The sequence below is a fragment of the Panthera uncia genome (assembly GCF_023721935.1).
Source record: "Panthera uncia isolate 11264 chromosome B2 unlocalized genomic scaffold, Puncia_PCG_1.0 HiC_scaffold_24, whole genome shotgun sequence".
NCBI lineage: Eukaryota > Metazoa > Chordata > Mammalia > Carnivora > Felidae > Panthera > Panthera uncia.
The window spans coordinates 5,647,312-5,788,854 of record NW_026057580.1 but is presented as its reverse complement, the minus strand read 5'-3'; the positions used below and the strand labels follow the sequence as shown (position 1 = coordinate 5,788,854).

General features: G+C 47.4%; 5 protein-coding genes and 1 long non-coding RNA gene across 12 annotated transcripts in view; 2 read left to right on the top strand and 4 right to left on the bottom strand.

Moving 5' to 3' along the window:
* Positions 1-10,716, bottom strand: part of CPNE5 (copine 5) — a 93,606-nt gene extending 82,890 nt beyond the window's left edge. For both annotated transcript variants that reach the window (XM_049653367.1, XM_049653368.1), the window contains exon 1: positions 10,081-10,716. In XM_049653367.1, coding sequence (XP_049509324.1) covers positions 10,081-10,175 — 95 coding nt within the window. In that variant the 5' untranslated portion in view covers positions 10,176-10,716. The remainder of the gene's footprint in view (positions 1-10,080) is intronic.
* Positions 10,717-23,172: 12,456 nt separating this feature from the next.
* PPIL1 (peptidylprolyl isomerase like 1) lies at positions 23,173-43,186 on the bottom strand. Its single transcript, XM_049653366.1, has 4 exons — positions 42,847-43,186; positions 39,692-39,846; positions 24,877-24,945; positions 23,173-24,275 (listed from the first exon to the last, which is right to left on the bottom strand). The coding sequence occupies exons 1-4, from the start codon at positions 42,900-42,902 to the stop codon at positions 24,055-24,057; spliced, it is 501 nt and encodes a 166-aa protein (XP_049509323.1). The 5' UTR covers positions 42,903-43,186; the 3' UTR covers positions 23,173-24,054.
* A 6,706-nt stretch (positions 43,187-49,892) lies between these two features.
* Positions 49,893-90,468, top strand: CB2H6orf89 (chromosome B2 C6orf89 homolog). 5 transcript variants are annotated; one of them, XM_049653362.1, is made up of 9 exons: positions 49,893-50,035; positions 61,273-61,356; positions 66,379-66,586; positions 67,275-67,488; positions 82,119-82,273; positions 82,401-82,540; positions 83,942-84,071; positions 87,108-87,231; positions 90,292-90,468. In XM_049653362.1, coding segments are annotated over exons 1-9 (1,152 nt in total). In that variant the 5' UTR covers positions 49,893-50,033; the 3' UTR covers positions 90,387-90,468. The 5 variants fall into 5 exon arrangements, with proteins under 5 accessions (XP_049509319.1, XP_049509320.1, XP_049509321.1 ...); XM_049653361.1 differs by lacking the exon at positions 49,893-50,035 and adding an exon at positions 60,841-60,857; XM_049653363.1 differs by lacking the exon at positions 61,273-61,356 and having other exon boundaries at positions 49,894-50,035.
* On the bottom strand, positions 76,772-85,779 carry LOC125938302 (uncharacterized). The gene is made up of 4 exons (XR_007462664.1): positions 85,548-85,779; positions 84,000-84,054; positions 83,027-83,131; positions 76,772-77,591 (listed from the first exon to the last, which is right to left on the bottom strand). It is a non-coding gene; the product is annotated as an uncharacterized LOC125938302 (long non-coding RNA).
* A 30,581-nt stretch (positions 90,469-121,049) lies between the features above and the next one.
* PI16 (peptidase inhibitor 16) lies at positions 121,050-131,640 on the top strand. Its single transcript, XM_049653360.1, has 6 exons — positions 121,050-121,893; positions 126,009-126,230; positions 128,045-128,154; positions 128,425-128,513; positions 129,400-130,077; positions 130,289-131,640. Exons 1-6 carry the CDS (start codon positions 121,738-121,740, stop codon positions 130,408-130,410), a joined length of 1,377 nt encoding a protein of 458 aa, XP_049509317.1. The 5' UTR covers positions 121,050-121,737; the 3' UTR covers positions 130,411-131,640.
* A 5,493-nt stretch (positions 131,641-137,133) lies between these two features.
* Positions 137,134-141,543, bottom strand: part of MTCH1 (mitochondrial carrier 1) — an 18,230-nt gene continuing 13,820 nt past the window's right edge. For both annotated transcript variants that reach the window (XM_049653358.1, XM_049653359.1), the window contains exons 9-12: positions 139,662-139,709; positions 139,393-139,460; positions 139,038-139,113; positions 137,134-137,975 (exon numbers count right to left, since the gene is read on the bottom strand). In XM_049653358.1, coding sequence (XP_049509315.1) covers positions 137,904-137,975; positions 139,038-139,113; positions 139,393-139,460; positions 139,662-139,709 — 264 coding nt within the window. In that variant the 3' untranslated portion in view covers positions 137,134-137,903. The remainder of the gene's footprint in view (positions 137,976-139,037; positions 139,114-139,392; positions 139,461-139,661; positions 139,710-141,543) is intronic.

Here is a 141,543-nt window from a genome sequence, read left to right as displayed (position 1 = left end):
ACAGTCAGAGAGAGGAGGAGATACAGCCCTGTCCTCAGGGATACCCAGTCTGAGGGGGGAGACACAGCCCTGCCTTCAGGGAGCCCCAGTTTGAGGGGGGAGACATAGTCCTGCCTTCGGGGAGCTCCAATCTGAGGCACGGGAGACACAGCCCTGCCTTTGGGGAGCCCCAGTCTGAGGGGGGAGACATAGTCCTGCCCTCAAAGCGCCCCAGGCTAAGGAGGGGAAATACAACCTGCCCTCAGGAGGTCCCAGTCTGAGGGGAGGGAGACACAGCCTTGTTCTCAGGAACCCCAGTCTGATGAGGAGACATAGCCTTGCCTTAGGGAGTCCAAGTCTGAGGGGAGACACAGCCCTGTCTCAGGGAGCCCCAGTCTGAGGGGGAGACACATTTGCTCTTGAGCTGAGTTGCTGGGTAAACTGACCATCACACATCCCTGGTTGTCTCTAAGCGAAGCCCAAAAATGCTGTATAGATGCTCTGAGCAATGACTCCAGCTACGGCGTAGTGGGAAACACATTAAGAGCACTCACCCTCAGCTTTTCCTGGACCAGGGGTCCCCACGGACCCCCTGAAACTGGAAGGAAAACGTGGCATATTGGTACATTTGGATGCATTCTTTTTGGAGAGCTGTCATCAGATTCCCAAAGAGGTTCCTCAGGCTAAAAGAGTTACAAAAACCTGGTTCATCTTTTCCCCAGCAACTCTCCCTAAGCATCCTTCCAACATCTGGCAAGAGGTGGGGAGCACAGAGAGCAGATGTGGAGCTTCACCGCTCAGTCCAAAACTCAGTTCTGCCCTTTATTAGGTGGATGACCTCACTTAACCTCCCTGTGCCTCAGTATCCCCATCTGTAAAGTAGGGATAATAAGAGTTCCTCTCTCCTTGGGATTTTCTGAGAATTAACAGAGCTCATAGATGCAAAACAGTTAGAAGAGTGTCTAACGTTGTAGTAAGCTGCAATTCGGTGCCTGGAATTCAATGGGTGCTCGCTAAAGGCCTCTGGAGAATGAAGTAGGATCTCTAGGGACGCCTCATGCTCTGCCCCCCCTAAACGGGCTGCAGCAGGACTTTGAGCCCCCGCATGCTCACCACTGCCCAATACGGCTGCACGGCCTTCCTTACGGAGAGCAGACTGGGGACACGTGAGCCACCATCGGGGAGAAACAGGAATCTCGAGAAGATCCAGAGATCCCTGGCCCCGAAGAGCCTGCCAGCAACACCCTATTTCTCTGCAGAGCCATTCGACCCCAAACATCTGGCCCACACCCCAGGCAGGCGAAGAGGGTGGGAGCTGGCAGACATTAATCACAGAGACAGTCTGCTCCGAGTGCTTAACCTGTGACACCCGATTCGCCCTACGTATCAAATGCCAGGAAGTGGACGTGGCCTCCTTCTAGAGGCCAGGGTGCTGGGGCTGACAGAGGTGCCCAGTGTCACCCAACTTGCCAGGGAACACGCTGAGCTTGAAGTCTGACGCCCAAACCCAGCTACAGGTGCCACGGGGAGTGTCTGCATTTCCAAACCCAGGGCCACCCCAAACCCCATCCTGGCCAGCAGTGCCCCCTCCCCTTCTCACTCTCCCCTGTGTCCTGCTTGGCTCTCAGCAGGGCTGCTTCCAAAGGAATGGCTGGAGAGAACTGGAGGGCTTTCTGTCTCCTCCTGCCCTGCTCTCCGTCCACACACGCAGAAGGAATCCAAGAAAAGAAGAGGAGGGAGCTGGGGAAGAAAGGGATATTGGCACCCAGCCCTTGGCACTTGCCCATCTCCCCCTTTAAGATCCCGCTCCTCACCCACGTGCACTGTTTCCCTGCCAAGCCACCTCACAAAGGTCTAAAAAGCAATTTGCACACGGCTTAAAGAGCTCTCCTTCCTGGGGCTATTTGCATTATTATTATGACTATTATTAATTACTGCAATAATTGTCCCTCCCATGCTGTGTGGCCAAAGGAAGAGAGCCTGAGTTCTGGCCTCAGAGGCATCCACACTGGAATCTCCACACGGCCACGTGGTAATTCTGTGACTCTGGACAAGCTACTGACCCTCAGTTTCCTCATCTGCATATGGGGTCACATACCTGCCTTCTGCAGTTGTGAAACCAATAGCTTAAAATAGGAAGGCAGGAAGCACGTTGACTCCTCGCTCCCGTATGCCCCCACCAGTCCTATTCATCAAGTCTTAACCGTTTCTACTTCAAAAACACACTCCAAACCCCACACCACCATCAGCATTGTCTCTCGCTCGCTCACTCGGATGTGGCAGTAGCTTCCTGCCTAGCAGTGTGCTTCAGTCCCTGCCCCCGTCGTCACAGCAACCAGAGAAAAGTTTTTTTAGAAAATGTATCAGATCACATTACTCCCGGTTAACCACCCGACCCCCCCCCCCCCAGGTGCTGTTAAAATACCCAACCCCTTCGTGCTGGTCACAAGGCCATGACCCACATCCCCCATTTCCCCTCTAAGCTCGGCTTTCTTCCCTCCCCATCTCCCACACCGCTCCAGCTACACTGGCCTCTCTGCAGTTTTGAGAGCATACCAAGGTCTCTTCTGCCATCGGGCCTTTGCACTTGCTGTTCTCCCCCTCTGAATCACCTTCCCTACGGTTCCTTCCCCAGTTGGCTTTCTCATCCTTTGGCTCTCAGCTCGATGTTACCCGCTCATCCTGTCTGTAGTGTCCCCAACAACCACAGACTTATTTGCAGAACACCTATCTCTATCAGACATTACTGGCTTAATAAAAAAATGTATATATTTGTTATAATCCCCCTCCCCACCCCCTCACACACAGATCACTGTGAGTTCAACGAGAGAGTTTGTCTATCTTGTTCACCACTATATCCTCAGCACTTCAAACTCTGAAGACTCGAGGTACCTGGGTGGCTCAGTCGGTTAAGTGTCTGACTCCTGGTTTTGGGTCAGGTCGTGATCTCACGGTTTGTGGAAATGAGCCCTGCATCGGGCTCTGTGCTGACAGCACGGAGCTTGCTTGGGATTCTTTCCCTCCCCCCTCTCCCTGCCCCTCCCCCTGGCCTCTCTCTCTCAAAATAAAATAAATAAAAACTATTCAGACTCAATAGCAAATGAGGATCAGTACCAATTGTTGAACAAATGAATGTATCAGTAGTGTTCAGTTATTGGTACCTATTACCATTATTAATTTTATTTAGTACATCCCAGTTTATACGGAACTTCACAAATATAATCTCGTTTGTCTTTATAACAATCTTATAGAACGTGGACAGGACCAATATTTCTCCCCATTTAACAGATGGAAAGACTGAGGCTAGAGATCTTAACTGAGCCGGCTGAGATTGTGGAGAGGGTAAGCCAGGAACCGCATTGACTTTCAGTGTCCTGCCCAGGATTCTTCAAGATCCAAAGGCATAAAGCTCTCCTATTGGGACCTGCAGGCACTATGCTGGGCCACCAGAAGTGAGCAGTATTAGAGGACAGAGCCATCTTGCAATGTTTTGCCCAGGAAGGTTTGCCAACTTATCACACTAAGTTTTCAGGGTTTTTTTTTTTTTTTTTTTTTCTTGCCCAGGAAACTGTCAAGAACAGAGATAGCCAGGGGTCTGGCCAAGCTGTGCTTGGAGAATCAGTCCCCAGTCACCTAACACAGGCTGTCCACTGACTGCAGGAAAATCTAAGGAGCTAGTCCTCAGAGATACCAAACTCCAAGTACCCCCAGGGAGCTCAGGTAACATATGGATCACTTGGAAAGCCTCCTGTGGCAGAGGTCATGGCTGTCCACCCAGCAAGCATTCCTCACTCTCTTCCTGCTGACAGAATCCACAATGGTTGAGGTATCTGATAGAAATACCCGGAATCCTAGAAGGTAGATTCTTATCCCTTGTTGCTATCAACTGAATTGTGTACCTCCTAAAATGTATATATTGAAACACTAATCCTCAATGTGATGGTATTTGGAGATTGGCCTTCGGATGGTAATTAGGGTTATGGGGGTGGGGCCCTCGTGATGGGATTAGTGTCCTTATGAGAAAAGACACCAGAGAGCTTGCTCTCTCTTTCTCTGCCATGTGAGAACACAGTGAGAAGGTGGCCATCTGAAGTCAGGAAGAGAGTCCTCCCCAGAACCCAACTATGCTGATCTCAGACTAACATCCTCAATGGTGGGAAATAAATTTCTGTTGTTTAAACCACCCAGTCTATAGTGTTTGGTTATGGCAGCCCATGCTAACTAATATGCTAGTCCTCTAGAGGAGGACATGAGACATAGCTTTAGCCACTGAAATAGAAGGGGAAGTCTGGTGAGATTTGGGGAAGGATTGTGTTTTTCAGATAAAAGAACTTGTGAAACAGAGGCCTTTGGCCCCATGCTTTGCTTCCTATCTTTGGATGTGGTTGTGATGCCTGGAACAGGTGCAGCCATTTTGTAACAAGGAGGTCCACCATTTGGATGGCAGCAGAGTAGAAAGATAGCTGGGTTCTTGGTAGCGAAGTGAGGTGACAAACCTGCACTGCGATAACCTACCTCCAGACTCACTGTGATCTGACAAAAAATATATATATTTGGGGTTTGAGCCACTACCAGATTTTCTGTTATCCATAGCTGAAACATTCCTAGCTGAACCTGACTCCTCTGTGCTCCAAAGCTTTCCAGACTTATTCCCCTTACCTCCTCCCACCCTCTCTTCCCAATGGTAAGTCATCTCCAGCAATGGCCTTGGGTCCAAGCAAGAACTGTGGGCTGGGAGAGGAGGAATGGGAGCTACCACCATATGGTCTGGATGCCATGGAAAGCTCACTGCCATCCCATGACTCTCTCTGGTCTCTGCTCCCTGGAGATTCCTCCCATTCTGGGTTTGCCTCCCAGAGCCAGAGGCATTCTAGAGTAAGGAAGGCCTCTCCCATCCCTGGAGAGAGAGCACGTACTCCTTGGTGACATCTACTATGGTTGGCACCCAGGCCCCTACGATGACCCTCATGGAGACCCCAATCCCCAACCTCAAGAAGCCCTCAAGGTTCTGAAGTCTGAGGAAACTGGATTTGGATCCCATTCTCCAAAATGTGCTAACTGAAACCTTTTGGGCAGGTCCCTTAACCTCTCTGAGCTCTGATTTCCTAATCAGCAAAAAGGGAAACTACTTCTGCATACCTTATAGGATTGTTGCAAGGTTAAAAAGATATAGTAATTGCGGATGGCAGAAATCGAAGATGGTCCCCAAGAGTCCTGCCCCCTGGTGAACAAGCCTGCATAATCCCCTCCCCTTGAGTATGGGTGGGACCTGGAAATATGACGATACTCATGCCGGCGATCACTGCTACTTTCCTTAAGACTCTGTCATGGCCGACTGGGGAAAAGACCTTCCTGCTGACTCCCAAGAAGGGACCCGCCATGTTGTGACAGGTCCACACAGCTAGGATCTGAGGGCGGCCTCTAGGAGCTGAGAACCCTCCTGATCCATGAGCCAGCAAGAAAACAGGACTTCAATCCCACAGCTTCGAGGAACTGGATTCTGCCAACCATCTAAATGAGCTTGGCTTAGGCCCTGAGCCTCAGATGAGATCATAGCCCCTGCAGACACCTTGATTTCAGCGTGGCGAGACCCTGGGCAGAGGGGCCAGGTGCACTATATGCCTAAGCTTCTGACCTACAGAAACTGCCAGAAAATAAACGGCTGTTGTCGTAAGCCGCTGGGCGCGCGGTAATTCATCATGCAGCCACCGAAAATTAACATCATGATCTTAGTTTGAACCAAATGGCTGCTTGAGTCGATCGAAAACAGCAGAATACAGGCCACTGCATACGGTTCAGCCTAATACAGACGTGAAGTGCCTAGCACGTAGTAAGCACTCAGTAATTTCCACTCATTCCCCTGGCTCCACTACCAAGCGCCTGGGAGTAATCTTTTTCCTAACACTGGCCTTGACAGCTGCCACGTTGCCCCCAGGCTCCTCCTTCCCCAGAGCTGCCTTCCCAGCGCCTGTCAGAAGAAAGCATTCAGAGCCCATTCACACCCCTTCCGAGAGAGGTCGGGGCACAGCTCCTGAGCTAGGCTGCCTCTCAGGGCTCGGCAGCAAAACGCCAACTTGAACAGACAGCAGAAAACATCTTCGGGGCAGACAGCAACTGCCCTCCAACCCCACCCGCTGGCAGGGGCCCGGCCGCTGCTTGAGAGATTCCAGCCTGGCCAAGCAAACTGTCTGCCTTCTGGACTCTCCCCTCCTTGTCTTCCCTATGGGCTCCAAGAGCCCCACCGTGTGAAACTGTGCATTCCTTCTTCCCGCAGGACCCTGTGGAAGTGCAAAGGTTTCCTGTTACATAAAAAATGCAAATCGCTCTTTCTAACACACTGGTCCGGATCCCTGCACAGAGAGACCTCAAAAGTAGTGAGGATTGTGGGGAATGGGACACGAGATAGCTGAGTTTGGAATGGGTCTGCAGGGAGGCTAATCGTCAGGAAAGGTCTGCAACAGACCATCAGAGGAAGGAGAAGCTTGCGGCTCACGTTTTCTACAACGTCTTCCGGTATCTGGTCCCACAAACCATCTCCTCTACTTACCCCCAAAACAACCCTTCAGAATCTCTAAATGTACACAGTATGTCAAATCTATCTCAGTAAAGCTGAGGCAGGGAGGGGTGAATAAAAATCTCTCCATGGATCAGATCTCCAGGACCCACACAAACCCTGGGATCCAACTAGAAAGGCAAATGTTTATTTACTCATGTGTCAAATACTAGGCAAATCAATTACTATTCATGGACTAATCCACCTCACCCTCATAACTGTGATAAGAATCAGTGCACACCTTTTACAGATGAGAAAACAGAGGCACAGGTTAAGTAGTTCATGCAACGTCACAAGGATAGAGCTGGGATTTGAACCCAGGCAGACAGATCCCACAGTTGATGTTCCTAACCATTGAGCCAAATGACCAGAAGCTTTATAATATTTGAACCTGAGTTTACTAAAGTCAGTGAAAACAATTGTTTGCACGTAGACCATAGATCAGCCCAAGGGATACACTACCCAAAGCAGAGAGACCCAAATACGTCCATCCCACAGTGTCATGTGCCTTCAGTGGAGGCTTGGCTAGGCCTCCACGGTGGTCCTGTGCAGGGGGTCAGACATGCCCCTGGACCAGGCAGCTCTGCTCAGCTAGCAGTGCCCTAGGAGAGGCGTGGCAGGGCATCAGGTCTTTCCCAGGCAAGAGCAGAGAGCTCCTGGGGCTGCAGGGTTGGCTGGGACCTTCCTAAGGAGCAGGGCGGAACTGGAAGGGAACTGGATCCCAGGGATGTTAGTTTCCAGTTCCCCGAAATACCAGGCCCCTCAACCTGAGCTGCCCATTCTCAAAGCCCCCCGAAGTTCTCACCCCACCAACCCCTCTGCCTGCCTTCCTGTCCCTGCCCACCAGAAGGGGTCACCTAGATGCTCAGCACAGGACATCCCTTAACCTCCTCTCCTGGGACCCAGTCAGTGCCGACCACGGGATACTGGGGAGGAAGACTTATGACCATGGAGTCTTGAATATGCTGGAGAAAGCCATTCTGTGCAGCTCTCCCTCCTCCCTCTGCTCCTCTTCTCCCACCTCCCTCTTTCCCTTCTCTCTCTCCTTCTTCTAGAAGCTAGATATTTGGACCTGCTGGAGGTAAAGATGGATTTACAATTCCAAGCCCACCCAGACTGGTTTTTGGCCTCCCCTCTGTTCCAGGTGACTCCTGCCTCCTCAACCTTCCTACCGACACCAGGCCCCACCCTCTGGGTAGCTTTCAGACCAGGAGCAGGGCCTGAGTCGGGCTGATGGATCACATCCCTTGAGATGCCAGGGCCGATCCCAAATCACATCCCCCAGGAACTCAGGGGGATCCCCGGGTATTTCTTAGGCAAAAACCTTGAGTCCTTTGGACCCCTCCGCTTTCCGAGAGCAAACAGGAGGGGCCAAGTGCTGCTGCCTCACAGTAATCATTGTACCTACTTATTGAGCACCGACTATGTGCCAAGCAAGTGCAAAGTAGGTGCTGGGTGCCTCCCCATCCTCTACTCCCGTAATTCTTCCAACCGCGTTTGTTACGTATGTGCAACATGCATGCCAACCACTCCTCTGAGCAGAGGCGCTACCTCAGCAAATACGATTTCTCCAATACAGGTTTCGTTGTTTGTACTTGACCAACGGGGGTGATGGAGGCGAAAAGCATGCCCCAAAGGGTGGAGCTGAGTCGGTTTCAAGGTGTCTGACTCCAAAGCCACAGTGCCACGTGCCCTCTGCCTCCTCTCCTCTCCACTGGAGTAGAGGGTTCATGGGTCTGAGCCAGGGTGGGGATCCCCGTCCTCAAATGCTTAGACAGTTGCTTTGGGGGAGGAGGGGTGGAGCCTACACACCTGAGATGGCTTCAGAGGTGGAGTGCTCGGTATATGAGTGACCCCTTGGGCCAGGCTGAGTACCCAGGACCCAGGGGACACAGAAGACTCTGTGATTCGGACTGGGTGTCTCATGGGTGAGCAGGAGGGCTGCAAGTGGGGGGCATGAGAACAGGCTTTTCAGGATGGGGGGACATGAACTGGCAGAGATGAAAGAGGGGTGAATTCAGGATGGGGAATAGGCTGCTCAGAGCCCGGTGGTGACAAGGATCTGGAGACAGCTCTGACACAAGCCTGACAAGCTGGGAGGGAGCGTCAGGCGCAGCGATGTGTGCTCCGCAGGGAAGGAAAGGCAGGCTGTGGCAACTATTGATGGCTGAGGAGGTGAGACTGGAGCTAATGGGCCATCAGGAATCTCCCAGCAGAGCGATGGCAAGATGCAAATGGAGTCAGGAGAGAATTCTGACAGCGATGTGCGGGACCACGGGGAGACATGTGGGTGTTATCACAGGAGACCCAGGAAGGGCCTGGCATGGGAGGGGGGGCTATGCTCCACCTCACGGGCCCTCCCTCCTACACACCCTCAAATCCCAGTCCCTCCCCTTCCCGCACCTCAGCCCAGCTCTCTGTCTGGCTACAGGGCCCCCAGGGCCACAACTGTGGAAACGAGAGTTGAGAGGCCACGAGGGTGAGTGAAGGGTCTGACCAGAGAGGGGCCTGGATGAAAACGGAGTGGGTGATTTGGAACAAGGGCACAGCCAGGACCGCGGAAATGCTATTGGGTAGCATCATCTAGGGTAGGAGGAACAGCAAATCCAGGGGAATGTCAAGGTGGGCTATGCCCGGGGCCACAGCACCCCTCACAGCCCAGCCAGGCAGTGGCCCTAGGCCAGCCACAGGATGATGACTGCATTAGAGAAGAATCCCCCTTCTCCACTGGTACCCCATACTGCCTGGAAGAAACTGGGAGAGACCCAGCTCTCGGATGGAGAAGTTACCCCCAAAGTCTGTGTGACATGACTGAGGATTTGGGGGTGGTAGCCCATAAAAACACACCTCCCCTCCCCTGCTGGACTCTAAAATTCCACACTCACTGTCCTAGTCCTTTGGCTTAAGATTTTGTGTACCTAAGTTATTGTTTATTTTAATGGTGCCACTTTAAGTTGTTATCAGTTATCCATAGCTCAGTTATCCATTGATTGAATGAATCAATCTGGTCCTTTTCCGCCGGTTCTGTTGTTGGAGATGAAGAAAAGCTTCAAACCCTGGGGTCTAGGGTAGTGGTGGGTGGGGTGGAGAGGAGGATATTGGGCAAAGGAGCAGAGAGAAGAGAGAAAAGAAGAACAGAGAAGGCGGAGGCTGGGTATTCCTGGGGAGGATGGGGCAAAATCACTCACTTCATCATTTGGGCAAGAGTTGATCGGCAATAACCTGTGCCAAGACCCCGGGATAGCCTTTCATTACCTCCCTCTCCTGCTTCGGGCGCCCGGACCCCTGTTCCTGTGTCTTCACATCTCTTCTCAGCAACAGCCTGGAGTGCAAACTTTCCGAGATAGGACCCCAAGCCTGGCTTCCCCCCATTCCGCGGTCATCACCCGTGGCTGGGCAGGGGCTCCTGCTGGACACGCACGGGGGGCATCCTGGAGGCAAGGACACTCTGAAAGGGGGCGCGCGAGGGTAGAGGGTCCGCGCGGCAGGAGCCGCGGGGCTCCGGGTCCAGGGGCGGGGCAGGGGGACCCGGCCAGCGGGCGGCTCACCTGCAGGACACGGTGATCTCCACCTTGGTGGCCGGGATGCTGCCCGCCAAGGAGTCGAACTCGCTCAGCGACGCCATGTCCTCAGGCTGCTCCATCGCCTACCGCGCCCCCCACCCCAAATTAGTCAATCTCTGCGCGATTCACGCCTCCTCCAAAGCGACTGAAACCCTGGGCTCTCCCCCAACTCCGGAGCCGGCGCTGGGCGGCAAAGGGAGGAGAGAGGAGCGCGAAGAGGGGGCGTGGGAAGTGAGAGAGGGAAGGGGGGCGGAGGGAGCGGGGGCCGCGGGTAGAGGAGGGGGTGCAGGTGACGCGACGAGGAGGCCGGGGCGGGGGCAGCGGAGAGGGGCGAGGTGCCCAGGGAGCTGGGGTGCAGCGGAGAGAGGCGGAGGGGCGCGGGGAGAGGGCACCGGGAGGCACGCGCGGAGTCGTGGAGAGGGGTTTGGGGAGAGGAGCGTGCGGCTTCGGGTGGGGAACAGAAGGGGTGAGGGAGAGGGAGAGGGGCGTGGGGGGCCGGCTCGGGCGCGGGGGTGGCCGGACGCCGGGAGCGCCCGGGCTGCGCCGCCCCTCGCTGGGTCTCGGCGCGGGCGGCAGCGGGGCCGGGGACCCGGCTGCGCGCGCCACCTCCTCGGCTCCGGCTGGGGCTCCGGGGCGCCCGGGCTGCGGGAAAATCAAATCTGCCCGAAGCCGCCGCCTCCCGCCGGCCGGGGCGGGCTGCGTGCCGGGTCCGCGCGCGCCGGAGGGGGCGCCCGCAGGGGCCGGGGCGGGGCCGCGGGCGGGGTCTGCGCGCGGGTGTGAGTGTGTCCGTGCGAGCGTGAGTCTGTGTGTGTGCGTGAGTGCGCGCGTGGCGGGCGTGGGGACGCGGCTCCAGATGCTGGCAGCCTGGGGGGTGGGGGGTGAGCCAGAGACGGTCGGGGCCGTGTGCGTCTCCTTCCGCGCCCACCCCCTCCCCCCTCAGGGGTTTCCTACTGGAAGAGGGAGAGGGTTTTGTGAACCGCCGGGCGTCTGTTTGAGAAGGGTCTACGCCGGGCTGGGTGGGAGTGACGTGCGCAAAAGAGACATCCTCCCGCAAAAGGCTGGGGGAGCTCTCTGCTGAGGGTGCGCCCCACCGGGGGCCGGGCGTCAGTCTATAAACAGCATCACATCTCTTGCGGAGGTGTGTGGGGGCGACCCCGGTGCCCGGAGGGGCCTCCTGGGTTTCCTAAGGAGGGTCGTTAGGACCAGGCAGGGTCGGTGGTTGGGCGCTCCCCCATCCTCCTCTGGCCACACCGAGTCAGCCACCTAAGCCACACGCCAGCGCCCTCCCCATCCCCGGCCCGTCGTGACCACGTAGCTGAGCCAGCCCCTGGGGTCTAGAAGCTTCCTCCACCAGACTGCGAGGGTGGCCGGGGCTCCCTGGGCTCCTATCCAGCCAGCGCTGAGTAGGCGCCTGCTGTGTGCAGGGTTCTGATCCCTGTCCTGGGAGAGTGGGGACAGTTGAGGCACCTCTCAGGTGGCACCCCTCCTGAACCAACCCCTTCATGTCTTCAGGGCTGGACGGGCCCCACCCTGCCTCAGCCTGGCCCTTCCAGACCAGGGGTCGCCAGGACTGTGAGCTGTGGCATCTCCCTAGGGCTGCCCGCATAGATTGCTGCACTGAGACTCCGGAAAATCCCCCGCAGGCCCTCCTCAGCCTCTGTCAAAGCTTTGCAGAGATGGAGCCCACTTTTCTACGCCCACCACCGGATACCGTGCGGGGGGGGGGGGGGGCTGGGGGAGGCCAAGAAGGCTGGACGCAGAAAAGTCACGCCCTCTGGGGGCATGCCGTTGGCAAGCCGGGCCTTAACTGGCAAGTCCAGAGATTGTTTGAAGTCGATTCCCAGAACATCAGATACAGCCAAAGTCAAAGATGAGTATAAGAACACATTCCTTGGCCTAGGTTAAGTGTTTTCGTTTACCCGTACGTCAGTTCGGCTGGACTCCTTCTGCCACCCGGGACTGACACCAAGGGGCAGAGGCGCTGGGACTCCCATGGCAGTGGGGCACACTGGGGTCTGAGGGCCCCACTCCTGGATTGACCCTTAGCCCTACCTCCCCAGAGAATAATCCCAGCCTCCTTTCCTGAGGGATGCAATACTGGGCTTGAAATTTCTCTGCCCACCACCCTCCCATCCCCCATACCTCTCCCAGACAGTGCTGCAAACCTGCTTGTGGACCGTTATCCATTCATACCACCAGTATTTACTGAGTACCTACTGTGTGACTGGCGCACTGCTGGGGCCATTTGGGAAACTTCTTGATAACCACCATTCTATTTTCAAAGAGCCTACCCTGAGCTAGACACCATGATTCTTTTTTTTTTGAAATTTTTTTAAATTTTGAAATATTATACCCATACCATAAAACTGGTATGGTAATGTTTTATGGTAAACATTAAAACTAAGGCGCAGAGCCGGCTTGGGATTCTCTCTCTCTGCCCCTTCCTGCACTCTCTCTCAAAAATAAATAAATAAACTAAAAAAAAAAAAAAAAAAAAAAAAGACTTTGTCCCCACAGAATCCTCAGGTTAATAGGGGCCCCAGGACATGCAGACAGATGGTACAGACAAACCCCAGTGAGACTTGAGGAGTGCTGCTGAGGTAGGTATAAAGGCCCTTGGAAGAGAAAAGAGTAGCCAGGAGTGCCTGGGTGGCTCAAGCCGTTGAGTGGTTGAGCATCTGACTTCCGCTCAGGTCATGATCTCACAGTTCCTGTGCTGACAGATGGGAGCCTGCTACAGATTCTGTGTCTCCCCACCCCACCCCGCCCCTCCCATTTGTGCACACTCTTTCTCTCTCTGTCAAAAATAAATAAACATTAAAAAATGTTTATTTATTTTTGACAGAGAGACAGAGAGAGAGATAGAGCATGAGCAGGGGAGGGGCAGAGAAAGAGGGAGACACAGAATCCGAAGCAGGTTCCAGGCTCTGAGCTGTCAGCACAGAGCCCCACACGGGGCTCGAACTCACAGACCGCGAGATCATGACCTGAGCCGAAGTCAGACGCTCAACCGACTGAGCCACCCAGGCGCCCCCCCCCCCAAAATAAACATTTTAAAAGCAAAGAGTGGCCAACAGTTTTGCCTCAAAAGTGGAAACAAGGGAGGGTCAGGGGAAACTGCAAAAAGGAGGTGATCTTGAGAAGGGCATTGAAGATGATGTCTGTTTGGTTCCTCTAGAAGCAGACCCGGAGAGAAAGATTTGAATGTGAGTAGTTTATTTGGGAGACGAAGGAAAACGCTGTGGGGAGCGCGGAAGTAAGACAGGTAAGTGGGCAGTCCTGGGTGGTTTCTCAAGCCGGTTATCACTGGGCAGCTAGGGCTCATTCGCACTGAGGAGCTCTGGCAGAACACGCCCCGGACTTAGCCCGCCACAGGGGTGAGAGAGCAGGGGTGTGTCCACTCCAACTTTTTTCAGTGGCGGGGGGGTCCGGCTTGGGGGGGGGGGGGGAGTTCCCTGGCACTTCTGGCCTCTGCCCAGCACAGAGTGGCACATGCAGGTTCCAGAGGCCAGAGAAAGCTCCAGGCAAAGAAATGCAGGTGCTGGCATCCGGATGTGGGACTGGAACATACTGAAGCGGTAAAGGTCAGGGCATCGCCAGGACAGCAGCTGCCACAGATGACGAGCTTCTGCCTGCAGGACAAGGCTAAGCGGGCACTCCTGGCAGGGAACCAGCACGATCAAGGGCCGGAGGGAGACCACGGTGTGGCTGGAGCCTAGGGTGAAGGTGGTGGAGGTAGAACAGGAGGCCAGGAGGTGGGGGGCCATGATGCAAGGCCACAGGTCTTGGCCTCCTCCTCCTCCTCCAGAAGCTTTTCAGAAGGGAGCACTTCAGGAGTGGTGGTCTGCAAGATACCCCTCAGCCACATGGCCAACAGAGCGAGCCCCAGAACACAAAACTTGGTGTTCAGGCCCAGGGCAAAATGCTCATAGTCCTTGCTTGAATGAATTGCTGATGGTTCAAAAGCAGCCAGCAGGCATGCCATCCGATGGGCCATTTCTTCTACTGAGGTCACTTGTGATGCCAGCAGGCCGGCAGGTGCTGCAGACGTGTTGTCTGGGCCTGGCAGCCACATCAGAACCAGCCATGGCCCTGGCCCACCCGGCCACGTAACCAACGCGCATCCCTCTGATTAAGAACTGTGAGCACGGAATGGGCCATGCCCAGAAGATCTAGAATAATCAGCATCAGCGCTTTGCCTTTGCCATCTAAGACTGCACACACGCGCTCGTCTGACCTAATCCGCGGTGTTAATGACGGCAGAGCAATTTCGAGAGGCAACTCGCAGCATTGATAAGGAGAGGAAAAGCACCACGGGGTTTAAGAGGCAGAGTTCCTCACAGGGGAGGCAGCTGCTGTCCACCCTCTCAGTACACTTCGTGTAAATGCTGCCCTCAGATTTGCCCTGGTGGAGACTGGTGATGGTCGGAGAACAGGGACCCAGAAGAGCAGAAGAAGGACTCTGCATGGGACAGGGACAGACTAGAAAAATGTGTTCTTCACTCTGGGTAAATGAAACCCTGAGCCAGACAGGGGACATGGCTTGTTAAGCAGGGCATGGGCGGGTCTGAGCCTCTACTTACTCCCTTGGCTGGGTGTCCTTGTGCAGTAAACACCCTCCACCACCACACATGGCAGCCCTGGAGAGAAAAGGAAAGATAGAGGGCATGGCAGAAACCTGAAACCACATGGCAGTAAGGAGGTGGGAGAGATGTAGTGTCTGATTCCATCCATTAATAGAAATGCTAGAAGGGGCTTGGTTGGAGACCATCTAGTTAAACCCCTTCTTTTACTAAGAAGCGTAGGGAGGGTGAACGCTGCATTCAAGGTCACCTGAACTCTTCCCTTGATAAGAAACTCCACCAGTAACAGCAAGGTCAGGTACCCAAGAGCAGTGAGGACCTGCCTGGGAGGTGTGGGGAGAAGCCATGCTCTGCCGGAGTAGAGGAAGACGCTAAAGCCGGACACAGAGCTCCCCTTTCCTCCTAGAGGGTGACAGTCTTCCAGCCGGGTGCCCTACTATCCCAACCAGAACCCCACACCGCCCCTCCCTCCCACTTCTCCCCAGATCATAGCGCCAGCTAACTGGGTCCATGGGCAAAGAGAAGCCCCAGGCCCTCCTGCTGCCAGCCCAGCAGCCTCTCTTGCCCTAGGATCCACTCCTCCCACGCTTCCCTGCCCTGGTGTCTGTGGCGGCCCAGTGGGCACTAGCTTCCTCTCTCACTTCTCCTGCTCTCTTCTTCCTTCCAGCCACTCATGATTTTCCAAGTGAGGGGAGCCTCCCAGCCCTTACAGTTTGGCGACCAGAATCTTCACAGAGGCACCGGAAACCAAAGTCAAGTTGCGGCGCTCTGCTGGAGCTCCCCCCTGGCTCCCATCTCACTCTGTGGTGAAAGGACTTACGAGGCTGTGGGCCCCACCCCCGCGACCTCTCTGACTTCATCCCATCTTTCTCTTCCCCTCACTGACCCCATGCCAGCCACCGACCTCCTCATTGGCCCTGCGACTCCTGTCTCAGGACCTTTCTACCTGCTGTTCCCTCAGCCCAGTCTGTCAGGTATCTGCCCAAATGCCCCCTCTGCATGGAAGCTTTCCTGGCCACACTAACACAGTGCCTCGTCACTCTCGTCCCCCGGTCCTCTTTATTTTCCCTTATAGCATTATCCTTGTCTGCTTCCCACCAGGATGTAAGTTTTATGCAGGCAAGGACTTCCCACCGCTAAGACCGTGCCTGGCACATGGCAGGGGCTCAGTCAGTCAGATGACTAAAGGAAAAGTCTGCCCCTTCCCTCTGAAACATCGACTCATTCATGAAGAACCCCGGACTTCCACCAAGAAGTCCCAAACAGGGCCTGGGTCTTCCCCACCACGCACATCTTGCCTTCTGTCCAGCAAACATTTATTGAGCATCTATGATGAATTCAGTTGTTAAACTGTTTGACAACTGTCAGATCGAGAATCTCTGGGCCCCTTGACCAGTAGTAGCACAGAGAAGGGAAGGAATTTATATATTTGTTTTTTTACAGAAAACCTGCCATGTAATAGGCGCCGTGGTGAGAATTTAACATCTGTCACATATTTAACCCTCACACTAATTCCATGATGCTACTGTCCCACTTGGCAAATAAGCCCCCGTGCCAGACTAGCTGCCCAAACGACCTAGGCTAGTTGGTTACCAGGGATATAGAGATAAGGGAGACCCTGTCTCCTCAAAAGCTTGTCCGGTGTGGTTGGAGCAATCACTTTGAATTAACGTTCTAGAAATCTGTAGAATAATGGGCATCATCTGCTCCATTTTACAGATAAGGAAACCGAGGTCTGAAGTAGTTCAGTACCCCAACTTGTCTGAGCTCACACAGGTAAACGACCTTAGGATGCAAAGCCAGGACTGTGTGGATCCAAAGCCCCTTTGCCCAACACCAAGCCGCCTCCTTCTAGTCCTCACTCAGGGCCTCAACCGGGAACCTCAATGTCCGCCAGCATAGCCCAGGTCTCCAGCCCCTCACTGGTCTGCACCATATGATCTATGCTCGGGGCCTTGACCCTTCCACTTCTCACTTTGTCCAGGGTAGATATTACTGTCTGTCACCAATGCCCCCATATTTAATACAGTATTTAGCTTGGCATTATTTTTGTTTTTAAGTTTATTTATTTTGAGAGAGAGAGAGAGAGAGAGAGCGTGCGCGAGCAAGCACAAGTGGGGGAGGGGCAGAGGGAGAGGGAGACAGAATCCCAAGCAGGCTCCACACCACCAGTGCAGAGCCTGATGCGGGGCCCAAACCCACAAACCACGAGATCATGATCTGAGCCGAAGTGAGACCCTTAACCGACTGAGCCCCCCAGGCGCCCCTAAACTTGGTATTGTTAGTTGCGATATTAGAAAGCTCACTGCTGCTTACTTTCAAGATAATTCAACTTACCCAGACTTTACAGATCTGGAACTGAGTCCTTGAGAGGGAAAGAGATTTGCCCAAGGCTGTTCTGCCAATAAACAGAAACTAGAGATAAAAAAAAAAAAAAAATTAACAGGAGCTCTGGTTAGAAGGAGTCTCAGGGATCTGCTCTCACCTTGGCTCCTTCAGGTAAGACATGGGTCCCTTTGACTTTCTGTTGATTGAGAAACAAATGTGCCGTCTCTGGGCCTTCCACAATAAAAAGCCAAGGTCCTTCCAACCTGTCCTTCCACTGAACCTCCAAAACTGTTCTCTTAGGTAGATTTTTTTTCTCCTCTCCCCACTAGCAGGGGACGTGCCCTGAAGGCCTTGACTTTGGTCCTCCACAGTGTGGCCTTTCCCGGGCCTCAGGCTCCCTCCTTCTTTTCACTGGACTTAATTGCATTTGAATACATTATGACCAGCCAGCCAGTCTGCTCCTGGGCCTCTTGAACTCTCTCCACTTGATGTAAGCTGATTTCCTCTTGCTTGAGCATCTTGGGAAATGGAGAGTGAATCCTCACATTTCTTCACAAGCTGAAAAGCAAACTATGTCCCTCCCTGAAGGCCCAGCCTCCCACCAACACGCTTGTCACATTCCCGATTGGCAGGCTCAGGCCTGGGTGAGGTTCAGAATAGCTGGATTTTTACCTGGCTGGCCTCAGCTGATTCTATTCCCAGAAACCCCTCTCCTTTCTCCCCTGTCCGAGCTGCTGTGAGGGTCTGCCTCGGCCTCAGGACTCTCTGCCCCTCCCTACCTGAGGCCATTGGATACAAGGCTGTGGTTTCACCCAAGCCCTCAGGTCCTCTGTCACCACTGCTCCCTCACATCTCCCTTTGCTGCACCTGTATTGGGGCAGCCTGAAAAGCCACTGAAGATGAAACACTTCTTTTAAGGTCTAAATTAATTTTCATGCCAAGCTGCCCGCGTTTGCCTGCCTGGCTGCTGAAGACTGAAACGTGCACAAAATGCCATGAGACTGGCTTTGTGCAGGAGCTAAAGTCCCAGTGGCCCTGCCCCTGGAGCTCGCCTGCTTGAATCTCCAGCTGTCTGCCATGATTTCCCTGGGTTTTATTCACTCTAGGCCCTGCACTGGAAGAGCAGCTCATCAGACACACTTCACATCTTGCCTCCTCCACCCCTGGCTAAGAAAAGTTGCCCTGATTACGGGAAGTATGTGTTCCCCAGTTCGCTGATAATTCTATCAGGAGCCAGGGTGAGGCTCAGATGTCAGGCTCCCAGAGCTGCTGCTGACAGCCTGCGTGCGTGCCTGGGGGCTGGAGGCAGAGTGCCGGGTTCTCCATTCATGCTGTGACCTTGAACCCCTCACTGCATTTCTGCCTCTCAAGTAGCCCTAGCTTTAAAAATGGGAATAATACCCATACCACCATCCCCCCAAGTTTGGTTTGAGATTCTAATTAGATAAGGACGTGCTGGGAGCTGCTGGGCGAGAAAAATACCTTCATCAAATCATCGGAGTTTAGACCAGAGCGGGTTTAGTCTGGGCCCCTCGTTCCACAGGTGGAGGCTTGGGGAAGGAAGCTGCCACGGTCACACACTGGCCCGCGTGAAAACCAGTCTCTATATTTTTGTGAGTGCAAGGAGGGAACAAAGGTAAATGCTGTCACTATGGGAGTCTGGGGTATGGCAGAGGGAGAGCACAGACCCCCAGCTTGAAGCTCAGCCCCGCCAAGGCCCAGCCAACTGAGTGGAGCCTTCACCCATGAAATGGATGCACCTGTGAATGGGACATCACGAGGCCTCGTTCATAGGCCTTTAGAGAGTTTCAAGGGAATAATACGTGTAAAGCGTCTGGCACCTGGTATGTTCCCCAAACACAAGTTCCTTCCCGACTCTTGTTTTATCTTAAACAGCATCACAAATGCTTTCAAAAAGGGAGGCACAAAGAGAACATCTTCTTAGAGCTGAATGTTGCCAAAAAGACAATGTGAACCTTGGATTCCCTTTCCTTTGGGGGCTTTTCTTATCCAGTGAATGTGAAATGGCCATTTTCCCTGTCAGCGTAATGAGGAAGTAGAAATATTGCCTCTCCTTCCTCCCCCGCTGCTTCTGCTGTACAAGAGCTTCCTCACAGGTACACGTGGGCCAGCAGCTTTTAATGGAACTGTGGCTAAATCCTCATGGAGAGGAAAGTGATTTCTGTGAGATTCGCTGAGTTGTGAGGCTAATACAGTTATGATCCAATAAACACACTGATTAGGGTCATTTGTGTTCCCTCCCCCCCCCCCCCTTCCCTCCTGCTGTGCCTCCACAGGCCTGGTTCAGGCTGCTGGGAAGGAGCTTCCAGACAGCTAAGCCCGGGGCCTCCCAGCCAGCCCCGCTTGGGGACACCCTAGGACGCAGCAGCAGATTGGTCAGGCCAGCGAGAGATTCAGGATCCAACCCCTTCCCTGCCACTAGATCATTCTCTTTATCTGTTGGTCATCTTCCTCCCCTGTATGCCAAAAGTGGAGATAAATGGGCTGAACTTGGGATCAGAAGTTCCCAAGTTCAGGTCCGAGCCCTGGCCTTTTACTAGCCATGCAACCCTGGACCGGGTATCCTATCCATTCCTTGACTCTGGACAAGGCTTTGTGCTACTTACCTTTGGTCTCCAGTTTGCAACCTTAGAGGTTGATTTGGGGAATTAAGAGAAAAATACAAATAAGAAGCTTCCACAGAGCACGGAACAAGGGCAATGGTAACTTCATTTCAAGCTTCCTTCTGGTTGACTTTCTGATTCTTTGAAAATATTTGCTATTACTGGGCATAAAAGGGGTACCAGGGGGCGCCTGGGTGGCTCAGTTGGTTAAATGTCCAACTTTGGCTCAGGCCATGATCTCACGGTTCATGAGTTTGAGCCTGGTGTCGGTCTCTGTGCTGACAGCTCAAAACCTGGAGCCTGCTTCGAATTCTGTGTCTCCCTCTCTCTGGCCCTCCCCTGCTTGCGCTGTCTCTCTCAAAAATGAATATTCACTAAAAAAAGAAAATTAAAAAAAAAAATGGTACAAGGATTACTTGTTAAATGAATGAATTCAACAGTAAAGCTGAATATTAGAGGAAACTAGCTCTTTTTAATGAGGCATGCTATAGAACCGGGCCCTGTGGTCACAAGGACTCAGCCAATCTTACCATGCACAGTGGGCTTCTCTTCCATCTAGTCCAGTAGACAGGAAAGAGGGTTGGTCGGCACGTACCAACAGATAGACTTAGTGCCAGGCTGACATCTCAATTCTGGCCTCTTGCAGTCTGAATAGTTGCTGGTTTACCACATCCAAGGGGTGGCAGGCCTGGCTTAGTAAAATCGCGAAAGGCATGGGTAGGCCTTTCCTTCCGAAGCAAGGCTAAACTGTATTCACAGCGGCCTCTAGTGGTGAACTTCCAAAACAGCATGCTAAATGGAAACTTGGCAACCGAAGCTATCTTCTCAGAATGACCTAGATTCAGAAATTTGGGGCTAACAGGGGACTACTTCTAATCTTCGCTTGATGAATAAGGAAACCAACTTCTGGAAGTAAAGGGCTTCGCCAAAGGTCACACAAAAGCTTCATATCTCTCTGTCCACAAACTTTGCTCCCAGCTGGCTACCTGTGGTTTCAGATGCAGTTAGGGATCATGAATTACCCATTTGGAAGAACAAAGGAGGATCCAATTTCTAAAATCAGACCAAGCCAACCTTCGAGTGAGACCCTAACATGTTCTCTTCCCCTGCACTTTGCTTCTCTCTTATCTGCAAAAGAATGTTGCTGGAAAATCCCTATCCTGGTATTTACCTAGAGTAAGTAACCTACTCCTATAGGCAACAAGGCTCTGAGGCCACAAAGCACTTTGTAGGCAGTAAACTCCACCACTCAAACAAATGTGCTTTTCAATGTTTCCTCCTCCACACGTTGCAAGAATGTGGTGCCAGAAGGGGCCACAGTGACGTCTCAGATTGGCTCGAGGATCTGGGGGTAGGAATCATTTCCCTTATGCGGGGAAAGCTATTTTGACATATTCTGGAGACACAATCCAAAAATAAATCAAGCTGAGGACTTCCAGAGGGCTTAGTGGAAAGGTTTTGCTGCCATACCAGCTAAAATCTGGGTTTGGAGATGCGGTGAAGCTATTTCAGCGAATGGATCTTAATCTTTTCCTGACAGAGAACAATTCTAAATTTGATTCATTTAGCAATAACTTCAAAGAATTGCATAAGGTGCTGAGGGGGCTCCCAGCGGGGAATAAGACAAAACCTTTGCTCTGAGGCTAGCCCGGTGGGAGGGAGAAGCTGTACAAGAGGTAGGAGAGGGGTGTGGTGGCTTTGAGGGCCACTGGTAATAACTGTAGCTGTTTTCTAAATGCTGGTGCTTTTTCAGATGACCTGTTCTAGCTCATTTAAATCTTCACAACCCTATGAGGCCAGGGCTATTATCCTCATTTTATGGTGGAGGAAACTAAGGCACAGAGAACTTAGGGAACTTGTCCTTCGCACCACTGCAAAATGGCGAAGCTGGGATCTGAACAGCAGTCTGGTTTCAGAGCCCTTTTTCTTCAACGTCGTATTTGCTGAAGACCTCTCCCCTGCATTTTCTGTGATGTCTACAACCTATACCATATCTTACCCACGCTGGTGCCCACACGGGGACTCAGTGCCACACACCATGGTCTGATGTCCGGTGTAGTAAAGTGGGAATAAAAGGCAGAAGGGCACTGTTTCTACAAGCTTAATCTCAGCAGCCAAAGCCAGAAGCAGTTAAAGCTCATTCTGTGCTTTGAATCTCTTCACTCTTCCAAGGCCACCACTGGTCGGGGAGGCAGATCAGGTTATGGTGCGGACTGTCCCATGCTTAGGAAAATCTCCCCCGCCCCCACTGTCAGGTTGGACAAACGTGACCTCTGGGATGTCACTACTCAAAGTGTGATGTCTGGACCAGCAGTCACCATCTCCTGGGAGCTGGATAGAAATACAGACTCTCTGGACAGATGCTGAATCCCGACTTGCTTTCTAGCAGGCTCCCGGTTATTCTTGTGTATCGTAAAGCATGCCAAGTGCACTGTACTCAGGCCCTTCTTCCCTTCTCTGAGCAGTGATGGTACATTTCCACCACTCCCACGACCTGGGTGAAAATGGGCATTCTCAGGATTATAATTCGGGGAGGTAAGTGGATGGATGTCTTATTCTTTGCTCTTAGAGGTGGGTCCAATGATGTCTGCCCAGTTCAGGGCAAAAGAAGTTTCTACTTCCCCAGAGTCTAGAACAGTACTTTGCCCAACACCATCTCTGAAAAGTTAATAAAGTCATTTACATAGTTTGTTGTTGGGTTTTGCTTTTTTGTTGTTGAGAGGAAAGAAAGAGAAGCATGGAGAAAGAGGCTGAAGGTGGGGAAGGCTTGAGGAATACAACTTTTTGGTCATTCCCTAAAGTAACCCATCATTTCCAAAATTTATGGAATGACAAGGAAGAAGATTAAAGCTACAATCCCCTCTTCAATCAAGGAGCTGCCAATTTAAGGAAGCCACACTACATACCACCTCTGGGTCCGTAACAACATAAAGGTGGGTTTCCCACAAGTTCAAGGGATGCTTTAGGTCTCTCAGCACATCCACCTGGCTAATCTACACAATTCCCCCTCACTCAGAAATGCCAGTGGATATCACTTAAATTCTTTCTTAGATACTGCCTTTTTAAAGTCTGCCCTGCTCTTGAATAGAAGTCCACTGGAGACCCACAAACCTAAAATGTGAAATGTTGAAGATGAGCCCTACAATCCTACTTGAGATGGTTCACAGGTTAAAATGGCTGTTAAAACTTCATACAGTCTTTAAAATCAGAGCCCAGAAGCAATTTCAACCATCAGTGGCACTTTATTTTGGAAGTTTCTATGTATTACATAGATGGCGACTTCCTTTCTGTTACCACCCCCCATTAAAAAAAATCAGAAAGATTTAAAAAACATGTAAAATCCCTTATCCAGTTTCTCTAGTCCTAGGTTAAAAAAAACTTAAGTGGTGCCTCTCCTTCATGACAATACTGCTTTTTAAGGAGAATTCATAGTCTACCCTTATGCTCACTACAGAGTTCTACTCCTTCCTGGGGAAAAAATGGTCAGTGTTTCTGTTTGCTTTTAATAAATTCCTTTCTCGATTATTACACATTATCATTCCCCACTTGACACCTTCTTAGAAACTTGATTGTTGGATGCATTTTTCATTTGGCAAAAATCCAACGTGGCTTTGCGTGGGATGTCTAAGTGTCAGAAACAGCAGTGTTGATGTTCTGGTTTTGAGAGGGAAAATATATATAGAGATGCATACATTCCCTGGAAGAACAAATGTAGGAGACTGAAATAGGGTGCGCATGGAGTTAAGAAGGCTGATAGACACTACTTGGTTTTGAATTCTGTGGCTGTCAGCCACCGAAGACTGCGGTGTAGGCCAGAATATAAATCTCTGCAGGAAGAAGTTTGGTTAGGCACCACGAAATGACAGAGCCGGCTGCAGTTTGTTCCAAGTGTATCAGAACAGACACAACCAAGGAGGGGCTCATTGGCAATAGGCAGTTCCCTGTGAATGACTACTTATGAGCATTTCTGTGAATGCTCTGTCAACAGAGGCACCGGGGGAAGAGAAAAGAAGCATCCTATTAAAATCTACTTCCGGGGCGCCTGGGTGGCTCAGTGGTTGAGCGTCCAGATCTTGATTTTGGCTCAGGTCACAATCCCAGGTTCATTGTATCGAGCCCTACGTTGGGCTCTGCGCTGAGTGTGGACCTTGCCTGGGATTCTCTCTCTCTCCCTCCCTCTGCCCCTCTCCCGCACTTGTGAGCGTGCTCTCTCTCTCTCTAAAATAAAATTTAGAAAAATTATTTAAATAAAAGAAAATAAAAATATACTTCCATCTCTAACTCACCCAAGACCCTAGGTCTCCTTAGCTCTGTGATTTGCAAGGCCAAAATGAAGTTTAAGTATGTGTCATTCTAGGTCATCTGGAAGCTGGTTCACCGAGGCCATCTCAGAGGACCTGAGTGTGCCCAAGAAAGCAGCAAGCCTACCCAGAAGGGTATGCCTTAATGATCTTCACATCATCCACAGGGCGGTCCTGGGAGTTCGTTTCCACCATTCCTACTCGATTCACCATTCCTATACCCTGGCACACACGGCCGAAAATGGTGTGTTTGCCATCAAGCCACTGGGTAGGGGCTAGGGTCACAAAAAATTGGCTGCCGTTGGTGTCTGGCCCCGCATTGGCCATTGCGAGAATTCCGGCCCCTGGTGGGAAAAAGGAGGAAAGAGTATGAATAACCCCCAAAGCTCCAGCCTGGAGCGTGTTACACCATCCCAGACTTTGTTCTGGCCTCTGTCCTCAACCACATGACCCAAACAATCTTGCCCTCAGGGCAGGCTCTCCGCCTTTGCACCAAAGGCCATCACTGCACTACCCCAACAACCTCATCTTCCTGGTCTTCGCCTACTCCCCGGCTTCTCTATCCATGATGATCCCCACCAACTGCTGGGCCATGTTCCTGATTCCCCTCCAAATCCCAGCAAGGTCTCCTCCTTCTCTGAGGAAAGCAGACTTTAGTTATAGTGCAGAACTACAGACACATAGTATATAAATATAACTCCCAGTTTATGACCGCAACATTCAACAATTAGAGGCTAGAACACTCAGGCCAGCACTGTGAATTGCTCAGGACCCTGAGAGAGGCGTCATCTTCTCTAATCCACCACGGCTCTTTGTGGCGCCGTAGCTGGGCAGTGGCATGGCACCACGCCACGGTGTCAGGCATGCGCCCTGGATCACAGCCAAGGGCAAGCTTTTAAAGTCCTCTCCCTCTTCCTACCCAGTCCGGCCAGACTCTTTACTTACCCGTGAATTTCAAGTCTGGATGAAGTTCATCTTCAAACTGCTTGCCGTAGATAGATGCACCACCTCGACCTGCCAGATTAGAAGACAAGAAGCCAGTCAGCTAGTCCCACGCTCTACCTCACGGCAAGAATTATGGTTCAGGGTCAAAAGATTCTTCGGAGTATACAAAAGGAAAGAGCAGTGAGCACACCTGGCCCCTGCTAAGTATACTGCAACTACGTAGCCCAGCAGCAGGATCAAGCACAGACATAGCACATTCGGATCACTGGTTTCATTCAGGTAAGAGGTTTCTTTTCAAAATAACACCAAGAGTGTTTTTTCCTGGTTATTAAAGTAATACGTATTCACTGTCAAATATGCAGAAAGCATAGAACATTATCAATAGGACATTAAAGTCCCCTATAACCTAACTATCTACAGTTTAACTACCATTTATAATTTGATGGATTAAGAGATTTCTTAATTTTTAACTTTTTTATGAGTATTTTAGACAGGAGCGCCCCAAGCCTTAACCCGGTGCCCATCACAGACATTGCTGATCAACCAACATTCCTCCCTGCTGAGCTTCGACGGGCCTCTGTGGCCTACCAACTCAGAACTGTAGGCAGCCGTGTTTAATGGACCAGAGATGGGACAAGACTTAAAGAGCTACTCGCCGTCCTGAACCTAGATGAAGGAAAGTAACATTCATTTAAGTCAAAGATCTCCAGCTTAAGGAAAACAGAGTGGAAAGTGGCAATGTGGCAGAAAGGAATATCACAGCAGGCAGAGTCCGTGGAGAGGAGAGGTCGTGCATCACTAAGGAGACTATGAAGAGACGTGAGATTAGGAACGCTTTGCTAGCAACATCACCACCTTATGCTATTTATATTATGTCCACGAGAGTGTGGCGCTGGCACCCAGGTTCTGTTCTTAGAGCAAAATGATACAATAAATATGGTGTTCCCAAAGGAAAAAAAATGTCCTAATAGGAGGCAACTCGCCTAATCAACTATTTAGCAAAAAAATATGACTTGCTGAATTACTCTGGTTTCTCCAAGTTGACCAACGAAGACAAAACAGCCTGGAACAAAGTGAACATTGGGTTCATCAGCTTACTCTGCTTGCCTGGCAGCCAGAAAACAGCCCAGACACAGGGAGCTCACCTCCTCTTACAGCCTGCGATGAAAGTAGGATGTTAACGCACCATGTTCCTCCCAGGCCCCAGGGGCCAGCTAAGGTGTTTCCATGGTGAAAATCCCTTGCAGTACTTAGAATGTTCCACCACAGACAGCCTGCCATAGCCCCCGGTGCTGGAAGAAAACACTTCTCACGCAAAGAAGAATGGGAGTGAATCCTAACAGACTCAGGGAAACCTCCCACCCGGCCCAGGCTACCTATGCTTCTGGGAAAGTACCCAAATACCAAACTTTATAAAAATGTGTTCCAAAAATTCCAACCTGTCAGTTTACTTCTCAAGAGCAATCATGTAACCAATATATTATCTCAGACTACAGAGTCAAGGTTCCTACCTGAGGCTGGGGGCAGAGGGGGTGGTTAGTGCTAGGGCTGACTATGAAAGAGAGGGCCATGGGCGCAAACTGTGGTCAAGCCCTAAATCCAGGGCTTGAGTGAGCAAACGGAGGGCGAAGTTCAGTAGCGGGCTGTTCGTCGCAGGCTGGGCCTTGGAAGTGGGATCCCTGCAAGCCGGGGGCTTCCAGGATGAAACCTCAGGGCCCCTGCCCTCTAGGAACCGAAAGCCATCACATAAATGGCACCAAGAACAAGAGGGTTAAGGGATGGGCCAGTCAAGAGTCACACATGAAGCCCGGGGGTTAAGTCATTAGAAGGAGAGGAGAGGAAAGAGCACGGGGGGCCCTCTGTACTCACCAGGCATAGTCTGACCAGTTGCAACTAGTGTGGGGCTCCACAGCACCATTTACACACAATATGTTATCTTTTCATAATCTAATTCAACCCAGTAGGGTTTGCAACAAAATGTCAGAAAGACAAAGAATTCCAATCAAAACATTCCTTTGGGCATGTGGAATAGGGGAGAGACGGTAGGGGGACAGCCACGATTAAAGAGTTTTCCAGTGCAGAGCAGGGTACCCAGATGCCAACGATCACTTATAAAGCTGACAATCTGGAAGCTTTGCAGTCAAAACTTTGCTGTGTGCCGAGTCTAGTACAGATACAATGGCGACAGGCACTGATCTGTTTTGTAAACTCTGTATTCTGGACGCTCTTTTACTCTTCTGTCCCTTCTCTTCAACATTTATTCAAGGTATTTAATATCTCAGATGTACAAAAGAGACAAGGAATAATGAGACAAACTGCACCCTCGCTCAGGAAGAGTGTGGTCAATCCAGTCAAAGACACCATGCACACACACTCCCTGCCCTCTGCACCCACCTCCCCGCCAGCTAACAACTACTTCAAAGAATCACGTTTTCCTCTCAGGTAGCCATTATGCTGGCCAGGAGTCTGTCCCTTCCGTGCTTTCTCCTTTTTACTACCTAAGTATGCACCCTAAAAAAATGCATTGCTGCTGTGCATATTTTTCGGTTTATATAAATGGTATTATACTCTATGTATTCTTCTGCAATTAGCTTTTCTTTGTTCGCCATATTTATCCATTTTGTTCCATGCGGCTCTCTGTAGTATTCGTTCCAACTGTGCGATTGTAACACCAATCTTACCTTTCCTCATGTCGATGGGTGTCTGGGATCCTTCTCCTGTTTCTGCTGTTGTAAACCATGCTGCAGTAATCATTCTTACGCCTCTCTCAGACAAGTGCGGGAGCTCTTAGGGACAACACCTCATGGGCAGGCAGGGTCACGGTTTTGAGTATTACCAGATTTCCATTACCATTACCAGATTTCTTCCAACAGCTTGCCAGAAGTGGCCCCAATGTGCACTCCCACCCACAGTGCTCACTCTTACTGCTCTAGGTGCTTTAGGCAGACTTTCTAACATTCCTCAGTCTGAGAGGTGTCTGATCTCTTGGGGTTTAATCTGCATTTCCTTGAAGGTGTGCATAACGCCACAATTACTGGCTATTTAGCTTTCCTCCTCTGTGAACAGCCACTTATCTACTAAGTGGTTTGACATTCATATATATAAAAATATGTATATAATTCATATATATAATATATATAATTCATATATATACATATATGATTTGTATATTATTAGGATTAATATTTTGGATACTAATCCTTGGTCAGTTAATGCTTTTGCAAATACTTTCTTCCGGTGGACGAAATTTTATCACTCTTTTAATGGGGTCTTCTGCTGCACAGAATTTTTCGCAGTTGAAATCCCTCAATCTTTTTCTTTATGATCTTCTGCTTTAAAAAAATATTTCCTGGGGCGCCTGGGTGGCGCAGTCGGTTGGGCGTCCGACTTCAGCCAGGTCACGATCTCGCGGTCCGTGAGTTCGAGCCCCGCGTCAGGCTCTGGGCTGATGGCTCGGAGCCTGGAGCCTGTTTCCGATTCTGTGTCTCCCTCTCTCTCTGCCCCTCCCCCGTTCATGCTCTGTCTCTCTCTGTCCCAAAAATAAATAAAAAATGTTGGAAAAAAAAAAATTAAAAAAAAAAAAATATTTCCTTCTCCCCAAGACCCCTCCGATGTCTCTTCTTGCTCACTGCCTGGCAGAAAACTCCCACGATGAACTGGAGCGGCATCTAAGACACGGTGGTTTCAAAGATGACCATACTTGGTGCTTACCCCATCGTTCCCATGCCACAGCCCCTTTTGGGACCAGTCCCAAAGCAGTACAGGTGACCCATGAAGAGGCCCTATGTGAAAGCTCTGCCTGGGGCACCTGACACCAGAAGGCGACTGACCAAACCCATCAAAACCTCTTTTCTGGCAAGAGAGCATCTAACAGCAGGTTAGCTGTTCTCTGAGCATTTCTAACTCTTTCTCTAACCCCTTCTCCATGGCCTAGTTCAACCTCAGGGACAAGAGAGGCAGGTACTGACCAGTGCCTTTTGCAGCTAGGGGTAGTCAGATGATCTGGTTCGGACTTACAAACAGAAGCCTGCTGAGTAGAGTTTCTGGGAAAGCTAGAACTTTCCTGATAAAAACGGAAAAACACGCTCCTTTGTCTTTCACCCATAGCTCTTTCCCCATCTCCCTTTTTTGAAAGCAGAGGTGATGTCAGGAGCAGCAGCAGCCATCTTGCAGCCATAAGACAAGTCTGAGATCCAAGGCCAATAAACTAACAATGATGGAATGGAAAGATATAGTAAGTTTGGGTCCTTGACAACTCTGTTGGGCAGCTGAACCAAGGCCTACAACTGCTTACCTTCAGACATTTTCTTATGCGAGAAAAACAAAAGCTCTCTTTGTTTAAGCCGGTGCAGTTGAGTTTTCTGTTATGTGCAGCCAAAAGCATTCCAAATTGATACAATCGCTGTTAGTAACAGAGTCTTCCAAAGAGGGAACTAACAGGTGGAGCTGCGGCTGCTGTTGGATTACCAGGGCAAATGCCAGATACCAGATCTAACGTGGGAAACAATGCTACATCTCTCCAAGAAGCTTTGAGGGTCTTAGGAGTCCTGTCTTCCTCACTTGCCTCTGGGGCCAGAGAGATCCAGATTTCCATTCCAACTCCACCACCAACTGGCCGTGTAGCCTTAAGGAAGATATTTACCCTCTCAAAGCCTCAGTTTCCTTGTCTGAAAAATGGAATAGTAGAAGTACATCTGTCTCGTAGGACTGTTACAGGAACTAAGTAAGATCGTGCACAGAAACCACGCAGTGTAAAGCATGGAGCAAACACTGTATTATCAGCGATGATGAGCTATCTTTTTTTTTTTTTTTTATGTTTTTATTTATTTTGAGACACAGAGAGACAGAGCACGAGCAGGGGAGGGGCAGAGAGAGAGGGAGACATAGAATCCGAAGCAGGCTCCAGACTCTGAGCTGTCAGCACAGAGCCTGATGCAGGGCTCGAACTCACAGACTGTGAGATCATGACCTGAGCCGAAGTTGGACGCTTAACTGACTGAGCCACCCAGGCGCCCCTGAGCTATCTTTAACGGAGACAACCTGGGCATTTTCCGGTGAGAGGCAACTGTAGGTAGTGATTAATACTTCACCTTAGGAGTCAGACTGCATGGGTTTTTGCAGTTCCTCAATCGGCAAACCTCCACCACTCCCTCACTGCTCCTTGCTCTGAGTGTAACTCTGCTTATTTCAATGACAAAAAAGGCAGAGAACTTTCACGTGCTCTCACCACCAAATCCACTCCCCTTCCCACATCTCCACCCATTTCCCTTCCTTCTTCCCTCATTAATAAACCGTTCTTGTGACTATCCCACCACCATGTACCTAATCGAGCCCATTCACCGTTATGGAACTTTGCAACTACAATTCCTCCCTCTGCTGTACCATTTTTTTCTTTCTAGTAGACCAGGCTTATCAGCAAAAAAAAAAAAAAAAAAAAAAGAAAGAAAAAGAAAAAAGAAAAAAAGGAAAAAAAAGGTCTTAAAAATTAAACATAACGCTCCAAGTATCCCTATTCCTCTGCACCCCTTCACAGAAAAACTCCTCAAAAAAGCTGGCAACACTTGGTGTCTTGGCTTCCTCTCCTGCCTCTAAATGCGCTCCAATCAGACTTGTGCCCTGACCGTTCCATTACAATGGCTCTTGCCAAGGTCATCAGTGACCATCACGTCATTAAATCCAATGGCCAATCCTCAGGCCTCACCTTGCTTGCTCTGTGAGCAGCATCTGACAGTTGATGTCACCCTTCTAAAAATCCCACCTTACTGGTGGTGACTCCTCCCCTTCCCCTACTGGCTCCTTCTCCTCTGCCCCCTGTCCTTTTTTATATGTTAGACCTGCACTGATGTGTGAAGACCTCCCCTTCCAACCACTGCTCTCTTGCCCCTTTAACTTTCACAGGCGTTACTCCAATCAAGCTCTTGAATGTCTAACTCTGTCTTAGCATCTGCTTCCCAGAGGATCAGAACCGACAGAACCACTATCACCCTAGGCCAAATACAAAAAACTCTAGCTTTGATAAACGTCACAAGCTTCCAATTGGTCTCCTTGCTTCTAGCCTTGTCTCCTCTTTTCCAAGCCAGCTGGTTCTCCACATGGAAGTCAGGGGGACCCTTTTAAAACAAGCCTCATCATGGCAGTCCTCTGCTCCAAATCCTCTGGTGACATTTTATCACGCTTAGGACAAAATCCAAAGTCTTCACCACTTATGAGACTCCATGACCTGGTGTCCTGCTACCTTCCAAAGTCATCTTCTGTCACTCTTCCCCCCACTCACCTGCCCTAGCCACTTGGTCTGTGCTATTTCTTGCCAAGCATCCTCTGGTCTAAGGCCTCTGATCGCTATTCCCTCTGTGGTGTCCTTGCCCCTGACAGTCTCAGGCTCACTACTTCACTTCATTCAGAGCTCTGCTCAAATGCATCTTACCAATGAGGTCTTCCCTAATCCCGCTATCCAAAATAACACCTCCGTGACTCCTGTGGTTCTCAACTGAGGGTGAATTTCCCCATTAGGGACATCAGACAATGTGTAGAGACATTTTTGGTTGTCACACTGAAGGGTCTACTAGCTTCTAGCAGGGAGAGGTCAGAGATGCAGCTGAAGAGCCTACAATGCACAGACAGTCCTCTAAGCAAAGAATTACCCAGCCCCAAACGTCAACAGTGCCAAGGCTGAGAATTCCTGCTCTACCCCCTTACTACAGCATTTTCTGCACATCATTTGTCATGATGGTGATAGTGTATTATGTACTTAGTTGTTCACTGTCTCTCCCACTAGAATGAGAACTTCACCAGGGCTTCCTTAATTTACTATTGTATCCCCAGCTCGTAGAACATGCCTGGAATATGGCAGGAGGTCCAAAAGATGTTTGTTAAGTAAGTTAACAATCAAAATAAAGAATAACATTTTTTAAAGCTCCTATTTTGGGTCAAGACTGTACTCACCATTTTACAAACATCGGCTCATTTACGACTCACAACAACTCCATGAGGTGAACACAACCACACTCTGCATGTATAGATAAGACGACTCAACGAGCTTACACAACTCGTCTACATTTAGTAAGTTCAAGTGAAGCCAAGATTCAACCCCAAGCCCACCAGGCTCTACGACCCTGTTCATCCCACACTCCATGACCTTGCCATCTACCATGGCTGAATTAAATTTCCTCACTTACTTTTCTTATCCCAGACTCAAGAGTCCCAAAATAGTTCCAGAATAATATTAGATCAAATCTGAACTCCTGTCTGGGAGTCTCCGTGAACTGGTCTGATCTTATCCACCATGCTATCTCTAACTACTCAGTGCACTCTGTCCCTAACAGCTCCTTAACTGTCCCCTAAACATGCAGTTCAAGGACCTCAGAGATCACATTGTACATATTTGTCCTGGACATGGAGAGGTGGCCGGTCCAGCATGTGAGACACAACATCTGGGGTGCTGCGCTCTCCTTCACACTCAACACGTCTCTGTCACTTGTGCCTCTACTCTACTCATTCTTCTTCCTAAATCTAGAATGCCTTTCCCTGTCCTCCTAAGAGTTAAAAGTCTACATTTCTTTCAAGGCCCACCTCACAATATGCCTCCATCCATGCTAATTCCACTCCACTGTACTTTTTCTCTTATTATGAATTATTCCAACCTATGTCATATATATAACCCAGAGTGTACCACCATAAATTTGCATATTATATTACCTTATAGATGTTTCTTTTCTTTTCTTTTCCTTTTTAAGATTGAGAGAGAGAATGAGAGCAGATGGAAGGGCAGAGGGAGAGAGAGAATCCTAAGCAGGTTCCATGCTCAACGCAGAGCCCAACACAAGGCTTTATCCCACGACCCTGGAATCGCGACCTGAGCCAAAATCAAAAGTCAGACACTTAACCGACGAAGCCGCCCAGGAACGCCTCTGTTGTTGTTTGTTGTAAGAACCATCTTGTCTTCCTGGCAGAGGAGGGAGAGCTGTAAGTAAAAGAAAATGCCTCGGCTTCCACTGCTTAAGTCTCTTCACAGGACTTGGAACAGCACAGGATACCCAGCAGACTCTGAGCAGATATTCACCAAATGAATACAATTAACAATGAGCTGGCCGTTCCACAGTTAAATTTCAGGTGTTCCTGGGGCTACCAAGAGGAGATGAGGAGTCAGAGGGAGGGCGATGTGCAGCGTAATCAGCATGCAATTAATCACCACGATCACGCCAGCTGGTGAGCACGCGAGGCTAACTGCAGAGCGTGAAGAGCGAGAGGAAGAGCCTGACAGGATGCCACGTCTTACAGGGAGGAGAGGAAGGGAAGAAGTTAGTAGAAGCAGATAAAAAAGACAGCTAAGGAAAAAGCCGGCATAGTTATTACAACAAGAGAAATTTTAAAGAGGAAAAATAGTTTAAAATGATGCAAGTGGGGTGCCGGGGTGGCTCGGTGGGTTAAACGTCCGACTCTTGAGTTCAGCTCAGGCCATGATCTCACCGATCGTGGGTTTGAGCCCCGCATCGGACTCTGCACTGATGATGCAGAGCTTGCTTGGGATTCTCTCTCTCCCTCTCTCCCTGCCCCTCCCCAACTTATGCTCTCTCTCTCAAAATAAATGAATAAAACTTAATAAATAAACGCAGCAGGAATTCAAAGGTATCTGAATTGAGAAAACACCTGGCAAAGGTGCTTAAGAAAGACTGTGGAAAGGATAGTTCCAGAGTAGCCAGACCAAGGAACAGGGAGGGACAGAAATAGTACATCGACTTGCTGAAGAGCCCAGGATGCGTCATGCTGTTCACCTGAGATATTTAGCAAAAAACATGTCGCCTAATCAGCTAGCAGTTCATATTAGTGACCCAGGAGGGCCTCACCTTGTTTGCCTTCTACCACAGACCTACCAGCTCAATCATTCATTACACTTGAGGCTGGAGGCAATTACTTGGAAATCTTTTGAGTGATTCCATTTCATTAAAATTGCATCATGGAAATGTGACATTATGAAGGACTGCAAAGCAATTACAGAAATATAGGGAAGCTCTGACATGAACAACTCACATCTGAGTCACTTCCAATTCTTGTACATTTATCATGGACTCTCTCAGTTCACTGGCGTTATGAATTAAAATTTTATCTCATAACAAGAGAGAGGAAGAAGACAGGAAAGTACAGCAAAGTGCTGACAGGACACTTTCAGATAAAGAAAGAGGAGTGACGCAGGCTTAGACTCCCTCCATACCTGATGAAACAAACAAAAAAAATTCCACTTTTTTCCAAGCCCCAAATTCACCAGCATCAACCAAAGAAAAAGGAAAGAAACTTAGTACAAAAATGCTGAGAAGAGTAAGCCAAGGAAAGAGAGATTCTTCTGCCTGTACTCCCTAAAAGTAGTAAGCAGGAAAGAGAGTGTGGAACCCAGAGAATTCTTACAAATAGCCTCCAATTTTGAGAAGCCAACAGAAGAAGTGGGTGAGCAACCCTAAAAAAACTGAAGAGAAGTCCCTGAAGACAGAAGCCTGTGCATACCACAGGGGCTCAGCAGCGGCATGGCAGGCCACCAGCCACGGCCGCCTTGGGGGAGCGGGGGGGGCACCGGGCCATGCTGGGGTTCAGGACAAGCTACCCCAAAATATGGCACTTGGGCACACTGAATATTTCAAATTGAAGGAATCTGAGAGACATCAGGTACAAGAAGGACACTGTGACGTTCCCTTGGAGTAGGTCCTAAGACCCTCATGTGAAAGGTGCCCTCACTATACCTGGGGAAAAGAACATCCCACTTCTAAGACAGAAGGACCCCAAGAGGAAGCTGAACGAACAAGCCTTGATGTTTACTACATTCAGTTCAGACCCCTTTCGTCCTAGCATGTTTTCTCACAAGTTTCCACTCTAAGCACAGAACACTCAAACAATGAAACCACCCTAGCACAACACTGTCAAACCTAGCACAAAAACACTCAAGTATAACCGTTTCTTCAGGTCATTTTTTTTTAGAGAAAGTGAGAGCGAGCACAAGCAGGGGAGAGGGGCAAAGGGAGGGAGGGAGGTGGAGAAGGAGGGAGAGAATCTTTTTTTTTTTTCATTTATTTATTTTTGAGAGACAGACAGAGAGCATGAACAGGGGAAAGGCAGAGAGAGAGGGAGACACAGAATCTGAAGCAGGCTCCAGGAGCTGAGCTGTCAGCACATAGCCTGATGCGGGGTTCGAACCCATGAACCGTGAGATCACGACCTGAGCCGAAGTCGGAAGCTTAACTGACTGAGCCACTCAGGCTCCCCAGGAGAGAGAGAATCTTAAGCAGGCTCCATGTTCAGCATGGAACCCAATGTAGGGCTCAATCCCATGACCCTGAGGTCATGACCTGAGCCGAAATAATCAAGCCAAACACTCAACCAACTGAGCCCATGGGTCTTCAATTCTTTATCAAGGCTCCGGTGTCATCAAAACTTAGAACAAACAAATCTGTATGCTTTTCTATCAATTTCTCCTGTTATGGAGACCCAGCTATGAATGAAAAAGGGCAGGAGGATCCTTCTCCTCCACTACAGCTGTTCTCAGGGGACTACCCAGAGTCCAGGGTTGGGGGAGAGGTCTGCAGGGAGAGGGCTTTACTAGAGGCTGGGGAAACAGAACAGAGGCTGGCCCTCACGTAAGGTGCTCACTCAGCATTAGCTCTCCCACTACCTCATCAGGCCAGAATAGAATGGAGAGAAAGCAACCTAGCATCTGGAATGGGAAGGACAATGACAAAGAGGATCCACTTGTACTGTATCTGAACAAATAAAAAGTACAAACAGCATCAGTGCCGACATACATTAAGCATAGATAAGATGAAAAGAAGTGGCACAGAAACTATGCAAACGTAGTACAACAAATGGAAGGAGAGAAAGAAAGGAAGGGTTGTAAGAGAAAAAAACACCTCATGGGGCGCCTGGGTGGCTCAGTCGGTTGGGCGTCAGACTTCGGCTCAGGTCATGATCTCACAGTTTGTGAGTTTGAGCCCCGTGTCGGGCTCTATACTGACAGCTCGAAGCCTGGAGTCTGCTTCAGATTCTGTGTCTCCCTCTCTCTGCCTCTCCCCCATTCACACGCTGTCTCTCTCTCTCTCAAAAATTAAATAAACACTTAAAAAAAAATTAAAAAAAAAAGAGAGAGAAAAAACACCTCAGGAACTCAGTCTGGGAGAAAACATAGTCCAAGGGCTTCTCCGCAGCTGTCTCAAGCTACAGATGCTTCAATAGAAATAAGAATCCAATAAAACAAAAGCTCAAAGACAAGATAATAAATCAACAAAATAAGTGAAATGACTGCAGAGCTATGGAAACAGATTGAGAGCCCAATAACACCAATACAGTGCTAATAAATCAATCAGAGCAGTAAAGGACAGAACAGACATGACCACAAGTTGAATAAGGCACAGAGTAAAGGTCTAAGATTATCTCAGTGGATGCAAGACAAAACAGAAAGACATCATCTCACACACTCAAAAGAAATCTAATAGGGGCACCTGGGTGGCTCAATCGGTTAAGGATCTGACTCTTGATTTCAGCTCAGGTCATAATCTCACAGTCATGGGATTGAGCCTCGCTTCTGGCTCCGCGCTAAGTGTGGAGCCTGCTTGAGATTCTCTCTCTCCCTCTCTCTGCCCCTCCCCTGCACGCATGCTCCCATGTGCTCACGCTCTCGCTCTCTCAAAATAAATAGGGGAGCCTGGGTGGCCTATTCAGTTGAGCATCTGACTTCAGCTCAGGTCCTGATCTCACAGTTCATGAGTTTGAGCCCCACACTGGGCTCACTGCTGTCAGCGCAGAGGCTGCTTTGGATCCTCTGTCCCCCTCCCTATCTCCCCCTCTCAAAAATGAATAAACATTAAAAAAAAAAAGATTCTTAATAACTAAATAAACATATAAAAATTTAAAAATAAAAGTAATGTAACATATGTGAAAAGCAAAGGTCATAAAACAAAGAATAACTAGTTTCCGGAACTAGGAAATCAGAGCAAGTGACAGAGAAAATATTCACAAATACAAATCAAAACACTTCTCCAGAGCTGAAGGAAGGAGTAAATCTGGCCTCCATATTCTCCAAAGCCATGTTTACAACCAGAAGTCAACAGAACAGACCTGTCTAAAAAAATCTGAGGGAATGAGCGTGGCCCAAAAACAGAATACCCAGTCACGGTCTTTTTCAAATTCTAACATGATGGAGTTTAAAAAAATGTAACACCCTCCAGCGCCTGCAATACAAACCACTCAGCAGGAAATTCTGCCCTCCAGCCCTTGTGAACAGAAAAGCCTAGGAGTAAACACTGAACCCTCTGAAATGTAGAACCCATACTGTAGCTGAGGGAATCAGGCACTGAATGGAAAATGTGCCCTGATGAAAAAAAAACTAATGACAAAAATTGAGAGCAAGGGAGGGAGGAGTGTAGGTGTGAGGTAACAGAAGAGATATAGATGTGTATATATCTCTGTCCCCAGTTCCAGGCACAGAGCTCCTAAAACTCTTGTAATTTCCTACATGATAAAAATATTAGGGGCAGCTCTTGTTCTAACATTTGGTCTTTGACCTGTCCTTGAAATTGGGCTTTTAAAACCCTTTGAAATTCCTAAGTGATAAGAGCATTAGGAGCATCTTTTGTTCTAATGAGGCAGGTGGACTCCTGGATGGTGACTGGTCCCCAGAAAGACCAAGCCATGACTAGAAGCATGGAATTTTCAGCCTCCCATCCCCCTACCCCTGCTTCTTCAGAGAAGGGAGAGGGGCTGAAGTGGAGATAATGATTGGTCATGTCTACATGAAGAAGCCTCCATAAAATCCCAATACTATAGGGTTCAGAGAGATTCCAGGTGGGCAAACACATCCCTGGATGGTGACGTACCCTAATTCCACAGGAACAGAAGCTCCTGCCCTGGGGACCCTCCCAGACCTCACCCTGTCCATCTCTTCATCTGGCTGTTCATCTGTATTCTTCATCATGTCCTTTAATAAACTGGTAAACGTCTTCATGAGTTCTGTGAGCTGCTCTGGCAAATTAAGGGACCCCAAGGAGGGGGTTATTGGAACCTAGGCTTGTGACTAAAGGGGGGCCAGGGGAAGAGGGGCAATCTTGTGGGGACTGGGCCTTAACTTGTGGGAACTGAGTTAATCTAAGACACTCACTTGGTGTCATAGAATTGCTTGTCGGGCGAGGCGGGGGGGGGGGGTGATAAACCTAAATACATTTGTGTCAGAAGTGAAGTGATCTGTGTTAGCAGTAAGGGAGACATGCAGGAGAAAAACACAGGAGGAAAGAACTAGGTTTTTCCCATCACAGAATGCAGGCAAAACTGAGTTTTTTTCTAAACAACAGGAATGGGTAGAAATTTAAGTACTGACTGCCTCACCTTTCATAACAGGAAATCAATTTTTGTTAAGTATATACAAAATTAAATGGTTTTTTTTGTTTTAAAAACAATAACATGCATGACATAGTCTATTGTCTTGAAATCATCTCTATTTAGCTAGTGATCCATCCATTCATCCATCCTTTTAACTAGGTATCTGAAAAGAAAGATTTCTAGAATAATGTCCACCAACAGTTAACATCAATTGTTTCTGAGAAGTGGATATTGTGGGAATAATTAATAGTGGCTAGAAATCTTTAGGAAGGGGGCACCTGGCTGGTTCTGTCAGTTAAGCATCTGACTCTTGGTTTCAGTTCAAGTCTTGATCTCATGGTTCGTGAGTTCAAGCCCCACATCAGGCTCTGCATTAACAGTGGGGAACCTGCCTGGGATTCTCTCTCCATCTCTCTCTGCCTCTCCTGTGCTCTCTCACCTGTGCTCTCTCAAAATAAATAAATAAACTTGAAAAAAGAAAAAAAGAAAAAAAGAAATCTTTAAGAAGTATATGTATAAATGATCTTCGTGTTCTTTTGTCTAGTTTCCTATATCTTCTGTATTTTTAAATGTGTCCATATACATTAACAACATTGAATACCTCTGGTTATAAAGGATAGATAGAGAACAACTGAAAATGACAAAGAAGAACAAGATTAAGAAAAGACTGGCACAAAGGTTATCGAACTTATTTAAAGGCAAAAAAAGCAGGAGCAGAAATTAGCAGAGAGAAAATGCAGACTGAGAAGCAAGGGGCCTTGAAACTCACGTTAGCATGCACCAATTTCACTAATAAATCCCATCTAAATGACAGTAACTCCCAAATTCATACCTCCATCCCAGATCTCTCCATGAACTCCATACTCCTATCCCTTCACTTATTCAACACCTCTAAATGAAGACCTGACAACTATTTCAAATGTAATGTCTAAAACCAAAACCAAATTCTTGATTTTTCCCTCCACACATGCTCCTCTCTCAGCCTGCCCTATTTCACTGAATTCAACTAATGTTGGCTTGGGGCGCCTGGGTGGCTCAGTCAGTTGAGTGTCGGACTCTTGATTTCAGCTCAGGTCATGATCCCTGAGGGTCACAGGATCCCCAGGGTCGTGGGATCGAGTCCCACATTGGGCTCCACATTGAGCATGGAGCCTACTTAAGAATCTCTCTCAGTCACCTGGGTGGCTCAGTTGAGCATCCACCTTTAGCTCAGGTCATGATCGCACGGTTTGTGAGTTCAAGCCCTGCGTCGGGCTCTGTGCTGACAGTTAGGGGCCTGGAGCCTGCTTTGGATTATGTATCTCTCTGTCCCCGAGCCTCCCCTGCTCACACTCTGTCTCTTTCTCTCTCTCAAAAATAAATAAACATTAAAAAAGAAAAAAAAGATTCTCTCTCTCCTTCTGCCCCTCTCCCCTGCTTGCTCTAAAATTAAAAAAACAAACAACTAACGTCGGCTTAACTATACCTGTCCCCGTTGGGTCACCTCCCTGGATCATGAAGTCTTTGATGATTCTGTGGAATTTGGTGCCATTGTAGTAACCTCGACGTGCCAACTCTGCAAAATTCTTACAGGTCTTTGGAGCATGCTTCCAGTACAACTCCAGCACAATGATTCCCATGCTGCAGGAGGGGGAGGACAGTAGAGTTCTAGTCAAGAACAAGGTCACAGCAAACAGGAATATTATGGGACTGATCCAGGACTCTTTATTTTCAAACTTATGTAAGTCATGAAATTGTAATAAACATCAGATCTCATGCTCAGCAAAGGAAAACATCACAATGTAAATAATAAAAACACAGGTATCTTCTTTGAGTAAAACACATAGGAACTTCTGGTACTTTTTGTAAACAAAATAACTGTGGACAACTAAAAATTCAAACTAGCCTTATATATTAAAAAAAAAAAAAAAGTCACTGATCATGGGAAACCAGTATAACCAACCCTCAATTTGGAAAAAAATTTCACTTAATACTTAATTTGTCATTTTTTAAAAAGAAGGTATTATTATATCAGGAATTTGTATTTATTTAAACATGCATAAGTTTCTGGGTAGGAGTAGAAACTTGACAAATGGGAAACAGGATGGTTTTTAATGAGTATTTTTTTTTAAACTTTTGTATTTTTGAACCATGTAAATAATTACCTATTCATAAAAATTTTAATGGGAAAAAAAGGTACAGTTTGTGTGTATTTAAGAGAGGGTGCAACAAATGCAAAACCTGATTACTTCACATCTCTATACCTATCAAATGGGATGAGCCCTTCCCCTCTACCTCCCCCCGCCCCCCAGGTACTGCTCAAGAAAAAAGTAAAAGACTTAGGTGCCTTCCCCTCTCCTCTACTCCATCACTCACCTAGATCTTAAGCTCCAAGAATGTGAAAATTGAGGCAACTATGTATAGTTTGGATAGCCAGTGCCAAGCACAGCATAAGCACTCTATAAATATATATATGTGGTATATGCTAGAACATAGCTCTCTAAAAAAAAGCCTTTCTACCAGCAATTCATCCCCTACTAACAATTCAGCAGGGATCGACACCTACTCTGTGCAAGGCATGGTTCTAGGCAGTTTTTTCCCTCATGGAGCTTATATTCTGGTGCATATTTTTTAAATACAGGGAATAACTTTTTGGAATGGCAATCGGGAAATACCTATACAGTTATGAAATCAACATACCTTTTGAGAGCAATTTCAACTTCTAAGTATTCTATAACAAAACTCACAAACGTGCTGCTAAAGGACACGGTATGTGGAAGGATATTCATGCCAGTATTTGTCATAACAAAAAACAAGAGGCAACTTAAGTGTCCTTCAAAGAAGTGACTAAAATACAAAATATCCACACTATGGGCAGCTGTATTAGCAAGTGAAACAGAAGCAAATTACAGAAAAAAACATATATACAACATATATACAGTATGATCACATGATTTTGTTTTTAAGAAACAACATAAAAGAGACGGGCATCTGGCTCAGTCGGTTAAGCCTCTGACTCCTGATCTTGGCTCAGGTCATGATCTCAGTCTGTGAGTTCAAGCCCCACGTCAGGTTCTACGCTGACAGCACAGAGCCTGCTTGGGATTCTGTCTCTCCCTCTCTCTGTCCCTCCCTCACTTGCTGTCTCCTTCTTTCAAAATAAGAAAACAACAACAAAAAGATAAAAGAAACAACACAAAAGAGATGTTTAGATGTTCGCAGAGAAAGATGTGGAAGGCCATCCAACAAACTATTTACTGTTTTTACAGGAAGAGGTGGCTTTCACTTACTCTATCTACTTTTACACTGCTTGGATTTAAATTTTGATTTATTTTGTAACTTAAAAAAACGTGAACAGGTGAATTCAGAAATTGCTTTCAAGTTGGGGCCTGAAGTAGGATTTTGGTGGCGGGGAAGATGACCAGGGAGCAAAAGCAGCATCTGAGAACCGTGCTCCGGGGGGAAACAGCACGAGCAAGCGCAGAAAATAGAAAAAAAGTAACTGGTCCTTGGCTACTGATGTGGGAATGGCAGAAGATGCAGCCAGAGAGGGAAGGCAAAGGCCAGATGAAAAAAATAATAATCTTGAATGTCAGGCTACCATGCTTTAATTTTACAGTGTTGTAGAAATAAGAAGTTACTTAGGTTATTTGTACTACCTTCTTAAGATCACTTTGGACTTTTTCCAAAGAGGCAGTGGAATGAATGGAGCTAAAGAACCTAGCATGTGAGGCAGCCGGACCAGGCTCCAAATGAGGTTTCCCGACTTACTTGCTGTATGAGTCTGGTCAAATCATTTCATCTGTAAATTCTGGCATTTCTCCTGCTAAAACTGGAGAGAAGGTGGAATAATACCCATGTGGGTATTAAGTGGATTAAACTATATGAGATGCTATATGTCAGGGGCATGGCACTCGCTAGTTAGTGCTCAGTTATAGCACTCTTTGATACTGGGGGAAATGTGTCTCTTCCTGTGCCTTTCTAATAGTTTAATGCAACTAAACTGCTTACAACATTAGTAGTTACTATAACAGCTGTATAAACAAGCCCCACCTAGATGACCGCAACTCTGAAATTCAAAACTGGTGTGTGTCTTAGGCACCTTTTTTTTTTTTTAAATGTTTATTTACTTTTGAGAGAGAGTGCACACACGCAGAGGGGCAGAGAGAGAGGGAGACACAGATTCTGAAGTAGGTTACAGGCTCTGCGCTGTCAGCACAGAGCCTGATGCGGGGCTCGAACGCAAGAACTGTGAGATCATGACCTGAGCCGAAGTCCGACACTCAACCGACTGAGCCACCCAGGCGCCCCATAGGCACCTCTAACCTGATTCCAGATCCAACGTCGCTGGCTTGTAACCTCAACACACGCTAGTTGAATGAATGAATGAATGAACCACCGGGTGGGAGGAGGGCAACCAGGCCGCTGTCGCTGAGGTCTCAGGGAGACCCAGCGTGGAGCTCGGACGCGGGAGGTGGCGGTCCCCACTCAGCGCTCAAGCTGCCCTTACGGCCGCCGCTCTACGCTTCTCCACGTGGAGGCCGGCCTCCCGGGGGAGCGTACCCGGAACCCAGCCCCGCGGCAAAGCCGGGGGTCCGCGTCGCCACCGCCAGCCCAGCCCCGAGGCCCGACCCCTCTCACCTGGTCTCCAAGTACACATTGGGCGGCTGCCAGGAGTCTGGGGGGATCGCCGCCATAGCGCAGCGCGCGCAATTCAGCAGCACTTGCTACTTCCGGTGTCGATGCCTGGGGACCCGCCGCTGCTGCGCACACTTCCGGTCCTCGCCGTTCAACCCTTGCTATGGCAAGATTTGGGGAGTTGAGACAAAGAAGAAGGACCCCACTTCCAAGGCGGAGAAGCTGGTATGTGAAGCGAAAACAGAACGGCTGCAGAGACGGAGAAAAGCGCAAGCTCCATTGTAGGGGGTGGTCTCCAAGTGAAGCGTGAGACACTCTCCTGTAGCTCTGATTGGTTCGTTTAGGCGGGGAAGGCGGGAAGAACCAGAAAATCTGCACTCCGATTGGAGTTATGTCCTAATTTTCCATCGGAAGAAGTTTTAGTTCCACAAAGGGGCTGGGACTTGAAAGAGAGTAGAATGAAAGGGAATAGAAATGAGAGGTGCCAGTATCTGACCTTTGTAAGGCCCTGTACAATTTACATAGCACTTACATTTTATTATCTACTCCACAGAGCAATCCTGTAAAGTAGATATTATTGTTCCCATTTTTCAGATGTGAAAACCGAGACCCAGCAGTTAAATGACTTGTTCATTTGTCTCTAGCCATACAGCAAACCTGAGCCTTAAGACTCCAAAAAGTAGAGCAAAGAGTCTGGGACAGAGAGAGGAAAAGGGTCAGGAAGAAAATGAGAAAGAAGGAAAGGGAGAGAGATGAGAATGAAGATCAAAGAGATGAGGGCTAACGCAAGGCTTAGAGTGACTGGCTGGGATATATGGGACAGAAGGTTGTTAGGGAGGTTTGTTCAGGGTCAAAGAGAAGCAAAGTAGAGGCCCTGCAAGGTTTGGAGGGAGGAGGAGAAAGAAATGGAGTAAGTAAATGTTGTAGATGCTTTGCACACTGGTTAATAATGATGGCTACGGGGCGCCTGGGTGACTCAGTTAAACGTCAGACTTCAACTCAGGTCATGATGTCGTGGTTCACAAGTCCCAGCCCCAAGTCGAGCTCTGTGCTGACTGACAGCTCAGAGCCTGGAGCCTGCTTCGGATTCTGTCTCCGTCTCTCTCTGCCCCTCCCCCGCTTGTGCTCTGTCTCTCAAAAGTAAATAAATGTTAATAAAGTTTTAAAAAATTAAAAAAAAAAATAACGATGGCTAAATGAGTTCTTACTCTATGTCAGGCATCGAGCTAAGAACTATGGTGTGCTTTCACCTTGTTAAAATCAAACACAAATGGAGACCAGACTTGAAAATTTCCTGAGCAAGCAAACCAGTTTAGTCATATAGGCAAACCTTAATTTAGCTTGTTCTGTAAAATAAGCAAAACTTAACTTGGGCCACTTCTTGTTAATGCCTCTGAAAATCAAAAACAAAACTTAAACTGTTCTCAAAATTGATATGAAGTAACTACTCTTTTTAAAACTTTTTTTAAAAAATTTTTTTAATTATTATTTTTTAAAATGTTTATTTATTTTTGAGACAGAGAGAGACAGAGCATGAACGGGGGAGGGTCAGACAGAGAGGGAGACACAGAATCTGAAGCAGGCTCCAGGCTCTGAGCTGTCAGCACAGAGCCCCACGTGGGGCTCGAACTCACGGACCGTGAGATCATGACCTGAGCGAAGTCGGACGCTTAACCAACTGAGCCACCCAGGCGCCCCAAAACTTTTTAAAATATTTAAAAAATATTTTACACCGTCAGCACAGAGCCTGATGTGGGGCTCAAACCCATGAACTGTGAGATCATGAAATCAAGAGTTGGACGCTTAACCGACGGAGTCACCCAGGTGTCCCACTATTTTTTTTTTAAGTTTATTTTGAGAGAGAAAGGGAGAGTGCACCAGGGGAGAAGGGGAAGAGAGAATCCCAATCAGGCTCTGCACTATCAGTGCTGAGCCGGATATGGGGCTCGATCTCACAAGCTGAAATCAAGAGTCAGACGCTTAACCAACTGAGCCACCCAGGCGCCCCATGAAGTAACTACTTTTAACCCATCCCTATCCCTAGGAAATTCTAATATTATAAAATATCTGAAGAGTAAAAAGCCACACTATCTCCTCACTGGATAAGCTGCTTCATAACGATATACCTCCGAACCTCATTCCATGTTCGGTTTGAGTGCTTCCAGTTTGCAAACTATTTTTTGTGTATGATACATTTTTACTAATTACTATTTCAGTGATCCACTTAATCTTCAAAACTCCATGAAGTTGATGTTACTATACCCTTTTTACTTTAAGGAAACTGAGCCTTACAAAGATTAAGTGACTTGTTCAGTATCACAGCTGTGAGTGTCTGCGTATAGTTAGTTCAATCCTAGTTCCCTTAATTGTCAGGTAGGAATAAGGCTATACGGTGTTGTAGAGATCAACTAGACAGTGAGCAGGCTGGGCATCTCCTTCATTTCTGTGCCTTTCTCGCAGAGTACTGAGAATAGGGTGTTCAGGTTTTGTTGAATTAATGGGCAGAGGACTACATTTTACGCTGATGAGTGCTGGGCTAAGGTAAGGTATAATAAATTTTACACTTTCTGCAGTCTCGTGTTCATGTCCTCTTTATGACCCTTGAGCTGGACAGAAAAGTCTTTATCATTGGTCCATTCTGTCTATTGCTATTTGAGTTACCTTTCTCTGGATCTTATGTAGTTCCTTACTATCGATTTTGGGTGCCTTAGGGCACAGTGAGGATGCATTGGAGTTTTACACAAGAATAAGTCAGTGTCTTTTTGTCTCATTCCAAAATCCTTCCCCAAGAGACTCTGTATTTGTTGGCCTTTTGTCCCCAAGAGAACATTGGGTGACTTCAGGGAGGAATTAACAGAGATTTCTGAGTATAACTAATAGTCCACCTTAAATTACTCTGAGTGTCTTGTATTTACTTCATCTATTCTGTTAAGCTTAATTTGTCTTCTTAATAAATGTGCTTTATTAAAAACAAAATTATAAACTCTTACAGAAACATCATTTTGGGGGCTAGAAACTTGAAGATCATCCTCTTTCTCTCTGCTCCCTGTAAGTGATACATCATCAAGACTTATCAATTCTTTTTTCCCAAATTACCAGGCTTATTTTAACACCAGGCTTATTTTAGAAGCCCCCTTGTGGGGTTCCCTGCCTTTTGGCTTTTCCCCACTAATGCATCCTACACACACACCAGCCAAAGCTTTCCTCCCAAGATATCTTGTATGTCACTTTGCCAAGAAATGTGAAATGGTTTCCCTTGGCCTGTTAAAGTCCCCAGGGTGCCTGGGGACTGAGTTGGTTAAGCTTGATTTCAAGCTCAGGTCATGATCTCAGGGTTCATGGGATCAAGCGCCCCCCCCCCCCCCCGTCTATGCTGTCAGCACAGAGCCTGCTTGGGATTCTCTCTCTCTCTCTCTCTCTCTCTCTCTCTCTCTGCCCCTTCCCTGTGTGCTCTCTCTCAAAATAAATAATAAATAAGTAAATAAACATTTAAAAAATAATTTATAAAAACTAAATAAAATAAAGTCCCAAACCACTTGGCCTGGGCTTGAAGGGCCTTCACCCTGACTTCCCCAGCCTGATTTCCTACCATTTCATCCATGCCTTAAATGTGCCACCAACATTTCCACTTTCTGGGCCTTTGCTCAGGCCATTCCCTTTCCTTGCAATGCTTCCCAAACCTTGCCCATGCCTGGGTCCCAACTTCTTCAGAAATCCTCTCTTCCTGTCTGTGAGTAGGTTCTCTCCCTTTCTCCCTTCTTGGTCTTTAGTCCTCTGCCACCTTTCATTGTTGTCTAGCCGCTTGTACACATTCTCTTCTCTCCAAGTAGATTGATAAGAGCCCACATTAGGGACCACGTCCAAGTTTGGTTCAGTTCAGCATTCCCACAGGGCCTGGTCCAGGCCGGAACCTGAACAGAGAGAGCCTCCAGTGGCTGGGCGGAGCTAAGTCACCACAAGCAATTAATTCTGTGGCACAGAGTGTTACTACCTGGAAACCTTCTCAAGGGTTTTTCTAAATGCCAACAGAAGCCCAGACTAAAGAAATGAGTATGTTTATCCATCATTTCCGTCCCTATCCTCTCCCCCAAACCCTTCCTCCTCCTGTGCCCCAGTCACTGTTGTCCTAGTCATCACACATCTTTTGATTCCTCACCCTCTTTCAGCTACATCCCCACACACATTCCAGATTGCCAAGCACTTTCACATTCATGAGCTCTTCTCCCACCAGCCAGGTTTTAGAGTGGAGGGCTCTGAGTGACCAACAGGAGGAGGCGACAAGCTGCAGGGCCCACAGGATTTAGTGTGGGCTGGAGCCCAAGCCTTTCCCCTGCCTTCCTCCCCTGAACCTTTCTACAACCTGGTTTGTTGTACCTGGGAAATCTTCCTTGAGCAGATTCTCGTTCTTCCATTCCTTTTACCTAGACCATCAAAGTTATTTTTCCCTTGAACTTTCCAAAGTTAATTTTTCCTCCTCCAATCTAGCCTTCGTCCATCCCACGGGATTTATATGGCCATAACAGAACTCTGATCCCATCACAACCCCACTCAAAAACCTTCAGTGGCTCGCCACTGCCCACAGGTCAAAGTGTTAGCATTCAAGTTCTTTCTGGCTATGCCAAACTGATCTTTAAAGATTGTTTAGGGGCGCCTGGGTGGCTCAGTCGGTTGAGCGGCTGACTTCAGCTCAGGTCACGATCTCGCGGCCTGTGAGTTCGAGCCCCGCGTCGGGCTCTGTGCTGACAGCTCAGAGCCTGGAGCCTGTTTCAGATTCTGTGTCTCCCTCTCTCTGACCCTCCCCTGTTCATGCTCTGTCTCTCTCTGTCTCAAAAATAAATTAAAAAAAATTTTTAAAGATTGTTTCTTCTGGGGCACTTGGGTGGCTCAGTTGGTTGAGTGAGCGTTGATTTTGGCTCAAGTCAAGATCTCACAGTCATGAGATCAAGCCCTGCCTTGTGTCTTTTTTTTTTTTTTTAATGTTTATTTATTTTTGACAGAGAGAGACAGAGCATAAGTGGGGGAGGGGCAGAAAGAGAAGGAGACAGAATCTGAAGCAGGCTCCAGGCTCTGAGCTGTCAGCACAGAGCCCGATGCGGGGCTGAAACTCACAGACCGCGAGATCATGACTTGAGCTGAAGTTGGACGCTCAACAGACTGAGCCACCCAGGCCCCAGTACCTTGTATCTTTTGATGATGAGAGGTGGTTTCTAATTTAATTTTTTTGATGTTTTTATTTATTTTTGAGACAGAGAGAAAGCATGAGCTGGGTAGGGGCAGAAAGAGAGGGAGATAGGAACTGAAGTGGGCTCCATGCTGACAGCAGAGAGCCTGACATGGGGCTTGAACTCACAAGCCAAGAGATCATGACATGAGCCAAAGTTGGATGCTTAGCCAAGTGAGCCACTCAGGTGCTCCGGTTTCTAATTTTAGTGTGGTAAACTGTATCAATTTATCTTTTACAGAACATCTCAATTCTGACTAGCCACATTTAAGTACTCACTAGTCACTTGCATGGCAATGGTATTGGACAGAGCTACTCTAAAGTTTTATTGTTTCAATTTTTTTTCATATAGAGCTATAATACACATAGAATTTATTTTGGTGTATGGTGTGAGGTTGGAGTTAAGTTTCATTTTTTCCTATATGTATATATAACTGACCCAGAACTATTTATTGATAGCATTATCCTTTCCTCAGTCCTCAGTTGTACCTCTTTGTCATAAAGCAAGTGTATATATATGTGTGGTTCTCATTTTGGTCTCTTTATTCTGCACAATTGGTTTGCCTATCCCTGCATCAGTATCACACTGCCTTTGTAGTTAGCTTTATTAGTATGAACCCAGTAGCATTTTGATGGCAGGTCTCTAGCAGAAAAGTTAGGATCTTGGCACTAAGGACTGGGCAAAATAAGTAGCCTGGGTTCTAATTGTGATCCCACTACTCTTTGTGTAATCTTGAGCAAGTTAAACTTTCCATAAACCTCAGTTTGGTTGGTATGAGGATAAATTTTCAGGGAGGAAGAATTTCGTCTGCATTTCAAGGTCCTTCCAGCTGGAAAAAGAACCAAACTGACATGAGACAGAATAACAAGAGAAAATCAAATTTAGTTTCATAAATGTGGAGAATGCACACGCATACACACACACACACACACACACACACGAAATTCCAAAGATAGCCGACATGAGACATCCTGAGCTAAGGAGAGGGGCAGAACTTGGGAATACAAAGGAGAGGAAGGCCTTGTTCTATTAGTAGTAAGGGGACAGATGTTTGTAAACAAAGATCGCCCTATAAATTTCTTAGGTAAAGAGGGATCTCTATTAATAGTTCTTTCTGGTATAGGCAGGCAGTTGAGGGGGTGGGTAGAGAGCTTTTCCTAAATCTGCTGTGTTTTTATTGCTTTTATTTTTTTAAAGTAGACTTCACGCCCAATGTGGGGCTTGTACTCACCACCCTGAGATCAAGAGTTGCAAGCTTTATCAACTGAACCAGCCAGGCGCCTCTTGGTTGCTTTTAATTCAAAATAATCATCATGCCAAAGTGTTCGTCTTTGGGTGGCCTGCCTTTTGGCCCCTATAGGGACTATTTATATGATAGGGTTGTTGAATTGGTTTCACAAACATAAAGGGTTTGGCAATGTCTCGCACAGAGTAAGCTCCAGTAAATATTTATGAGTGGGCTGTGTGTTTATTTGTATGATTTGTTTGCTTGTCTTTCTTTTAGACTAAGAGCTCCCAGAAGTAAGGGCCTGCCCTCCGTTACCTATCCTTCCCACTCCTTAATGCCTAACACGCTGCCTGGCACGGAGTAAGGGGGGCCCAATCAAAGGCTGTTGGATAAATCAGTTCAGCTGCTGAATCCGCCCGAACGCGGAAGAGGACAGACCCCGGTAAAGACTCAAGTGGGCCGAGCAGGAAGAACCTGACGCCAGGGGGAGCAGGAACCCGCACTCTCCAGATCTCGCGGAACTTCGCGCGCGCGCGTGCGCGCGGCCAAGTCGCGGGTTCTGTTTCTGACGCAAGCGCGAGGCGTGAGGAAGGAGCTGCCCTAGCACGCGCGGCCTCGCCTGTGGCGTGGGAGTTGCTTCCGGGTTGCGCGCCCGGAAGCAGGAAGTTGGCGGCTTACCCTCCTCGCCCGGAGGCTGAAGTCCCCGAGGCGGGAGGAGCCCGAGGGGGCGCGGGCCCCGCATGTGAGTGACTGGGGCCCGAGGCCGGGAGGGGGGAGGCCGCCCTGTGACAGCCTCACCGCCGCTCCCGTCCGTGACACCCTCGCGCGGCCCTTTTCCTCTTGCCCTTGCGCAAATCTCTTTTCTGAACCTCTGGGGTTTCGCAGATTGACAGCACCGCCGGCAGCTCCCCCAGGATCGACTCCCATAAGACGTCTTTTCCTTGGCTCCGCGGGGCCGAGCAAAGCGAGGTCGACCCTGTTGGGGCTTGTTTCGCAGGTGTCACAGCAGTGTTCAGAACACCATCGGTGCTAGCGAAGTCTAGATTTCACTGCTCTTTTGACACATTCTTCATCTTTTGGTATATGGAGTAGATTCCTGGCCCCCCTTCGAAGCACCTTTTATTAATTGTTACCCGTGGAAGCTTGCCTTGTGTCAGTGGAAGTCTCGGTTCTTGAATTCCCCACAAAAGATTTACACGAGGATGCGCACTGGCATAAAGACCGTGAGAAGGAAGGTAGCAAGCACAAAGCAGTTTTTTAAAGGGCAGTACACTTTCAGGATGGAGTGGGCAGGCCTGGAGTTGGCGACTGCCCCGAGGCTACAGTTGTTTTTTCACTCCTACCGGTAGGGGGAACTTTGACCCTGCAAGGTTCCTGTCGAAACTGTCTCGGGAAACTGTCATGTCCGTTTCCCAACGGGGATGGCAAACTAATGCAAATGCATTGTAATGAAGTCTAGGGTTACTCTGGGGCAGAAGAGTTAGAGAGAAGCGCAAGCCTTGTACCTGCTGCTCTGGGTCTTAGAGCCCTGGAAAGTTGGGAACCTTTTGCCCTCAGGTCTCTAAATGTAACCTGTTTATGGCCTTCCCTGCCTCCAGCTCATAGCTAACCAAGTGCCTACTCTGTTATTTCCCCTTCAAGGACTTAGGGCTCTGAAATCTTTCAGGTTGAGGACCAAAGTCAAGCTTCTGTAGCTGCTTCCTACTGAACAGGCAGTGTTTTCATTAGAGTTTCACTCTTTGATATCTGTCTGGGCCATGAGGAGGTGGTATGAGGTTATAGGGTGGAGTAGGGCTTGTGTCCTGGTCTCAGAAGGTTTGACCACTCCAGTCCAGGGGCTATAGTAGTCTTGATGTTTTCTTGAAACGGGCTGATATCCTTGTTGCAGTAAGAGGTGAAGTTGGTCTTGTCTACCACAAGAGGAGATGAACTTAGTTATAAGATTAAGAAGACATGGTTCAAAAAGCAAAAGGATCACGCAAAGGAAAGGTCCCATGAAGGGAAGTATCCATGACATAAGACCCCAGGATAGGAAGATGGTGGATGTGCTTGCTGATAGGAGACGATGGGCTTGCGTTTGAGGTCTTTTGATACTTTCTTGAATAACCTGACTGATGGACATAAAAGCAACATTCTTCCTGGACTAATGTGCCCCTTTGGGCTAAAGTGAGCTATCTAATGCCCTTCGATTTTGGAGGACTACCCCTGAGAGTGACCACCAGGACAACCAGACTGGAGTTGAAGGAAAGCTTACCTGTAAAGGAGGTTAAGACAGAGTAGGTGGCTCCCGTGTCTAAAAGAAAATTAATTGTCCTACCTGCCAGTGAGTTGAGTTGGTGGCCTAAGGTTGCCAAGACTTACATAGTTTCTTGAATGGATTTGCCTAATTCTTGAGAGAGTGGAGGACAGTCCTCGTGATCCCTGTGGCCAGTCCTAAGGCTGCTCCCTAGGAGGGCCCCTAGCAAGAGGAGTGTAAGGACCTCTTGCTTGGATATGGGTGTTTCAGTTACCATAGAGAGGGAAACTCTTTGAGTAACTCCTTTGAGGAATACATCTGAAACTAACCAGGCCAAAGAACAAGTGCCCTTCCATCCATCTAAAAGGATCACATATGCTTGAGTTCCAAAAATAGAGTCCCTTCTGAGGACACAGGTGAACCTTGGTTAGAATAGAAATAAAGGCACTTTCAAAAGGGGCTCCCCTAGGGCCAGCAGTGGCCCTAAAGAGGACCAAAGCCAATATGAAGGTGGGCAAAGAGGTCATGACTAGATGTTGTAGAGTTGCGTTGCTACTTTAACACCGTTAAAAGACCCACTGTTTTAATTTTTTTTAAGTTTGTTTTTGAGAGAGAGAGAGAGAGTGTGTGAGCAGGGGAGGGGCAGAGAGAGAGGGAGACACAGAATCGAGTCAGGGTCCAGGCTCTGAGCTGTCAGCACAGAGCCTGATGTGGGTCTTGAGCCCAGGAACCATGAGATCATGACTTGAGCAGAAGTGAGATGCTTAATCAACTGAGCCACCTAGGTGCCCCTTAAAAGACCCACTCTTTTTTTTTTATAACACTTTTTTTTTTTAACATTTATTTATTTTTGAGACAGAGAGAGACAGAGCATGAACGGGGGAGGGGCAGAGAGAGAGGGAGACACAGAATCGGAAGCAGGCTCCAGGCTCTGAGCCATCAGCCCAGAGCCTGACGCGGGGCTCGAACTCACGGACTGCGAGATCGTGACCTGAGCTGAAGTCGGACGCTCAACCGACTGAGCCACCCAGGCGCCCCAAAAGACCCACTCTTAACCTTCCCCCAAAGGTCACCATCACCCCCCGTCCTTGGTCCTCCATGTCTCAATATTGTCAGGGCCACCCGTCAGCCCAGATAACCTCCTTCTTCTTCAATACACCTTATTAACAGCCTTGTCCCCTGTTGGAAAAACTCCTGGAACATATGTTCTGGGATCCTTATCAAAAGCTCCTCTTTAACAGTGTTAAAGTAGCAATCAGAAACACTTTCCCAAAAGAATGACTCACCTGCCGAAGTTAGGTTGAAATTATAAAGGCAGGGAGACAAGGGAATAAAACCCACTGGGGTCCCAGATGTTGGGTTAGTACTAACACAGATTGGGAAGGTCATATTAGAGAGTTTAAGTTGAGATTATAACAGTCCCAAAATAGCAGGTGTTGGGCGGGGCCCCTGAGCATTTAGGATTTTTGTGCTGTGTTCCATGACCTTTCTTTGGAAGTTTCTTGCACTTATGTGGGGCTGGGAGGTCCATGTTGGTATCCAGAGACGGGTATAGGTGAAACTAATGGGGTTATTGGTGGTGGCCCACAATGAAGCAGGTGCGGGAGTTACAATGGCTAAGTGGGGTCCCACACATATCCACCAAGAGGAATTAGAATTGGTGTTGTTGAGATAGCGTTGAGCAGTATTAAGTGAGGGGGGCTACGGGGCAGCATGAGGCAGAAGTGGCTTGTGATCAAAGAGGTGCCATACCTATGGATTTCTTTAAGGGTATAGTCTTGGAAGTCCCCCTGCAGGACTACACTAAGGTATTGGACATAACAGAATAGAGGACTTTAGGATTTATCTGAGATGGCCCCTTTTTGAAGAGCAGTTTGAGGTCTTCCAGTGGCTCACCGGTATACTCAGAGGTATCAGGGTTGTCCTCTTTGTTAGAGGTCACAGCAGGCTTGGCTCGGGAGAGATGGATCCAGCTGGAGATTCCTGGGACCTTGATGGTTGTAGGGGTGGATAAAAGAACAGTATAGGGTCCCTTCCATAAAGGCATTTGTTGGGATCCGGGAGCTCAATCTATCCAGGTTTTAATTAGGACCTTATCTCCTGGTTGGACCAGGGATGCTGGGTTTGAGTGGTCTGGCTTTAGTAGGACCTGTTTTTCCCATAGAGCCTCTCAAAGGCACTGACTGAGTCCCAAGAATATATGAATGTTAGGTTAGCTTTGTTGGTAGGCTCTTCACTCCCATAACCAGACAGGAGTTGAAGGAAAGCTTACCGTAAAGGAGGATAAGACAGAATAAGTGGTTCCCATGTCCAAGAGAAAACTGTCCTACCTGCCATGTCAAGGGGTCACCCTGGGCTCTGTCACAATGAGGGAAACAGTGAGTGGAGGAGCCCATTGGTGCCATAGGTTGCCTCAATCCATGGTGGTGACAGCTTGAAGGGATGCTGAACCCCTGGTTGTCCCATTAGTGGGGCAGTCTCTCAGTGTCCTGTTTGAGGACATTAGGACAGGCCATATTAGGGAGCTTAAGGAACAGACATCTCTCCAGTGTCCCTCCTTTTTGAAATGGTAGCAGGCTCCTTTTGGTGTCTCCCTTTTGAGGGGGCGACCCTGGGGTGATGGCTGGCATTGCAAGGCCACCAGGAGTTGAGCCTGTCTCTGATCCTTACGTTTTTTCTTTTCCCTTTTTTTTCCTTCTCCTGGTCCTGGCCATAGAACACAAAATTGACCACCTTAAGGAGTTCAGAGCTTGGGATGTCTGGCCCTAGGGATAATTTTTGGAGCTTCCTCCTAATATCTGGGGTGGCCTGAGTGATGAGTCGACCATTAAGAACTGTAAGACCAGCCTCTCATCTGGGATCAAGAGTATGTTTAGCTGAAGTCTCTCTCAGTCTTTCCATAAAGGTTGTGGGGTTTTCTTCCTTTTCCTGGTTTATGAAAGCCAGCTTGTTATATAATTAATTGGCTTTGACTGGCATCTTGACATTCCATTTGTTAGACAGATTATAAGATGGTCTTGGGACCATTGCCCTTGTGCAGTGTCATAGTTCCAATGAGGATCTGTTATTGGAACTGCCATGTTATCTGCCAGATACCTTGCACTGGAACTATGAAGTTTATCCCCAGATTAGATGGTGGGCTCCCCAATTCTATCTCAGTCTGCCTTGGAGAGAGTCTGATTGAGAATGAGCACTATGTCCTTCCAGGACAAATCAAAAGTTAGTATAAAACCCTGAAGTCCTGACATGTAACTGTCAAGGTCCTAGGAAAAATCTCCCAAGTCCTTCTGGATTTGGTGGAGATCACTCATAAAGAAGGGAGTTTGGACCCACATGGTGGTTCTGGTTGGCTCAACTATTTCCTGGAGGAGACACAGAATTGGAAGGGGCTTGTTAGGACTTGACAGTGTTGGTGGTCTTGGATATGGGGCAATGGATCATCGTTTTGGGCTATGGTAGGATTTGGTGGGGCTTGGGGAAGCCTCCTCTGGTGGTGGGGGAGGGGACTTAGGACTTAGGCCTGTGAGGAAATCTAAAGTGGACAGCTGAATTTTGCAGGTTTTGAAAAGTGTGAGGTTTGTTTAACATAAAGGCTTGGACCTAAGGGAACTGAGACCACTTTGTCTGGTTTATACAAAATAGGTCTAGTTTAAGATGGTGTTATAATCCAGTGTCCAATTGTAGGGCCCTGTTGCCCCATCTCTTAGTTTATATTGGGGCCATGCTGTATTGCAGAAAAAGATGAGCCTTTTCCTCTTTAAAGGTTGGGGGTCAAACTTATCCCAGTTAGTGAGGATGCATCCCAGTGGTGAACCCCGGGAACTGCCATCGGGTTTCCCATATGTAAGGGAATAGCAAAGAGAAGGGGAAGAAGTAGACACAGTATTCCAAGAGTGTCCCCTTGGAATGTTGTGTATCAAGAGGAGAGGTGGCCTTTCTACCTCCTTTGAAGAATGACCCTTCAAGGATGTCCCCTCAGGGGAGGCGCACAGCCCAAATTAGTATTATTGCAGCCTGTCCTTTCTTTACTTGCCTCCCCCAAATTGAGGTGCCCATGAGGGAGGGATCTGGTATATTTTATAACCCCTAACGAGTCCCTGAGTGCCAGGATGTATGCCCCAGCCTTCAACATCTATGTGGTTCCATTTCCAGATTTCATCCCAGGCTCCTCTCAGTTGTTGTTTTTTTTTTTTTTTTAATTTACATCCAAATTAGTTAGCATATAGTGCAACAATGTTTTCAGGAGTAGATTTCCTCTCAAAAGTATTAACTCGAGGAGTTGGAATAGACACAAAGATTTGCCCTTACCCTCTTAGAAATAAACTCCCGCTGGAGACTGTGATTATCATGTACCCAACTTGGATTTAAGTATCAGAGGCTGATTGAGACCATCTTTCCGGAAAGGGAAGGGGAGGGAAACACGTAAGAAGGTGTGATTTGAGGCAACAACACAGAGGGAGAACTACTGGTTAGATGAATCATCCAGGAGATTGAATGAGTATGAAAATGGACCGGCCCAGCAGATGTAGAGGCTTTCACATATATACAGCACGTCCTCGGGGTTTGAGGGGCACAGACTTTGTGAGAGTGATGGCAGAAGTGGTTTAGGAGAGGAAGAACTATAGACAGTAACAGTAGTGGCCAAATTGCAGAGTGAGAGCTGATCTCCGAGAAAGTAAATCAGATAGGGATCCTCTAGCCTCAACGGGGTGAGGACTGTCTTACCTTGGGCGATCGGAGTCGCGGCACCAAAAGATGTTACTGGGGTAAGCTTGCATGGTGTCAGTGGAAGTCTCAGTTCTTGGATTCCCCTCGAAAGATTTATAGGAGGATCCGCGCTCGAATAACGACAGCAGGGAGGTACAAAGCAAGAAGTGGTTTATTAAACCACCAGTACACGGTCATAATGGAGGAGACGGGGGTTGAGGAGTCACCGAGGATACAGTTTTTTCTAAGTAAGTAGGGTCTTGAGCCATGCAGGAGGCGGTCTCTAATGGAAGCTGCCTCACATCTTTGGGGAGACGCCTCCTACCTGTGGAGGAGAACTTTGACCCTACAAGGTTCCTGCTGGAACTGTCATGGCGTCACTCCCCACCAGGGGGCGCAGAACCTGTAATGCAAATGCCTTATAAAGCCAGGGGTTACCCTGGGACAGAGGTTGAAGAGGAGAACGCATGCTCTGCACCTGCTGTCCTTGCTCCGCTAGCCCGGAAAGTTGGAAACCAAATGTTTGTTGTCTTTCTCTCATTAAAACTAAGCTCCCACAGGTGAGGGCCTGCCCTCCGTTACCTGTCCTTCCCACTCCTTAATGCCTAACACGCTGCCTGGCACGGAGTGGGGGGGGGGGGCCAATCAAAGGCCGTTGGATGAATCAGTTCAGCTGCTAAATCCGCGCGAGCGCGGAAGAGGACAGACCCTGGTAAGGCCTGAAAGGGTACGAGCAGGAGGAACCTGACGCCAGGGGGAGCAGGAACCCGCACTCTCCAGATCTCGCGGAACTTCGCGCGCGCGCGCGTGGCCAAGTCGCGGATTCTGTTTCTGACGCAAGCGCGTGGCGTGAGGAAGGAGCCACCCTAGCACGCGCGGCCTCGCCTGTGGCATGGGAGTTGCTTCCGGGTTGCGCGCCCGGAAGTAGGAGGTTGGCGGCTTACCCTCCTCGCCCCGAGGCTGAAGTCCCCGAGGCGGGAGGAGCCCGAGGGGGCGCGGGCCCCGCTTGTGAGTGACTGGGGCCCGAGGCCGGGAGGGGGGAGGCCGCCCTGTGACAGCCTCACCGCCGCTCCCGTCCGTGACACCCTCGCGCGGCCCTTTTCCTCTTGCCCTTGCGCAAACCTCTTTTTCTGAGCCTCTGGGGTTTCGCAGATTGACAGCACCGCCGGCAGCTCCCCCAGGATCGACTCCCATAAGACGTCTTTTCCTTGGCTCCGCGGGGCCGAGCAAAGCGAGGTCGACCCTGTTGGGGCTTGTTTCGCAGGTGTCACAGCAGTGTCCAGAACACCATCGGTGCTAGCGAAGTCTAGATTTCACTGCCCTTTTGACAAAATTCCTAATTTTTTAGTATGTTGAGTTGATTCCCCGCCCCCCTTCGAAACGTCTTTTTCTAATAAAGTGTGGACTTGTATGCGATAAACATAGCATGTAGGATTTCAGAGTTATATGACTTGATTTATTGACCCGATAATGGGGTGTTTGTAATCACCATTTGCTACAAAAATCTCCTGCCTAGTGTTCCTAAGACCACCAACCTTGCTGGTCACAGGTTTTCCTATTTAAGAGCTCGTATAGCCTTGGTATTCGCGAGTATATTTAAAGTATTTAGTCATCGCTTGATAATAGAAACTACTCCCGGATGCTTAACTATTCTGACTTTTTCAGGTTGCTCATCTGGTTGTTTCCATGGTGGAATCCTCTATGGGCATTTCTCCCTTAATGAAATCGTGTGTTCAGGGTTTATCACAATTTCTCTCTAAGGAACAACATCCTTTAACCTAAATTCAACTTTGCTACGTTGAAGTTTGACTAAAGTTCACTTAGTCCAAGTCGCATACCAAAGAGTGTCCATGTTAGGCTCTTTCTGCTTTGAACCAAAACAATTTTCAAGATCCAGTTTTAATCCCTGTTCCTCTAACAAGCTACCTAGCAACACCACAGAGATTCTCTAAATGAGAGGTTCCTAATCTACTCACCTAAACCCTCCTTAGGTTGATGTATTTTTAAAAATAAGAAGAATAAATGGTAAAATAAACCAACCATTAGTTAAATTAGTTTGAGAACAGAATGATCAGTTCCTTTGTATAAATTTGTTCAGACGATACTGATCAGGTTCCATGACTCTGAGGTGAATTTCCATGTCTGTTGTTCTGATATTTTCTCCACTTATCTCTGCTTTCAAGTGTTAAATAACAAAAAATTCAAACGAGTAAATTTTGAACATCTAATTGCTGTAATTAAATCATGAATCAGGCAGCATCCCATCTGACAAGTAGAGAGGAGCTCCTAAAGGGCTACAGGAAAGGAAAGGCTTTTCAAGGTAGAGAGTGAAGTAAAGGAAATTATTTTTTTTTAGGCATTGCCGGTTTTTTAGGCAAGGTCATTCTAAGGGGGAATGGGGTTTATCAGTAAATGTTCTAGCACTGACCAGGAAATTCCATGTTGTCTGGGTAAAGTCACATTTCCAAGGGATTTGAAACTGCAGTTAGCTTAGATGTCAAGTCTTGGTTTGCTCGCTTGGGGCCCTAACCTAAGTGACACCATTTTGGGCCTGTGGTTTTCTTTTTAACACAAGGAACAATTTAGTGTGAAGAGACATGGAAATAAATATAATACAAAGTGATCAGAGTTGTGTTTAGGGTTCAAAGGACAAACATCAAGGCTGGAATAAGGAGTTCACTGATTGGAAGAGCATGGGGGCTTTTCCCCATGGTGGGCAGAGACAATTATTTGTACAAAAGCAAAAAGACGTAAAATGGGATGGCAGTGAAGAACGTGAGGAAGGAATAGGAAATGAGACTGAACAGGTAGGCAGTGACCAGGTCATAATGGGAAGCTAAGTAATTTGAACTTCGTCTTATTAAAATTACCAAGTCTTAAATTTGGGTATTGGGACAAATGTTTTACATTCATCATCTCGTAATCCCTTCACAGCAGTGTTGGAAAGACACAATTATCCCCATTTTATAAAATGATGAAAACTCAGAGGCTTAGATTAAGTACTGTCTCATGACTATACAGTAGTGGAAGATTCACAAACAATCAGTGTTTGTATTTAGCTTTTTCCAAGTCCATTTGCCTTCTTAACCACCTTGCTAAATTGTTCCACAGCAGGACATGGGGATTCAAGGAAGTTGCTTTAAATAGACAAGTAACATTAGCTGATTTGTTTCAGAAAAATAATTTGTGGGGCGAGTTGAGGATGGATCAGAGAGGAGAAGGAGAACTGGCAGTATAGAGATTAAATTTATCTTTGTGATGGTCCACGGGACAGATGTTGAGAGCCTTGACTACCATTAATGTAGAGCTAAAAAGGAGATGATGAATGTGGGAACTATACAGGGAGTAGAATCGAGGATTTAGTGATTGGTTTATTAGTGGTGATGAAAAAGGAGGGGTTTTAAATATGGAGAACTGGTGTTTCCATTAATTACAAAACAGAATACAGTAGGAGAAATGGGTTGCGGGGGTGGGAGGGCAGGAATAATAAGTCAGTTATGGGCACATTACATATAGGGAACAGAAGGAAATTTCTGCCAGAGTGTCTGGTATATAGATAGGTGGATGGGTCTGGAGTTCTGGAGGGTTTTAGACTGGAGAAGAGATTTGGAAATCACTAATAGCTGGTAGTTAAAGCCAGGGAGGGAATGAGAAGATCAAGGACAACTGTGATGAATACCAGCATTCAGGGGTATGGTCTCTGAGATAAGAGAATTATGCTAAGGTTTGAGAGCACTTGAGGGAGGAAATGGCTGGCAACAGGAACTTCTGTGGAGAGGTCAGTTAAGGTAGTAATTGAGAAAACGTCCTTTTGACTTGGCATGTAGAGAGCCATTGGTGACCTGAGAGCTATATTAGTGGTGTGAGGGGGGCAGAAATGTGATTTGAGTGGTTAATAAAGACATGGAGACCTTAGAAACACGAAGGTGAAGTGATGCCTTTTTTTTTTTTTTTTCTTTTCTTTTTTTAAGGAACTTGGCTCTGGAGGGAGAACACGAGCACTGGAATTCTAGAAGGGATTTTTTTTTTTTTTTAATAGAAACTGGAAAAGATGAGGATACGAGCAGGTAGAAATAAAGTTTATTTATTCTAGAGAGAGAGCATGCAAGCAGGGGAGAGGGGCAGAGGGAGAGAGAGAGAAAATCTTTAGCAGGCTCCATGCTCAGCACGGACCGCACCTTGGGGCTCAGTCCCATGACCCTGGGATCATGACCTGAGCCAAATTCAAGAGTCGACCTTCTGAGCCCCCGAGGAGCCCACCCCTTTTTGTGTAGCTAGATGCATCTATTTTGCATCTTAGACTTGTCTAGCTGGCACAGCTGTTTAGTTTGGAAAGCTGAGCACCTCCAGGTGTTCACTGTCAAATCAGTGTTTAGGACATATTTATAACCATAAAGAAGTTCTGTATTAAACAGGACAAAGGAGAGGTTCGCATTTAGTTGGACCTCTTAACCTGTTTTCTGCAGTAAACAAACTTTTATTGTAAGTTCTGTTAGAGTCATTCTATTGGTTATGCCTCTGTCCTGTTTTTTTCCTAGACTGAGACACAGAAGGAATTGTGGAGAACATCTCATCAGAGCTGTCAGTGGCTTCCTTCTATTCCTGAGATGCTCCTTCAGAAGTGAACAGCCTCCTGGCTTATCTCCCCCCCCACCCCTTGCCTCCACCCTGGCCTCCCTTGAAAGCAGAATTTCTTCACCTCAGCACTCTTAACATTTTCAACGGGACAGTTCTTTGTTGTGGGATGTTTAGTCTTCACCCACTGGATGCCAGTAGTGCCCCTCCAGTTTTGACAATCAGAAATGTCTCAGACATTGCCAAATGTCCCCTGAGGAGCAGAATCACCTCTAGTTGAACGGCTGTTCTAGAGCAGTGTCTCCCATTTGGGAGTGTGCCTTTTCTCATCAGGGAAGAGTTTGAATACTTCTGCACCAGGATCCCACTCCCAGAGATTCTGGCAATTCAGGATGTCTAGGGTGGTGCATGATACCTTGATTTTTATAATTCTGCTAGTGACCCTGCCTGTGCCCTTGCAGGTTAAGAGTCAAGCTCACTCTTTGGAACTTCCCTCTGTGGCAAAGCTCATTCCTGCTAGAGTTGGATCTTCTTTCTTTCTGGAGGTAAAGGAATTGCCTTTGCTCAGCTGATTTCAGTCAGTGCCCTCATACTTGATGCTAAGCCATGACTTTGTGTTTGAGGTTTTTTTTGTTTTGTGTGTGTGTGTGGTTTTTTGTTTTGTTTTGTTTTTTGTTTTTAATACAAATCCTTGTGTTGAAGGCTTTCAAATCTCAGCAAGGGAGCTGCTTTGCTGGTATGAAATCCCAACCCAAAGGGACAAGATTTTTTGTGTGTGCTTAATTGACATCATATCTACTAGATGCCAGTACCCCTCAAATGTGACCATCAAAATGTCTCCAGACTTTCCAAATGTCCCTGTCCAGAATTGCCCCCAGTTGAGGACCACTTGTCTAACGAAAGCCAGAAAGAGGGCTTATTATGAAGATCCCCACGTGCTCTTAGAAACTTTATGAAGTTATTGGTAAAGACCCTTCCAGTAACTTGGGAAATATGTCAAAATTTCAAGGAGAAAGGATGTACAGCTTGCAAAAATATAGTCAGTATCATAATACCATTGTATACTTGAATTACCAAAAAAAAAGAAAAAAGAAAACCAAAAAGTGTTGTTTTTGTGATAAAAACTGGGGGTTTAGTGAGGTTTTTATGTGTCCTGAAAGTAGGCAGAGATTTACAAAGGTTGTGAAGTAGTCATCAGAAATGGTGATAGTTGATTTTCTTTTGAACCTCACTTGTACTTCTGTTCCCTTCACGGTTCTCCTAAAGGCCCACCAATATGATGTTCTCTTCTGCCTGAGGGATTACCTACACGTACCCCACCTTCCAATACTTTTCAGAATTTTTTACTGGAATCCTTTCCAGAATTCTCCCTGCTCTCTTTTCTAGTCCTTTAATGAGTTTTAGTGGATTTTGACTGGATGTCGTTGGGTAATTTATTGTAGTTTTTTTGAACAAACATTATCCTCGCTTGCTTGCTTGGAATATCTTTGTTAATTTCAACAGGAAAAAATTCTATCTCTGGAATCACTAGTCACAAAATCAAGATGTGAAAAATGTTGCAATAAGTTATCGCTTTATTCTTTTTCCAGGAATCATTGTAGTTGATCACTTGTCCAGTTCTCAGCCAGTCATTTGTGATAATCGAGGGGCATGGTGTTGTGGTTTCCACACTGCCAGCTCAGAATAGGAAAATACTTGGTAAGGGAGGCAGCATGCATAAAGGTTAAAAGCATCAACTTGGAAGTCAGGCACACTTGACTCCACATCCTGGCAAGTTATGGAACCTTTCTGAGCCTTACTTTCAACATCTGTGAAATGGGATTAATCACATCTACCTTTTGGCAAAACAAAAAGCAAAGAGACAAACCAAAAAAAAAGACTCTTAACTATAGAGAACAAACTGGTGGTTGCCCAAGGGGAGGTTGGTGGAAGTGGGGGGAATGGGTGAAATAGGTAAAGGGGATTAAGAGTCCACTTACCATGATGAGCGCTGGGTAATGTACAGAATTGTTGAATCACTATATTGTATACCTGAAATTAATAGAATACTGTATGTTAACTATACTGGAATTAAAATTAAAAACTTAATAAAAAAAATCACACCTACCTTTTGGGATTGCTGTGATGATTTACTAAGATCATGTTTCTTGTGTGCTTAGCACGGTGCCTGCATTTAGGATGGCACAACTGGAAGTGGTCATTTAGGAATGTAATTGGACATAAGTCTTTAGTTTCTAATGAATTGAAGTGTTTCTACTTCCCAAAGCCTTCCAATGCCCTTAAAATTTTAGAGCTAGAGGGGACTTTGAAAACCTCTTAGTTCAGTCCCTTTATTTTTTTAGGTGAGGAAATAGACCAGGTGACTTAGCCAAAATCATAACAGCATAGTTTAATAAATGCCATAGCAGGGGTAAGTTCAAATTCTATAAAAATACATTGTACAAGACCAGTGCTCTAACCCCTGAGCTATAGGTCCTATAAATACACATTTTAAAAACATCTTTACTGAAATTTAATTTATGTGCCATAAAATCCACCTGTTTGAAACGTACAATTCAGTGTTTTTTAGTACATTCACAAAGTTGTGCAACTATCACCACAATTTAAGTTTTGAACATTTCTGTCACTCTAGAAAGAAACCCTTGGATCTACCGACAGTCAGTTCCCGTTCTTCTCCACTCTGTGTCTGCATAACCACTAATTAATCTACTTCCTGTCTCTATAGATTGCCTCTATTATTAACTTTTTGCATTTTATTAATACAGTCTTACAACATGTCATCTTTTTTGACTGTCTCCCACTTAGCTTAAGGTTTTCAAGGTTCACCTATGTTGTTGGTATCCATACTTTATTCCTTTTTATTCAATCATATTCTATTGTATGGATATACTACATTTTATCCATCCATTTAGTAGTTCATGGACATTTGGATCGCTTTATTTTTGAGCTATTATGAATAATGCTTGGATATCCATGTACAAATTTTTGTGCAGAAATATGTTTTAAATTCTCTTGAGTTCATACTTAACAAGTGGAATTGCTGGATCATATGGTAACCCTGCTTAAGTTTTTGAGAAACTGTCCAGCTGTTTTCCAAAGCAGCTGCACCATTTTATATTCCCACCAGCAGTGTACAGGAGTTCCAGATGCTCAATATCTCCCAACTTATTATCTGACTTTTTTTTTTTAAGTTTATTTATTTATTTTGAGAGTGCAAGAGAGAGAGAGCACGGGAGGGGTAGAGAGAGAGGGACAGAATCCCAAGCAGGCTCTGCACTGTCAGTGCATAGCCCGACGTGGGACTAGAACTCTTATCAGAAATAGAGTTTGCGTATATTTTCCCCCATTCTATGGGTTGTCATTTCACTTTCCTAAAAGTTACCATTTGTAGCACAAAAATTGTTAATTTTTAATGTAGTCCAATTTATTTTTTCTTTTTCTGCTCTTGCTTTTGGCGCCGTATCTCAGAAGCCATTGCCTAATGGAGGGTCATGAAGACTTTTTCCCCTGTGTTTTCTTCCAAGAGTTTATAGTTTTAGCTCGTATGTGTTTGATACATGTTGAGTTAATTTTTGTGTATGGTAGAAGGAAGGGTCCTACTTCATTCTTTTGCATGTAGATATCTAGTTGTCCCAGCACCATTTGTTGAAAATACACATTTTTATTTATTTATTTTTTATTATTTTTTTTTAACGTTTATTTATTTTTGAGACAGAGAGAGAGCATGAACGGGGGAGGGTCAGAGAGAGGGAGACACAGAATCTGAAACAGGCTCCAGGCTCTGAGCTGTCAGCACAGAGCCCGACGCGGGGCTCGAACTCACGGACCACGAGATCATGACCTGAGCCGAAGTCGGCCGCTTAACCGACTGAGCCACCCAGGTGCCCCGAAAATACACATTTTTAAATAGAGTTGACACCATCCTTTTATCTGAACCTTGAAATGAAAGCCTATGTGGCCTAGGGAAAACACAGTCTGAGCAAGAGCAAAGAGTTTGGGGAAGGGATTTGGCCTTTTAGCGTGTGGGAGTTCCCGCCCCTCCCCAACCAATTCCTCAGTCTAGATTACCTGCCTGTTAATTCACCATTGGAAATCCAATACTGTTTTATTTAATTGGTTTGGGTTGAGGCCCTGGTATGAGCATTCATTAAAAATTCTGGTGACTCCAGTGTGGAGGCACACTTAAAAACTAGTGAACTAAAGGGTTAATAGTCCTACCAGGGACCAAACCGTCAGTATCAGGAGGTGTTGCTGGAAGGGGAGATAGGCTGAGGTGCTTGCTCTTCTCCACGGAGCTGCAGGAGCTGCAAGACCGTTGTCCTTGGCTCTACAGGTGGCAGCATCTCCTTACTGAAAAAATAGAGTTGTTCCACGTCAGTGCTTTCTGGGGTTAGAAGCACTTTGGGCGTGACATATATGAAATAAGACGACTTCTACATGTAAGGGAAAAAGAGACCAATAAAAGAGCATAAATCCCAAGCACTGTTTTTCCTTTGGTAAGTGACAGAAGATGTTGTCTTATAACACAAGCATTTTTTAAAAAGAACGATTTGATTGCATGTTACAAATGTTACAAGAGAGTATTCTACTCTGCCACTTTAGTTTCTACTTTTCTTCTGTGGCCGCTGTGAAACAATTTGGCTTTAAAGTAACTATGAGAACAAATTGAATTTTGAAATTAGTTAAAGATCTTAGGTCTTTCAAGTATATGAAATACAAGTAAAATGCTCTTTATTGTCTAAAACTGTATTTGCAGAAAAGTATGAGGACTCTAGCCTGCAAGGTCTGAACAGTCCCAGTGCCATGGTTTTTGTGTTGCCTGAAATTCTTGCTCTGCCAGTAGCAAAACGTGTCAGTACGTTCCCCATAGTAAATCTTGCAGTGCTTAGTTCCTCCTGTGTTGCTAAAAGGTGTATCTAATACAAATGCAAAGAAATAATGGATCAACAACACTCCATATTGCATTTCTTTTTAAGTAAATTACCAGTAGCAGACCACCTGTGATTGGTTTCAATAATCCTTTTGGTTGGCACTAGTGTTTCAGAGTCCCATTAGGGATTTATTGTGCTGTAGACTAGTGCTCCTCAAAGTGTCTGTGAACCAGTAAACTGTGTTACTAGCCCACAATTAAGGAACACTTAAGAGCTGTGTAGTACTAACTTGACCTAATCTAGACATTCGTTATGTTCTACAAAAGCATTGGCTTGCAGTGGATTGGGGAAAACAGGTCCTTCCCATGAAGCTCTGTTCTAAGTGAAGTAACTTTGAGGGGTGCCTGAGTGGCTCAGCTTTGGTTAAGTGTCTGACTTCAGCTCAGGTCACGATCTCACTGTTTGTGAGTTTGAGCCCCGCGTTGGGCTCTGTGCTGACGGCTCAGAGTCTGGAGCCTGCTTCGGATTCTGTGTCTCCCTCTCTTCTGCCCCTCACCTGCTTGCTTGCTCGCTCTTTCTCTCTCTCTCAAAAATAAATAAAACATTAAAAAATTAAAAAAAAAATAAAGGAAGTAACTTGGAGGAAGAAGGTATTTTAAAGAAACCATCTTTCTTTTTACATTTACTTTCTTTCAGGGATTTTGTATTGGAAGACATGGATCTTGCTGCCAATGAGCTCAGCATTTATGACAAACTTTCAGAGACTGTTGATTTGGTGAGACAGACAGGCCATCAATGTGGCATGTCAGAGAAGGCAATTGAAAAATTTATCAGACAGCTGCTGGAAAAGAATGAACCTCAGAGGGGACCACCCCAGTATCCTCTCCTTATAGCCGTGTATAAGGTAAAAACGTGTTTTGACTTGGAGATTCCTTAAACAGAGCACAAACTCTTCAACTTTCTCCCCAAATTTTACTGTTGACTGCTTCTACCATCTAACCTTAGTTTTCCTATGAATAAGTTGGCCTTTGCTCTTGTTACCATGAGTTACTAGGAAATTTGACCCATTTTGTTAAATATCCATGATGAAAGCTATATATTTATAATTAAACTGTATTTGTGTATACTTTTTAATGGAGGACATAGCCCCATAGAAGCCTGGTGCTGAGTGGCTCAGTTGGTGGAGCATGCAACTCTTGATCTCCGGGTCGTGAGTTCAGGTCCCACTCTGGGCATAGAACCTACTTAAAAAAGAAAAAAAAAAAAAAGAAGAAGGTTGGTGAGCCTTGCAGTTCTCATAGTTCTCAAACTTTAAATGTATTTCATTCAGGAGTGAATGTAGCCAATTTGGCAATAAATTATATTAAAAAAAAATAAAATATAAATAAAATAAATTTAAAAAATGAAACTATAAAAGGTTTAAAAAATGAATGCAAATGGCTTGTTTATGAAAATGGATTAGTTCCTAAGGCACAGTGAAAATAATGGAAGAGGCTGGGGTTTTTGGTTTGTTTTGTTTCTTTTTTTTCTTGGCATTAAAGTATTTTGTTTGCTGGGACAATTATTAATCCTTCTCCTGTCTTTCCTTATAGGTCCTTGTAACCCTGGGATTAATCTTGCTCACTGCCTACTTTGTGATTCAACCTTTCAGCCCATTACCACCTGAACCGGTGCTTTCTGGAGCTCACACCTGGCGCTCACTCATCCATCACATTCGGCTGATGTCCTTGCCCATTACCAAGAAGTATATGCCAGAAAATAAGGGAGTTCCTCTGCATGGGGGTGATGAAGACAGACCCTTTCCAGGTAGAATCCTGCATTTTACTACTTACACGGTGTTCTTGACAGTGTATGATGGGAAAGGAAATAACATGTACTGACATCTAATGAGAGACACTTTCTCGCTTTTGTCTTTAAAAAATTTTTTTTTGTTTTTATTTTTGAAAGAGAGAGAATGAGCTTGAGCGGGGGAGGGGCAGAGAGAGAGACAGACAGACAGACAGACACAGAAAGACACAGAATCCAAAGCAGGCTCCAGGTTCTGAACTGTCAGCACAGAGCCCAACGCGGGGCTCGAACTCACAAACTGTGAGATCATGACCTGCACTGAAGTCGGACACTCAGCCGACCTGAGCCACCCAGACACCCCTCAATTTTGTCTTATTTAATTCAGTCCCCACTAAAACTCTATTTGATAGTGGTTTTTTTGGGTTTTGTTTTTTTGTTTTTGTTTTGTTGTCCCTGTCTTGCAGATTGAGGAACTGAGGCTCAGAGAGATTAAGAAACTTGCCAGAAAAACACTCCTGGGGGAACCAAATTCAAACCCCTTGATTCCAAAGCACACATGGTGGGGATGAGTATTTTTGTTTATAAGGAAAATTTCAGTGTATCTTATTCTACCCTTTTCTCTCCTGTGATCCCTATCCATAATAGATATTTTCATAAATAGCTATTGATTTATTGAAAACATCTGAGTCCAGCTTGCTTTTAACCAGATCCTCGAATAGTCCTTAGCCTGTTGGGCTGGGTTTTTGTCGCACTTTGTCTTACCCTTTCAGTATAGTGTTTTCTCTGCCTCACAGTATGCTTAGTGCTCCTAAGTGTGCAGTTTTGCCGATAAGTTGAATTTAAGGAACATTTAAATTTAGTAACAGTGTATCAGTGGGAGCACAGGAATTTCTGGTCTGACATACCATTTGAGGAGTTTCCTTTTGCGAAGATTGTAACGTGTGATAAGACTTGAAATTTACCTTTTTATTTTTAATGTTTATTTTTGAGAGACAGAGTACGAGTGGGGGAGGGGCAGAGAGAGAGGGAGACACAGAATCTGAAGCAGGCTCCAGGCTCTGAGCTGTCAGCACAGAGCCCGATGTGGGACTTGAATCCATGAACCTCGAGATCATGACCTGAGCTGAAGTTGGACGTTTAACTGACTGAGCCACCCAGGTGCCCCTGAAATTTGCTTTTTGAGAAAGAACAGAGGGCATTTTATTTTATTTTATTTTTTAAAGTTTATTTATTTTGAGAGAGACCTTGAGCTGAGGAGATGTAGGGAGGGGGGGAGAGAAAGAATCCCAAGCAGGCTCTACGCTGTGAGTGCGGAGCCTGATGTGGGGCTCAAACTCATGAACTGTGAGATTATGACCAGAGCCAAAGTCAAGAGTCAGGTGCTTAACCAGCTGAGCCACCCAGGTGCCCTGCATTTTATTATTTTGGTGGTATTCATCTTATTTGCCCAGATAAAGGAATATGGAAATTAATTTCACAAGTGTATTATGGGAGTTTTTGTGTAACTGTTCTGAAACCTTTAGATTCCAACATAACTGGAATCTAAACTGTTTAGGAAGCATGCTTTCTCCTCAGTGTTGCATTCAGAAAAAATTTCCTAGTGGAAGCTACACTTTATAATGTTACTCTTTTCTCTTTTTTAACTTTTTTTTTTTTTTTTTTTTTTTTTTTTGAGAGTATGAGAGAGAGGGGAAGGGAGCTCAAGCTGGGGACGGATAGAGAGATCTTAAGCAAGCTCCAAGCCCAGTGCAAAGCCTGACATGGGGCTTCATCCCTCGACCATGAGATCATGACCTGAGCCCAAATCAAGAGTCAGGTGCTTAACCAACTGAACCACCCGGGCACCTCTATAATGTCACTCTTTAAGCCAAGATCTAATCAGTCATAAAAATCCCTTGTATTGAGTCTCCTTTGAAAGCTATTTTTGTACACTTGAGGAAATTATGGAAAGATTTTCAAAATTATGCTAAAATCAGAGGAAGGGAACATTGTAAAGCAAAAAGCCTTGTGAGGTTTCTTTGGTTTTTTTGTTTTTTTGTTTTTTTGTTTTTTTTTTAGTTAGCTCATATGTATAGAGTTTTTAATTCCAGATATAACTTCCTTGTATTTTTGAAATGTCATCAACAAAGCTTAAAAAAAAAAAAAAAAGTGATGTTTCCAACTCCTCTGTCAGAAAGTCCAGAGCACATGGGGGAAAGACCCAGAGAAACTTGTCAGGCCAGCCTGATGCTGCTTCCTCACACGCATCAACGCATCAGCCTCCTTTCCTGTCTTCCTCTCACTGCCTCCCTAAAGGCATCTTCTGCCCTTTGGCACATAGAGATCAAGTCAGCAGTTTTTAGGACCAAATTGATGGCGGTTACTCTGTTTCTCCCTGTCCTGTAAGGGAAATTTCCTTAGGCTATTGAGTTAGGAAGTGACAGTTGATGGACCACTATTGCTCATTCTCCAAATCAGAGTCTAATAATTCAAGAAACCTTCGTGTCTTGTCAATAAGCCTAACTATTGGGTTCACTCCAAATGAGTATTTTGCCTTGCAGGTGGAAACTGAATTCTTGGAGCTCAGTTGTAAGGAGAGAGCATTGGAAGGGTGTGGTTTTTAGCTCTTTAATGTTGACTATTAAAGTGCTGCTTTTACTTACCAGTGTGGATATCGATGCACCATATATTCTTGTGTGTGATCATTCTGGGAAGCTGTGGGCATGTACAACTAATAGCATTTTGCATAGCATTTGGAAGGAAACTGAAGAATGCATAATAATATAAGGGATAAATAGAAACATACGGAGGAGAATTAGGTACAAGAAATAGGAACTGCTGGACCTGTAAGAGGGCTAGAAAAGGAAAAAAAAAATAAATTATCCTTCCTGATACCATGGTACCAATGAACAACTGCCTTTTAGTTAGAATTACTTGGCAGTACCTTTGAAGTAAATGTAGAGGGAACATGGCATGGCAGATTCAGCTCCCTAAAGGAAAGCCCTCAAGCATATTGTTTCCTAAGGGCTGGCCTGTCAAAGGCCCCTGGATCATCTGACACTCCTTGCAGTGGCGCCTTGGGAATGACCGAGGGCACTGGGAGCAATGGTGAATACCTGACCTCTGGTAGTTTCTCCTCTTGACTCCACCCAGGGAACAAGAGGCAGCAGAGGTGGGGTTCTTTTTCTAGGTTTCAGCCTTGGGTAGGAAACCCTGCTCCTGAATTCTGTTGATGAGAAGAATGGAGGGACTCCATAGTGACTCACGTCAGCCTCCCACTCTGCAGCAGAAAATAAATAAGCTGACACTTATTTAGTACTTACCAGATGCCAGGCCCCGCTCTAAGGGCTTTCCATATATTGCTTCATTTAATCTTTACATTATCCCTGGGAGGGAAGTTCTGGTTGTATGCCCGTTTTAAGGATGGAGACACCAAGGGACAGTGACATTATGTCACTTGCCTGAGGTCCTAAGGCTACTAAGTCATGGAACCATGATTCAAACCCATCCTATCCTCGCAGTCTGAGCTCTTAGCCTCTGCTGTGAGTAGGGTGTCGCTATACACTATACCCACAGAATCTAGCTTTTAGTTTGATTTGGGAGTTCTGTGCTCTCTCTCAGCTCACCAGATGCCTCCTTTCCACTCCCTGGTGCCCAGAACAAGGTTTTTCTGGCTGGCATTGCATGTCCAAAGATAAACCATCCTCCGGGCCCTGGCCCTCTAGAATTTTCCTGAACTAGTCTTTTCCTAGGCATTCCGCCCAGCTCATCTTCCCAGTCTACAGCCTTATGGGTAATGTGTGACTTGTTTGACTTAATCCTTTATCTGATTAACCCATAGTTTTCCCTTCACGGTCACATTCTTAGTCCCCCCCAAGTCCCGACCTCATATCTTTATGTCCACATTGATCCTACCAGCCATCCTCTTGGCTTTCATCCTTCCATGGAATCACTGAGTCTTAGAGCTAAAGAGGAACTTTAGCACTGATCTAGTACATAGCCTTGTTTTGTAAAGAGGGAATTGAGGACAGGAAAGGTGAAGTAACTTGTTCACCCAGCTAAAAATGCCTCACTGGCACTCGAACCTTTATTTCTTAATTCTAGTATGGTGTTCTCTCCATCACACCACACTCACTGTCTGCTATCTTTGCCCTCAGCCAAGCCAGGCTCCTGCATGTTAGGCCCAATTTGTTTACTTGGGACATCAGAAATTTTTTTTTTAAGGTTTTATTTTTGGGGCACCTGGGTGGCTCAGTCGATCGAGCGTCTGACTTTGGCTCGGTCATGATCTCACGGTTCGTGGGTTCAAGCCCCGCTTCGGGCTGTGTGCTGACAGCTCAGAGCCTGGAGCCTGCTTCCGATTCTGTATCTCCCTCTCTCTCTGCCCCTCCCCTGCTCACACTCTGTTTCTGTCTCTCGCTCTCAAAACTAAATAAACATTAAAGAAGAATTTTTTTTGAAAGATCTTATTTTTAAGTAATCTCTACATCCCACACAGGGCTTGAACTCACAACCTTGTGATCAAGAGTCTCATGCTTTATCGACTAAGCCAGCCAGGTGCCCCTAGGCATTTATAATTTTTAATTATGACACCCATTGATGCTGAGGAGGTCTGAGATAGTCTCATATACAATGGAGAAGTGTATCTCTGTATCTGTACTGCATAATTGGAACTTTACATATCCATGACCTTTCAAGGGAAGGTTGGAGTCGATCCAGCAATATCAAGTGGTTTTAGGAGTAGATCATTCAATGACTTAGAACTGAGGACCAAAGCAGGGTCTAGGCTAGTACCCAAAGATGAACTGCTTGGACCTCAGAAAATGCCCTACTATTTTATTTGCAAATAAAATTTGAGGTGATGATAACAAATATGTCAAGCACTTACTGTGTAGGAGGCACTGTGCCATGTACTATGTTGTGTATTTTCTCAGTCCTTACAACAATTACAGAGGTAGTTACCATTTTTCTGTCCCTTCCAAAGATGAGGAAACTTGATATGCAAGGGGGTTGACTAACCTAAAGTCTCATGTTTAGAGTCCACTTAAAAAAAATATATATATATGTATATATACACACACACACACATACATACACACACACGTACATGTATATATATATATATATATTTTTTTTTTTTTAAGTTTATTTGAGAGAGAACACACATCTGTGAGCAGGGGTGGGGCAGAGAGAGAGAATTCCAAGCAGGCTCTGCACTGTCAGCATGGACCCCAGTGCAAGGCTCTATCTCATGAACCGCGAGATCATAACTTGAGCTGAAATCAAGAGTCGGACCCCGACAGAGCCACCCAGGTGCCTCTAGAGTCCATTTTTTAAAATAGCAGTATAGGGGCACCTGGGTGGCTCAGTCTGTTAAGCATCCGACTTCAGCTCGGGTCACAGTCTCATGGCTCGGGTTCGAGCCCCACGTCGGGGTCTGTGCTGACAGCTCAGAGCCTGGAGCCTGCTTCAGATTCTGTGTTTCCCTCTTTCCCTGCCCCTCCCCTGCTCATGCTGTCTGTCTGTCTCTCAAAAAATAAATAAACATTAAAAAAATTTAAAGTTGAAGTGTAATTGATCTACAATGTTACGTTAGTTTCAGGTGTACAACATAGTTATTGGACAAGTCTGCACTTTATGCTGTGCTCACCACAAGTGTAGCTGCCATCTGTCACCACACAAGGCTAATACAGTACAACTGACTGTATCCCCTATGCTTTACCTTTCATCCTCATGACTTACTCATTCCATAACTGGAACCCTGTATCTCAGCCCCCTTTACCCATTTTGCCCATTCCTCTCATCCCCCTTCCTTCTGGCAACTATCAGTTTGTTCTCTGTTTTTTTGAGTCTCTTGCTGCCTGTTTTTAAAAAAATTTTTTAATTTTTTTAATTTATTTTTGAGACAGAGACAGAGCATGAGCAGGGGAGGGGCAGAGAGAGAGCGAGACACAGAGTCTGAAGCAGGCTTCAGGCTCTGAGCTGTCAGCACAGAGCCCGACGCGGGGCTCAAACTCACGAACTGTGAGATCATGACCTGAGCCAAAGTCGGACGCTCGACTGACTGAGCCACCCAGGTGCCCCCCCCCCCTTTTTTTTTTTTGATTCCACATGTAAATGAAATCATATAGTATTCATCTTTGTCTGTCTGACTTAATTTCACTTAGCCACAGTACCCTCTTGGTCCACCCATGTTGTTACAAATGGCAAGATCTCATTCTTTTTTATAACTGAGTAATATTCCAGTGTATGTGTGTAATATGTGGGGTTTCACTTCTCTGTCACATTTAAAATTAATTTTAAAATTTTAAATTTTAAAAATTTAAAATTTCTTTTAAAATTTAAAATAGCTATTATAAGGAGATTTTTTTTGGAGCAAAGAAACCTTGGACATTAAAAGAAAGTTAGGAAGTTACCATCCAACTTCCATGGGCCTTTCTGTCTGCTGCTGCAGGAAGAGTGGATAGAAAGAGAGGGAAGGCTGGAAAGAAGGCACATGCAGCAGGTAAGGTGGCCAGAGAAGAGCTCTGTCCTGGAGTGGCATGGAATGGTCTGCTCTGTGCCGCTGGCTATTTTCCAGGATGGGATTTTGCTCACTTTGTGCTATCATGGTTCCAGCCGATTGTATAGCGAACATATCAGGTGAAGCCATCCTATCTGGAAAGATAGAGGCCAGGTTGGAAGTCTGGGTACTCCTCCTTTTTGGGGCATTTTGTGGGAAGGGGAGGAAGCACCCCAACCATACACCCCATACACACCCAGACAGTTCACTGCCTGGCGATTCCCCAGTCCCTTCCCACCAAAATATAAACACTTTCTTTATCCACCTTGGTGATCTCAGGGCTGTAGAGAAATCAAAAGTAGCTCTTCCTTTTGAAGATTGGCTCCCCTAGTTCAGATGGATGGCATAAGTTACCCCATTCCAGTGATCCCTTTTCCTCATTACTTCCCCTCTTCCTTTGCTGGACGCCAGCCTGGTCAGTGTCTCTGCTCCTGTAGAGTACCTCTCCAGAGGCCTGCCTTCTTAAGATGACTGAACCCTCCATTTCATAAGTTTTCATGGCCTCCAAAGACATTTCTATTTGAAAAATACATAAAACCCATACAAAGACAATAAAAAGGTATAAGATTTTTATGTTTAAAAATACACTTTTAATAAAGTAAAATTTCTCTTGATCCCTTTAACTCTTCCACCAAACCAACCCCTGGTAATAATTTGATACACATCCTTCTGAGTTTTTCCATGGCTGTACAGATAGATATACTTTTGGGTACACACGCACACATAGAAAAAGGTCTTATGTAGCTTGCGTAAATACTTCCGGCTACTACCAGAAGTTGGGTGGCTTAAAACAACAGTAAATCTGGGGTGCCTGGATAGCTCAATTGGTTGAGCATCTGGCTCTTGTTTTCTGCTCAGGTCATGATCCCAGGGTTATGGGATCAAGCCCCGTGTTGGACTCTGTGCTGGGCTTGGAACCTACTTAGGATTCTCTCTTTCTCCCTCTGCCTCTCTCCCCTAAATCAAGATCTCAGTAAGACTGTACTATCTCTAGGGAAGATTCTTCTTTGCCTGCTTCTGGTGATTGCCAGAAATCCTTGGTATCCCCTGGCCATGATAGCAGAACCCCAGTCTCTGTGGCCATCTTTACATGGCCATCTTTCCTCCATATGTCTTTTGTATCCTCTTACCTTCTCATACGGATACCATTCAGATTAGGTTTAAGGCCCATTCTACTTCAGTACGACTTCATCTTAATTGGTTACATCTGCAAAGATTCTGTTTTCAATTGTGGTCACGTTCTGAGGTTCCAGAAAGACTTGAATTTGAGAGGGACACTATTCAACCCAGTATACACATTTTTCAGGATCTTATACTATTCCATTCTGTGACTGTTCCATAATTTAAATTTCTAGTTTTTTGTTTTTTTTTGTTTTTTTGCTGTTATAAAATGCACCTGGGACATTCATATATACGTTCCTTTAAAAAGTTTTTTTAAATTTATTTTTGAGAGTGTGCATGCAAATGGGGGAGGGGCAGAGAGTGAGGAGGACAGAGGATCTGAAGCAGGCTCTGTGCTGACAGCAGAGAGCCTGATGCAGGGCTCAAACTCACAAACTGAGATCATGACCGGAGCCGAAGTTGGATGCTTAACTGATTGAGCCACCCAGGTGCCCCCATATATACATATACTATTATTCCTGTAATAGATTCTTAGAAGTAGAATAGCTGGGTTAAAGGGCATTTTCAATTTTAATAAATACCACCCAGATTGTCTTCATAAACTTATACCAACTTTCATTAACAGTATATGTTGCTCACCAGGACTGGATATTGTCACTGTTTTGCCAGTTAGAAAACTAAAGAATGGTATCTTATTTTAAGATGTATTTTTTTTACTATTATTGCAGTTGGATATCTTTTCATATGTTTTATAGACCATTTATATTTATTTTTCTGTGAATTACTGTGAATTGTCCCAACATCATTTATTGCATTCATCCTTTCTTCACTGAATTGAAACTGACCTTTATCACAAATCAAATATTCTCACGCGTGTGTGTGTGTGTGTGTCTGTCTGTCTGTGCTGGATTTGTTACTGCATTCTTTATTCTGTGTTATTAAACATTTTGTCTCTTACTTTACAAGAACATAGTTCTTATTATTTGCAATAGTTATGTTTCATAAAGTCTATGCAAACTTTCTGTTGCTTTATAAGAAGATACAGTCAATTCTCATTATTTTCTGTAGTTATGTTTTATGAAGTCCCTGCAGACACTGAATTAGTGTTTGCACTAGTTACTAATTAGTAATTACTAATTACTGACCCATTGCCCCTAGGGAAAATCAGAGTTAGGTTCCTGAGAGTCTCTGGGCACATTTTCATCAAGTGATGAATACCTGACTTTGTTTTATGTATATTTTTGTTTAAAGATACCTTATTTAATATATATTGTTGATTCATTAACACTGAATTCACGTCAACAAGCACTATAACTCCTGCCTAAACAAAGCTTACCCAACACATGTATTTTCCCTGGAAGGCACATCACAGCCTGTTTGCACTTAGGAGCACTAGAGAGTACTTTATTTTTTTTTTTTTAATTTTTTTTAACCTTTTATTTAATTTTGAGACAGGGAGAGACAGAGCATGAACAGGGGAGGGTCAGAGAGAGGGAGACACAGAATCTGAAACAGGCTCCAGGCTCTGAGTGGTCAGCACAGAGCCCGATGCAGGGCTCGAACTCACGGACCGCGAGATCATGACCCGAGCCGAAGTCGGCCGCTCAACCGACTGAGCCACCCAGGCGCCCCGAGAGTACTTTAGCACTGTGCTCCGAGACCATTTTTTAATTAGTGAACTATTTGTTGAGTTTTGGGTTCATAGCAAAGTTAAGTAGAAAGTGCAGAGAGTTCCCATATACCCCGTCCCCACAAACACACAGCATCCTTGGGAGCCATTCTGAACTGCAAAACCACAATAAGAATGCGAAAACCGTGGCACCAAGTAGCCAAAAGGACACTCGTTTACAGTTCGAAGGTGAAGCAAAAAGGTAGAGTGTTGTCTCCTTCCACCTCAGCTACTAGAGTTCGCCCCTCTGCATTACCACAGGAATTGATTGGGGTTACAAATAAATTTCAGAGAGTAGGCAGGTTCACAGATCAGAGTCTGTAAATAATGAGGATTGACGGTACTTTCTGAATCACAGTAGATTTCTAGAATGCTGCTATACGTTTTTATACTTAGTAGCGCAAGTTCCTCATTTTTTTCTTATTCAACACTTTATTGTCTACAGCTCTTACCGTACGATATTAGACGAATAAGCCAACTGAAAATGGGCAAAAGATTTGAATAGACATTTCTCCAAAAAAAAGATATGCAGATAATGGGAATGTAAACTAGCGCAGCTGCTTTGGAAAAGTTTGGCAGTTCCTTGGAAAATTCAACACAGAGTTATTAAGTGACCTAGTAATTCCACTCCTAGGTGTGTACACAGCAGAATTGGAAACACATGTCCACACAAAAACTTGTATGCAAATGTTCATAGAAGCATTGTCCGTAGTAGCCCCAAAGTAGAAATGTCCAGCAACATATGAATGAATAGGCAAAATGTAGTATATCCACGTAATGGAATATTACCTGAAAATAGAAAGGAAAGAACATTTGATATGCACTGTACCATGGATGAACCCAGAAAACATGCTAAATTAAAGAAGCCAGACAAAAAAGACCCTATATTGTACAATTCCATTTATTTGAGATATCAGGATATGCAAATGCATGGACACTAAAAGATGAGTAGTTGCCTAGGGCTGGCGGCAGGGGGGTTAGAATGGGAAGTGTCTACTAATAGGCATGGGGTTTCTTTTTAGGGTAATAAAAATGTTTTATAATTAGATAATGGTGATAGTTATTCAACTGTGTGAATATACTAAAAGCCAATGAATTGTACACTTTAAATGAATGAATTTTATGGTCTGGGAATTAAACCTCAATAAAGCTGTTTTTTTTTTTTAATTTTTTTTAATGTTTATTTCTGAGACAGAGACAGAGCATGACTGGGGGAGGGGCAGAGAGGGGAGGACACACAGAATCTGAAGCAGGGTCCAGGCTCCGAGCTGTCAGCACAGAGCCTGACGCGGGGCTTGAACTCACAAACTGTGAGATCATGACCTGAGCTGAAGTCGGTCGCTCAACCGACGGGGCCACCCAGGCGCCTTTTTTTTTTTTTTTTAAATGTTTTATCTACATGGAGAAATAAAATAATGCTCTTTCCCTCCAGTTTTGCCTTCTTTATGCCCAGCATGGAGAGAGGCTCGAGCCGTCCAGTGACTCATGAGCAGTGAGGGGTGAGGGTCCTCAGGTCCACCATCTGCCTGAGGTGTATCATATGAGGCTCTTAATGTATTCTTTTTTTTTAATTGTTTTTTTTTTTTAAGTTTATTCATTTTTGAGAGACAGAGACAGAGGGTAAGCTGGGGAGGGGCAGAGAGAGAGGTGGACACAGAATCCAAAGCAGGCTCCAGGCTCCAAACTGTCAGCATGGAGCCCGATGTGGGGCTTGAACCCACGGACTGCGAGATCGACCTGAAGTCAGATGCTTAACGGACTGAGCCACCCAGGCACCCTCTTAATGTATTCTTTAATGGTATCTGTGCCTGCGGGGGGTGTCCTCTATAGATTTTAAGCAGTGACCATACTTTGTAATTCATTTGTATTACCTAGAATGCCTTCTGGCCCTTAAATTATTTCCAGAGTTACTTGGGGCAGGGAATGGATTATTGCCTGTTCTTATACATTTACTCTTGTAGATGAACTTCAGAATGAGATTGTCACAGCCTCACCCTACTCCTACCTTCATCAGAAGCAAACTCTGGTGGGAACCTATCCAAGTTCTATTGAATATACTTTTGGGTAGACTTGGCGTCTTTGTAGTATTTAGCCTTCCTGCCCAAGATCGCGGTATGATATGTTTATTTATTCAGGTCTTATGTTATGCCCTTCTTGTTAAATTTATTGCTGGTTGTGAAAGAGGCCATTTTCCGTTCCAATTTTTAAATGACTGTGGCCAGGAGAGTAAGAAGTAATTGATGTTCCTGTGTCTGGATGTGAATGTCTTATATTCTGCCATCTTATTGAGTCCACTTTTTAGTACTCTATTCTTTCTTTTTCTTTCCTGATTTTTCTTCCCAGGGTTTTCTTCTTCCACCTGCTTCTGAAAGCATCTCTACCTGGAAATCCCAAGAATATCTAAAGTTCAGAATAAAACTGAAATTAACTAAGTTACAGTTAAAATAATGTGTCTGTGCTCTGAGGTTCAGAACTGCTCACTGCTAGCTCTTGAGGCACCTTTATAAATTGAGAGAAGATGCCCCCTTTCTCCTGACACATGACTCTTATCTCCTGGGGAGATTGCCATACCTAACTGATTCCGTCAGAATATGATGCATGACCGCAGAAAAATGTCATAATGAATCTGCAGGTGTCTGGCGTCTCCTGTGTCCGGGCTCTCTTAGACGAGGTGCATTCAGGCAGTCTCAGCTGCAGAGGCATTCTTGTAGCACTGCTTATATTTTATTTTATTTTTACCTTATTTTATCTTATTTTATTTTATTTTTAATAAAAACGTTTATTCTTGAGAGAGACAGAGACAGTGCGAGCAGGTGAGGGACAGAGAGAGAGGGAGACAGAATCCAAAGCGGGTTCCAGGCTCTGAGCTGTCAGCACAGAGCCCGACGCAGGGCTTGAACTCACAAACTGCAAGATCATGACCTGAGCTAAAGTTAGACGCTTAACTGACTGAGCCACCCAGGTGCCCCTTTGCAGTACTGCTTAGATCTGTAGATTTTGTCTTTGCTGCCTCAGTTTACCTCATTATATTTCACCTCTCATCACAGGACAAGTTCCGCCACCCCACCCACCGCCAAAAAGACAAAAACAAAGTAAAACCCAGTCGTCCTCTGCCCAGCCTGTCTCTTCTCACTCTAAGTCACAATCCAGAATAACCTTCCTAAAGCATCAGGAAATCCCTGCCCAAGGCCTTTGATGGTTCCTTGTTTTGCTCAGAGTCAGATGTGCTTCATGCCCTGGAAGCCTGCATCATGGCCTTCCTCCACAGCTACTTTTCTCGTTTCCCCCGCCGCCCCCTCTGTGCTCTTCCCCAGTTGGGAACTCATGGTTAGCGCCTGTCTCCTGTCACTCTCTGTTTGCTCATCTGTAAATGGAGAATAACGCTGCCTCCTCAGTAATTCTAGGGCAACAGGTAAATGATACAGCACGCGATGGTGACCAGCACCGGGCCTGGCACTGTCCCCTTCCTTCCCTCTCCCTCGTGAGGATTTTGGAAACTGAAATGCTGTATAAGTATAACATGTTTAGATTATTTATGCCTCACTGTATGTCCATTACCCAAAGTTCTTGTATTTAGGTAGGAATTCATATTTGACCTCTAATCAGGAACATTTGAAAATATTCCAGAAAGAAAAATAAGGATAACTTTGCAGCCTCAGTGTGCCACCAAAACAGGTGCCATTGAAGGGTTCCCGGGTGTCCTTGGAGGCCCCTGGCAGGCTTAAGGGTGCAGCATTGTCTCCTGGCTGTGACAGTCTGTCCACAATTAAGGCAGGTGAGGAGGGGAGGTGACAGCCTCCTCAAGGAACACAGGATCTGTCTGCAGGAGATGGAGGGTGTTTGGAGGGTCCTCAGGAGACGTGCTGAGAACAAACACAGTCCTTCCCTGGTGGGGATTTCCTCCGCCCCGCTACTACTGCCTTAAGAAAACATGGAAAGGGGCGCCTGGGTGGCGCAGTCGGTTAAGCGTCCGACTTCAGCCAGGTCACGATCTCGCGGTCCGTGAGTTCGAGCCCCGCGTCAGGCTCTGGGCTGATGGCTCGGAGCCTGGAGCCTGTTTCCGATTCTGTGTCTCCCTCTCTCTCTGCCCCTCCCCTGTTCATGCTCTGTCTCTCTCTGTCCCAAAAATAAAATAAAAAACGTTGAAAAAAAAATTTTTTTTTAAATAAAAAAAAATAAAAAAATAAAAAATAAAAAGAAAACATGGAAAAAGCCCTCGCTGCCGGCCACAGCAAATGTTTTCTGGTTAAGAGTCATTTTCCAAGTGTGTTTATTGGTTCAGAGAATTGATTTCATTTCAGCCCCATTTGGTGGTCTGTTTATCTTTTGTTCTAGGCTTTCTCCCGATTCGGTTTCCATTGGGTTTTAATCAGAAACCATCTGGTGAAAGCATTTTGGATCCAAACTAGAGTTTATCATAAGAACAATCTCCAAGAACACAGATGAAACCCAGAGTGGAACAGAACACAAACAAGAAATAATGCAATAACACTATCAACAGAACAGTGTCAGAGGGAGGGAGGAGGAAAGGAGGGAAACTGAGAAGGGATGTGTAGAGAGGGAGCCAACCCTTCAGAGGAGGACCAGCCAGGAATAGGGGGTGGGCAGGCAACTAGCACTCACATCAGGGGCTGGTGGGCCCTTCTTCCCTTGCTGACCAACCTGCAGCCCTTGGAGGGGTAGAAACCATGGTTAGTAGCCCTTACCCACTTCTGAGCCAGGACAGAGCACTGTCTGATGGGCACATGCAACTCACTTTGCTCCAGAGATGGGCCCCTGAAATGTCCCGTCTCCTCTCCATCCCTTCTCTCTGCACCCTTTTCTTGCTCTCCCTTTCCCAGAGTCATCCTGACCTCCACTTGGAGAAGACACGCAGTGGGGCTCATCACTGATGATGGGACTTTTGCCGGCCCCTCCCCCAAGTGCTGTAGACTTTCAGACGCTTGGGTCACGGGTTAGAAAACAGTGGAAGATTTACCTCTCCAGCCCCACGTCACTGAATATACCAACTGGTCGACGTTGCTGCTTTGACTTAGGAGATACATATACGTGTTAAAAAAATATTTTCTGTAAAGTATAGAAGATTATAAAGAAGAACATAACCTCTCCTTCCTACCCCATCCCCTGTGCCCTCTGCCCCTTCCTCAGAGGCTACCTATTTCATATGTATCTTTTCAGAGGTCACCAGTACTTATCATTGTTAGCTTTTAAAAATTACTATTATATCTCTCCTTTTTGCTTTCACTGCTGAGGCTACTAGATTTACCCGCTGTGTTCTTCCTGTATCTGCCTTCTCCACTTCCCTTCCTGTCGCAGACTTTGACTCTTGGTGGGCAAACAGTTGTGAGCAGAATGAGTCGGACCCCATCCCTGCCAACTGCAGTGGCTGTGCTCAGAAATTACTCCTCAAGGTGATGCTCCTGGAAGACACCCCGAAGAAATTTGAGAGACTCCATCCTCTGGTGATCAAGGTGAGCAAGGAACGCGCTTCTCCCCCTGACAGATGATCTGTTCGATGCCCAGAAGGCAGCAAGCTCTGTGACATTCCTGATAAGTAATTCTGTGTTATTTTGTCTCGCTCTTGTCCACCTTGTCAAGACGGGCCAGCTCTTGCTGCCAGAGGAGCTTCAGCATTTTTTGTGCCAGTACCCGGAGGTGGCAGAGGGCTTCCCCGAAGGGCTTTTCACCAAGTGGTGGCGCTGCCTTCCTGAGCGGTGGCTCCCATTTCCTTATCCATGGTGAGTGCGGGAAAGGGCACTTTGTCTGCGTGTGGTGGCAAGGGGGCAGACTGAAGGTCCAAACAGTACCTCTGAGACCCTCCCATGCCCCGCATTGTGTAAACACTCTACAGTACCCTCTTCGAGTCAGACAATACTCAGGAGCTCGCTGTTGAAAAACCAGTGATGGGAGATAAAGAGGATGAAGTCGAAGAGGTGCCTCGAAAGGGCTGTCACCACGAGTGGACACTGACATTGCCTAATAGCATCACAGTTTATCTCTGCGCATGTTTTTACGCAGAATGCCTCCTGAGCATTGGAGGGCTAACGAGAAAGCCTGAAGAATGGAAGGGAAGCTTCATTTCCTGGCACCTTGTTTGTGCCAGGCAGTGTGGGATGGTGGTTAGTGCCTGTTGCTCATTGGTGATGCTCATAATAGCTCTAGGAAGTAGGAATTATCATTGTCATTTTCAGATCAGAAAAGTGGGGGTCAGAGAGGTTAAGTACCTTCCTTAAGGTCACCCAGGCAGGATTGAAACACAGGTCTGTCTTCCCATTTCTTCCTGTGTCCTATAGAAGACATGGTCTGTTTTTTGGGGTGAAGGTTTCTGTCTAGAAGAAAAGAAAGCCAGTTTCCATCTAGAACCATTCCAAAAGAGAATTAAAATGGCTTTTTTTTTGGACCTTTTTGTTAGATAATTTCTCAATGCTTTTGTCTTTCTTAAACCTTTATTTGATTTCTTACTTATGCATTGATTTGCATGATTGAATACTCACTTTAACTAGTCAGGCTTCCCACCGCATGCCACAGCGCCTTAGGTTCATGATTTTTTTTTTTTTCCCACGTTTTTTATTTATTTTTGGGACAGAGAGAGACAGAGCATGAACGGGGGAGGGGCAGAGAGAGAGGGAGACACAGAATCGGAAACAGGCTCCAGGCTCCGAGCCATCAGCCCAGAGCCTGATGCGGGGCTCGAACTCACAGACCGCGAGATCGTGACCTGGCTGAAGTCGGACGCTTAACCGACTGCGCCACCCAGGCGCCCCTAGGTTCATGATTTTTGCCCGTTCCTCCTCCCTTCTGTTCTCCCGCCTGGCCTGTTACTTCAGTCTCTTTTCCAAGATAGAATGAATGGACCGTTTATTTCCTTCCTCTATATGTTGTTTTAGCTGGATTTTATAAACATCCCACCCACACGTACAAATCGTGGCTGTGGAGTTGTGTGTGTGCTTGTGCATGTCACAGTTAATTGATTTGGCATGACTGTTCCTCATGAACCTGATACTTAAGATATTGTCCTGATATTTTTCCCTCATTACCCACCGCCCACAGTTTTCCCACCGTGCTTAGCTCTGTTAGTCATGGAGATAGAGGCCGGCTTGCCCAGCTGAATTACTTCTGTCTCTTCCAAACTTTTACAGGAGAAGACCTCTAAACAGATCACACATTTTACGTGAGCTTTTTCCTGTTTTCACCTACCTGCCATTTCCAAAAGATGCCTCCATAAAAAAGTGCTTCCTTCTTCAACCGGAACCTATTGTGGGTAGTAAGGTAGGACATTTTGAGAGGACTTGGGTCAAGGCTTTTCCTCACTTAGCCCCTGGGCTGATGTCATACTCCCTTCCTTCCCTACGTGTCAACTCAGGGTGACTTGAAGGGACATCCACATGACCTGAAGTTCTCCGCCTGTTGCTTGCCAGGGGACCTGGTGTGGCCTGCCCTGTTATGAAGGCATGCTTAAAGTCTAGTTACCTTGCAGATCTGTTTCCTGCTCTAGACACTTGGGGGCAAGCTACTTTTCTACATTAGGAAGTAGAATCCTAAAATTTGAAAGGACCCAAGCATGCAGTTAGTCTGAGTACCCTACCTCAAAGTGTAAAGCAGGCAAACCGTAAATGAATGCCCCAACTTACTCATTTTGTGGCTAGGGACACTGAGCCCCAGAGAGAGTAAATGATTTGCCCAAGGACACAGGAAGTTAATAGGAGGGCTCTACCCACCCAATTCCCAGGTTGGCTTTCCCCAGAAATAAACAAATGAGAAACTTCGGGGAGAACTAGCTAAGCAGGAAGCTTGAGAGGTTTGGGGACAAAAGGGTTGATGGGCACGTGGCCAAGGCAGGCAGACTAGTTTGGGTGGCAACACTTCTTGCTCAGTCCATGGCCAAGTACCCAGAGCCCACTTTTACCCCTCTGGGGCGAGTGGACTGGGTAAAAGACGTTCTGAGTTGTGTCTGTTTACTTTTCTCTGAATTGCCCTTTTGTTGAGTCTCATTCCTGAGGACCGTTTTTGAGTTTGGATTGGTTTGGAAGAATTAAAAGGATGAAATTTCCCAAACTGTGACCCCTACCAACTCCGGGTTGTGTTTTCAACCTCCCAATACTATTGTTTGGCTTCAGATTTGCTGAATCGTGTTAAAGGAATTTCAAAGCCTATAAAAACAATCATTTTGTCTAGGAGTAAGAACTTCTGTCTGCCAGCAGTAGGGTGGAGGTGCTGGGATCTTGCCTCAGATTTTAAAGACGTTTATTCTGCTGTCCCCAGCTAGAACTCCGGGCCCCAGTATGAGTTCATCTTCATAATTATGATACAATTCGGGGCGAAAGCTTTTATCTTTATCTTGGTTTTCCCACTTGAATCTGAAGTTAATTTCACCAGTCTGCTTAACAGGGACTCCGAGGAACCCCGCCAACAGGGTAAATACTAAGTTACTCAGACGCCTATCAGAGTCATCTTGTGGTTCGCAAGCATGTTTTGGGAAGGGGAGTGGTCCAAATAGGCAAAAATCCTGAGAGTCTGGTTTCTTAGAGCATCTGCTCCCCGCCCTGGCCCAGGCTCTCCTTTTTCTTCAGCCTCGTTACTCCGCCCTGTTGTCCACATCCCTGGGCCCCTAGACCCTGGTAAAGTCACATGTCTGTGCGCCTGGGATCCCAGAGGCAACCTTGGGATAGAAGATGAGAAGTGGGGTCTGATTGTAAGAGGCGAGGCACTGGGGAAAGAGGTGAAGGGCTCCAAGGCCCACCTCACCCAGTCCACGGTGTTGCCCAGGGCTGGCCTGCTCCATCCTGGTGTCCATTTCTTCCCATCCTGGGTGGGGAGGAACCTGGTTCTGCCCCCTCTCGGGCCTGTATGAAAAAGAGATACATCCACTTGGTTTTGGTCTTCTGGAATTTCTTCAAGACCGCAGATGTCAGGGCTTCTGCCAGTCATTTGCAAGCCAGTAGTCCTCCTTAGTTAGTCTTCCTTCTGTCATGACAGTGGCAGTTGAATGGCTCTAGTATTGCCATGGAAACGGAGTCGTGGCCACGGCCTGCTCTGAGAGCAACAGAGAACCCAGGGTTGGAGACACAAGAAGATGGAGCTAAAACCAAACCTCTCGAAGCCCAAGTGGTGAAGAGAAAATCAGGACACGGCCCAGGGAGTCAGACTTCGGACCCTTGTGCTATGCGGACACAGAAAGGCTGTTCCTGGAGGGGACAGGGAGGGGAGGTCCTGAAGGTTTTCTGTCACCATCTAGGTAGGAAGAGGAGCCTGAGCAAGGTCAGCTTCTCCCTTTGTCCCTACTCCCTGCCTACCCCAACGCCACCTTCTCAGCTGTTCCTGGGAGACAGCAGGTTGCCCTTAATGCCTGTTGGAGGCAGTGGTATCCCTCACGGTGCAGTAGTTACCTGTGGGCGTGCATAGCCCAGTTGTCTCCTTGGTATTCAAACTCTGAGGCCAATCTTACTGTCACTACTTTTTAGTCAGTAGCAGGATAGATCTGCTCACCTAGGTCTTGCCCGAAAGAGTGAACTTGAACTTCCTGCTGTTCAATTCTCATCAAAACTCTGGCAGTAAGAAATAATATCCTAGAAATGATACTACGTTGCCCAAAGGATATGCAGACTGTCTGTTTCTCTAAAAAAATCCGGCTGGAGTACCTGGGTGGCTCAGTTGGTTAAGCGTCCAACTTTGCCTCAGGTCATGGTCTCACGGTTCGTGAGTTTGAGCCCCGAGTCGGGCTCTGTGCTGACAGCTTGGGGCCTGGAGCCTGCTTCGGATTCTGTGTCCCCCTCTGTCTCTGCCCCTCCCCCACTCACACTCTGTGTGTCTCTCTCAAAAATAAATAAATATTAGAAAAATAAAAAAAATAAAAATCTGGCTCACACCAGACCCTCAGAAGATTGTGTACTTAGACCACTATGTGTTGGCCTCTGCTAGACTTCTGTTAAATTGCACTGAGATGATTTGCCTTTAGCCTGCTTTGGAGCTGTGGCTAGAAGTAGTCATGAATTACGAAGCTCGTGCTAGATCTACATTCGGGCTATTTGTTGAGGATGTCTCTTTATGAGAACACACAGAAGAGATTTCACCCTAGTCTCAAGATCAGGAGATGCCATGCTTAGGAGAAACTAGTTTGTTTTTGTCTTTCAGACATAATCGCGAATTGTGTTATTGGTTCTGTTTGTTGCTTAGGCTGGTATGAAACTCAGAGCCATATAATGGACAGATTTGTGTACGCTCATCTCCCATGCCACTGGGTTTTATTTTGTTTCCTTTTCCTTCCTCTTCTTCCTTGTTTTTTTTTTTTTTTTCTTTCCTCTCCAGATGCATAGAATGCATGACCTATTTATCATTGGCAGCGGCGAGGCCATGTTGCAGCTCATCCCTCCCTCCCAGTGCCGAAGACACTGCCAGTCCGTGGCGATGCCGCTAGAGCCAGGGGATATTGGTAGGTGGGGCCCCCAGGGGCAAGGTCAGTTTCAGGATCTTTGTAGTTTTTAACTCAGAAAATATTCTAAGAATTAAATATTGCCTTCAGAAAGCTTCAATTAAATAGAGTCAAAAAGAGCATTCCTTTATGGACAGAGTCAGTATTTATGCTCGGTAGAACAACTAATAAGGAAATGTAGCAGAGAAGGGCCTCGATTTATATATATTTAGAATGTGCGATGTGTTCCATTGGTCTTAGAAACTTCAAGTTAGAAGGCATTATAGAAAATGTTTAAGGGCACCTGGGTGACTCGGTCGGTTGAGCGTCCAACTGCAGCTCACGTCATGATCTCACGGTTCGTGAGTTCGAGCCCTGCCCAGAGTGCAGAACCCCCTTCAGACCCTCTGTCTCCCTCTCTCTCTGCCCCTCCTCCACTCATGCTCTCTCAAAAATAAACATTAAAAAAAAAGAAGCAAATCTTTAGAGCAATCCTTTATTTTACAGATGAGGAGAGATTGAGACCCAGAGAGGAGAGGTGACCATCCCAAGTTCCTCCCATCACCTAGGCAAAGCATCAAGCTTTAAGTGTCTCCTTCACCAGGGGCAGGCCAGGGGAGGTACAATTCTAGATTTGAGGAAACCCTCTCTGTGTCTCTTTTGCTAATAACGCAGTGCGAGCAGTATGTAAGGGCAATGACCCCATGAGGAAATATTCCCTTCCGTGTGGGTCCCACTGCCAAGTCATAGCCTCACAGTCATGACTCACCGTTGGCTCCATGATTTCCCAACTGTGGCTTATTCTGTGCATTATATTCTAAAAATCCTTTCCAAGGAAGCAAGTTTGAATCAACTGCTGTCCGTAGCAATCAGTTTGACAGTAGAGTTTTCTTGGCGGAAGCAGATAGTAAGTATCACTATTGCCCTCTGTGTTTTTCCTGCCTCACAAAGCCTAGGGGGAAGCCTAGGGTCCCTGACAGAGCCCAGACTGGTTTTCCAATTGATTTCTTTTAATTTTACCTCTTTAGAAGACCCCAGTCCCTGGAAACCTTTCACCCATTTGGAAGTAGGATACAGACTGCAAACCATGACAGGCTTTAATCCATGTTACATAACTTATTTCAATGTAGAAATGAAAATCATGCACAAATTAAGCGTTAACTGATAATGGAGCACAGCTGGCCTGGCCCCTGGGAATTACTGCAAAGAAGAGGATTTTTGTGTAGAAATTGTTTTTGAAGCTATTTTCCTGTAGCGGAGTGACCCTTCCATGAGGCATGTCTATTGCACAAGCCTGTATGGATGGCATTTGGGCTTGAGAGTGCGTAGTTATGCTTGAAAAAGTCTCTGTCTTATGTTCTGCAAATGCCAGACAGTTCAGACAACTACAGAAACACCTTAGTTATCCAAATTTTAGGTTCCTGGATCTCACAAACCTCTAGAATGCCAATTAAAGAATTAGGGGGAATAAATGGATGGGTGGCAGTGATCAAAGAAGCTTTGAGCATCAAAGGCTGGTGGGAATAGTGATGAAAAGCCGAAAATCCGGGGCATGATAACCTGCCGGGCTGTGACTGGCTGGCTTGCTGACGAGAAGGAAAGGAGCCCTGTGGGCATGAAAGGCCAGCCGCAGGACAGCAACGTGGAGAAGGGATGGGGAACTGACTACAACAAGAGGGAGAGGGCAGGTCTGGGAGAAGAACGGGGTAGGGCGGGCTGGGGAGGACAGTGAGCTTCTGAAGCAGTGGCAGAAATAGAAGCGATGGCTGCGGCTGCCACAGTTAAAGATGAGCACAGGATGCGGACCCTGACAGCAAAGGAGAATAATTCAGTGCTTGTAGGACAGATGACAGCTCTAGCATTTTGGGGGGCCCTAAAGAATGGCACTGTGACAAGTGGGTTCTATGGTTTTTGCCGAAGTAAGCATTGTCCTCTGAAGGCAGACAGGAAGGGGACAGGAATACACATCACCAGAAAACCTGTGATGAGAAGCATTTTCAAGAATGCTTCATCATCTACCTGCCGTGGTTGATGAGTCACTGCCCATAGTGGCCTTTCTTTCTTTCTTTTTTTCTTTTTTAAATTTTTTTAATGTTTATTTTTGAGAAAAAGAGACAGTATGAGCGAGGGAGGGGCAGAGAGAGAGGGAGACACAGAATCCAAAGCAAGCACAGATGCGGGGCTCAAACTCACGGACCACAAGACCATGATCTGAGCCGAAGTCGGACGCTTAACCGACCGAGCCACTCACGCACCCCCATAGTGGCCTTTCTTGAGTCACTAAGTAGAGGTTAAATTCTATTCAGTGCTCTCAATTTAATGATGGGTAAGGTATGTTGTACTCTAGAAAATTTTCCATCAGGAGTTTATTGAAGTGTTCCAAGTTTTTAAAGCTTTTAAGTCTACCTTCCTACTCCACTCAAATAGTGTAGGGTCAGTGTTTCCTAAACAGTTCTTCAGATCACTGATGACCCTAGGGATGGGAACAGGAGCCCCTTAGAAAAGCCCTTGGCAAATAGGGCTGTTGGATCAGTTGATTTGGGGAACTGCCTGTCTTGTGATTACCTAGTGCACATTAGTGTACAGAAGTCTCCAGAAGCCTTAGAGGAACCTAGTGTTTCTCAAACTTCCTTGACCATAGAACCCATTGGACTATCCTAACAGCATGTTACTATTTGCAGAACACAGTTTAGGAAGTGCTGGTCTGAGCGATTCTGGATGTTCTATAATGAGGCCATGTGACCGATAACATTAGGAGACTTGGATGGGGGGGTCCTACTTCCCTCAGAACTCATCGTATCTTCTTGCCAAGAAAGATGAGATGGGTCTGAGAATTGATGCCCAGCACCAGCCTCATCTAGAGCATCTTGCTTTTGTAAATCTGCTGAGTTGTGAGTCATAGTTAGCCAGGTGAGTGGTGGTGATGAAGCACTTGGGTTCGTAGTGGCTCCCATTGGACATCCGGTTACAGAGAAGACCAATAACGGCATATTTATGCCAGGCAGACCTGCCTTGTTCGTGCCCACAGGTGTGCCCAGTCCCTGCCATTCACCTGCTTTCCTGTTGCTGTTTCCCTTCAAGGCTATGCCGGTGCCACCCACTGGAAGGTCTACGTTACAGCCAGAGGGGTCCAGCCTTTGGTCATCTGTGATGGAACCACCCTCTCAGAACTATAGGAAACAAGAACTGTACAGAGGAACAACTTTGAGGTCCGAAGACCAGATCGAAAGGGGAGAAATAAAAACAGAAACGAGGAAACCACTTTCTAAGGTTACTTAGTTATCTGCCCTATGCATGCGTGTATGAGCCAGCTGTATGCTGGAGGCAATGGCCAGAGCCTGGCCTTCCCGACTCTTCCAGCCTCCCTGCTTGGCCCCGGGATTTTGCTGGTACCTGTCTGTGAGAGACTGGGCTCTTCCACACCTTCTGGAACCGCAGCCTTGAGGCTGCCCCTCAGGCAGGAAACAGGGCTGATGCCTTCCCTTACTTACGTGGTGTGATCCCCTCTGCTGGCTCCCTGGCCACAGAGAGGGTAGCCAGCAGGTCCTGACTTCAGGGCCATCCCTTACGAGGTGGTGGGCCTGCTTGTCCTGTCTTCCTGGCCACACCACCCGATACTTTTATGGAAAGCCATGGTCAATTAAAGAAGCTGTTGCAGTTTCCCAAGCAGAATGGAATCTAGAACCAAGATTAAGTAATGTCATTGCACTCAAGAGATGCACTGCCTTCCCAGTGTCCATGGCCCTTGGAGTCTCAGTGACGTCAGGTTGGAGTCTGATTATAATTGAAATGGTAATTGCCGAGGTAATACTTTCCTCCATCTCATCAGGTTCTCATGCCGGCCCCCCCTCCCCCCAGCTCCCACCCCCAGCTCCCTTCCCTTCCCTTCCCGCTCGCCTATCTGGATGGTTTCTCAGAAGCTGGACTCCTGGTCCTCCCTCGGCAGAGCCCTTTATTGCTGAGGCAGCACTGCTTCTGTCAGCTGGGTCGCTTTTACCAAGTGTCTTCAGAGGGGATGAGTTAGAGCGCTGGCCTGGGGAGAGGGCACCTCCCCGGGTTTGATCTTTAGGGTCCAACTTTCCGCAGGGAAGATGTTTTACAGATGTGTCAAGCTGATGTTGTAATGTGGTTGGGGAAGGAGCTCCAGACCCCACGTATTTGCCAGCTGGGTGTGCGACTGTGGAATCCTCTGTCTCAAAATGATTTCTCTCTTTGTACTTGGGAAACAAGGTGAGGTATTTTTATTATTTGTAACAGTATAAAGCTATGTTCTTTCAGTTGGGTGGTTCACTATGCTCACTGTTTTCTCCAAGTGCTTTTAGTGTGTATTAACCAAATGGTGTAAATGAGGACATAGTTTTCTTCCTTTTTTTTACCCCCCCCCTTTATTCTTTTATTGATGCTGCTAGATACCTGGCCTCTGGCCCTATGCCATCACCCAGCTGAAGGAACAAACCACACTGTAGCCCCTGGTTCCGAATTGCAGAAATCAGATGAATCCAGGTGTCCGTGACAGGGTTAATGGCAGGCGGTGGTGAGGGCAGAATGTGTGACTCCTTGCGGGGTCCCCTTCATCCTTGGACGTACCCCTGCACCTCCAAGGATGTCCCTGGGCCCTCTCTCAGCACCTCTCATGAGCAGCAGTGGGGATCATCAAGTCCCTGAGGGGCTGGTTTGTGAGCTTGTAAAGGAGAAGCATGGTTCACAGAGCTCAGGGTGGAAATACTCTGCCTCCACGGACTTAAATGAAACTAGGATGAATGGTACCTGAGGGAATTTTTTCTTAAACAAGTCCGCGCCTTGTGTGGGTTAATGCGGGAAAAACAAAATTTTTTGTCCATATTAAAGTCATGCTGCTAAGCCGTTATGATTTAAGAGGTTTGAAATCAGAGGGATCATTTCAAGGCCAGCTTTGCGCAAGCTTTTAGAGCCTTTGCAGTGTCCTTACCCCTGCTGCGCATGGAGAAGGCTTATATGTAAACAAGTTCTTTAGAGTTTTCTTAAATTAGGCCCTTCGGGTTAACGAAAGAGAGGGTTCCTTAGTAGAAAAAGAAACTATCTTGATGGTTGAGATTTCTGTTTTGTCGTTTTGAATCACCCCATGTTCCTTCCCCATTTCCCACCTGCCCTTCACACCACGAATGTTCATAAAATACCCACTTCAACTCAAAACTTTAAAGACTAGGAAAAGTTTTCTTCTTGTCGCTCTTGCATGTGTCGCTCTTCTGAAGTGTCCCCTGGGGAGTCCCCCAAGCCCCTGAGCTGTCGAGCTCAACAAAAAATGGTGTAGCCGCAGATAAGCTGAGACTTTTCATGCATTTCCGACTCATTTTACTTAAAGTCTACCCAGTTCAGAACTGAGGGTAGATTTCTGTTAGGAAATTTTCCACAGAGAGTTTTCTGCTCTTAATTACTGGATACATAGAAGTAACTGGCCTTATCCTCAAGGCAATTCTGATAAGCAGGGTACAGGAACAGCTTCCTACAGGAATGACCCGCAGTGGCCAGCCAGTCCGTCTCTCCCAAGGCTTTGTGTGAGGGTGCTGCTCGCCCACCCCCACCCCCAGCTCCCCCACGGAAGCAGCACAAGTCCTTCCACATGACCCGGTGCGTGAAAGAGGGTCATCAAGATGAGGAAGAAGGGTGGGGAGTCATGGTGGGGCCACCTAACCAACCCCCCGCCTCCACCACCACAGTAAGTACCAAACCGCAGGGACTCGCAAGTTTGTTGAGTGGTTACTGAGAGGTGACACGGTGGTGACCTCCACACATGGGTTAGGTTCGCTTTCTTGTAGGTTCCCAGAGTAGAGACTTGGATCCCCAGCTCAGCTCTGTGGGGAGGAAGGTTGCTTTGGCAGCAGTCTGAAGCACTTACCTCCAGATGTCCTGAGGTCCAGAGGAGTCCAGTATTGACAAGACGCTGTACTGGTTCAGGCTTATAGAAAGAGGCAGAACTTATCTTCTTCCCTTATCTCCAATTTGTTTTAGGGAAGAGCGGAAGTAAAATAATATGGTTTATGAAAACAGAGATCTAGGGAGTGCCTGGCTGGCTCAGTCGGTGGAGAGTGAGACTCTTGGTCTCAGGGTTTGTAAGTTTGAGTCCCACATTGGGTGTAGAGGTTATTGAAAAATGAAATCTTTAAAAACACGAAACAAAACAGAATCTACTTATTTGGTGAAAAACAAAACAGTCTAGAAGTGAGCAGATTTGGGCTCATTTTCTGAGAGAAAGAAGAGTAACATTTGTCCAGTCCATCCTAAGAGTGTCTCCATATACGTGATCTCCTTTAGTCGTTACTCAGTCCTGCAGACAACTAGGGCTTAGACCAGTTAACTGCTGGCCAATAGGTAGTTGGTTTTGCAGTGTATTATTTTCCTGCTTCAGCACAGTGTGGTGCCCAAGAATGAAGATGTGGGTTTAATTGTCTCGGGTGTGCCCCCATTGGGGAGGAGGACTGAGGGAGGGGGTCAGCAAGCCGGGAACTCTTCAGGGTTTGTTTTCAAAACTGTCTTGGACAGAAATGGAAAAGGAGAGAGTTTAACCAGATGACTTTTATAAAAATCCTTTCACTTTTTCCCTCCCTGTTTGAAAACTCTTTAAGAGTGAGTGTGGCTGGAACACAACTGTGTCCAGCCATTTTCCCATCCCCACATGTTTCCAGATGTGTGACCAGAAGAGGGACTCTGCCCAATTCCAGTTGTGGGTCCCCTTAGAGTTTACCTCACTTGTTTTTCAGTTCTCATTTCTGTTCCCTTCTCCCAAATTCCAGCATAGACCTCTGTGGAGGAACAATTATTTTTATAAAAATCAAAAGTTCCTTAGCTGCAGGTGACGGCCTCAGTCATTCTAATATAGTCGGGAATGAGTTGCTTCTTAACCAGTGGCTTCCACGATGAACATTCAAAACCCCAGAGCACATGTTCCCTTCTCATCTAATCCCTGCCCACAGGAGAAGCCCAAGTTGTAGGGGAAAGAGAAAGTTGCCTGTCTGGTTGCATGGAGAGAGGCAACCTTGGCTACCTTTTGAGAATCCGTTATTAATCGGAGGGGTCTTTTAGGCTTTTGAGCTCTCCTAGTGATGGGGGAGAAACTCTCCTGAGTTCACAGCTCTTTGCTCATTAACTTTCAGCGGTGACCCATCATGCACTAAAATTGGTCAAAGGAAGGCCATGCCACAGATGTGCTTTAGATGGCATTCTAGACTGAGATTCTCTCCATGTTTGGAGCTGTTCATATTATGCACAGAGCTGATGGTGTCAGGGCCAGGAGGCTAGGAAAGTGCCGGTGCTTATAGAGATAGCCCCATAGCAAAGGAAAAACAGGAGGCTCTGGGAGTGTGCTGTGTCGCCATCAGCGTGCGTCTCCCTGGCTTCCTCACCCCCAGCCTCCCAATGTCCAGCGGCTTCTTCCACAAAAGCATCTCCAAGAAGATGGACAGGTGCTCTCCCTGTTGAGCGCCACACCCAAGTCGGGCCCACCCTTGGACGCAGTGCTGGCCTTGGTGAGAGGTCCTCCAGCCAGCTTGTCTGATGTCCAGGTCCCTTAGTGTCTGGTTTCCCTGCCCTGCATAATTTAAGCATTAGAGCTAAATACATCTGTCATCTTCCTCTCTCCGGAGACTGGGAAATGTCCAGAGCTTTTCAGAATAGTGGAGAGAAGAAATGTTATGTAACTCCTAGTGGAGGCCTGGAGCTGACCCGACTTTTCTCTTGCACTTAGCACGTCTGTCGGCGGCATGAATCCAACCGTGAGCCCCAGCTGCAAGCACCTGTGTAGAGAAGGGAACCCAGTCTAGAGTTTCTGACAGAATCCGGGGAGTCCAGACCTCAGCTCTGTGCCAAGCTTGATTGCCCTCATTTCCTCACAACACCTCTGTGGGGTAGGTGAGGTCATCCTGTGAAGCCACCTTTACTCAAAGACCAGCAGTGTCCCAGCCTTCAAATTCCAGCCCCTTGGGGCACTTTTGGCCCTTTTAGGAGCAAATTCTCACTTATGCACAAGAATCAGTGACAGGATCAGACAGACACATGGCATTCCCAGGAACCCCTAGTCTCATGACAGGCAACTTCCCCTCCAAACTTCTTGCTACAGTTTCACCCTCAGAAGCTAGCTGTGGTCTCTCTCCCCACTTCCTCCTGTGGAAGAGGCAGCAACAGACACTGAGGTTGGGGGACCAGACGGGGGGTGGAGGTAGGCAGGACAGCTGCCGTGCATCTTCGGGGAAACCGGGGAAGGTCCCGGCAGGCAGAGGCAGATGGACACCTGTCCCAAGCACACGTGCTCCGAATAGTGTGAGCTGTTCTAAAATGTGTCCAGTGCAGAATGTTGACAGTAACTTAATGTGCTGCAAACTCGTACGACTTCCACCGTGTAAAGAATGTATGTAAATTAAAGTTTTATGTAATGAAAGTTTTTACTTTTGCAATTAAAAGTGTGTATGTTGGTTGATAAAAACTGTCCTGTACTCAGTGTCATTCTTAAATTTCCAGTTCTGTCTTGTCCCATAACTGAGGAGACCTCTAGCCACATCCTACTCATGAGGCAGGCCCCAGGGGCCTGGTCACTTGTTCCCCCCGCCCCGCCGCCCCGGCCTTGGTCCTCCCTAAAATTCTCTCCCAGCTTTATGAGACTCCTCTTTTCTCCACATCCCTGCACTTGGCCCAGAATTCAAATGAGACCCCGCATGCCCTTTTCTGTCTCCCCGGCCGGCTGCACATGGGCCGGATGTCATCATAGTGTCGCCTCACCTGTGGATGTCCTCAGTCCTCACAGGGGGACAGCCAGGCCTCTGGCTGGCCCACGTGAGCCAGCTGCCACTGATGAAGGCCACTCTCAGCCCTCTGTTAACTCGGTGCACGTTTGAGTTAAGTCATTTTGGTGTGGTAATTTCTTTTTGGTAATGTCTTTTTTATCTACACAGTTTTATATAAATGCATAAATAGAACTGTTTCCTATATACTGCTTAGTGTCCTGTCTTTCCTTGGTTGCTTGCTAGAGACTTTTTCCTCTCCCCCATGTGACTCGCCCCCTTCCCTGATCAGGTCTATGTAACATATACACAACCGTGCGCGTGTTTCCATGGCTTCCTCCATGCTGTCTAATCATAATCCTGAATCAAGATTCTTGTCCTTGCTTTATCTAAAATGTGACTGTATTCCAGGCACGTGTCTGTCACTTTTCTTACTCAGTACCTCACAGAGTTCTCTTGAAGTCCCCTGGTGTAGCTCCAAGCCTTCCTATTTAATGGTTGATGCTCCAAGGTGTGGACGCCCCCGTTTATTCCATTGTTCTCTTACCGATGGTAATAAAGTCGTCCTGTTTAATGACTGCTTGGATTCTAAGTCAAGAAGCTTAGAGTTCATTTTAGAAACGCTTGTTTTGGGGTGCCTGAGCATGGAGCCTGCTTGGGATTCTCTCTCTCCCCCACTCGCACGTGCTCTCTCCCTCTCCCTCTCTCTCTCAATAAATAAAAAAAGATTTTTTAGAAACAAAAATACTTGTTTTAAAACAAGAACATTCATCCTTCTTTGCTCCGGCTAATGCATATTCTTCAAAAATTAGAATCTCAACCCATTCCACGGTACTATTCATTTGCCTACTCGGAAGCTGGAGTTCAACAAGAAAAGGGCCAGGGCTTGATCTCATGTGAAAAGGTGACAAAGTCACCAGGTTTCAGTGCCCTTCTTTCTCTGTAGCACTTGACACTCGTGGAGAACGTCTGCTTCCCTTGGCTTCTGTGAGACTCACTACTCCCTTCCTGAAGCTCCTCTTTTCCACTTCTGTCTCCTGTGTAGAATTTCCTTTCTTCCACCTGACTCTGAAACTTTGGTCTCTCCTACCGACCCTCCGCCCTCTCCCGGCAAGGCCTCGGCTCTGTGCCTTCCCTTCCACCCAGGGCCGAGTCACCTCCACCCTACATTCCCCGCCCACACTTCTCGCCCGAGCCCTAGTTTTGTAAACCCAAGTGTCACAAGCTCATTCCCCCAGTTGTCTCCCAAAGTGCCTCTAGTTCACTGTGTCCAGAACGACCGTGGCAGCCTCAGAGAGCTCCTGTCTTTTCTCTCGGCCTCTGCTTCTGATCAGGACCAAGCTCTAGAGAGTTCTGCCTCCCTGTTGCATGTCCTGTCCTGGTTTAGAGCCTTGCCGCTCCACGCCTAGACTCTGCCAGTCGTTGCCTGTTTCGTGGGTATACTCTGCCATCTCAGTTCACCCACAGGGCTGCCACAGTGCCCTTGCTATGGCACCTGCCCCCGTACGCCCTTGCTCAGCACTCCCCAGTGATGCTCCATTCCCCACAGGGTACGTCCCGGCCAACCCCTCCAGCACATTCCACTCCTGACCTTTGCTTCCCCTCCTCAGTTACTGTGCCTCGCCCCTACGGAACCATCTGTAATTCCTGGAAACATCCAGGCTGGTTTTTCTTCTTTCTTTCTTTCTTTTCTTTATTTTTATTTTTATTTTTATTTTTATTAAAAAACTTTTATTTTTTTAGAGCACTTTCAGGTTCACAACAAAATTGAGCAGAAAGAGTTCCCATACACCCTCTGACCGCCCCCCCACCCCACCAACACAACCTCCCCCACTACTGATGGAATCAAACCTACATTGACACCTCATTATCCCCAAAGTCCATAGTTCACACTAGGGTTCTCTTGGTGTTACACACTCTGTGGGTTTGGACAAATGTATAATAACATGTCTCCACCACTATAGTATCATACAGAATAGTTTCACCACCCTAAAAATCCGCTAGGCTCTGCCTATTCATCCCTCCCTCCCTGCTAACTAATCCCTGGCAACCACTGGTCTTTTTGCTGTCTCCATAGTTTTGCCTTTTCCAGAATGTCAGATAGTTGTCTCCATAGTTTTGCCTTTTCCAGAATGTCAGACAGCCTTTTTCTTTTCTTTTCTTTTTTAATGTTTGTTTATTTTTGAGAGAGAGAGCACGCGAGCTGCGGGAGGGGCAGAGAGAGAGAGGGAAACAGAATCCGAAGCAGGCTCCAGGCTCTGAGCTGTCCGCACAGAGCCCAATGTGGGGCTCATACTCACAAACTGTGAGATCATGACCTGAGCCGACGTCAGACTCAACCCACTGAGCCACCCAGGCGCCCCAACGTTTTCAAATTGATTTCTTTCACTTAGAAATATGCATTTAAGTTTCTTACATGTCTTTTCATGGCTTGATAGCTCTTTTTTTTTTAAGTTTACTTATTTATTTTTATTTATCTTTTTTTTCAAAAAAATTTTTTTAACGTTTATTTATTTTTGAGACAGAGACAGAGCATGAACGGGGGAGGGTCAGAGAGAGAGGGAGACGCAGAATCTGAAACAGGCTCCAGGCTCTGAGCTGTCAGCACAGAGCCCGACGTGGGGCTCGAACTCACGGACCGCGAGATCATGACCTGAGCCGAAGTCGGCCGCTTAACTGACTGAGCCACCCAGGCACCCCAACTTTATTTATTTTGAGACAGACAGCACAAGTGGAGATGGGCAGAGAGAGAGGGGGAGAGAGGATCTGAACTGGGCTCTGTGCTGACAGCAGAGAGCCCAATGCGGGGCTTGAACCCACCAACTGCGAGATCACTACCTGAGCTGACATCAGACACTTAACTGACTGAACAAACCAGGCACCCCTAGTTCATTTCTTTTTAGTGCTGAACAATTATCCGTGGTCTGGGTATATCATTGTCTATTTGTCCACTCAGCTACTGAAAGACATCTTGGTTGCCTCCAAGTTTTGGCAATTATGAATAAAGCTACTATAAACATCTTGTGTGCATCATTTTGCACGGACATAGTTTTTTTTTCTTTTTTGATTTTTAAAAAAATGTTTATTTTTGAGAAAGAGACAGAGTGCGAGCAGGGGAGGGGCAGAGAGAGAGGGAGACAGAATCCGAAGCAGGCTCCAGGCTCTGAGCTGTCAGCACAGCCTGACACAGGGCTCAAACTCATGAACCACAAGATCATGACCTGAACCAAAGTCGGACACTTAACCAAGTGAGTCACCTAGACACTGCTTCTTTTTTTTTTTTTTAATATTTATTTTTGAGAGAGAGACACACACACACACAGCACGAATGGGGGAGAAGCAGAGAGAGAGAGGGAGACACAGAATCTGAAGCAGGCTCTAGGCTCTGAGCTGTCAGCACAGAGCCTGATGCAGGGCTCAAACCCACAAACTGTGAGATCATGACCTGAACTGAAGTCAGTCATTTAACTGACTGAGCCACCCAGGTGCCCCTGTATAAACATAGTTTTCAATTCTGTTGGATAAATACCCAAAGAAGCATGACGGATGGATCATATGGCAAGAATAATGTTTAGTTTTGTAAGAAACTGCCAAACGTTTCCAAAATGACTGTACCATTTTGCCTTCCCACAAGTAATGAATGACAGTTCCTGTTACAACACACCCTCACCAGCTTTTGGTGTTGTCCATGTCCTGGATTTTGGCCATTCTAATAGTTGGGTCGTGAAATCTCATTGTTGTTTTAATTTGCAATTCTCTGTGACATATGCTTACTTCCCACCTGTGTAACCTCTTCTCTGGGGTGTCTGTTCGGGCCTTTGGCTATTTTGTAATCAGGTTGTTCGTTTTCTCATTCTTAAGTTTTAAGAGTTCTTAGTATATTTTGGATAACAGTCCTTTATCAGTTGTATCTTTTAGAAATATTTTCTCCCATTCAGTGGTTTGTCTTCTCATTCCCTTGACACTGTCTTTCGTACTACAGAAGTTTTATGTTTTAATAAAATCTAGCTTCTCAATTGTGTCTTTCATGGATCATGCCTCTGGGGTGTTGTACCCAGGGTCCTCACCATAACCTAGGTCATCTAGATTTTCTCATATGTTACCTTCTAGGAGTTGTATAGTTTTGCATTTTATGAAGAGTGTAGGTCTGAGTCTAGATTTTTCTTTCTTTCTTTCTTTCTTTCTTTCTTTCTTTCTTTCTTTCTTTCTTCATGTGGACATCCAGTTATTTTAATAGCACCATTTGTTGAAAAAATTACCTTCACTTTACTGTATTATCTTTGCTCCTTTGTCAATGACCAGTTGCTTGTATTTATGTGGGTCTCTTTCTGGGCTCTCTGTTGTATTCTATCGATCTTTTGTCTTATTCTTTTTTTTTTTTTTTTCATTTTTTTAAAGCTTATCTATTTATTTTGAGACAGAGAGACAGTGCGGGAAGAGCAGAGAGAGAGGGAGAGAGAGAATCCCATGCAGGCTCCACATTGTCAGCACAGAGCCCATGCGGGTCTTGAATTCACGAACAGTGAGATCATGACCTGAGTCAAAACCAAGAGTCGGACACTTAACTGAGCCACCAGACACCCCACTTTTGTCTTATTCTTTTGCCAATACCACACTGTTTTGATCCCTGCAACTTTATAGTAAGTCTTGAAGTCGGGTGATGTCAGTTCTCTGACTTTGTTCTTCTCCTCGATACTGTGTTGGCCATTCTGGGTTCTTTGCCTCTCCATATAAACTTTAGAATCTCGGGCGCCTGGCTGGCTCAGTTGGTGGAACACACAACTCTTGGTCTCAGGGTTGTGGGTTCAAGCCCCATGTTGGGTGTTGAGGTTACTTTAAAAAGTATTTAAAGGGGCGCCTGGGTGGCGCAGTCGGTTAAGCGTCCGACTTCAGCCAGGTCACGATCTTGCGGTCCGTGAGTTCGAGCCCCGCGTCAGGCTCTGGGCTGATGGCTCGGAGCCTGGAGCCTGTTTCCGATTCTGTGTTTCCCTCTCTCTCTGCCCCTCCCCCATTCATGCTCTGTCTCTCTCTGTCCCAAAAATAAATTAAAAAAAAAATGTTAAAAAAAAAAAAAAAAGTATTTAAAAAGAAAAAAAAAAACACCTTTAGAATCATTTGCCGATATCCACGAAACAACTTGCTGAAATTTTAATTGGGGTTGTGTGGAATCTGTAGATCAAGTTGCATCTGGGTTGCTGTTAATTCGAAGTTATAATTCCTATCCCGTGATAATATTTGTGAATTTTGATATGTCCTTTCTTTTGCTCAGTCTGGATTCCAGTTTCTTGTGCACATTCTTCCAACATGACACATGTCCTGTAGGCTTTCCTAATAAATCAAACTGACAAGCCTCCAGACACCATGTTGAAGACAGATATTTCACCAGTCTTATTTTTTCCAGAATAAAGACTTTATTATTTTTGTAAAAATGATGCATTCTTCTTATAAAGAATTGAAGAGAATTTGGGTGATCTTATGAAAATCTCCACCCAGAGATAATTAATGACATGAGGTGAGCAGTATTCTAGCATAGCTAGGTGAGATAGAAATGCTTTTATTAAAATTGAATTAGTCATGCTATTTAAAAAATAAAAGAGAGCAATTTTATGTGAATCTAACAGAAGAAAAACTGAAATAGGCATTTCTTCCCTGTAAAACAAAAACAAAAACAAACAAAAAACCCCATATCTATATCTATATATCTATATATATGTTTTATGTGTATATATGTATATGTGTGTGTGTGTGTGTGTGTGTGTGTGTGTGTGTGTGAACTCAGTCCCTAAAAGAACTCCGAGGTTAAGATCATAAGAAACATTAAGAGACTGTAATTATGGGGTGCCTGGGTGACTCAGTCAGTTAAGCGTCCAGCTCTCAATATCGGCTTAGGTCATGATCTCATGGGTTCGTGAGTTTGAGCCCCATGCTGTTAGCACAGAGCCTGCTTGGGATTCTGTCTCTCCCTGTCTCTCTGCCCCTCCCCTGCTCTTTCTCTTTTTCAAAATAGATAAGTAAACATAAAATAAATAAATAAATAAATAAATAAATAAATAAATAAATAAAAAGAACTGGAATTATTCTGGGGCATCTGGATGGCTCAGTTGCTTGAGCATGCAACTCTTGATCTCAGGGTTATGAGTCTGAGCCCCAGCTTGGGTGTAGAGCTCACTAAACAAACAAACTAGAATTCTTCTTCTTTTTTTTTTAAGTGACATTGTGCCATTTTTTTTAAAGTTTTATTTATTTGAGAGAGTGCAAGTGGGGAAAGAGCAGAGAGAGAGAATCCCAAGCAGGCTCCATGCTGCCAGCACAGAGCCCGACGTGGGGCTCGAACTCATGAAACTGTGAGATCATGACCTGAGCTGAAACCAAGAGTTGGTCGCTTAACCGACTGAGCCACCCAGGTGCCCCTAAACTAGAATTATTCTTAATAAGGCTTTCTTTTTAGCTGGCATGGTTCAAGGCTCTGAAGATGAGCAAACCGCTTGCTTTTTCTGTCGCTTTATCTCTTAGCTTCTCAATTTGTGTTAATCTTACCTATACTGACATTATCAAAATCTGTGCATTGCCTTCTGCTCAGGAACCTTAATTCTCAAAGTTATTTAGACCTCATCGTATATTTAAGCTGATTTGTGACTCACCACCAGTACTTTTACTGTCACCTTTTCATTCCTGAATTGTTTTCAAACCCTTTTAATTGGCTAAATTGCATCATCAAGTTCCTCAAGGATGGCTCATGAATGCTGCACTTTCTGTGTTTGAGAATGTTTCCGTGGTTTTTCTACTTGAATGCAACTTGGCCGAGTAAAACATTCTTGCATCACACTGTCCTTTATTCAGAACTTTGGAGACATTTCACTGTTGTCACATGGCAGCATTGTCTGCTGGTAGGGACCAGACAGACCAGCCTAAGAGCCCCCTTTTAATCTGTATGGTTGAAAAATTCTTTCTTGTTATCTGTTAGTGTTCCCTGGAACAAAGTGTGCTCTTTTGAGCAGCAGTTTCATGCTTCTTTGGGGAGAAGATGCTGTGTATTTTTTTTCCTTCCAGTCTTATTGAGAGCTAATTGATATACATCACTGTAGAAATTTAAGGTGTCCAGCATGATGGTTTGATCTACAGATATTGTGAAACCCTTGCCACAGTAGGTTAATTTCATATCCATCATCTCCTGTATATGCCGTAAAAAGAAAAAAAAAAAAAAAACAATTTCTCTTTGTGGTGAGAACTCTTTGGATCCAGTCTCTTAACAACTTGTATGTTCTTTATGAATACTTTTTCTTTTCCATTTGTTGGGTTTTTGTTTCAGACTCTGTTTATTCCTTTGTTTCATTGTCTTGATTTTGATTTTTTTTTTTTTTTTTTTTTTAGAGAGAGAGTGAGAGCAAGTGGAGAGACGGGGCAGAGAAGGAGACAGAGACTCCTAAGCAGGCTCTGCATGGTCTCACAGAGCCTGACACAGGGCTTGATCCCACAACCATGAGATCATGACCTGAGCCAAAATCAAGAGTCAGACACAACTGATTGAGCCACCCAGGTGCCCCTCATTGTCTTGATCTTTTATAACTATAGTGTTCTCTCTGTTTAACACTTGTCTTCTTTTCTCATTTCCCATAATTCTCTCAAGCTTTCCCTCTAGATCGATTTATTTTTTCTCCAGCCATATCCAGTTTCTGATACGCTAGCTTTGTCAAAGTGTTTGTTCCCTTATCTCATCCTGTCAGTTTATCTTTGCTTACTTTCTCGAAAGCATGGTGTTAATTTTTCTATAGCTCAGAATGCTATTGGGGCTTTTTTTTTTTTCTGTTCTTTGGGTGACATTTTCTTCTAGACTTGGTTTTCATCAGTTAAATACACATGTTCCTCTCCTGGTTTTTTTGTTTTTTGTTTTTTGTTTTGCATATATTTGTGTAACTACCATGCCATTTTTTTTTTTCAATGTCTTGTGTGCTTAATGTCGCAGCTTTGGCCAGGTCTGTTGTTTGCATCTGGGTACATTCTCCATTCCAACAGCATCTGTGCCCACCACTAAAATTTAACAAATGTCAACATTTTATCGTATTAACAAAGTATTGATTCACACAACCTATTTAGTACTTGCTACAAAAGCCCCATCTTTGCTCTTTCATAACTGAGGACTCTCCTCACCAGCTAGAGCTGAGACTGTCAGGAACTCATATTTTCTTAACTACCTACCATATTCCATTTTCTTGTTTAAAAAAAAAAACTAATTTCCCACCGCCCCCAAAAAGAAAGTACTGAAAACTAACGAAAACCTAGTATATACAGCATTAATCTAAAAACCAATAGATTAATAGCCCTTCCTTTCCAACCACCCAGGCACATACCCTGGGCTTCCTCACCCCTCGGAAAGCTGTCCCTTGGAGTGGAAGGGCTGGGAACTCAGGGGCCAGAGACCTCAGTAGGACTCCCGGTTTTGGTTTGCTACTGCAGTGACTAGAAAGTTCCAATAACCTCCCTGGTTTTGGTTTCCTCATCGCTCAGTGTGGCTAATCTTATCTTCAGAGGGTCAATATAAAGGTAACTGAGACCATGTGAGTGAAGTGCCCAGCTCTGTCCCTGCACAGAGCAGGTACATACTGTACGTTCTCCCCTCCACTGTGGGCAAGACTCCTCCAGCCTCAAGAGCCATCTTCAAGGGCGCCTGGGTGGCTCAGTCAGTTGAGCATCCGACTCTTGATTTTGGCTCAGGTCATGACCTCACTGTTTGTGAGCTTGAGCTCCACATCAAGCTCTGTGCACTGACAGCGTGGAACCTGCCTAGGATTCCTGTCTCCCTCTCTCTCTGCCCCTCCCCAACTCATGTGCTCGCTTGTTCTCTCTCTCTCTCAAAATAAATAAGATTAAAAAAAAAAAAAAAAAAGAAGCAGAACCATCTTCAAAATCACCAAGGGCAGAGCTAGACCAAATCCAAAAGATTCTTTGCCAACCCCCCTCATTTTTCATGGATACAGGAGGAAGTTGAGGCCCACAGCTGAGCAGGAGTGGAAGAACCCAGACAGTGTTCTCTACCACCACTTTTCTTAAGTTTATAGAAACACTGTCGGGGCACCTGGGTGGCTCAGTTGGTTGAAAGCCGGACTTCGGCTCCAGTCATGATCTCATGGCTCATGAATTTGAGCCCCATATCAGGCTCTGTGCTGACAGCTCAGAGCCTGGAGCTTGCTTCAGATTCTGTGTCTCCATCTCTCTCTGCCCCTCCCCTGCTTACGCTTGCTTTCTCTCTCTCTCTCTCTCATAAATAAACATTAAAAAAAATTTTTTTAAATGTCTGGGGGCCTAAAATGACTTCTCTTGCAATGTCTTGTCTTTCTTTTTCTGGGGACCCCTAATCCTACCTGCCTACAAAATCCCCCCTTGCGATATCTCCCTCCTCATTCTTGAGGGGTATAGGTCGAAGGTCATTTTTCTGTAGCTGCTTCCTGCCAAGAATGGGTGTGTGGTCTCCCCAGCTGGAAGAGTGGAACTCTCCTTAAAGCTAAACAAGTTTTGTTCTCCTTAAAGGTGTTTCCTAAAGGTGGGGACTGCTGTCACAGAACAAGCTGCATTTGTGACAAAGTTTACCAGGAGTCTGAAGATGCATGGGCCAAACAATATAAGTAGAGCAAGGGTTAACAGGGGCCCCATCAAAGGTCATAACCATGAAAACCATCCCCCAAGTAGACTGTTAAAGATTGAGTCCCAGGTCCAGTGTTTTCCTAATATTTCTATAGTTCTTTTTATGAACTCTAGGCTTTCTTCAACTTGGTTAGAGGTATTAATGTAGAAACCACATTCATCTCCTGGAGATCACAGGGACCCCCTGCCTTGGCCGTTAGGACACTTAGGACCCTCCTGTTTTTTGATACGACCTCAGCCAGAGCATTGAGGGCAGTTTCCTCATATTCTATTGCCACTACTGTTGCTTTCCAAGATTGTTGAATATATATATATATATATATGTATTCATATATATATTCATATATGTGTATATATATGTATTCATATATATATTCATATATGTGTGTGTATATATATATATATATATATATATAAAACATTATATACATATATATTTTTCTTTTTTTGGGTAGGCTCCATACTGGGCATAGAGCCCAATGTGGGGCTTGAGCTCACAACCCTGACATCAAGGCCTGAGCTGATACCAAGAGTCAGACACTTAACTGACTGATCCACCCAAGAATGGACATATTTTTGATTGACTTTTCTAGTTCTGGGATCTCAGTGAACCAGGAAAGGCCCCTACAGATAGTATGCCCAAGACCATTCCCATCTATTATAGGGTTGCTTGGACTTAAAATCCAAGTCCTTCTTAGTCAGGGATTAGACTCCTGACCTGTTTAAGGCAGTGGCTAGGAATGGGCCCAATTTAGGGATATGGGTCCTAGGGAAGTCATATTATAAACCTCCAGTAGATGGGACACCTGGTTGGCTCAGTCAGTTAAGCATCTGACTCTTGGTTTCAGCTCAGGTCATGATCTCACGCATGGTTCCTGAGTTTGAGCTCCAAATCAGCATGGAGCCTGCTTCAGATTCTCTCTCCCTCTCTCTTTGCCCCTCCACTACCCTTCCTCTGCTGTCTCTGTCTCTCAAAAATAAATAAACTTAAAAAAAAAAAAAAAAGGGTTACCGTGCATAGTAGTTGGGGGGCTGCACACAGGGAGTCTGCTGTTAGTCTCCCTAATCTGAGTAAGGTGGGGGCAGTTTAGATGGGTCTGGAGAGGAAATAGGGTGGATCTGGCAGAGACTCAGGATCTGGAGGGGACAGAGTTGCAGATGGGGCTGAGGGCTGGGGACTTCAGGGCAAAGGATCTTTGGGGCAAAGGGAAGTCTATGGGGTCTTCAGGGGTCCCTCCAAAAGAGCATGGTCTTACCTTTTGGGTTAGATAGTTGGATAGGCTTAAACCCACCTTTCTTCTGTAGTCCCTTATTCTTGTGGAGGGCCATAACGCCTTGTACATAACGGATCTCATCCCATCTCTCTTCCTCCTTACAAAATAGGTCTAACTGAAGTATGGTATTATAATTTAACAAGCCATTTTCTGGCTTCTTCTCCTGGTCTCCTAGTTGGTACGGAGGCCAGGCAGTATTACAAAAGAACACAAGTTTTCTTTGTCATTGGGGTATACCCAAAAGGCTTCCAGTAACCCAGGAGGCACCCTAGCAGGTGGTCTGACAGGATTGATGTCTGGTTCCCCATATCCTTGGATCTCTGCAAAGAATTTGTCTCCAGCTGCCAAGAGGTCTATAATAAGGGTTAGTGGAGACACAGACTTGCTGCTCTCAGCACACTGAAAATCCCATTCTCCAGAAAGCTGGTAGGTAAGCTCTCCCAGTTGATAATTTAAAAGTGTACACTCGGGGCACCTGGGTGATTCGGTCGGTTAAGTGGCCGAATTCAGCTCAGGTCATGATCTCACAGTTCGTGAGTTGGAGCCCTGCGTTGGGCTCTGTGCTGACAGCTCACAGCCTGGAGGCTGTTTCGAATTCTGTGCCTCCCTCTCTCTCTGCCCCTCCCCTGCTCATGCTCTGTCTCTCTGTCTCTCTCTCAGAAATAAACAACAACAATAATAATAACAATAATAATAATAAAAGATGTCCAGAGTGGACACTGACTCCATTCAGTGAGTCAAGTTGCAAGTACCTAACAAATTAGGTGCCAAGAGGAATTCTCCTATGCCGTTCCCCGCAGGTTCCCCAGCAACACAGACGGCATGACCTCGGTGAGCTGCCTACCGTGTCTGTCACCTGTTGAGAGCTGGAGGACCCCAAAGGGTTATGTCCTAACCGGGTATCCAAAATACAGTCCCCCAAGTTGGGTCCCCTTCTTGGTGGGTGTGAAGCGCAGAGACACAACCAAGCCAAAGAGTGGGAAAAGGAAGGGTTTTACTTGCAGAAGTTGGGAGGACACCGGGGACGTGTCCCAAAGCACTATGGATCCAGAACAGTGGAAGTTTTAAGCTAAGGGTGCATGCATATTCACGCGAAGGAATTCAGCATAGAACTGGGCCCAAGTCACCCTAAGCTGACAGGTCCTAGTTGACTGAAGACACGTGGGACAGAAAGGTCAGCAGCATCAAAGAGGGCCACTTATGTCCCATTAGAGTCCTGGGGAGGCCTGGGACAGCTGTGCTCCATCAGGAATTTTCTGCACCAAGAAGCCAGCAGACCAGGAGAGGTCTGGGCCAGACGCCAGCCCTGCTGAGGCCGAGGGCTCCCAGCCATAAGCTTTGGGAATTGGCTGAGCTTGTTTTTTTGGGGGGGGGGGGGGGGGGGCACAGAGAGGAAGCCTCTGTGGGTCTTGCAAAAAGCTGGGGCTGGGTTAACATTCGGTGTCAGCTAGGCAGCTAAGCTTTCCTCTTTGGGGTAATACGCTGTGGTCCCCTCCTGGGGGTGATGCCCTCTCCTCAGAGCCCCCCAGCCCCCATTCCCTGAGCTGTGCAACTTCAGACCAGGAGAGCAGCAGATCCCATTCAGCCCCTGGGAAACTCCTGCCTCTTTCCACCTATTCAAAACAGTTCCTGTTTACCAAGTGCCAAGTGTTTGGCCTTCATTTTATTTATTTGTTTGCTTGTTTTACTATTTGTTTTTGAGAGAGAGACAGAGGGTACAAGTGAGTGAGAGGGAGAGAGAGAGAGAGAATCGGGGTCACCCAAAACGGGGCTGGAGCTCACAAACCATGAGATCATGACCTGAGCCAAAATCAGATGCTTAACAGACTGAGCCACCCAGGTGCCCTGGCCTTCATTTTGTTGAATCTCCCCAGAAATTCTCTGAGGTTCGTGTTATCTCATTTACGTATGCATGAAGTGAGGTTTGAGGGGTAAATGACTTGCCCAGCTAGTGAATGACAAGATTAGAGCCTGGGTGGCTCCAACCTGCTTCTGCCCTAACACGGGGGCGGGCACTATATTTAACATACCAGTCCTATCTGTAGAGGCAAGTTTTGAGACTGCCATTCTTATTTTTTTAATGTTTATTTTTGAGAGAGAGAGAGAGAGTGCATGCGTGTGCAAGGGGGGGAAGGGCAGAGAGAGAGGGAGACAACAGAATCTGAAACAGGCTCCAGGCTCTGAGCTGTCAGCACAGAGCCTGACGCGGGGCTCGAACCCACAAGCTGTGAGATCATGACCTGAGCCGATGTCAGATGCCCAACTGACTGAGCCACCCAGTTACCCCTGCCATTATTTTTAAGTGAATTCGGTCATTCAGAGCAGAGAGAGAGGGAAAGAGAATCCCAAGCAGGCTCCGTGCTGTCATTGTGGAACCTGATGTGGGGCTCCATTCCAAAAACCACGAGATCATGACCTGAGCTGAAACCAAAAGTCAGACATTCAACCAAGTGAGCCACCCAGGTGCCTCCTGGGCCCTGTCTTTCTGAAGGCAGGACCCAGAATCACAAAGGTAACTCATCGTATGAAGAAGGTGGGCTTCCCAGAGAGTCCTAGAGGTGCAGATACTGTGGGTTCTAGGTGATGAGGCCCGTGCCCTCAGGAATTCAGACCCACCAGCTCCCAGGAGCCAGGTGGCCCTTCCGTGGTGGCTCCCTTCCCCGGGGACACCCACACTCCCCACCATCTTAGGGGGAAGACTGAGGAGAAGGGTCCTCGAAACTGCTTCAGAAAGAAAGAACGCTACGGGTTTCCACACAGAGGTATCATTTTTAGTTTGTGGCAGAATGACGGGAAGGAGGTGTGAGGGCCCAGGATTTGGGGGTAAGGGGAGGCAAAGGCAGGAAGTTATTCCACAAGCTGGGAAAGTACGGGGGGATGAAATTGGCTTCCAGAGCTGCCCCCCACGCCACCCCACAAAAGCACCATAATGGCAGTAGAGACTTGACTTTGGATGGAGCCATTCCTGACTCAGTTCACTTCCCAACAGCACTAGGTAGAGGGGCCTTGGAGGGGCTCGGGTGAATCTGCCCGGGGGGTTCGTGACAAGCTGCAGATGTCACATCCCCTGCTTCAGGCTAAAGAGAGTGAGGAGCAAGATGAGGGAGACCAGAAGAGGGGCAACTCTTTGATTCAGGACCAGAAGGAGGAGAAGGAAAGGAGATAGCGTGTTGGCAGTTGCCCAAAACACGGGTCTGAAAAACCAGGACGGCGGTTTCCAGGTGAGCGGGTGGCTTGGGGTGCAGGGGGAGGGGCATAAATCAGATTGGGTGTGAGGGAAGGAGGCCTGGCATCTTCTCTGTGATCCCCTTATTCAGGACCATCCATTTTCAGCATTTTGAGCAGGCTGGCTTTGACCCTTAGTACACGGTTCCCTGATGCTCTTTGAGGCACATGTGTGTCCTTTCAAAGGATCTGTGTCTTTCTCACCGACTGCTACCCCTGCTTTGGAGCCACTGGGATGGAACGAAGGTAAAGTTCTGCTCTTGCTGTACTGTCTGGTGGCTGGGACTATGAAAGCCATGCTCCCAGGGGAATTTCCATTCAGCACCAGGGACCTTTTGTTTTCATGCAGATAAGGAATGTGGCAACCAGCACCCGGAATTCTAATAAAAGAGCAAGCCAAGCTACGCTGGTGAGAATGAGAACTAAAAAATAACATCCAAAATCTAAGAAAAAGAGGCGCCTGGGTGGCTCAAGTCAGTTCAGCATCCGACTTCAGCTCAGGTCATGATTTCATGGCTCGTCTGTTCGAGCCCCGTGTAGGGCCCTGTGCTGCCGGCTCGGAGCCTGGAGCCTGCTTTGGATTCTGTATCTCCCTCTCTCTCTGCCCCTCCCCAACTCACACTCCGTCACTCTCTCTCTCTCAAAAATAAAGAAACATTTAAAAAATTAAAACAAAACAAACAGTTATGTATAAAGATAAATAAGAAAAAGCCCCGTGCCCAAAGGTGAGTCGCTTGCAGCTGTCCCTGAGTCCCCCAGTGGTCTCACCGTGACACCTGACTGGGTAAGCTGCAGCGCGGTCCTTCTCCAGCATATTTTGCAAACACTGAAAATGGTAATCATAAAGATACAGAGCAAGCTGGAGAAATTATTTACAGCAAATTATCTGGGGGGAAACGTCAGGAGGCAACACTGTATGTGTGCTGTTGCGTTAAGGAAAGAGAAGGGAAACATACCAAGGCTGTGCTTCTCAAACCATCCCAGGTGAAGGACCAGTTTGTTTTTGTAAAATTTCCAGTCCACCACGAACCAACAGTTTGGTGAAATACCATAAAAACAAATGCCAAACACACATCTATCAAAGGACCGATACTTTTAAAAACTCTCAAAATCCAACAGTGAAAAAACCCAAACCAATCCAAGCTGGAAATGGGCATTGGACACGAACAGACCCTTTACCAAAGAGGATGGCAAGGAAGCACATAAAATCATGTTCGCTATCATTATCCACCAGGAAATGCAAATGAGGGGGCATCTGGGTGGCTCAGTCCGACTCTTAGTTTCAGCTCAGGTCATGATCTCACGGTTTGTAATTTCGAGCCCCGGGTCAGGCTCTGCTCGGATAGCACAGAGCCCGCTTGGGATTCTCTCTCTTCCGCTCTCTGCCCCTACCCGACTCGTGCTCTCTCTCTCTCTCTCACAAGTAATAAATAAATAAACTTTAAAAATTAAAAAAAAAAAAAAAAGGAAATGCAAATGAGATCCTCACTGAGGCCTCACCAGCACCTACTGGAATGGGTGCAGGGGTGTCCTAGGGCTGCATAACGAATCACCACAAACCGGGTGGCTGAAAACAACAGAAATGTATTCCCTCACAGTTCTGGAGGCTAGAAGTCTGAGATCAAAGTGTTGGCTGGGCTCCCTCTGAAGGCTCTAGGGAAGAATTCTTCCTTGCTTTTCCAGCCTTTTGGGGCTGCTAACAATCCTTGTGTTCCCTGGCTTGCAGCTGTATCACTCTGCCTCTTTTGTCACATGGCTTTCTTCCCTGTGTTGTCTGTGCCTTGGCATGGCCTTCTTGGAAGGACACCAGTGACTGGATTTAGGGCACACCCTAATCCTGTATGACTGCTCCTTAATTTGATTATATCTGCAAAGACCTTATTTCCAGATAAGCTCACATTCACATTCACCCCCTCCTGGGGGTTAGGACCTGAACATATCTTTTAGGGGGGGCACGTTCAACTCACAACAGTGGCTAAAATAGAAAATAGAGTTAACTACAAATGCTGACAAGGATGTGAGGAGCTGGGTCCTTCATACACTGCAGCTTGAGAACAGTGTGAAAGGGTTTTTTAAATCATTTACTTATTTTTTAAATTTTTTTTTAAATTTATTTTTGAGTTTGGCGGGGGGACAGAAGAACTCACTACCTGAGCTGAAGTCAGACACTTAAACGACTGAGCCACCCAGGTGCCCAGTTTTTTTTAACGTTTATTTTGAGAGAAGGTGAGAGAAAGTGAGTCGTGGGGTTGGGACAGAGAGAGAGAGAGAGAGAATCCCAAGCAGGCTCCGCACTCAGCACAGAGCCCGACGCAGGCCCTGATCTCACCAACCGTGAGAGTCGAAATCAAGTGTCACAGTAAATGTGTACTTACCATAAGTCTCAGCGATCACGGCCTTGTACGTTTATCTCAAAGAAACGAAAACTCATGTTCACACAAAAATCTGTACACGATGCTCATAGCAGCCTTATTCATAATAACCAAAACATGGAAACAACTCAACTGCTTTTCAGCCAGTGAAAAGTTAAACCATGTACTTCTAGACCACAGACTACTGTTCAGCCATATGATGGAGCGAGCCATTGATACTTGCAACAATGTGGATGGATCCCAAAGGCATTGACGCTCAGTGAAAAAGTCAATCTCCAAAGGCTACCTGCTATATGATTCCACTTACAAATTCTTAAAATGATAAAACTATAGCTACAGGGACATGTGGAGACCGTTGCCAGGGACAGCGTTAGAGGTGGCAGTGTGTGACTTTAGAGGGGTAGCGGGAGAGGGTTGCTTTAAATTCTGTCTTGGTTGTCGGGAGGTCTACACGATCTGAGATCAAGTTGCACAGAACTACCCACACAGACACGTACACACATTCACAGATAAGTGACATCTGACTAAAGTCTGTAATTCAGTTAACTGTGCTGTACTAACATCAATTTCCTGGCTTTGATATAGTGCCACAGTTATAGAAGGTGTCACCATTAGGGGGAACTAGGCAAAGGATTCATGGAACTCTATGTTCTTGTTGTGACTCTTTTGAGTCTATGATTATTTCAAGATAATAATTATTAGAAAAATGAAATGGGGGCCCCCGGGGTGGCTCAGACAGAGAAGCACCTGAGTCTCGATATTGGCTCAGATCATGATCTCAAGGTTTGTGAGATCGAGCCCCATGTTGGGCTCTGCGCTGACGTTGTGGAGCCTTGCTTGAGATTCCCTCTCTCTCCACCCCCACTCAAAATAAATAAATAAATAAATATTTTTTTAAAAAGAAAAATGAAATAAAAAAGATATACAAAATACAAGCCCCAATTTTTACTTTAGTTTTTTTCTTTTTTTTTAAATAGGCTTCACACATGGAGCCCAAAGAGGAGCTTGAACTCACAACCATGTGATCAAGACCTGAGCCAAGATCAAGGGTTGGACACTTAACCAAATGAGCCACCCACATGCCCCACAAGCCCCGATTTTTAAATCACAAATTCCAGGGGCGCCTAGGGGGCTCAGTCCATTAAGTGTCCAACTCTTGATTTAGGCTCAAGTCATGTTCTCATGGTTCGTGTGTTCAAGCCCCACACTGGGCTCGCCGCTCCCCTTAGGGATCTCTCTCTCCCTCTCCCTCTGCCCCTCCCCCACGCAGCCTTACACGGTCTCGTTCTCAAAAATAAATAAACTTCAAAAAAATAAAATAAATCACAGATTCCACAGGCATAGAACAACTACACTGCTGTAGGAGCTTCTCAATGCTCACTCTTGTCTTCTGCACGTGTTGTGCTGACGAGCTGTAACGAACATCTGGCGCCATGGCATCAGGCCATGGACCACACTTTGAGTATCACCTGCTCAGAGATAAAAAGAAAATACTAGAGGTGGAATTTTTTCCCCCTCTTTGGCTTAACTTTTTCGTGGTGGAGTGACACCGCTATATGAAATGAAACTTGATTTAAAATATGTGTGGATAATTACCCCATAATAATAAAGAAATAATAATAAATATATATTTATACACATTTCTACTTAGAAATAAATATATGTATAAATTTACATTAATGAAAATTTTTTTTGATTTATTTTATTTACTTATTTATTTAAAACACATAAGTGACTTGGGCTCTTTAGTTTTCCTTTTCACAAACAGCAGAACACTCCTTGGAAAAGAAATAGAAATCTAGAGGTTTTCCAAAGGTTAGCTCACAACTATTTTCTCTTTGGTAAAATAAGCCCAGGTGACAGGAGACACATAGACTTCCTTTTAAAACATGCCAGACAACGGGGTGCCTGGGTGGCTCGGTCGGTTAAGCGTCCGACTTCAGCTCAGGTCATGATCTCGCAGTCCGTGAGTTTGAGCCCTGCGTCGGGCTCTGTGCTGACAGCTCAGAGCCTGGAGCCTGTTTCAGATTCTGTGTCTCCCTCTCTCTGTGACCCTCCCCCATTCATGCTCTGTCTCTCTCTGTCTCAAAAATAAATAAACGTTAAAAAAAAATTTTTTTTGAACATACCGGACAAGTGTTAGCCACCTACCGGGAAAGATTTCCTCCATCAAGTTTAGAACAGTGGAAACTCAATCGATTCCATAAAGAAGTCTAAATGATGCTATCTTAGAACAATATTCTTTGTATTTCTAATATTCCCTTGAGAAAGTGCTTGATATTCTGTCCACAAGTTAGCCATACAGAGCTAACAGTTTGGTATTTATTTATTTATTTTTTTAATATGAAATTTATTGTCAAATTGGGTTCCATACACCACCCAGTGCTCATCCCAACAGGTGCCCTCCTCAATGCCCATCACCCACCCTCCCCCCCCTCCCACCCTCCATCAACCCTCAGTTTGTTCTCAGTTTTTAAGAGTCTCTTGTGCTTTGGCTCCCTCCCTCTTATATTAATGAAAACTTAAAAGCAATGAATACGTATTTCCTCCCAATCATGGTTTATAGATAAAAACACAGCTGATGTACACCGCAGCCAATCCTCCACGTGCCTGATTCTGTCACCTCTCCCACCCCCTCTCCTTCCCTATCCACTTCCTGGAACTTCACCTCCTGTCTTCCACTCTGCTCTCCTGGCTGCTGGCCCTCAGCCTCTGACTCTCCTGCTCTCCCGCTCTTCAGCTCCCCCTAGCGGCAGGTCCCGGGCTCTGGTCCCGCCCCCCACTTGTAAGGACATTATCTCTCTAAGCAAGGTCCCTTGTGTGCGGTGATTTTGAGACCCACCTCAGAGCTGTCCTCTGAATAAATGAGATCGCCCACGTGGCAGGGACTCCGAGAACCACTTGGGAATGTGCACCTGCAGAATGGGCCTTTCGAGCGGCACGCCCTTGTCCCCAGACACTGAGACTGGCCGTGGTCAGCCTCCCAGCCCTTGTTCCCATCTCAACCTCCCCTCTCCGGCAAATCAGGCTCCTCTTTTTCTGTCCCCCTCGCCCCCCCGCCCCCGCAACTCACACCAGCGCCCCTGCCCCCGTGTCCTCCCCATGCAGCTGCTCAGGGGAAAAGGCAGGCTAGGCTGCTGTATTTTTTTTCCTGCTACAACTTGAGGCCCTGTTAATTCTCCCACCTGTAATAATAATAATAATTAATAATAATAATAGATACTTTCATATTGGCTAACTCAATGAGCACTTAGAATGTGTGAGGCACTATCCCAAGCCCATGTATTAACTCACTTAATGCTGACAACCATCCTATGGGGTAGGTTCTGTTCTAAACCCAATATACAGATGAGGAAACTGAGGCTAACAAGCAGGGAAATAGCTTGCCCAAGGTCACCGACCTGGAAAGCCCCACACTCTTACCCACAACACTATCCATGTTTCCTGGTGCATCTCCTGCATCATGACAGTGGGGACTGGGTCTATCTTTCTCACCCAGCTCAGCACCTGGCACAGTGGGGAAACGCTGCAAATCTTTGTTGAATGAATGAATGAATGAATGACGAGTGAACGAATACAAAGCCGTTTTTCCCTGTCACACAGGGCAGCCCGAGTGTGGTGCCTGCTTCCACCCAGGCAGTGTCTGAGAACTGTGTCCTTCCCACTTCTGTCCAGCCCCTCCCAGGCGGGGTCTTCAGCACTTTACTCCCTGGGAAGTTTTCTTCTAAGTCCCCTTATTTCTATCTCAAGCCCAAGCAGCTTTCAGGGACTTGCCACATTCTCCTGTCCCTAGAGGAAAGATACCATCTCACAGCTTTATCAGCTAAACCCCCTGGGAGAGCTGCCTTTCGGGCTGGGCTGTGGTGGAATCTGGTGATTCATACCCTTCTCTCCTCCACTCCCTCCTCTTCCCGACAGACTGACCCACTTTCCTCAACTCTTCAAATTCTCACGCTCCACTCTACCTCCTAAACCTGGCTTCTCCTTTTTCCAGCAACCTATTTATTTCCTTAATCATCTTAAGCATAGCTATTTGAAAGTCTTCCAGACTGTTCTATTATCTCAAATTTGGGGGACAGAAACCCTCCCATTTGTGTTGCATGCTGCTGCTCACCATAGCTCAGTTCCCTGTGTGTTTTATAATTTCTGATTGTGCACTAAAGTGGGGGTTTGTTTTCCCTCGTGGATGACCCAAGTGGCCTGGGTTGTGAAAGCTCCCTCCAGACATGATTTTCCCTTATTTCTGCTGAGACTACTCCCACCACTACCACCACTACTCAATATCCATCCTCCTTTGGACCAGTTTAAGAATTCCTAAGTTTTGGGGCACCTAAGTTAAGCGTTCGACTCTTGATTTTGGGTCACATCATGATCTCACGGGTTTGTGAGATTGAGCCCTGCGTTGGGCTCTGTGCTGCTTAGGATTCTCTCTCTCTCTCTCTCTCTCTCTCTCTCTCCCCCTTCCCCTCACATGCACTCACACTCTCTTTCTTAAAATAAATAAATAAACTTTAAAAAATGGGGCACCTGGGTGGCTCAGTTGGTTAAGCGTCCGACTTCAGCTCAGGTCACGATCTCACGGTCTGTGAGTTCAAGCCCCCTGTGAGTTGGGCTCTGGGCTGATGGCTCAGAGCCTGGAGCCTGCTTCCGATTCTGTGTCTCCCTCTCTCTCTGCCCCTGCCCCGTTCATGCTCTGTCTCTCTCTGTCTCAAAAATAAATAAAAAACGTTTAAAAAAAATAAAAACTAAATAAATGAAATAAAATACCAAGTTTTGTTTGTGGTAAAATACACATAACATAACAAAGTTTACTCTTGCCCATTTTCATGTGTGCAGTTCAGTGGCATTAAAGCATATTCACACACTCTGCAACCATCACCACATCCAGTTTCAGAACCTTTTCATCTTGCCAAACTGAAACTGTATGCATTAAAAAAATAACTCTTCATTTCCCTCTCCTCCTGGCCGCTGGAAACTACTGTTCTACTTTCTGTCTCTATGAATTTGACTAGTCTATGTCCCTCATATAAGTGGAATCATACAATAGTTATCTTTTTGTGTCTGGCTTATTTCACTTAGCAGAATGTCTTCAAGGTTCATCCACTCCTTCTGTTTTTGTTTTTGTTTTTTAATTTTTTTTTTTAACGTTTATTTATTTTTGAGACAGAGAGAGACAGAGCATGAACTGGGGAGGGGCAGAGAGAGGGGGACACAGAATCTGAAACAGGCTCCAGGCTCTGAGCTGTCAGCACAGAGCCCGACATGGAGCTCGAACCCACGGACCGTGAGATCATGACCTGAGCCGAAGTCGGACGCTTAACCGACCAAGCCACCCAGGCGCCCCTTTTGTTTTTTTTTTTTAAGTCGGCCCCACACCCAGCATGGAGCCCGACAAAGGGCTTGAACTCACGACTCTGAGATCAAGACCTGAGTTGAGATCGAGTCGGAGGCTTAACTGACTGAGCCCCCAGGTGCCCAATAGATATCCTTCCTTTTTAAGGCTGGATAATATTTCATTGTATGTATATACCACATTTTGTTTATCGGTTGTTCTTTGATGGGCATGTGGGTTGTTTCCATCTTTTAACTGTCGTGAATAGCGTTGCTATGAACACTGATGTGCCAATATCTGTTCAAATCTCTGCTTTAAATTCTTTTGGATATATACTCAGAAGTGGAATTGTTGGATCATAATGTTATTCTGTTTCGTTTTTCTGGGTAACCACCATACTGTCTTCCACGTGGCTGCACCATTTTACATTGTCAGGAGCAATGCACAAGTGTTCCGATTTCACTATATCTTTGCCAGCACTTGGTATTTTCAGAGGAGTATTGTTTTGTTGCTATAACAGCCATCCTAATGGGTGTGAAGTGATATCTCATTGTGTGTGTGTGTGTGTGTGTGTGTGTGTTTAAGTTTATTTAACTATTTATTTAGAGAGAGAAAGAGCGCAGGCATGCACACACAAGTGGGAAAGCAGCAGAGAGAGAATGGCAGAGAGAGAAGGAGAGAGAGAAATCCCAAGCAGGCTCTGTGCTGTCATCCCAAAGCCCGACGTGGGACTCCATCTCAAGAACCATGAGATCATGACCTTAGCCAAAACTAAGAGTTGGATGCTTAACCGACTGAGCCACCCGGGTACCCCATCGTTGTGGTTTTGACTTGCATTTCCCTAATGACTAGACATTGAGCATCTTTTCATGTGCTTTTGGCTCACCTGTATATCTTTGGAGAAATGTCTATTCAAATCCTGTGTCCATTTTTTAATCAGAAATTTTGGGTTGCTTTGTTCTTGAATTGTAGGAGTTTTTTTAATATATATTAATCCCTTATCAGGTATAAGATTTGATAATATTTCCTTCCCTTCCATGGGTTGCCTTTTCACTGTGTTTATTTCATTCTTTGAGATGAAATTCATCTATATTTTCTTTTGTTGCCTATATTTTGGTGTCACACCCAAAAAATCCTTGCCAAATCCAATGTCATGAAGTTTCCCCCCATGTTTTCTTCTCTTGTTTTGTAGTTTTAGCTCTTACGAGTAGGTGTTTGATCCATTTTGAGTTGATTATTTTTACTTTTGTATATGGGGCAAAGTAAGGGTCCAACGTCATTCTTTTTCATGTGGATATCCAGTTTTTCCCACACAACCTGTTGAAAAGACTATCCCTTCTCCATTAAATGGTCTTGGCATTCTTGTCAAAAATCATTTGATCATATATGCAAGAGTTTATTCTGGGATCTGTATTCTACTCCATTGGTCTACATGTCTGTGTTTATGCCAATGCCACACTGTTTTGATTACTGTAGCTTTGAAGTAAATTTAAAAATCAGGAAATGTGAGACCTCCAACTTTATGTTTTTCTTTTTCAAGATTGCTTTGGCTATTTGGAGTCCTTTGAGATTCCATATGATTTTAGAATCATATGGGGGATGGGTTTTTTTATTTCTGCAAATATCATCATTGGGATTTTGATAGGGATTGCACTCTATAAATTGCTTTTAGTATTAAAACTTATAATCCATGAACATGGGATATCTTTTCACCTATTCATGTCTTCTCTAATTTCTTTCAGCAATGTTTTGTAGTTTTTGTTTGTTAGTTTTGTTTTGTTTTAGCGAGAAGGGGAAGAGAGAGCATGCACATGAGTGGGGGAGAGGAGCAGAGGGAAAGAGAGAGAGAATCTTAAGCAGGCTCCATGCTCAGTGCAGAGCCCGATGCAGGGCTCGAGCCCACAACCCTGGGATCATGACCTGGGATCAAGAGTCAGACACTTAACCAACTGAGCCACCTGGGCACCCCAGTGTTTTGTGGTTTTAAATGTACAAGTCTGGGGCGCCTGGGTGGCTCAGTCGGTTAAGGGGCCGACTTCGGCTCAGGTCATGATGTCGCGGTCCGTGAGTTCTAGCCCCGCGTCGGGCTCTGTGCTGACAGCTCAGAGCCTGGAGCCTGCTTCAGATTCTGTGTCTCCCTCTCTCTGACCCTCCCCTGTTCATGCTCTGTCTCTCCCTGTCTCAAAAATAAATAAACGTTAATTTAAAAAATAAATAAATAAATAAATGTACAAGTATGTTGCCTCCTTGGTTAGGTTTACTCCTAATTTCATTCTATTTATTGTTATTATGAATGGAATTGTTTTCTTAATTTCCTTTTGGGTTATTCATTGTTAGTGTATAGAAATACCACTTGTTTTGTGTGTTGTTTTTGTATCTTACAGCTTTGCTGAGTTCCTAAATTAGTTCTAACAGGTATGTGTGTCTGTGTGTGTGATCCAACTTGTGTTTGTTTTTGCTTTTGTTTTTACCCAGAGACCTGAGCAGTAACAGGTTTTCTTGACATCTTCCAATGCCAAAGAGTAGACTTTTTCTAGGTCCCCATTCCCTGAGAGGGCAGCCTTTAAGAATCCCAGCTGAGGGGCACCTGGGTGGCCCAGTCAGTTAAGCGTCCAATTTCGGCTCAGGTCATGATCTCACGGCTTGTGAGTTTCAGCCCCATACCCGGCTCTGTGCTGACAGCGCGGAGCCTGGAGCCCACTTTGAGTTCTGTGTCTCCCTCTCTCTCTGCCCTTCCGCCACTCGCACTCTGTCTCTCAAAAATAAATAAACATGAAAAAAAAAAAAAAAAAAAAAAAAGAATCCCAGCTGAACTCAAGAGTACTGGTTCCAGATTCCTGCCACAGGAAGGCCAAGACCTTGGTCCCTGCCCCTGCATGGTCATTACCATCAAAGTGCTTGGCCACCGGGCCCATTTCCCCTCCAATTCCCCACCCCCCCACCCCACCCTCCCCAACTCCTGCTGCATCAGCTCAGTCATGCCTCTGCTTTTCTGCTCTCTCTTGATTTCAAAAACAGACACATTGTATTTTCTCGATATTCAGAGCAGGAAAGGTCCCAACATCCTACTTCCAAATGAGCACCTCAAGCACATGCATTCAACAGGCACACAGAAGCCAACATTGCTCCCTAGTGAAAAGCGCAATTCCAGGATACAGCTAGAGTGGGAACACCTCAGTCTCTTCTCTCGTGGGCAGGAGTCCTGCCCACCCCCCCCCCACCCCACTCCCACCCCGCCATGGGGCTGGGGGCTGGCCAAGGCCGTGCCATATGAGTAATCGTTGGCTACGGTTACTGAGGGCTACTGTGTGCCAGATACTCTACTGGATGCTTCACATACATTTGATCTCATTTACTCCTCCTTCCAGCCCGATGAGGTAGGTACTATTACGGCCACTGATTCAATTGACAAAACTTCCAACAGTTCAGCTGGCAGAGGAGCAGAGTCAAGATTTAGGCTTCGGTTGGCCCGTTCCTTTTACCGAACACATCTTGGCTTCCTCCGTGCTCCCGTAAGTCAAATAGAGTTTCCTCATCTTCCCCAATCCTCAGGGACGGGGTCCGTGTGGTTTTCTTCCTCTTGCTTGTCCTCGGGCGCCCAGTGGGTGTGACTTGGGTTGCTCTATTTTGCCCCCCCAGGGGGACCTTTCCACAACTCAGGAGGGACTGTGGACTGCACAGAGCTCTTGGCCTGAGCCCCGGTTACGGGAGAAAGGAGGCTGTTGCCAAGGACTCCGAGGGGACATAAATGCCGGGAGTGGACTCAACTCTGGTCAGGACCCAAGCACCCAGCCCTCCCAGAGACACTGTGTGAGCCGGGCCGGCCCTGCAGACAGCCCCTCCCGCCGCTCCAGCCAGGGTGGTGCTTGCGTGGGGAGGACTTTAAATCCGGCCGCCAGACCCCTGGCCGGGAGAGGCGGAGAGGACCGGCCACCATGCACAGCTCCGGCAGTCTGCTGCTGCTGCTGCTGCTGGCGGCCACCACGGGCCCCGCCGGCGCCCTCAGTGATGATGAGAAACGCGTGATGGTGGAGCTGCACAACCTCTACCGGGCCCAGGCGTCCCCACCCGCCGCTGACATGCTGCAAATGGTGAGTGCGCCTGGGGGGGGGGGGGGGGCGGCGCTCGCCTGCCCAGACCGAAGGGGCGCTGAGCCAGGACCCCCCCAATCCCTCCCACCCCCGGGTTGAAGCTCCCTCAGAGACTCATCTCTCTGGTCAGTGACAGAATTCCTGATACTATGCAATTCACAGGTCCCCAGAGGCAGCCCCATTATACAGATCAGGAAACTGAGGCTCAGCGGGGCTAGCGGGTCCCACAGCCGGTAGAGCCAGACCTGGGAGCCCCAGCTTCCCACTCCAGTGACTCCTTCCCAGCACTTCCTAAAATGCAGGTGCCCCTGATTGGGGGAACACAGGAAGTTCCTAATACAATGAGAGGAGGAACAAGGGCAGCAGGAAGGGCCCCAGCACTTAGGGAGGAGGGATGGTCTACGGAGGTGGGTGAGAACAGGAGCCGGAAGCGGTCCAGATCACACAGTTCAAATCCTGTCTTGGTCACGCAACAAGACCCGCGATTTGGGTCCCTTAAACTGGTAGGGACCCTCAGCTTTTCATCTGTAAAATGGGATCCTAATTAGAGCTACATATATATCAACATGGAGTGAATCTCACAGATATAACACTGGGAGGGGATGAAATCTAAAATATATATATATACATACAGTAGGACATACTTACAGAAGGTTTTAAACATGTAAAAAATACTATTGTATATTGGTGGGGACACATGCAAATATTGTCAGCATACAGGGACGTTCCTATAGATGATGGAAGCCAGATTTTGGGTGGCAGTAACCTCTGTCGAGAGGGAGAGTTATTTGATGGTAGGGTCAGGAGGCAGGGTGTTTATGCTCAAGATGAAAAAAGATAAAATGAGAAATTCACCCCCTTCCTGCCCTCTCTGAGGGCTGAACTGGCCGTCCTCTGGGCCAACCTGGAGGATTCCTGGGCAGTGTCCAGGGACGCCACAGTTAGTGGCCCAGAGCAAGGTCACACCTGGGGAAGAGAGCAGTGAGCCTGAGGGTCCGAGACTGGAGTTCTAATTCCTCCGTTCAATCTGGCGAAGTGATTCTGGACCGGTCCCTCTACCTTCAAAGGCTTCCATTTCCTGATCTATCACTTGGGACTGGCAATTCCTACCCTGAGGGTCAGATGGGATGACGTATGACAGAGGTCAAGGAAGGCCTCTAGAAATGCACACAGCAGGACCATTCAAACCCTGTCGGCCTGGCAACCAGGAACTGCAGACGATAGATGAGGAGCACGGGAGGCTGGCACCTGCTCTGTCAGTAGCTCCCTGATTGAGGCCTGGAACTCATTGTTGAGCCTCAGTTTCTCCGTCTGTAGATCCCTGATGCCCTACAGTCTTGTTGGCTACCCAAGCCAGGAGCTGCTTTGCGGACAGAGGTGGACCTTGGGGTGGGGCCACATTCTGGAAAGCAGTTTGGATATTCAGGGGATACGGTGCTGTCTGGTGCGAAGTGATGGGAGGAGGGGATGGCCTGGGACACCGGGATAAATTTGGGACAAGGCTCAGGCTCGACCTCAGCACGCGGTATATACAGAAACTCTGGAGACAGATGGCCTGGTTCAAACCTTGATTCTGCCATGTATTAGCTGTGCGACCTTGGCCAAGTGCCTTAACCTCTCTGCGTCTCAGTTTCCTCATCTGTAAATTGAAGATGATGACTACATAGCAAGTCCCTTGTAAGACGGTTGCCAGGATCAAATGAGTGAATATTTATAAAGCACTTAGAACAGCGTGTGGCGCACAGTAAGGGCTCATAAGTGTTAGATTAACCAAAGAGGGAATGAATCCAGGATGACGCAGGTGGCAGTTATCATGGACGCCTTTCTCTCCCTGAGCGTCCACATCTAATCATCACCGCTTTTACCTCCCAGAGGGTTCAATTTTCCTTGAACCCTACTTCCCCATCCTCATTCCTTCCTACAACCCTGATCCAGTGTTTCATTACTTCTCCCAAGGACTCCTAAAACAGTCTCGGCCTGCTCCCCCAGCCTCCGGCCTCTGCTTCCAGAATGAACAATCCAGCACATGGGCCTGACCTTGCTCAAAACCCTTCAATGGCTCCCACTGGCTCCTGACCGCCTCGGGATAGACCTCCAGCTCCTGAGAAGGCTCCCTCTGTGTGTCTGACCCCTGCTGACACCTCCAGCCTCCTCTCCTGCTCAGTTTTTCCCTCAGTAACCTGAACAGCTTCTCCTTCCCCAGCCAAAACGTTGTATCTCACCTTCATGCCTTTGCTCGTGCTGTGCCTCGGTTCAGATGTCTTTCCCCGTCCACCTGACCAATGCCTCAGTTTTATCACTTAGCTTAGTGTCTCCTCTAAATGGCCCTCTTTGGTGCCTCTATAGTACCCATTGCATATGTGTCATTTAGCACACGGTGGCCCAATCACCAGTTTTTGACAATGTGAACTTGGGCTTCTAGGTCCTTGCTCTCACCTCCAGGCTGGTACAGTGCCCAACACTGTGTGTTGAATGAGTGGATGAATGAACGGACTTGCTTTCAGATGGTGACCATGTGGCCAATGTGGGTGGGTGCCGTGACTCTCAAATACCCACGGGGGTCTCTGGAAGACTGAGAAGACCTGAGACCCACAGGAACGACTCTACTGGCAGAACTCCACGCAGCCAGCCCGAACAGGAATCACAGCCGGGCTCAGTAGGGAGACCGCTTTTCAGCAGGGTCTGTCTCAGTCATCAACAGTTGACACATGCGTATCGAGCACCTGCTATGAGCCAGCACTGTGCCAGACACTGGGGTGACATACCCTGAAGGAGGTCGCAGTTTAGTCTGGAGCCCCGCACATCATCCCAGACACCCAGATCCAGGTTCCCCGTACCTTGCCCTTTCCCTCTCCCTACCCGCCCTTACTTACTCCCAGAGTCTGAAGACGCTCCGGGACCAGTGATTTGGGACAAAAACACCCAGGGAGGGAAAGGGATTCACCCATAGTCACAAAGTGGGGGGGGTCCCAGTCCAGTGTGACCACCCCTCCCCCCCCCCCCCCCCGCCCCGCAGGCAGCTGCTCCTGAGAACCTTGTGTGGGTCAGGAGCCCCATCCCCCCCTCCTCTCAGGGTCGCCCAAGCTCTTGACACTTTACAGGCCGTCTGGCTCCCACAGCTGGCTGGGCCCCCAGAGGGTGGAACAGGAGTTGCCGCCAGGCCATCCATTTCTAGGAGAGGCCAAAGACAAAGTTTAATGGGATCCAGGCCTTCCTCCTCAATCCTTTGTTAATCCGTCTTCCCACCCACACTGGGCCTGTCCTCCTGGCTGGGGACCCAGAGAACTCAGAGGTCCCTTAACCTAAAATGCCCCCTCCCGCTGCCTCACCTGAAGTCCCGCCTGAAGGACGGGACGTTGGGATCTGACAGCTCCTTGAGACACCAAGGCTCTGAAACTAGGCCTCTCCGTAAGGGTCACACAGGGACACTTAATTTTCTTGGGGAAAGGGGTTGTCAGTTGACGAGAGTTGAGAGCACCTGGGAATAGCACTTGGGAGGGAAGCCTGGAGCTGGTAAAGCCATGGAGGCTGGGCGACCCCAAGGGGAGAGTGGGACCTGAGAGGGGAGTATCATATTTATGGTGGGAGGGTGAGGGGTTGGGAGGGGCTGGATCAACAGTGCAGCCCTTGAACATCTCACTGGACGTTCTGTGGTCTTCAGAGCAGGCAGACAGTCCTGGGAGGTAGGCAGGGCACAGCCGCCACCTTTCACACAGGAGGATATTAATATTAATTAATAACAACAGTGTCACAAACATCATCTCATTTATTCCTCCCAAAGCACCACGAGACTTCAGAAAGGTCAGGCACTCTGTCTAAAATCACACAGCTGGTAAATGGTCCCAAGCTTAGCTCACTCCATGGCCTGGGGTGGCACCCTCCCATCCCCCACCCCCACAGAAGCCCGCCAGGAGCACAGACCTGTTCCTGATCTTGGCCAAGAGTCACCCTGGAGGAGGGGAGGGTCTCCGGCCCCCAGAGGCCCCCAGGACACCTTCAACCTTCTTCTCTGATCCCCAGAATTGTGGGTATCCTCACCTCTCTCTCCCGCAATCCTCTCCCACCTCCACTGAGCCCAAGGCGTTCCTCACCTCCCTCTCCGACCTGCCCCGCAGAGGTGGGACGAGGAGCTGGCCGCCTTCGCCAAGGCCTACGCGCAGAAGTGCGTGTGGGGCCACAACAAGGAGCGCGGGCGGCGCGGGGAGAACCTGTTTGCCATCACCGACGAGGGCTTGGACGTGCCGCTGGCCATGGAGGAGTGGCACCACGAGCGCGAACACTACAACCTCAGCGCAGCCACCTGCGACCAGGGCCAGATGTGCGGCCACTACACGCAGGTGCGAAGCCGCGGGGCTGGTGGGCGGGGGCGGGCCACAAGAGCACTGGGCGGGGCTACATGACTAGTGGGCGGGGCTTACGAGCAGCGGGCGGGGCGGGGCGGGGCAGAGGCCACCTGTCCCTTCACCGCCTGGGAGTCCGCTTCTTAAACTGCCTAAACCATTTTCAGTTGACTCCAAAACCCACTAGTCGTTTGAAAATCTATGTGGCCCCTCCCGTCCTCCTCGGACTGAGGGGACCTAAGTTAAGTGTCGCAGAGCCAGTTTCGTGGACGGTAATTATTCTAGGCAATCCTGACCGACGTCTAAGCGGTCCTGTCCGACCTAAGTTAGGCAGGGCTGCTTGTGCCCGCGGTCTTCTGTCTCATTGTCCCTCTTCTGTCATTTCTCATAGCGTCTAAGTTGCTGCTTCTACTCTGCCAGGGACCGATAAAGTAAATAGACTATTGTGTTCTTCTGTTTTTGAAAACTATGTGTAAATGAGAGCAAATCGTCACTGAGCGAAGGTTCCAGGGAGACTCCGAGAGCATTTCCTGCTCCTCACAGTCACATTTTGCTTACGTCAGGGTTCTCACTGCACTTTGAAAGTTGGAGTTTGCAGATAAGAGGTGTTGGGTGGGGGTACTGTAGGGGTGTGTGTATGGGTGTGTAGAGGAATTAACATTAGTGTTCTTGAGTTCTTATTTTCTCCACCCAATCCTCATTGTTCAAACAATACCATGACAATTTTTTTTTTTTAAATAAACATCTTCCCACCCATATCCACTAATTCCACTTTCCAGGGCTTCTTTTGAGTGGTATTTTTAGTGCTACTCTTTAGGGAAGGGAATCCTAGTATCATCCACCCAGATGGAGAGGTTGTAAGTGCCCAGCAACCCCCCCTGGTTCCCTTCCCTCTGTCCCCTGCAATTTCTCACACTTCCCTTACCCCCAGCATGAGCGCGCGCGCGCGCGTGCGCGAGCGGGATCTTCCTGCAAGGATTACCATCAGTGCCCAGCGGGAGTGGGGCTGCTCCACCTCCAGCCCCATGTTCTCCAGGGCTGAGTGCACATGAACTCTGGGGTCATTTCTGCTTGGGAGATGCTCCATACTGGTACCTTCAGCTGACTTAAGTAGAACAACCCCAATCCTGGGGTTGTGTGTAGGATAATAGCCAGAGCTAGATCTCAGAGCAAAAACCGGCCTCCATTTGAGCGACTCCCGAGCGGAGTGGGCCTAGAAACAAGGGGAGGCTGCTGGTCTCGGCCCATGGCAGTGCCCGAAAGTTTTGAATTTAAAAATTTTATACTTAAGACAGAATTCCTTCTAGCAGGTAGGGGGCCCAGACTTAGAAACAGCAGAGCAGATCCCTGCCTACTTGTGATTTGGGGGAAGCTCTGCTTCCAAAATGGCTTCTTCTGTTTCTTGGATTTTGCTTGTTACTGATATCCAAGATTCTCCCATTTGAGATTCATTCCTTTGCATGTACCCTGTTTAAAATGCACAGGAAATTGCAAAAAAAAAAAAAAATGCACAAGAAGAATTTATGAGGGTATATACAAAGGGAAAGTTTTCAGAGAGGCCTGTCCAAACAATGTGTGTGGTTGGCAGGGGGAACTAGATTGTTCAGGACAAATTCCACACCACCGCCCCCCCCCCCCTCCCCGCCCAGCAAAATCCCTGTTTAGAGTTTTGTCCTGAAGCTGCATGTCCTCAGACTTGGATCTCACAGGTTGTAGGGATCCTCTTCTTCCCACCCACAGAAGACTGGTGTAGAGACACTAGCTAGGGACAATCCCACCCAGACTAAACTGTTGAGTTTGCCCTCCTTCAGGTGGTCTGGGCCAAGACAGAGAGGATTGGCTGTGGCTCCCACTTCTGTGAGAAGCTCCAGGGTGTTGAGGAGACCAATATCCATTTGCTGGTTTGCAACTATGAGCCTCCGTGAGTGCCCAGGGAGTCCTGGGGGTAGGGGATGAGCAGGGCCAAGGGGAGGGTTGAGTTGGCAGTCTAAGAAAGTGGGAGGGGGCCAATCTGGGGCCCTTGGGGGAGCTGTGAGGGCACCGATGGGAGTCTGCTCTCATTGACCCAGCAAGTTAGTTGGGAGCAAGTAAGACCCAGGGGTACTACCGGCCTAGGTGTGTGTATGAGGGATAAGGACAGGGGTTTGTAGGGACCGCCCCCTGCGCCCAGCACAGTCCTCGCCTCCCGCAGGGGGAACGTGAAGGGAAAGAGGCCCTACCAGGAAGGGACTCCGTGCTCCCTGTGTCCCTCCGGCTACCGCTGCGAGAACTCCCTCTGTGGTGAGTTGGGGGTGGAGTGGGGAGGAGAAAGAAGGGGAGGGAAGGGATGCCTACAGGATGGTCCTAGAGCCTCCCGGGACTTCCGAGAGGTGCACGGTCAGGGGGAGGGGCCTGGCGGGATGCGACCTCCGGGGGCCCTTGGCGGGCCCACCCTATGCGGGTTCCCAAGCCCAATTCGCCTTCCTTGCTCAGCCACTTTGGCCCCCTGTCATTCAAAGTGACCGGTTTTCAACCCCCCAAGTGGAGGGTAGAGGAGAGTCCGGCGGCTCCCGAGCGCCGGGCGAGGTGGGCGTGACCAGAGGGAAATGTTCCCCCCCATGTGGGCGGAGCCTGGCGGTGGGCGTGGACTTGAAGGGACCCGGCCAGCGCGTCGGGCACAGGCACCTAGCTGGAGAGTCCCCTGAAAAAGTGATTGTGTGAGCGCGGAGAGGATTTGGAGGAGGAGGATGGAGAAGCCACTGTTACAACGTTATAATAAGACAACAAGATTATAAAAAAGTATCATTTAGGGGCCTGGGTGCCTCCGTCGGTTAAGTGTCCGACTTCGGCTCAGGTCATGATCTCTTAGTTTGTGAGATCGAGCCCCGCCTCGGGCTCTGTGCTGACAGCTCAGAGCCTGGAGCCTGCTTCTGATGCTGTGTCTCCCTCTCTCTCTGCCCCTCCCCCGCTCACGCTCTGTCTGTCTCTGAAAAATGAATAAACCTTAAAAAAATTTAAAAATATTTTTTAAATAAGTATCATTTATTATGAATGAAGGACATAGTTGCTGGAGAGGATGTGTTTGTGTGTCATCGTCAGACATTTGGTCGCCTCATCTTGATTGCCGGGGGGCTCCGGACACGGGATCCTGCCACAGCACTAATGCCAAAGCCTTGTTTCTTATCAGAACTCATCAGAGACCCGGAGGAGGCTCAGGATTTGCCTTACCTGGTAACTGAGGCCCCATCTTCCCTGGCAACGGAAGCTTCAAGTTCTAGGAAAAGCGGTATCCCTTCTTCCCTGGCAACGGAAAATCCGTCCTCCTTGGTAACAGAGGTCTCGGGCCCCCTGGCAACCAAGGCTCTTCCGGCTGTAGAAACCAAGGCCCCGTCTCCCTTAGCAACGGAAGATTCCCCCTCCATGGCAACAGAGGCTCCACCTTCCTTAACAACTGAGGTCCCTTCCTTTTTGGCAACTCACAGCCCCTTTGCCTTGGATGAGGGGCCAGCAACCTTCCCCAAATCGACCAATGATCCCATCTCCCAATTGGCAGACAAAGAGGCCAGCAGGACAAGAATGCCCCCCAAGGCCCCAGAGAGTTCTCTGCACCCCAAGATGTTCTTGACAGGGACACGGGAGCCACGACCCCACTCCCAGAAAGCAGGCAAGGCCGAGGCCGAGTTGTCTCCTTCCAGTGAGGTCTTGGCCTCAGTTTCTCCGGTCCAGGACAAGACAGGTGGGCTGCCGGCCACATTGGACCACGTGGGGCACACCTCCTCCAAGTCCCTGTCTAACTCCCCCAATACCTCTGCCACCTCTAATGCCGTGGGTGGGCGAACCCTGGCCCTGCAGTCATCTTTGCCAGGTAAGACCTGTAGTGTTCGTCCCACTTCCCCGTCTTCCTCTAGAATGTCGGCGCCCTGCCCCCAGCATGGGTGTTATAGCCATAGCGGGGCATGCACCCTCTGAGTCAGAGCTTCCTCCCTGGCTGCTGGGCCCCCGCTTGCACGCCTGGCAGGGAGGGTGGGAGGTCGGGCAGAGCTGTCTCCAGGCTGAGGCCCTCTCCCTCCCCACAGGTGCAGAGGGCCCTGAAAAGCCTAGCGTCAAGTCAGGGCTGAAGTCGGGCCCTGGTCACATCTGGGGCCCCCTTCTGGGGCTGCTGCTCCTGCCTCTGCTGGTGCTGGCTGGAATCTTCTGAAGGGGTCATCACTCAAAGGCAAGGCCTGGTGGGGGGACCCTGGCCTCGTGCCCGCTCCAGATGGTCTTTCTCCAAGCAAGAGGCCACAGTTTCCTGGGAAGGTCCTGCTCTGTGGCCCAGTAGCCGCCCCCCGGCCCCCCAGCCTTGACCCCAGCTTCTGGCCAGACGCCAAGCCAGTAACCTTGTGCTCTCGGGAGGCCTAAGGCCAACTCCTGGCTCTGCCCCAGGAGTGCCTCTGCCTCTGTGGGGGTCTCCCCTTAGCTAGCTGCAGACCGTGCTGGGCAGTGTTCCTGCGGCCACTTGTGCCCATTCTCCCGTTGTCCTGTGGTCACGTTTCTGCTCTTCCAGGGACAGAAGATATCGGTGCTTCCCAGAGACCCCTTGACCCCTCCTAGTCCCCTGGCTTCTTCTTTAAGCCATCTGAGTCTGAGACTGTTTCCAGGAGGACCTTCTGCCTTCCCAGGGTGAAGAGATCAGCTGTCCTCCTGCCATCTCCCCCACCCTGTCCCCCGCCCCCAAACAAGATGCTTCTTGGCTGAAGGCCTTCTGGAAGGGAAAGGCTGCAGGGCACGCCTCATCCACAGATGCCTTTGGGGTGCGAGGCCTGGTTGGCTATGAGTTCAGGTTGCCACCTATGACTGCACCCTCTGCCTGGACCCCTCCTGCCCCTCCCACCTTAATCCTGGGTCTGGGTGGGGGTTCAAGAGAGATCCCTGCCCACCGGCCCTGCCAGAACTGTCTGCCTCTGCAGGTAGGGGGTTCTTCCTGAGCGCCCCCTCCCCCTACTTGCTGGTGTAGCCCCGGAGGGGGGTTTGTGAGGGGCAGATGAAGGACAAGCCCCACCTGAATGGGGTTCTATGGGGGGGTGGGCAGGCAGGGAACAGGGAAGGGAAGCAGCCCCTGACTCCTGAATAAAAGCCTGTGTAAGAATACCGAGTGTCTGTGCTTGTGAGGGGTGGAGGGCAAAAGGAGGGCTCTCTGAGAGGCCCTGAGGAGGTTCCCCTCCCAACCACTGGCAACGGTTCCTTCTCCCACACCTCCTGTCCCCACACACGCCATCCAGTCCTTCGGGGCGTCTTTCTTTTCCTTCCTAAAAACCGTCCCCCTCCACAACTCACATCTTCAGGCAGCCCGCGGGAAGGAGAAAGGGCCAAGGGGCTGGATCCCCCAGCTCCAGGGGTCACCAGTGGAGGCTAGTTGGGTTTTAGACGCAGAAGCAAGGAGTGGCATACAACCTCTTTGCAGGGTGCTGCCGCCCAGGCCCGTCTGGCACACAAGATCGGAAGGCTTTGCCAGCCCTCGGTGCCTGGAGGAATCCCGAGAAAGTGTTCTGGAGTCTCAGCCACATTCCCCCAGGGGACAACGGCAGGACTGTGCAGAGCGCTGTCCGGCAGGAAAGTGCAAATGTGGGGGGGTGGGGGGGTGCGGCTAGCAGCAGGTGACAGGGCAGCTTGGGATCAAGCAGGGGCTGGTGGGGAGGGGGAGAGCGCCTGTCTGGAGTGTGAGCAGTTAAAACAGGAAGCATACAAGTCAGGCTGTGTGGTGACTGTAAATATATATTATATAGTCGTATTTATGTGTATGTGTACATGTATATATGATACAATATATTGAGATATCTTAAAGATATAAATTAAGACATAACTCATATAGGGGCGCCTGGGTGACTCCGTCAGTTGAGCGAGCGTCTTGACTCTTGATTTCGGCTCAGGTCATGATCCCAGGGTCAGGGGATCAAGTCTCGCATCAGGCTCCGTGCTGAGTGTGGAGCCTGCTTGGGATTCTCTCTCCCCCGTCCCTCTCCGTCGCGTGTGTTCTAAAATAACTATATATAACTCATATAAAATTCACCCATTTGAAGTGACCGCTCAGTGGTTTTTACTCACAGGGTGGTGCAACCATCAGAACATTTTAGAACGTTCTCATCACCCCAAAAAGAAGCCCCACACCCCAGGTCCTAAGCCACCACTAATCCACTGTCTCTGGATTGGTCTGTTCTGACATTTGGTGTAACTGGAATCACACACAGGTGGCCTTTTTTTGGTCTGGCTTCTTTCACGTAACACATTTTCAAGATTTATCCATGTGGTGGCATGAAGCAGTTACTTCATTCCTTTTTATCACCCAGTGATATCCCCTAGAATAGAACACCTTTTATTTATCCATTTGTCAGTTGGTGGACATTTGGGTTGTTTCCAGTTTGGGGCTATTTTGATGTTGCTATCAACATGCGTGTAGAAGTTTTTGTGTGGATGTATGTTCTCATTTCTCTTGGGTATCTATCTAGGAGCAGTATCGTATGGTAGGTAACTGCGGGTCACGTGGTCACTCTAACTTTTTTTAGGAACTGCCGGATAGCTTTCCCAAGCGGCCACGCCATTTCACATTTGCATCAGCAACAAGGGTTTCCATTTCTCCACGTCTTTGCCAACACTTATCTTTTTAAAATTATAGCAATCCTAGTGAGTGTGAAGCAGAATCTTATTGTGGTTTTGATTTTCATTTCTCTGATGGCTAATAATGCCAAGCATCTTTCCAGGTGCTTATTGGCCATTTAGCTCTGGAGAGAGGTCTATTCAAGTCTTTATTATTGAGTTGTAGAAATTCTTTTTTTTTAATTTTTTTTCAACGTTTATTATTATTTTTTTTTTTGAGACAGAGACAGAGCATGAGCGGGGGAGGGTCAGAAAGAGAGGGAGACACAGAATCTGAAACAGGCTCCAGGCTCCGAGCTATCGGCACAGAGCCTGACGCGGGGCTCGAACTCACAGACCTGACCCGAAGTCGGACGCTCAACCGACTAAGCCACCCAGGCGCCCCAATTCTTTTTTTTTTTTTTTATGTTTACTTATTTTTGAGAGAGAGAGAGAGAGAGCTGCACGTGGGTGAGCCGGAGAGAGGCAGAGACAGAGAATCCCAAGCAGGCTCTGCACAGTCAGCACAGAGCCCTAGGTGGGCCTCGAACTCACAAACCATGAGGTCACATGCTCAACCGACTGAGCCACCAGAATGCCCCTATTGGAATTACACAGTCTAGATAAGTCCCTTACCAGATATACAATTTTATTTTATTTTATTTTTATTTTTTTATTTTTCCAGATATACAATTTTAAAACATTCTCTCTCGGGGCGCCTGGGTGGCGCAGTCGGTTAAGCGTCCGACTTCACCCAGGTCACGATCTCGCGGTCCGTGAGTTCGAGCCCTGCGTCAGGCTCTGGGCTGATGGCTCGGAGCCTGGAGCCTGTTTCCGATTCTGTGTCTCCCTCTCTCTCTGACCCTCCCCCGTTCATGCTCTGTCTCTCTCTGTCCCAAAAATAAATAAAAAACGTTGAAAAAAAAAAAACAAAAAACGGCTGGCTTAGTGAATGAATTTAAGATCATCCTCAATTTGGCCTCAAAATTTCCTTTAGAAAAAAAAATAAAAAAAAATAAAACATTCTCTCTCATTCTGTGAGTTGTCTTTTCAATTTTTCTTTAGGATGTTCTTTGAACACAAGTTTTTATTGTGATGATATCCAATTTATCTTTTTTTTTTCTTTTGTTGCTGTTTTTTGGTGTTATATTTGAGAAATCATTACCTAATCCATGGTCACAAAGATTTATGCCTATGTCTTTTTCTAAGAGTTTTATAGTTTCAATTTAAAAAAAAAAATTTTTGTTTTTAACGTTTATTGATTTTTGAGATAGAGACAGAGCATGAACGGGGGAGGGTCAGAGAGAGGGAGACACAGAATCTGAAACAGGCTCCAGGTTCTGAGCTGTCAGCACAGGGCCCGACGCGGGGCTCGAACTCAGGGACCGCGACATCATGACCTGAGCCAAAGTCGGGCGCTTAACCGACTGAGCCACCCAGGCGCCCCTATAGTTTCAATTCTTATATTTAAGCCTTTGATCCATTTTGAGTTAATTTTTCTATGTGGTGTGAGGTGGGAGTCCAACTTCGTTCTCATGCATGTGAACATCCGGTTGTCCAAGCACTTTTCGTGGAAGACGATTCTTCTTCCGTTTAATTGTCTTGTTGCCTTTGTCCAAAACCAACTGACCTTAAATGTAAATGTTTATTTCTGGACCCTTGATTCTATTCCATTGATCTATATGTCTCTCTTATGCCAGCACCACACTATCTTGGTTACCATAGCTTTGTAGTAAGTTTTGAAACTGCAAAATGAGCCCTCCAATTTTGTTCTTTTTCAAGACTGCTTAGGCTATTCTAGATCCCTTGAATTTCCACATGAATTTTAGTTTTGGCTTGTCAAATTTCTGCAAAGAAGTCGTCTGAGATTTTGATAGGGATTGTGTAATCTGCCATCTAAAGTTTTCCAATCCATGAACATGGGCTGTCTTTCCACTTAAGGTCTTTACTTTTGTTCAACAATGTTCTGTAATTTTCAAAGTATAAATTGTACAGTTTTTTGGTAAAACTTATTCATAAGCATTTTATTATTTTTGATGCTATTATAAATGAAATTGTTTATTAATTTCATTCTTTCTTCAACTGTGTGTGTAAAGGAGTATGAGTGATTTTTGTGTTATCAATTTTATAACCTGTACCCTTGCTGAATTATGTTATTTCTATGTGTTTAAACACTGAAGTGTTTATATGTATTTTTGGTGGATTCTTTAGGATTTTCTATGTACGAGATCATGTTGTCTATAGACATAGTTTTACTTCTTTCTTTCTAACCCAAATAACTTTATTTTTTAAAGTTTATTTTGAGAGAGAGAGAGAGAGAGAGAGAGAGAGAGAGAGAGAAAGAGCATTTGAGGTTGAGAGGGGCAGAGAGAGGGAAAGCAAGAATCCCAAGCAGGCTCCATGCTGTCAGCGCAGAGCCCGACACAGGGCTCATGAATTGTGAGATCGTGGCCTGAGCTGAAATCAAGAGTTGGACACTGAACCACCCAAGTGCCCCCCAGATAACTTTTAATTCACTTTCCTGCTTGCCCTGGCTGGACCCTCCAGTACAATGTTGAGTAATGGCAAGACAGACATCCTTGTCTTTCCCGAGCGTCGAGGGAAAACGTTAGGTTTCTCACCATTCAGTCTAATGTCAATGATGGGTTTTTCATAGATGCCATTTATCAGGGTGAGGAAGTTCTACAGTTTTTGAATGTTTTTGTCATGACAGGAAGTTTGACTGGCACTCTGCGGCCTCCAGGCCTCTGCGGGGTGGGGAGTACTCTGCTCCAGCACTATGCTGCACGGCCCCAGGCATCTGGGGACCGGTAAAGCAACGAGGGCTCTGGTAGGACCCAGCACAGGCCACCACTACCAACTCAGGCCTTTCGGGAGGCCTAGCAGAGGACTTCCCGGTTTTGTCCTTCATAATTAGGTTTCCCAGGAGGAGAGGATGGAGACTAACTCCCTGTCACCCCTCCTCTCGCTGACAGCCCAGCTGTGCCCCAATCCAACCCAATCTCCTTTCTCAGCTAAAAACCTGGTCGCACTTTAGTTTCCAGGACGGACAGGGAAATACCAGGGGCTCGGATGGTGGGTGAGACGTTAGCCTTCAAACACGGAACAGAGTAAACAAAGTTAACATACAGAACACCTACATCTGAATACTGACCTGAAAAACAGGAAGGGCAGAACCTGTACTTTGCTCACCTAAAACCTGAGACCGAGCATCCAAGGGGGATTTTCTTGCTGTTTCTGGGTGCAGAAGACAGCCTGGGAAATGTAGTCCGGACCCTGAAATGCCCAAGTCCAAGCGCCCCTAAATCCACAGGGGCCTTAGGAAGTAATCAATGCAAACACAGGAGCTGAAGGTGAAGCAACAGGAAGAAAAGTCACCCCGCGACAGTGGTCAGTGCCATGGGGGGAAACCACACCGGGCTGGAGACAGGTGACGTGCCACAAGGCAGACGTGCCTCTGAAGGGCCTTCCTTCTCTGGAAGGAAATGGTGCCAGCAAGGCCTGGCCCGCTGTGCTCCCTTTCCTTGCCGCTTTAGCAGTCTGAAGGGAGTAAGAGACCTCAGTGGCCTCAGCCACCGGACATTTACAGGACACCCACACGGGCATGCTCCTGAATTCCTGGGGAACAGGGATACATAAAGCAAACTGCCCACAAGACAACTGTTACTAGACCACTGGGGAAAACCAGTTTTGCAAAAACATCCCAGGGGCCTTCCCGTCCCTGTGAGAAGCAGGACCACGGTCACCAGACCCCAACTCTCTGAAACCAGTCCTCTAGAACAAGGGCAGAGAAACACTCGGGGAACTCAGCTGGTATTCAAGCCCCATCAGATGGAAGCCCATGGTCCCCAGAGGCCAGCAGGTTCCATTTGTAAGTTTTGGGGGTTTATAAACCCCAGCACCGGGCAGACAAACTGAAGGGAGATCCGCCTTTACCAGAGAAGACAGAGCTTGGCACTTTAGCTGGGCCCGTGTCTACCCCTTCTGCTGTAACCACGCCAAATGACTCTTGATAAAACCCAAGAATGTCATCCGCAAACCGTGCTGAGGCGACAGGGGTTTGGGTGGAACATTTTCTGAAGCTGGGAGGGCCTCTCCAGGCGATGGCTTAAGTGTCCAACTTCGGCTCAGGTCAGGATCTCACCGTTCGTGAGTTCTAGTCCCACGTCGGGCTCTGTGCTGACAGCTCAGAGCCTGGAGCCTGCTTTGGATTCTGTGTCCCGCTCTCTCTCTGCCCCTCCCCTGCTCACACTCTCTCAAAAGTAAATAAAAATTAAAGAAATTAAAAAGAACGGACTCTCCACAAAACTCCAAATCACCACCGATACATTTATTTGAGGGAGAAAAGGTCAAATCTTACCGGGAACTTTTAAACCGAATAGTACGAGAGACACTGACCTGCCTAACTTCTGGGTGTTCACAACTGCACAGGTAACCAGATCCTGCATGTGAGGCATCACCATTAAACCGACGAGCATTTGATGAGGGAGACACACTCTGAGCAGTCACATGATTTCCCATTCAGAAGGTGCCCGCCTCGGCATCAGAAAAGTAGTGTTGAGAAGAACGAAGGCAGAACGTGGCAAGGGCTTTCTCGCACAGGCCTAGACATGATGGCGGCCTCATGAAAGCGGATCCCGCCGTATTTACAAAGCAGGGGGGGCAACGCTCCCAGCTGAGGCGCAGGATGAGGCTGGGGCGGACGAGGGTATGAGTGGGGGGGTGGGAGCTGACCCCGTGAGCCTTTTCCCATCCTACCTGGGCCTCCACTAGCCATTCTCTGGCCCCCTTCACAAGGCAGACTTGGCACGTGAGCGAAGGAAGGGGATTGTGCCCGAATGCCCTAGGCCTGCCCCACCCTCCCCGGACCTAACAGGTAACCAATCCACTGGGTGCAGCCTCACCCCCACCCAACCCCCACTTCTGGACAGACGCACGGTAAATACGGAAACCGAAGCCCAGCTGGCTGGAGCACATCTAGGTGTTGTTGGGTTGGACTCATCTGACAGGTGCCCGACACGGTCAGGCCCCACCCCCGGTGGCCAGGCTGACGCAGCATGTTTTTTCAGGCGATTCAGGTTACTCCAGGGCAAAGCACGATCCTGAGGACACCCGGCGGAAAAGCAAGCTGGAGCCACGGAAAAGCTGGCCCTGGATTGGAAGCAACAGTCAGGTCAGTGAAAGGGGCCACCAAGCTTCTCATCCTGCCCCTGAGCAAGGCCAGCAGGGGACAAGAGAGGGTCCAGCAGCTCAGAGACCCCAGGGTCAGGCAGGGGTGGAGGGCGCAGGCTTGCAATCCTAGAGGGCAGTGTCAGGATATGCCACGTGCTGAGGCACGAGGGAGCGGACTGCCTCACGTCACAGGGTGTCCAATGTCGCTGGGGCTACTCAGCAGGAAACCCCCATAGAGGAGACTCGCTGCCCTCTGGCTTCAGACACTTCGGGGACTCCCTAATGCCCATGCGATGTGACGTAGACCTGACGGAAGCCGCTGGGAAGAACTGTGTCTCTTGCTCCCTTGCTTCCTCCCACCTGTCCTCTTCTCGATCCTGAGGCCTGTCAGTGTGCCGGCTCCTCCCCAGACTGCTGCCCCACTTTGCTTTGAGGCAAACCAAGGCTAGGAAAAGGCAAGGATCTGCCCTGAACCAGACACCTGGATCCTTGACCTCTGGGCCCAAGGGCTGCAGCCCAGCAAGAGGGTGCCTGGGCAGAGAACATGAAATCCCAAGACGGGCACCCTCGCCGCATGGCCCAGTTCAAGCCTCGGGTTCTCCTGGACACCAGGGATGACCCACAGAAGGGAGGGGTCAGCCTCGGACACAGCAGCTGCTCGTCAGAAGTGCTCCTGGCCGCTGCGTTGTCAGCCGTGTTACTCGAGGTCTAAGGTCCTGGGCTTCAGGTTCACCACCTACCCCATGGGCTCCCTCACAGAATGAGTCTTTAAAAGTTGAGGAAGAAAAGGAGACGGTGTCTAAAGTAAAATCTATAAGCAAATTCAGATCTAATGACCTCACATGTTTTCTAAAATAAAGTGAAAATTTAACGAAGACGCCTTACGCCAAAGGTCTCCGTTCTTTATCCTCCCTACTGACAACACTGGACCCCAGGACGATCCCTTGTCTTCCCACACAGCGTCAAGTCCACAAAACCGTCTCACCTGATTGACGTGGGGGAAGAGCGGGGGGAACCTCCTCTGTTAGGAGCTTTGCCTACCTGCACACTCAGGTATTTCCAGCAGTGGATCCAAGATTTGAACACGGGGGAATACGGGGGGAGCCCGGCCTGCAGCCTGCCCAGGAAGGAGAGCACGTCAGCCCCACTGAACAACGGGAGACGGATCAGCCAAGGGACAGGAGGTCTCAAGGGGTGGCCCGGAGCTGCCACCACCCACCTCCTGAATCCCAGATTCATCCCCAAGGGGGGCAGTGAATCCCAGAGGACGCCAGGATACCGGGGGCCCAGCCTACACACAGAGCAGTCGGGAGAAAGCAGAGCACCGGACAGCCTCAGCTGGACCGCCACCCCCCACGGTCCTGGCAGGGTGCCGGGGGGAGGGGTGCACACCTACCCGCAGTTGTTCACAGCCATGAGGTCACCGACCAGCAGGAAGGGGTAGGTCAGCATGCTCACCGCAATCTGAGATCCGGGGAGACATGAATGGCAGCGACCCCACCACCGCCACCAGCCCGTACCCCGGCCCAGGGAGCGAGGACACGCTGTCCCCACACCCTACACCCAGGCCTGCCTCCAGCCACCATTAGAGCTGGCTTCCCAAGCCCAACCCAGGCCCACAGGGCAGCGGAAAGGGCAGTGGGCTGAGCAGCTGGCTCGACTTACCCCCATCACAAATTTGGTATAGCTCCGGATGGCCAGGGCCTGGCTGAACTGGAGGGACAAGAAAGGGAGACCGGTTTGCTACAGGTACCTCGGGATGCAGACTTCAGACAAGCACCCTCACCCCATGCTACCTGGTCTGCGGCCCCCCCACCTCACCCTGCACACCGGCCTCACACACCCTCTGGGCTCGATTCCTTGCACACTGCTGCACAGTGTTCCCTTTTAGGGCCCACCAGTGGCTTCTGTGGCCTTGTAGTCAGAGCCAAGGGCAGCTCTGAGAGACAGAAGTGGGGTAAGTGGACTGACAAGGCTTTGGAGAGCCCACCAGGGATGGTGAGGAGCACAGGTGCAGGCCACGTAAATGGGATCACTGGCCACTGGCCTGTGTACCCCAACGAGCCGTGAGTTCCAAGGGCGTGGCCTGGGTCTGCCTCGATCAGTGTCCAGGGCTTGGCACACAGTCGGTGGTCAGCAGGTGGACGAAAAGACAGACACCCCCCCTGAACTCCCCAGACACAGAATCCTGGTCCTGCAGCAAAAGGCGAGGGGGAACTCGAAGCCTACTGCTACCCTCCCACCTTAGCAAAGTCTCACCCCCTTCCGAGTCCCAACATCTGAATTCTTTGCCCAGGGGACGGCCCCTCGCTAGGAAGGGTGACTACCTGTGCCTAGGGTTCCTGGGGCGTGGCCATACTGCCAGGCGGATGCCCAGTAACCCCAGACGGAGGCTTGCGTGGCTGCCTCACAGGCAACCTCGCCTTGGCCTTTAAGCCACACGCAGAAGAGCGCTCGCAAAGCCCTTCCCGCGACGCTGGTGACTGCCTGTGCTGGTGGTAAGTGCGGCAGCCCCTGGTCAAACACCCGCCCACCTGGACTCGGGGGAAACGCTCCAGCTGTGGGCCACCCCTCCCCCCCACTAAGATGCCCCGGCTGTCCCCGCCTTGCTCTGCACGTGACAGCAGCAACACGACGCCCGCCCTCTCCCCAAGGCCCTGAGAAAGGGCAGGGCCCTGGGTGTGTGCCACTCTGACTGCAAGTGGGAGCTGGCCTCCAGGGAGCTTTAGGAACCTGCTTACGCTGAAAGGCCAGCGAGACTCACCTACCCAAGGCCAGCCCTGGTTTCCCTGAGCAGAGGCTCTCAGCTGGGGCGGGACATTCTTCACCACACGACACACGCCCAGACACAGACATATGCAGGCTATGAACCCCCACCCCCACCACGAGGTGGTTCTGACAGACAGGCCCCCAGCCCGCCTATCCTCCTGGGGCTGGCAATCCCTGCTCTTAGCGTGTCTGGCTACCTGCCCATCACTGCTCCCCAGCTCAACCTGGTTCAGGCAGAACCTGTCAACCCACCAGGTCCCCAGACACCTTTCTGAAACAAGCGCCTTTTACAAGGATCAAAGCCTCCTCATGCTTGACCTAGCCTGCTGAGGTCTGTGCAGACCAGGCTGTATGGACCACTGCTAACAAAAGAGTGGGGGGGTGTGCCTATAAGGTATACTTCCTAGCCGAAGTAAAAAAACCTCAAGGCGGGAGGAAGCACCCTCAGCCGAGCACAGGGAAAGACCCAGTCCCAGCCCTGCTGAGTCCTAGCCGAGTGCCTCTGGAGAGCCTCTCAATCTTTGGGTCTCAACTTCTCTACCAGTAAAATGGGACATTACACCTGCCCTGTTCCTTTCACAAATGGGGTGCTGTTGGGATCAAATACCATAATGTTCACAAAAGAGTGAACGTTAAGCATGAAACATGAAGCAAAAGTTAGAGGGTTATTAGCTGGTCTGCGTCCTGATTTCCTGATTCCTACTTGGATCATTTCCTCGGATAAGCTGGGATCCGTTTTATTTCTAAAACTGCCCAAGGACATGCATTCCACGAACTC

Excerpts from the sequence above, each read along its gene's own strand:
- PI16 (XM_049653360.1), top strand. The coding sequence starts at position 121,738 with ATGCACAGCTCCGGCAGTCTGCTGCTGCTGCTGCTGCTGGCGGCCACC. Across the intron at positions 121,894-126,008 it reads CCGCTGACATGCTGCAAATG|AGGTGGGACGAGGAGCTGGC; the intron begins GTGAGTGCGCCT and ends CCTGCCCCGCAG. Across the intron at positions 130,078-130,288 it reads CCTGCAGTCATCTTTGCCAG|GTGCAGAGGGCCCTGAAAAG; the intron begins GTAAGACCTGTA and ends CCCTCCCCACAG.
- PPIL1 (XM_049653366.1), bottom strand. The coding sequence starts at position 42,902 with ATGGCGGCGATCCCCCCAGACTCCTGGCAGCCGCCCAATGTGTACTTG. Across the intron at positions 24,946-39,691 it reads AGGTGACCCAACGGGGACAG|GTCGAGGTGGTGCATCTATC; the intron begins GTATAGTTAAGC and ends CTAATCTGGCAG. Across the intron at positions 24,276-24,876 it reads TCCAGACTTGAAATTCACGG|GGGCCGGAATTCTCGCAATG; the intron begins GTAAGTAAAGAG and ends TTTTCCCACCAG.
- CB2H6orf89 (XM_049653361.1), top strand. Across the intron at positions 67,489-82,118 it reads TGAAGACAGACCCTTTCCAG|ACTTTGACTCTTGGTGGGCA; the intron begins GTAGAATCCTGC and ends TTCCTGTCGCAG. Across the intron at positions 87,232-90,291 it reads GCTAGAGCCAGGGGATATTG|GCTATGCCGGTGCCACCCAC; the intron begins GTAGGTGGGGCC and ends TTTCCCTTCAAG.